General features: G+C 38.4%; 7 protein-coding genes and 4 pseudogenes across 21 annotated transcripts; 8 read left to right on the forward strand and 3 right to left on the reverse strand.

The window, feature by feature from the left end:
• The first annotated feature begins 4,926 nt into the window (after positions 1-4,926).
• Positions 4,927-11,512, forward strand: LOC148870395 (uncharacterized). Of its 8 annotated transcripts, none has more exons than XR_016107723.1 (6): positions 5,001-5,390; positions 5,730-5,987; positions 8,670-8,725; positions 9,025-9,094; positions 10,529-10,890; positions 10,996-11,512. XR_016107723.1 is itself a non-coding variant. In XM_088972220.1 (5 exons), exons 2-4 carry the CDS (start codon positions 5,760-5,762, stop codon positions 9,044-9,046), a joined length of 306 nt encoding a protein of 101 aa, XP_088828346.1. In that variant the 5' UTR covers positions 5,001-5,390; positions 5,634-5,759; the 3' UTR covers positions 9,047-9,094; positions 10,529-11,512. The 8 variants fall into 8 exon arrangements, 3 of the variants coding, with proteins under 3 accessions (XP_088828346.1, XP_088828345.1, XP_088828347.1); XR_016107724.1 differs by having other exon boundaries at positions 10,529-10,886; XR_016107725.1 differs by lacking the exon at positions 8,670-8,725 and having other exon boundaries at positions 4,927-5,390.
• A 331-nt stretch (positions 11,513-11,843) lies between these two features.
• Positions 11,844-12,604, forward strand: LOC148870396 (glycosyltransferase BC10-like; annotated as a pseudogene).
• A 6,643-nt stretch (positions 12,605-19,247) lies between these two features.
• LOC148870397 (clathrin heavy chain 2-like) lies at positions 19,248-48,928 on the forward strand. The gene is made up of 30 exons (XM_088969417.1): positions 19,248-19,717; positions 20,260-20,464; positions 32,819-32,907; positions 33,040-33,118; positions 33,277-33,404; positions 36,058-36,156; positions 36,268-36,376; positions 37,114-37,193; positions 37,276-37,503; positions 37,615-37,680; positions 39,043-39,159; positions 41,336-41,533; positions 41,728-41,844; positions 42,033-42,092; positions 42,317-42,403; positions 42,646-42,729; positions 42,841-42,975; positions 43,068-43,130; positions 43,216-43,320; positions 43,396-43,508; positions 43,602-43,854; positions 43,966-44,102; positions 44,184-44,462; positions 44,556-45,558; positions 45,970-46,455; positions 46,573-46,743; positions 46,823-47,008; positions 47,602-47,724; positions 47,810-47,920; positions 48,323-48,928. Exons 1-30 carry the CDS (start codon positions 19,673-19,675, stop codon positions 48,482-48,484), a joined length of 5,118 nt encoding a protein of 1,705 aa, XP_088825543.1. The 5' UTR covers positions 19,248-19,672; the 3' UTR covers positions 48,485-48,928.
• A 3,035-nt stretch (positions 48,929-51,963) lies between these two features.
• LOC148870398 (ERBB-3 BINDING PROTEIN 1-like) lies at positions 51,964-65,783 on the forward strand. 8 transcript variants are annotated; one of them, XM_088968414.1, is made up of 12 exons: positions 52,069-52,387; positions 52,486-52,585; positions 57,640-57,757; positions 57,928-58,012; positions 58,139-58,288; positions 58,426-58,579; positions 62,219-62,434; positions 62,530-62,666; positions 62,773-62,864; positions 63,000-63,182; positions 64,850-64,947; positions 65,493-65,783. In XM_088968414.1, the coding sequence occupies exons 3-11, from the start codon at positions 57,664-57,666 to the stop codon at positions 64,930-64,932; spliced, it is 1,194 nt and encodes a 397-aa protein (XP_088824540.1). In that variant the 5' UTR covers positions 52,069-52,387; positions 52,486-52,585; positions 57,640-57,663; the 3' UTR covers positions 64,933-64,947; positions 65,493-65,783. The 8 variants fall into 8 exon arrangements, with proteins under 8 accessions (XP_088824535.1, XP_088824540.1, XP_088824536.1 ...); XM_088968409.1 differs by lacking the exon at positions 65,493-65,783 and having other exon boundaries at positions 51,964-52,387; positions 64,850-65,142; XM_088968410.1 differs by lacking the exon at positions 65,493-65,783 and having other exon boundaries at positions 52,486-52,601; positions 64,850-65,142.
• Positions 65,784-70,974: 5,191 nt separating this feature from the next.
• Positions 70,975-71,750, reverse strand: LOC148870399 (uncharacterized). The gene is made up of 2 exons (XM_088969969.1): positions 71,448-71,750; positions 70,975-71,301 (listed from the first exon to the last, which is right to left on the reverse strand). Exons 1-2 carry the CDS (start codon positions 71,748-71,750, stop codon positions 70,975-70,977), a joined length of 630 nt encoding a protein of 209 aa, XP_088826095.1.
• Positions 71,751-88,189: 16,439 nt separating this feature from the next.
• LOC148870400 (protein translation factor SUI1 homolog pseudogene) lies at positions 88,190-88,527 on the reverse strand (annotated as a pseudogene).
• Positions 88,528-89,046: 519 nt separating this feature from the next.
• On the forward strand, positions 89,047-96,382 carry LOC148870401 (ran-binding protein 1 homolog b-like). The gene is made up of 4 exons (XM_088971528.1): positions 89,047-89,477; positions 89,602-89,753; positions 89,866-89,991; positions 95,760-96,382. The coding sequence occupies exons 1-4, from the start codon at positions 89,158-89,160 to the stop codon at positions 95,990-95,992; spliced, it is 831 nt and encodes a 276-aa protein (XP_088827654.1). The 5' UTR covers positions 89,047-89,157; the 3' UTR covers positions 95,993-96,382.
• A 6,034-nt stretch (positions 96,383-102,416) lies between these two features.
• On the forward strand, positions 102,417-105,351 carry LOC148870402 (uncharacterized). The gene is made up of 2 exons (XM_088972006.1): positions 102,417-102,619; positions 104,316-105,351. The coding sequence occupies exons 1-2, from the start codon at positions 102,578-102,580 to the stop codon at positions 105,033-105,035; spliced, it is 762 nt and encodes a 253-aa protein (XP_088828132.1). The 5' UTR covers positions 102,417-102,577; the 3' UTR covers positions 105,036-105,351.
• A 7,824-nt stretch (positions 105,352-113,175) lies between these two features.
• Positions 113,176-115,515, forward strand: LOC148870403 (transcription factor bHLH51-like). The gene is made up of 2 exons (XM_088972005.1): positions 113,176-114,272; positions 114,796-115,515. The coding sequence occupies exons 1-2, from the start codon at positions 113,976-113,978 to the stop codon at positions 115,330-115,332; spliced, it is 834 nt and encodes a 277-aa protein (XP_088828131.1). The 5' UTR covers positions 113,176-113,975; the 3' UTR covers positions 115,333-115,515.
• A 2,666-nt stretch (positions 115,516-118,181) lies between these two features.
• Positions 118,182-118,595, reverse strand: LOC148870404 (putative carboxylesterase 18 pseudogene; annotated as a pseudogene).
• An 18,289-nt stretch (positions 118,596-136,884) lies between these two features.
• Positions 136,885-137,996, forward strand: LOC148870405 (transcription factor MYB119-like; annotated as a pseudogene).
• The last annotated feature ends 6,183 nt before the right edge of the window (positions 137,997-144,179 follow it).

Genomic DNA, 144,179 nt, shown 5'->3' on the forward strand with positions numbered 1-144,179 from the left:
AGGCAGCCCGGCCCCCTAGTCAGCTTGGCAACTAATAGGCAACTCGGCCCTCTGGTCAACTCGGCACCTAACTTGCCTAGCTCAGCACTCTGGTCAGCTCGTCACCTAACCTGCCTAGTTCGGCCCAATTAATTCATCACCTAACCTGTCCAACTCGGGCCCAGTTAACTCAGCACCTAATCTCTCCCAGCTTTGACCAAATGACAAGGTACTTAGCACAAAAATAATTGTTAAAAATAAAATTTGATTCATCAATAGGTCAATGGCAGAATTATGGCAAAACTCTAGGAGAGGTTTCTCTTAAAATGAAACCTCAGGAGATGTTTTTATGATTGTCCGAAAACTAAGAAAGGATATTTCTATATTTTACCCTGTTAAATACAACGCTGAAACACATAAAGCTTAAGTTTCCCCAAAGTAAAAGATAGAGAAACTTTTATAAACCTTGTATAAGTTTCTCAGGTTTTTTCCTTCTTTTCCCTACGTTTGTTTGAGGTGTAAATTCATTTTTACACCGATGAAAAAGATAGTGCCAGTTCAATGATCGATGGAAAATAGAAGTAGGTGGATTTGAATTTTTATGCCGATAACGTTTAGTTGTCACGGTATAAATAGCTCTCCTTTACGAGATTAAATAAGAAGAATAAGGGTATTCGATTTTACTTGAGAGAGATTTACAAAATTAAAATAAAAAACCATTTGATTAAAGGAGAGATTTACAAAATTAAAAAGCTATTTGATTCTGAAGGAAAAAAAAAAAAAAAAAAAGCTATTTGACTAAAGGTGAACAAACGCACCAGACAAAAATAAGGGAATTTCGCATAAAAACTGGGTCTCAACGGAGCAACAGCCGCTGCTGAAAACGACTAGTTCAGGGAAGTGTTCGCCTGTAAGAGACGAGGGTTGGGTCTCACTGCTCAAGGAGATTCTTGAACCAAGCAACTGGGTCTCATCGCTCAAGGAAGTGTTTGCTTGCTGCTTCAGTAACGGAGTTGGGTCTCACCGCTCGATGCTCAGTATGGATGGAGTTGGATCTCACCGCTCTCTACTACTGTAACGGAGTTGGGTCTCATTGCTCGATGCTAGGCATGGACAGAGTTGGGTCTCACCGCTCGTTGCTCAGCATGGATGAGGTTGGGTCTCACCGCTCCCTACTACTATAACGAAGTTGGATTTCATTGCTCGATGCTAGGCATAGACGGAGTTGGGTCTCACCGCTCATTGCTAATGTAACACAGTAACAGAGTGGGGTTTCATTGCTCAATGCTCGGCATTGATGGAGTTGGGTCTCACCGCTCACTGCTAATGTTGAATCCTAGGGAGAGAACAGGGGAGACCGTTGGACAGAGGAGATGCGAGGTGACCGTTGGACAGAGGAAGGTAAAAGTTTACATCAATGTAAACTTTCCACTGATTTTTGATGAATATAACGACAAAAATGGACTTTACACCGCAAAATCAAACCGAAATATAAAGTTTACCTCAGTTTTTATTTTCACTTTCAGGAGGAATATAAGAAATGGCTTGAATTGAATGTTGAAGTTTGTCCTTACAAATCAACCGTGGAATGGCTTTAATCGTCATTTGCGTTCCCATACTAAAAGCCAAATGGTTTAGGTGTGGGAAGGGAAAACTTGCAATTGAATTGGATTTTGCTCCGTGAATACAACAACTTTTAGTGGGCTGGGCTTGGGGCATGAGACCGTTTTGTGAGGCAGTTAGCCCAAAGCCCAAGCCTCATCCCGTATTGCGTAGCCCCCACCTCTCGATTTATCAAAAAAAAATATAGTCAGCTAATCATCTAAAATTTTTTGGGCGGGCCCCGGACTTCAACTACCCTCATATTCTAATCAGGAGCAGCAATGATGATTTTATGTTCAGTTAAATATAAATATGTACAGTAAAAATACATAAAAAATATAAAATATAAGTTTTTACACTGTATATATTTGTATTTATACTCCATTAAAAGGGAGCTAATAACGTTTAGATGGAACTAGTCAAGGCAATCCATATCATTCTGTAATTGGAGGGCCACAAGAGATAAGCAAGGGAATCAAATAGCACTTTATTCAAGACCGTGGGGAATTGAGACTCGTTGAAAGTTGAGTTATTTTTAGTATGGTTTTCAAAACCGGCCGGATTGGACGGCTGGATCAAAAAAAACCGGGAACCGATCAGGTGATCGGTACTGTTTTTCATTAAACCATTGATTTTGGTCAGTGAACTGCTGAAATCAGGCAGTTAACTATTCAAACCGTTTGAATGGTTTTGACTGTTTTTTATTTTTTTGAATTTTTTTACTTTTTTTTATTTTTTGTTAGAATGGGCTGAGCGTTCGGTTTGAATTGTCAGACCATTCAACCCGATAAACGGACCCCTGATTGGTTCAATTTTAAAAACCATGATATTTAGTATTACAAAGTGCCTAGATAGCAAGAGAGATGAATGTGGAGAACATAGTGATAGAAGGGGATTCCAAGGTGGTAATGCACTTAGATAAAGAATCCTGATTCAACCATGTAGTGCTATAAAGATAAAATGAAGTTCAAATGGCTAACACAAGTAGAGGTGTAAAATGGGTCGGGCCGCCCTCCCCTAGGATAACTTGGGGAGTTGGCTTGGCATGGCCCACAGCCCAGACCCGTACAGGCTCGTGCTGTGTCATGGGCCAGGTCAGGCTGGGCATCGGACCAAAGTTACTTATTTAAAAAAATTGATAAAAATTTTAAAATTTTAATTTTATATGAATTTTGATATATAAAATTACTTATATATACAATAATTAAATAAATTAATATAATAAAATTAAAAAAAATATTTATTTTATTAAAATAAAATAATTAAATAAATTTTAATTTTATATCCAACAAGACTCAAGTACTTGTGAGCAGGCTCCGTCCAGGTGGAGGTAGTGGAGTTGATGTATTGTGCAACGAAAAGGGCAGCAATGAGCAGGCAGTGATCCATTCCCGTGTAGCAGCAATGGTGATGACCGAATTGGAGTCGTAGGAAGAGTTCTAGTGACAGGCGATTCCCAACAACGACAAATATCAGGATGGAACCAAGGCAGTGATGGTAATAACTGGGCTTCTGCTTGTTCTTCACCCCAAGGTCGGTTGTAGCATCATTAGGATTCCAATCTCCCATCATCGCAGATAATAAAATCCCTAAACTGGCTGCAAAAGAATACTTGTTAGTGGTTCCACCTCTAATGAGACCCACCTGACCTGACCCTTGTTAGAATACTCTACAAAGGAAAAAGTTTCGAGTTTTCTGGGTTGAATTTGCAGTTTAACATTGGATCAAACAAAGCAGAAAAATGATACTGCTAACAAAGAATTTCAACATACATAAAAGAATATCTGAACCCTTCCCAAAAAAAATCAAAGAATAAGATCAATCTAGACTCCAAATAACAAATGGAACTGTAAATAATTTCAACTTAGAACAAAAGAATCCTGTATGAAGCTATGTTTGTTGCTTGAGCTAACTCTAACTGCAATGGAAGAAAGAAAGAATGAGTTAAAAATTTCAGCTAGAGAAAGAGAAAGAATTGGAATTCTACCCCCCTTCTGCATGGCATTCATGGAAGAAGATTAAGATGACTCCCATGATCAACTCGGTACCTAAGATAAAGAGGAGCTTCCTGCAACATCAAGAGATGCCCACGCAGAAACAATGTACAGAGGCTGCTCTAGCCACCTGAGAGTAAGCCCAGCTCCTTCCCCTTGCTTCTCAACGCTGTACTTGTCACCAGCATACATCTTCAACAGCATTCGGCTCTGAAGCAGCTCTCTGTCTCCAGTCCCCACATATCAAAACCCCCCATGTTCCATCAACCCCCTCCACTTCGCGAAGCTCTCGTGTGTCTCTAACCTATTCATTGCCTTCACAAGAAACTATGTTTCTAATTTCCTTGTCATACATCTCCTCTGCTTTGATTCTAACCAAGCTATCTAATGGCAGAGCAGAATCAATTGCATCAAATATGGAAGAGTAGTATCACAGAGAATTACAAACCCTCGCTTCCAAATTGGCTTCATTGTGCAGAGCTCGCATTCTGTGCACCCGCGAATGAGAGGCGAACACGTGTTAACCATGAATTAACGGAAGTTTTCCCCGTTAGCTGGTTGAACCGGCTATTGTTGGAACACCTTTTGGAAGAAGAAGAAGGAGAGGAGGAAAGAAGGGGCGGATCCGGAGCCCCTGTTTTTGTTCCAAAAATAGAAAAAAGTAGAAGGGGCTCCGCCCCTGTTTTTTGCTCCAGAAGAAGAAGAAGAAGAAGAAGAAGAAGAAGAAGAAGAAGAGGAGGAGGAGGAGGAGGAGGAGGAAAGAAGGGGCGGAGCCCCTGTTTTTGTTCCAAAAAAAATTAAAAAGAAGGGGCAGAGCCCTGTTTGTTGTTCCAGAAGAAGAAGAAGAAGAAGAGCATGCCTTATACGTTGCCGCCGCCGGAGCTCTGTCATTGTCGATTCTCCGCCGAAGCTCTGTGCCGCCAATGGACAAGGGTTACTTTGTTGTACGGACAAGGGTTTTAAGAGATTCGCGGCAAGACCACGGCAAACAGATGAAACTCCGACGAAGATTACTGGTGAGAAAGTCAGATTCCTCACCAGAGGAAGACATTTTCTTTTCCGGTAACGATTAAAATCATTTTTGGATTAGTTAGGTTTTAAGAGAATGGCAATAAAAAGAAAATTTTAAACGTTTAGTGGGGTATTTTGATGATTTAACGTTTTCCATTATCTGCTTTAACAGTCAAAGGGGCATTTGTCGCAACATAAATGTTTAGGGGGTCTATCGAAAAAAAGAAAGTATTAGGGGTCTTTCTCACTAACCCTATAATATAGGAGAGTGTGAGCAATCCAAGTGAGAAAAAAATAGTTCATTACATGAAAGACACGTATCTGAAAAAAATAATTCATTGGATGACACGACACGTGTCCATAATTCTGCATCCCCTTCTCGACTTTCCTCTCTTTCCTTCTTCGATACCCTCTATCTTCCCGTTGCCTCCCTCTCTTTCTCTCTTCTTTGTTCTTCTCAAATTTGTTAGTTCTTCTCTATCATGGGTTCTTTTTGATTGTTTTCTTTTCTTTTTGTTGGTTGGCAGGTGTTGCAGTGGCTTCCTTTTCTGACGGAGATGGCTTCGTATCTAATGCATGGTGAGGGTTTGTAGTTCGTCTGTTGGTTGTTCCCTTATTGGCACTGTGGTTACTGTGGTTCATGGTGCCGATGGTGACACATAGAGAGAGAGAGAGAGAGGGGGGGGAAGGGGAGAAAATAAAGGTCATGGAAGCATCACTGGATAGGGTTTCTACTCCTCTTCGCTCCTCTCCAATCAAATTGGCAAGACAACACCAACGAAAGATTCTTCAAGCTTCTTTGAGGTAAGTCGTAGCCCTAAAGTTTCTACATTTCTTTTGTCTCTCTTCCAAATGTGTATGAGAAACATTTATCCGCTTAGGGATTTTTATTTTTTCAAATTTTCTACTTATTGGTGCCATGGAGGCCTTCCAAGGTTCCTATCTGAGTTGTGATCCCTAATTACACCTCAAATGCATTGAAGTTAATGTAAACCACGACTCTAGTGTTTCAATTGCTACTCAATACCTTCTGTTGTTTGTGTCCAGGGATTCCATTTTCCTGTGATCTGAAGTCACGGCTCTTTCTTTGAGCTTTTTCAAATTTATTCCTTCATTTGGACTAACTGTTTTGCAACATTGTAGAGTTGAACTAGTAGTGAAGCTACTACTATAATGGATTCTTGTTGTGAAACCTTGAATCCCAATGCCCATCCCATGCAAGTTAGGAAAGAGCTTATTACATATGGAAATAATGCTCTTCGGGGAGAGGCTCGGGGAATTTTGAGGAATGGGGTAATGCGTACCAAGTTGGCGAAGAGTTTGAGAGCTGATAATGGAGGTAGAAAAATCAAAACTGATGTTGCTTTCTCTGTTCTTAAGGATGTCAATAACGACATTGTGGTAAGTAATGCAGTACATAGCTCATTTCCTTCTCCAATAAACTAATTAAATACGTGTTTATTTTCTTCATATTTATCACTATTACCCAAAAAAATAGGTCACTTTCAAATTCTAGAATAGCTAAATTCTTCATTTTATGTCCAAGTTGAAAATAAAATTGGTATTGATTTTCATGGATCATTTTTAGGGTTGCAATTTTTTGTGATATATATGTTCAAATTGCCAAAAAAATGTGATAAGTTAAAGGTTCCTTTCTACTCAAATTATTTTCTCTGAATATGCTCTCATCCTTTCATTTATGTTTCGACTTTAGAGCGAGACCACCCAAGCACCACTATTTGGGAATGCAGAAGGCAGACCCAAAGAATGTTGCTTATAGGCTGACCATGTGAGCCCCACCTCGGAAAGACAGAAGCAACTGCACTTTAACCCTCCTAAACGGGCACATAAGAACAATCCTGGGTCAAGGTCAGTCTGGATACAAAATGTAAGGCCATGCCTAAAAACTTGCAGGCCAGATGGGATGAGTTTCTCCACCATGTTTGGGATGACAACCATTAGTTTTTAAAATTTGTTGTCATTTTAAACACAATAGATGGATGCAGATTAAATTTAAATTCATGATATCAGATTTCATATCTGATGTGTGGTTCATTGTGACACTAGCAAGTGCACTAGCCGTTCAAGTAATAAAGTAGTGAGTGAAGTATCGTTCCCACGAGGATTTAGGAAACAATTACCAATACTAAATTGAACATTTCTTATCTGATCAACAAATAAATCAAAACTCTAATGAAAGCTAAGAAATCCTAAATTAAAATCTATCTAAATCATTGGCCCAATTGCCTTCAATTCAGGTTAGAAGAGTAAGCAGTAAATGTCAATCTCAGAATTCAGCAATCTATCAATTTGGATCATTCGAATGAATCATGATTGAGCCTTGGTTTGATGAAACCCCAAGGTCATGAACAGCCTCTCTCAAGCGCATGTTCATCCTATGCATGAGTGACGGTTCTTCTATCTCTAGCAAGAATCTAATCCCCATGCATGCATTTCTTCAAACACTTCTAAGGCATCAATTCAAATCTGAATTGATCACCAACTGAATTGTGCAAGTTATCTCTAACCTTGCACTCAATTCAGTTCTTGAATAGTAGATCTGAATTCCTAGAGTCTCTCTCAAGCACTCTAGGAATTCCAAGCTGTAGATTAATTCGCCCAATCTGAAATTTGCAGATCTGAATTCTCTTTCAAGCAATTCAGATCTTGCAATCTCAGATCTGAGAATTCAGATCTGAGTTTTGAAGGTTAGTTGGCCGAATTGATCTGCAATCACACCCTTATTCAAGAAACTTCAAGTACAATGCATGATCATTTGAATGAATCAAAAAGAATTAGATTGCTGAACTGAAATTTTACAAGCTGAAATACATCAAGGAAGAATGGAAACAAGGAGAAAGAAGAAAGAACATATAACTAAGAAACTGAATTCAAATCAAAAGAGAATGAAACTACAAATGATTTATTACAAAAAATCTTTGAATCACAATCCCTCAATTCGAACTCACCTTCTTCTTCTAGCTTGCTTGTCTTGAACTTCCTTCAGCCCTTCTTCTTCTTCTTACTTGCGCCTAGCCTTCTTCTCTTCTCTTCTCTCAAGGTGGCTGAACCTCTAAGAGTGGGAGAGCCTTTCTCTCAAGCAATTGAACAACTTTCTCCCCTCCTAGAGGCCTCCTTATATAGTTTTTCAAGGGGGCTCTTGCCCCTTCTTGAAGCCTCTAGAATGGGGTGTATTACACCCCTCATGAACCTTCTAGAGTGCTCCCTCCTTCTCTTCAAGAAACATCTAGGAGTTGCCGCCCCTAGCTCCCTTTGGGCTGCTATTTGGGCTACATCTTAGCTTGCTTTTGAGCTCATGTGGGCTACACTCTAGGCTGTTATTTGGGCTAAAAATGGGCCTTCCTTGCTGGGCCGAATTCTACTCATAGCTAGGCTTTATTTTCTTGGGTTTTCTCAAGGAATTCACTTGCTCTTTTTGGGCCGAAGTGCTCTCTCTTGCTTCCATGACCGGGCTGGACTGAAATTGGTCTTTTTGAACATTCTTTTCTTGCCTTTTTCCTTCCTTTTCTTGGATTGATTATCCCTGAACTTATTCTTAGCATTAAGCTAAATTAAGGCAAAAATTAATAAAACCGGCATAAAAATCCATGCTAAAATCCTCAAAAATTATAGATAAATTGTAAGTTCATCAATATCAGATTCGGATCTAAAGGTTTGGTAATTGGACCTTAGATGGGGATGTAGCTGGGTCAAATCTGTTTACATCCTTCCGTTGGATATGAGCACTTTCTTCCTACTACTTCTTTTCTTCTTGCTTTCAGTGACCCAATAACGTGATAGGTTTGGCTCCAACTTCGAGTGCTTAGTCTGATTTGTCTCTTTCATCATATGGGTTGGTAGAGGTTTAGGTGTTGGTTTGTGGTTTGCTTGAGGCCTAATGGGCCCTCTCTACCTCAGCAACAGGTATTACATATTATTAATTTAAGGGGGATTAAGGGTAATTGGGATTTCATGAAAGTAAAAACTCTACATACACTCTTAAAAGCATATGCATCCAATTGCACATTGGGAACATCTCTTTGTGAATTTTATATACTTGCAAATTTGGTTTACCATTTTCAGAAGTATGTTGATACAAATGCTGATATTACAGTTCCATGTATACTAATGGATGATAGGTATGTTAAGTGAACTTTCTATCCTTATTATAGGTGGGTGCTTTGAGGCATTTTTCTCTTATGGTCCATGTACAACAAGGATGTGTACAATGGGAATGAACAAAAAGTGTTTGGTTTGTCATTTGTATACAATATACTATTATCATTTTGAGTATCACCTCATGGTATTATGTTTATTTCTTTCATTTGAATGCATATGCATTCATAAGGGTGTATTTACACGTAGATGCATGATAAATTGACAAAGTCCAACAAGTTATGATGTATTTTATTTTCTTTTTTCATGTTAACATATGCAGAAACATTTGTATGGAAACATGATGTTACTTTGAAGAGTAATTGCAAAGTTTGTTGGTGAAACGCTGAAGAGTAAGTGATGTGTGATGTCCTTTAAGTAACTCCTGTCCTTGTAAGACATGTATCTTTTTTTGGTAATAGTAAGACATGTATCCATTCTATACCGCTTAGACTTTTTGATATTTTTTTATCACTTTGGTATTTTTTATGTTGGAATAACGTTGGATTATTCATGGTTAGCTTATTAAAAATTGTATCCATGTTATGGGAATCAAAGAACTATTGTCCGGTCCAATTTACTTTATTACAAGCCAAAGCTATGTACAAATCATCACAAGTCTCTCATGGGGAAGAGTTGAACATAGTGTTTGTAATAGAAAAATTCATTTAGTTTTTTTAATCACTTCTATTTTTTCTTCATTTTTTACTCTCAATTATTCGATATTTACTTGCCTATGCCGAGCACAAGCACCCCTCGCTAGTTTTACATTATTTTGTATGTATTTGTATTATACATATTTGTATTTGCACTATTACCAAATGTACCTTTGTCCATGCAAATGCAAAGTTGGTTTAGTTTTGCCTTAATAAATTTCTTACCAGACTATTTTTAGTTGTAATGGGTGCAAATGTAAATCCGAGATTGAAATATATGTTTTTAACATTTATCAACTTTGAATGCAAAATATACATTTTTTATTATGCAAACATTCCTTGAAATCTATGAACATTGCTACTTTAAATATATAAATACATTCTTACCAAACACCATTAAAACTTAAATAGATTGCATATATGCATTGAGTTGGCATTTGCACTTTTTTCAAACAGAGCCTTAGGCTGTGTGCAATGTAATTCTATTTGCACTAGTACAAATGCACAGGAGTGTAAATGAAAAGAATGCAAATTCTGGTCTAATTCTAGTCTACCTGAAAAGAATGCCGTTCATATGCTCTAGGTCTTATTTTAGTTCATTTATACTTCAATCAAACAAAACAAGGTAAATTTTGAAACAAAACAAGAAAAAAATTGCACCCAAATCATTTGCACTCTACCATAGTTTTGCATTAGTACAATTAGATTTGCACTACAACCAAATGCAGCAGGGAAATCTATGCTTCTAGAAAGACATGATAGGGAAGAGCCTTGACTAATCAAAACCCTCCATGAACTTGATAAATAATCATGTTTGGATACAAGTTTTCTAGCATCATAATCGAATTCTTCTTTCTTATTTTTTGGGTAAATTACTCTGTACTATGGGGTTTGTGACAAAGACCCCCTGTATTATGACCGTGAGACAAAGACCCCATTCCATTAGTTTTCTCTTGAAATCCAAGTTGCAATATTTTTTAATCTCTATACTACCCTTATGATAACTATTCAGACTATTAGGCTGTATTTGTTTGAACTGTAAATTCAAATTTTATAGCAACCGATTTAGTAATTGGTGGAAATTAACCAGTTGATTTTGAAAATTTACACCTACTTTGTTTGGTTGTAAAGGTGTAAATTGGGTGAGATGGTGTAGAATACACTCTATTGAGGAGGAGGGAAGCGGGGGAAGAAGAATAAAAAAAAAATGAAGAGGAGAAAGACGAGTCGGTACTACTCGAGGAGGCTGGCGATGGCGAGCCTCCAAAGCAACTCCAGGTGACTAAGAAACCCGTGTTCGACAGTCTCTCTCTAAGTTGCTCACTCCATCAACTCTGGTGCTCAAGACTATTGTTGACAGTTCAAGGCTAAACAACCTAGTTTCGTATTCACATTTTTTGTGAATATGAAAACTGTTTGTTGTACCGGAAATGACAAAGACGGGGAGCAATCGCCATGCCAGAAGCAGAGATGATTCTGAGTCATCCTTGTAGGTTGGTTGTTCTTGGGTAGAATGAACATCAAGTCAGTGCTTCAATCTCCCTTTTGTACTTGTTCTTGCTTCTTTGCTCCCTAATGACACGAACATGCTCCTTCAGTTCCGCTCTCAGACTGATGCACATGGGATCCTCCGTACCAACTGGGCCATCGACAACGCCTGCTCCGCTTTGTTGCGAGGTGTTCGATGCATTCACATTATTGCTCGAGGAGGCTGGCGATGGCAAGGGTACGTTATTGGGCCTGTCCGGTGTTACATGGGCGCAAACAAATACTGGTCGGGGAATACCTTCGCTTGGGCTAGATTTGCACATGCGTACAGAGGAAGCACAAAGAGAAGCTACCGATTATGAAAGGTATTCCCCTGTTCTGGGTCCTCTCCGATTCTCCCTTCGGAGGTGGGTTCAGATCTGCCGCTGCAACTAGTTGTAGCGGTGGTGACGGAAAGAGAAAAAAAAGGGGGGGAAGAAGAAGAGAGAAGGAGAAGAGAGAGATAGAGAGCGAGAGAAGGAGAAGAAGAGAGAGAAGGAGAAGAGAGATGTAATAAATACATCGAAATCGATTATCGATGTAATTCAATGGTAACATTAATTTTACATCGATTACATATTTACCAAATGCTTGCAAAATCGAACCGGGGTGTAAAATTTACCCAGGTTTGATTTTATACCTCTACCAAACGCAGTCTTTAAGAGAAAAACATTGTTAAAGTGACACCCACCAAAAGGCACGATTGGAAAAGCAATTCATTATACACCAAACCCCACTTTACCCAATACCCACCCCCTCTCTTGTCTCTCACTCTCACCAAACCCCACTTTACCCAAGCATAAGAAAAGATGCTATCTTTAAGGCCCTTTTCTCTTTTTTGCGCTGTTCTTCCATGCCTACCTATTGAATTCATCTTCATAGTTACCAACCCCACCAACAGCAGCAGCAGCACCGATGACGCTGGTGCCACCACCACTACGGCAATTATATTCGCAAAATCCAGGTAAGGAATATCGTTCCATCCACAAGCAACATTAAGCGAAGCAAGAACAGCGGAATCAAAAGCAAAATTGTCAGTAGACCGCTACCGCCGCCAGCAGTTATTTCAGAAGACGACGAATCTCTATTCCGCATCGCCGGCCAAGTAAACCGAAACCCATCACCCATTGGAGCAACAAAGAAATTAGCATTTATGTACCTGACTACTACGGATCTCCCATTCGCTTCACTATGGGAGCGCTTCTTCCTTCCAAATCAAATCCAACAGTAGGACAATAGAACGAAGCTCTTCAACATCTACATCCACGCCGACCCATCTTCTCACTACGACCAACCATTCTCCAACATCTCCTCCGGGTGCACCATCCCCTCCAAACCCACCCAACCATTTACTCCATCTCTTGTCTCCGCGGTTCGTCGCTTCCTCGCTCACGCCCTTCTGCACGCCCCCTCCAATGCCATGTTCTCTCTCCTCTCCCCCTCCTGCATCCCCCTCAGTTCCTTTGGCTTCACATACATAACCCTCATTGGATCCGATAAGAGCTTCATCGAGATCCTCAAAGACGAACCAGGCTTCTGAGGTTTCGCCGAAGCTGATCCTCTCGCTCAGACAAGCTAGGCCTAGATACGGTGGTGATGGCAACTCGACTGGCAATGCTCTGACTAGTCCGTCGAAACGGCATGACCCTTTTCTTTTTGCTCGGAAATTCTCGCCGGATTCTTTACAGCCGGCGACGTCATCTTCCGAGACTAAAAAAGTGACTAACTAGTAAGTTTGGTTGCAGGATTTTATACATAGAAAAGAAATACAAAAACATGCAAGTGTAATTGTGTAAACCCCTTTCTTTGTCTTTATTCTCTGAGTTCTTTTTAGTTTTTATTAACACTTTTAACTCAGAGTCAACTGCTCCTGTTGTTCGACATCGGGGAAGATGAACAGTATTTTTCTTTGGAATATTAATGATAAGGGTTGTATGGAAATTAAAACGGCGCATTTACAATCTTTATCCCAAAATAAAGTACAAGGAGTCATTGTCACAGACCCCATAGTGCAGGGGTCTTTATAATATACCCTTTTTTTATTATTAATTTTTTGTCAACAAAAAAGGTATCCATGTTTTTTTTTCTTAGCGTTATTTGCAAGTTTGGATTCCTAGACGAAATAGGGTTTTACGATGTCATTATATATGCATGAAAAAACTTGGAAAATTCAAATCTCATATGACCAGGACTAGTCTCATACTTGATCCAATATGTTACTTTCAGTTCGTGTAGTCTTAGAGTCTCCTACTTAATCCAAATAATCAACTTCCTCTTTATTTTTATATAAATAACCAATCTATCTCAACTGTTCTTTTTGTTTTTGTTTTTTTTCCTTGTTTTCGGTGGATTGTTATAGATCATAGATCCTAATGTATACTTGTTTTGGGGATGCTTCTAGCTTTAGATGACGTTAATCATATTTGTTATATAGGATCCTTATGGATATCATTTTTCCATGGCTGAAACAAACAATGGATTTAAAAGAAGAAAAGTTGGAGCATTGGCATTATAGGTGTAATTTCAAGATATTTGAACACTTTTTTATCAGTTATCTTATACTCTAGAGAAGCATTTTCCCCTTTTTTTTTCTCCATTTTGAACTCTACTGGTTGAAAATTGAAATAGTAAGAGAAAGAGATGGACTTTTTCATTTTTCTTATGTAAGCGTAATTTTGTCTATAAAAAATTAAAAATTAGATTTTCTTCCTGCTAACGGGTTTTAACATTAGAGTCGAGAGATTTCTATACATCAAATCATTACATGTGCGAGTGGGGGTGATATTCCAAACGTCCTCCCATTCTATTTTTAATATATTAAAATTTCAAAACAAATAAAAAATAGGAATTCCGACTTTTGACTTCCAATTCCCGTTACAGAGCTGGATATCACTAGGGCTGTTCATAAGAAGGCCCAACCCGACCAACCCGAACCGACCCAATTCAAGTTGGTCGGGTTTTCATCAGCACCGGTCAGTTTCAGGTTGGGCAAAATCATAAATCGATATATCGGGTCGGTTTCGATTTTCTTATGTAAAAACCGAAACCGACCCAAACCAAACCAAACTAATTAGTTTTCTAGTTCGGTAGTTCCTAGTTTTCTATTTAACTAGTCTTTTACTAGAACTATAACAGTCCTATCTTCTAATTCTTAACTAAATTGTATCTATCCTAATTTCTATAGTCTTTTACATCAAATAGGCAACCCATTAGGCAATTACAATTAGAATTAGGTGTTCTTCTAGTTCTAGGCCTCTCTATTATTTTTGTACAGGAACAAAACCGAAACCGACCCAACCCAACTCAAACAGATCAAGTCAGTTTTGCCTATCAGTGGGTTGGTTTCAATTTCCACCTCATGTAACCCGACCAGGTCGGATCAGTTGGAAAAACCCCTATAAACCGACCCAACCTGACCCGTAAACAGCGCTCTAGGCAGAAAAACCTGAAATATAAGCTCTGACTTGTAAGAATTGAATGCCTAAAACTGACCTAAGACACTCTTTCTAAATTGTACTTCCTTCCACCCATATGATTATGTCGGCTCAAACTCTCCCGTCTGAACCCAACTTCATGTATTGATCATTGATGACGTCGTAGGCACATGTATATAAATATATGTAATATTTGGGTCAGTAGACATTAAGTACATACCCAAACTTCCATTAAAAAATATCATATAGCTTGGTTCTTTGTTCCCTGTGGTGACATCTTGCACTCGAAATATACTTGTGGAGGATCCGACTCGGCAAGAGCAAACAAACCTTCTTAGTAACAACAAGTGATAGAACACTATTCCAATTGTTAATCGTTTTAAAAGTCTGAGAGTCGTCTCAGCTTCCAGCATTCAATTTTGGAAGTTGGAAGTCGGAATTCTTATTGGTGGTTTTTTCTAATTAGTTTCAATTCTGTAAATTCTTATTTTTTATTTGAACTAAATAGGATAAAGAAACTCTAATCCATATTTTTATTTGTTTTAAAATTTTAATATATTAAAGGTAGAATCAGATGATGTTTAAAACGTCTGTTACTCCCATTGGCACATGTGAAATTTGAGCATGAGAGAATGCTAGTGTGGCACTCTATGATTTGATGTACAGGAATCTCTTCATGAAGGATTGTGCAGGAGATTCAAACTCTTAACATTATTTTAAAAATGTAACAAATTTTGTCAATTGAAGATTTCCTCATTTATTTCTTACATAGTTGTAGAGCGGAGACCTATTTTTTAGGGGGGAGGACCCACCAATATACTTGGCTCCACCCTTATGTATTCACCATACTCTAAGCAATTATTTTTACTTTTTAAAACTCATAATTTAAAAGATATATACGAGGTCAAAAATATTGGATGTTTTAGGCAGTGTTTAGCATCGATGCCATTTTTTGAGAAAATGACACCACATAAGCGCCACATCAGAAAAAATGGTGCTTCAGAAACTGACCTCTTGTTTGGTACTATTTTTCCAAAAAAAATGAAGAAAAAAAAAGTTGCTCCAAACCACATCTTGGAAATCAAGAAAGTATGGTCTAAAGAAATGTCAAATTCAATGTTTTCTCAAAAAACAGCCTGTTGCTACCAATAGTGTAATGATATGGCATCAATATGACACCATCTTGAATGTTGGATAATATAGACCAATGATCAAAATGGTTCTACAACACTGGTACCAAACAAAACCAATTTTATTTTCCCATAAAACTACCTATGTGGTAGCACCACTTCCAAACAAAAAATAAGCATCATTTTCTCGTAAAACAATGCTTACAACTCAGACATGCATAAAACAGTGATGTATTCCCAGCACCAATGCCAAACACCTACTTAGTTTTAAGATAGGGTAAGTTAAAAGTTGCCACCCTATACTTAGGGGTGGTGGCATTTAGTCACGTGAGCTTTGTTTTGTGATGCCCTCAAACTTTTGGATTTCAGCACTTTGCCCCTATTCATTTTACCATGTTGGGTGAAAGTAAAACTACTAAATTGCCTATATGAGAAATTGATGAACTGAGAGAGAAGGTTGCCAAAACAACAATTTTTTAAGGCAATTCTTTTGGAATGGGTTATTGTGCTTCTAAACCCTCATCGAAGAAGAAATGTGGTTTACCATCAACGATATGGAAACATGTAGCTCAACTCAAAAGAGAGATTATGCTTTGGAATGTCTACTTTCATAATTTTGTTAGTTTTTTTTTTTTATTTTTTATTTTTGACCCATTGAATCTCAAGAGGGTAGTTTTATATTTTTACCTTCATCATCAAGAGTAAAGATTACATGCTGAAATCCAAAAAGCTTAGGGGGTCTTTGTCATAACACAAAGTTCAAGGGGCCTAAGTGCTACTATCCTTGAAGAAATGGTGGAAGTCTGTAATTTATCTTATAGGTGCATTCTTTTTTTTTTTTTATGGGGGAAGTTAGTCAATGGAATTTCGGTTCCCATTGACCAAGATACCAATGTTCTTTTTTCAGATTTATGTGGGGTTTATGGAAATGTACCATTTACCATAGGTCTTCTACTTGGGTCAAGTTGGCCCAAACCAAACCCGAAAAAAGTTAGGTTTGATTGGTTTAGGCTGATGCTCAAGTTAGGGTTAGGGTTGACCCTTTGGGCAACCCGACCTAACTTGAACTCGACTCTATAATACATCTTATATATATAATATCTCATACATTGATTTATTTAGATGCATGATAGTTGTATAGCCCCCACCACATAGTATTATGAATTTCTTTTAAGATAATCACTTCACTTAATCATAATTAGAAAGCCTAAAACCTTGATAACATATTTTATGTTTTTTTGAGTATTTTATTCTTCATCTCCTATCTTGCCACCCATAAAAAGATCTATCATAATCATAACTCACAATAAACTATAGTCATTTCAAGCACTTATTTTTCTGAATGTAGTACTAAATGAACCAATAAAAACTTCAACAAACAAATACTAATGAAACATAGGATTAGTATATGTAGTAAAAATTGAGAAGTTCTATGAGATTTTGATGGATAGAAAGAAGGTTGGGTTGGGCCCAACTTGAGCCCAGTCCAACCCAAAGTTTTGGGTTAGGGTTGAAGGAATTTAATTAGGGTTAGGGTTGGGTTGGGGGCTTATAACTTAGAGTTGGCCTCAACCCAACCTAACCCGGTCTGACTTGCAACCCTAATTAACCAAGGTAAGTGATACCCACCTCCTAGGTGGGTAAGTAACTTTCCCACCTGGGGGGAGGTTGCCAACACTTAAATGGGACAAAAATTGCCCTTTTTAATAATGGTTTTTATAGATAAAACAACAAGTTTTGTTATTTAATTGAGAAACAAAAGAACATGGGTAAATGCACTTACCTAGGGAAGTATTTCCTTATAAACACTTACTTGAATAGGTAATTTCCTGAAAATTGAACGCAACCTTAGGTCCGTATGTTTTTTGGATTTTGAGAGGGGGAAAGTTGGTAAATGGGATTTTGTTTCCAATTGACCACAAAACCCATGCTCTTTTCTTTAAGTTCCATTCGCTTTTTAGTAAGTTACTTACCTAGGTAAGTTTTTCTTGGGAAACACTTATCAAGGTAAAGTGCAGTTACCCATGTTCTTTTATTTCTCAGGTAAATAAGACAATGACCATTTTAGCCATAGAAATCCATTATTAAAAGGGGCATTTTTGTCACATTCAAGTGTTGGCAACTTTCCCTCTATGTGGAAAAGTTATTTACCCACCTAAGAGATGGGTATCACTTTTCTGGGCAAGTGATACCCAAGAAAAAATACTTTCTCTGATCCCCGCATAAAACTGAAAAAAGAACATGGAATTCTTGGTCAATGGGAACCAAAATCCCATTGACCAACTTTCCTCCCTCTCCAAATCCAAAAAAAGAGCGCCCTTAGATTTTTGTGGGATCCACAAAAAAATTATTTTCCTTAGGTATCATTTACTTGGGTAAATGATATTCATCTCCTAGGTGAGTAAGTAGCTTTTCCACATGGGGGGAAATTACCACACTTGGATGGGACAAAATTGTCTATTTTAATAATGACTTTACGGCTAAAATGGTCATTGTCTTATTTACTTAGAAAATAAGAGAAACATGGATAAATGCACCTACTCAGATAAATAACTTACCGAAAAGCGAACGTGGCCTTAAGATATTATTGTAATGTCTAAATATAATATTTTTTATTACATCAATGCAGGTTTTGTAATGTCTAAATATAATTTTTGTTATTACATCAATGCATGTTTTTAGTAAATTGTATGTAAATTACATAAACATATATGTTTAGAATCTAAAGAGTAGATTTCATTTTACCCTAAAATTGGAATTAAATTTTAAAAGATGAAATCTCTTGGCATATTTAAAGTTGTTTGTCATATAATGGATTTAGATATGTAAAGTTTTATTAATTATAATTTACACCATCTCTTAAAGTCTTAAATATAGTGTTTTCAAACCATCACCGACCCAAGCGATTAGACCGTTTAGCATGGAAACCGTCCAAGCAACTAGTTCCATTTCACCCAAATTTGGCCATTGGCCAAAAAACCATTGATTTGGTCAACAAACTACTGACCTAGGCAGTCAAACCATTGTCTTGTTCAATGGTGTTGGCCATTTTTTTATTTTAATTATTTTATTTACTTTTAAGTTGAAACGGGTCGCCCATTCAAATTGGACAATTGAACCATTGACCTAGAAACCAATGGCCATAAAAGTTCTGGTTTCATATCAGTTTTTAAAATATTGCTTAAATGTTTCCTTTTTTTTTTTTTTAAGTGAGTGAAATCCAAGCTCACTTTGATTTAAATTTTATTGTTTAGTGAGGAAGGTAGAAGGGGTACAAATACAAATATGTATATTATAAATACAATGATTTAATAAAATTTTGCTTCGCTTTTAAGAATATAAATTTCACATCCCAATACTGATGCAAATGATAATGCCTCAGTGCGTCAACGCAAAATTTAAAACACCTTCTAGTCTTTGCATAACATGGGAGAAGCAAATGAAGTCGGTTTTAGTCCGTATAAGGCCTATTAGAACATTGTTTGAACAACCTTGCATCAACAACATCTTCATACTTCTATGCTTTATTTCATGGAGAGATATTCCCAATGCAAGGCTATAATGGTTGTTCAAGAGGGTTTTGCACTGACTGAATCCAATTTTAAAACAAAAATGAGTTTCCATCAATGCAACACCCGTTCAAACAATCTTTACAGCTTTTCATTGGGAATATCTTCCATAATTATTTACTTTTATTTAATAAGAGATATTCCCAATGCAAGCTACAAAAAGATATTGGAACGGTGTGAACACGAATTTGCACTGACGGAAATCGAACTCTTCGAAGCAAATAGGTCGCCGGCTGCACGAAACCACAAAAAAAAAAAAAAAAAAAAAAAAAAGGGCAAAAAGTCATATAATATATTGTCTACCGAACGATATAATATGAGGGAATTCCATGTACACCGCATTTAAATATAACTTAATGTCATTTTGACACTAACAAAGGGAGAGGAAAAATAAGCTACTTGCACAGTCTCTCGCTTATATTTCCTTCGGAAGTTCAGATCCATCTCTCTCTTTCTCTCTCTCTCTCTCCGGCTTGGAGAGCTAAAAAGGGTTTGTTGTTGCTTTGGATCTCCAAGGGATCAATCTCCAAACAGGTGTAGTTTTGAACCCTCGGTAGGGGGTTTCATCCTTTCGGCAATTCAGATTCCGTGTTTTGAAGCGTCGATCTGAGCACCATGGCTGCCGCAAGTGCTCCGATCACTATGAAAGAGGCATTGACGGTGAGTACTGTTTCGTTTGTTTGTCTCAAGAGTTTATCTTCTCGATTTTGTGGCTAATCTTAAATTTAAGCTGAATTTGTTAGAAAGGTGGGGTTTGGATTGATATACTGTTGTTTTTGATCATTAATGAGGTACCGAGTTTTATTTTCGATTTCGCTCTTTTTGTTTCTGTTTTCTTCTGCTGGCATTGACGAATCCAGGTTGCATTTATTTCTGTCAATCGAAATAAGCTTGCAATCAATTCATAAGAAGCCTATAGGTTATAGTTTCACTTGAAATTTTGTTCTACGAGTGTCTGGTGGATTTTTTACTTAGAGCTTAGGTAGATCTGGTATCTGTTCAGATCTGTAAGGCAGAAAATGGTGTCATCCATGAGTGCTGGATCTGCTTGTTGATATTTGAAAATTTTCACCTTTCCCATTATTTTGGGTTTTGGGATCTCCATGCATGATCTTCAGTTTGTTTTTCTTTTCAAATTTTGTGATCCGTAGAAGGTGAGGTGTGTTCTTCTAATTCTGTTGTTTGATCTGCTGTTCCTGCAGTTACCAAGTATAGGGATCAATCCTCAATTTATTACCTTCACACATGTTACAATGGAGTCGGACAAATACATATGTGTTCGTGAAACATCCCCTCAGAATAGTGTGGTTATCATTGACATGAGCATGCCTATGCAACCTTTAAGAAGGCCCATTACTGCTGATTCTGCTTTGATGAACCCAAATGCGAGAATACTTGCTCTCAAAGGTAAGATATTATTAGTGGAGTTAATTTTTTGATGCACGTTTTAAGTTTCTGATCTCATATTTGTGTTTCGAGTCAAAGACTCACTAGTGCATAAAGTTATTTCTAAGCTTTATTTCTTTTTACATATTCCTAATTATTTTAAGCAATACCATATATGCTTTTTTTTTTTTGTTAAATGCATGCTTGTTGCTTCAAGCAAACAAACATTTGCAATGACTTATGTGACGTGGTTGGGCAATGGTGTATAAAATCAAAGAAGAACTAGAGGAGTTCTTAGGTTTTCTTACTGTGGTAGTTTGCTGGTATTGAGTTGCTCCAAGCAAGGGGCTACGGCAAACAGTTAAGGTTGCACTCTTTCTTTGAAAAAGAAAGACTATCATTCGTTATCTCAATTCATCCTTTTTTTATGTTCTTCGAAATGAAGATTGTAAACTATATGTTCTATATCATTCTTTTTTTAATACTTAGTCTATATTAACTTGTATATGAGGGTGCATCAATAATTTATATTTGAAAATTTTGTGACCGACTAGTTGGCCTAAGGCACTGATTAAATCATTGCAACACATAGGGAGGGCAAATGGTTTGTCATAGTCTCACCACATTAACAACACTGCAAACCTGCCACTGAGAAGTGATATTTTTCACTTTTGCAGTGGAGAAAGCAACAAATGAATAAATTCTTTATTTAGGCTGCTAGTCCATTCCCCAATTTTCCGTCTTTTGGTTCATTTTGTTTGTTTCTTTTCCTTTCCACCTCTCTCTCTTGTAAAATTCATTACTTCTGTCGTGGCATGATAAGTTGGTGGTTCTATTTTCTATTTTTTGTTTGATAGGATGGAAAATAACCACTGTTATCTTTGTACTGTTGGATGGTTTGGTGCAAAGCTTGTGGGTTATTAGGCTTGACAATTCATTAAAACTTTTGGCTTTTTTTGATGGGCAACTCCATAACTATGGATATTTTGTTGTTCATTGATTAAAGAACAAATATGTATAAAGTGCCTTGCACTCTGTAAGTTGGGCCAGCTTCTGCTTCTTAATTCTCAGCCTACTACCAGAATTGCAAATTTCCCCCCATGGGAAGTCCGTTCCCAAGATATTTCTTCCCCGTGTGGTCCTTGTATTGCCAGTGTATGAACCATACCGTTGGCTGATCTGTGTGCCTATTGGAATTTTGCCCCCAGCTCCTCACCAAGTCTTCATACTTCTCTTATCTCTTTTCTGTAAGCCAACGCTTTGTTGCTTGAACCCCTACGAAAAATTGTGGCTTACCAGCCCAATTATCTCCTTTTGATGGATAGATTGGAAAAATGATCCATTTGGATTCTCTTACTGTTAAGGTGAAATTTTGGGAAGATTACAAGTTACTAGGCGTGATGGTAAATCAGAACTCATGACTTGTGAGTTAATTTGGCATGATTATAATGCCAAAATCATTGGTACCTTTAGGCGAGGGTGAGAGTAATTTGTTGTGTGACCAATCACTAGGCCTATTTAGCAAGGATAAGGCTCTTATGCCATGGTTTTATTCTAGCCTTCTAGGTTGACACATAGGCTTTTTTTATCCATCAACAAAATTAAATTGATTCATAGGAAAAAGCAATAAAACATTCTTGGTTGTCCATTTTCTTTTTATCAGAAACAGAGGTGATGCCTCTGGTGTCTAATTCATCAAAGAAACACTTGTTGAGTCGTGGTGGATGGTGGATGATACTTCTCTGTTTTTGAGGCTAAATGAGGTTGAGGCCTCTAGTAGTTTAGGAACTTGTATGGGGGGGGGCGGGTCCAATTTTGTTGTTAAAGGTAATAATCAGATACTTGACAAAGGTTTTATTCATAAAAGAGGAGTTATTGAACAATGCAAATGATACTTGGATACTTGTACAATCATGCCAAATACTTCAACTTTTAGTCAAATTTCATATTGGATGCTCTGTCCAACCATGTCCTTGCCAAGTCAGGGTAACATTGAACATTGCTAGTTTCATGGAACCCTTTGGAGGACGTTAATGATGAAGGTCAAAAGAAGGCGGATAGTTATGAAGTTAAGGACCAATCTATTGAACACCCAAATAGATGAAACTGTTGATTAACAGTTTGGTTGGAACATAGGTTTTAGGAGAAACTTTAGGGAGTCAGAAATTCAGCTGGTGGCCAATCTATTGAACACTTAGAAGGGATTTTCCTCAATCCTAGGTAAGAAGATAATTGTGTTTGGGAACTTCATCCCTCTAAAGTGTGTGGTGTAGGTTTATTGGTAAAATTCTAGTTTGAATAACTGATCAAAATTTCCCTGAAATTCGAACTCGAATCAAGCCTTGTGATTTAGAAGGCACGCCTTGGAACATAGGCCCGGGTCCAACCCTTTACAAAGGCATGTGCCTGATGTACCTTAGCTAAGTTTTGCATTTTTTTGTAAGTTTCATTTTCTCACAAGTGCTCTGAGAACCCCAATTTTGCTAATGCTGTACATTCATCCTTCTTAATAGAAGAGACTTTTAAAGATAAGGAATTATGATTAAAATTACAAAATCAAACTTTTGTTCATGAATTAAGGATTTAAGACTCTAGCATGGATTTGTTTAACCTTGCCTCAAGGGGCTTGGGCTTGGTATAAAGCAGGTCGTAGAATTGGGGTAATGTGATTGGGGAGGAAATAAAGAAATTAAAAGTTTCATGTGCTTTAATTTTGTGTGCATGAATATGTTTTATATGTTATATTTAATTTAATTTTTACTTTTTCACTTTGAATGTGTGTTATATGTTATGTTTATATTTTTAAAATTTGAGCTAATAGGATTTTTAAAACATTTAACTTAAAACATTTGTATTTTTTACATATTACTGTTTATATATATATATTTTGTTTTTTTGTTTTCATTTTGAAAATTTCTGATTTTTTTGCATGTCTTTGATTTTTTGCTTTTATAAATTTTGTGTTTGCTTCAAAAAGGAGCGTGTCTTGGGCACAAAAGCCCCATGGACTTTGTTTTTGTGCTTCCTGCTTTTAATACACTAATTGATCTCAAGCCCAAACTATTTGATTAAAGCTTGATTTGATTACACCCCTAGTGTAATGTAAACCTATTCTTCCTAAAATAATGGTGTTCTGTTGGGAACTGTTTCATGAAAGCATCAATACTTCAGGCCTCCTACAAAAGAGGTGGCCTACTTCTATTTTGAGCTTACCCCCCCTAGGGGTGTCCACGGTTTGGTTAATTGAACCATGGCACTTTTTTGTAAACCGAACCGGTGGTACCGGTTTTTCCAATTCTCCAAACCGAAACCGAACTGGTACCATCGGTTAACCGGTCTACCGGTTTCGGTTTTTGACCGGTTCGGTTCTTCGGTTTTTTATATTTATAATATATATTATACAAATATATGTACAATATTATATAATAAATAAAAAATGACATATAATATATTATAAATATTTGAAAAATACATAATATATATATTATATTTATAAATAGGTCATTATAAATATAATATAAGTATATATTTATATATATAATGAATATATATTTATATATAATACATAGAAAATGTGACATATATTAAAAATATATATAAAATTTACATAAAAATATATATACCGGTTGGTTCGGTTAACCATTGGTTTTTTTGTAGGTTAACCGAAAACCAAACCGGTCCTTCGGTTTTTCAAAAATCCCGAACCGATCGGTTCGGTTTACCGCATTTTGCGCTTCGGTTTTCTTGGTTCAGTTCGATTTTTTGGTTTTTTATGGACGCCCCTAATCCCCCCAACTGGTGCACTTTATGCAGGTCAAATGATGAATCTTGTTACCATTTACTAATCTCCTTTTCATTTGCTCTTTACATTTGGGAATGGATTTTTTGGTTGCATTTGGAACTATCCATCATGTGCATCCAGCTTATTTGCTCTCATAACTTTTAGCTGGGCAAGGAAAAGGAATTGAGTTATGTGGACTTGTGGAGGTGTACAGGGGGTTGCGTTGATTTAGACAATTTGGGAGGAAAGAAATGTGTGGATCTTTGAGGAGAAGAAAAGGAGTAAAGAAGCAGTAATTGAAAGCATTGTTGTCAAGGTAGCACATTAGGTAGGAAAGATGGGCATTTTTGAGCCATTCTTGATGGATGGTATTATTAGAAATTGGTCTCAAGTTGCAAGCTCTTCATCAAGGAAAGGAAGAGGGATGAGAATTTAGGAAATGTCAGAGAAATGCTTTCTGAAGCTGAATTTTGATGGAAGTAGCTTCGGAAATCCAGAAACATTTGGGGATAGGAGGAATATTTAGAAATGAAGAAGGTAATTTTCAGGACCAACTGGAGTGGGGGATTCCTTAAGAGCAGAATTTTTGGCAGTAATTTATGGGGTGCAGAAAACTTATCCAAAGAAAAAAAAATTTATGGGGTGCAGAAAGCAATGGAAACGGGGGGTGGAAAAGTCAATTTTTGAGGGTGACTCTAAGATGGTGATTGGTTGGTTGTTGAAGCAGAAGATTTTATGGACACATAAAAGCTCTCAAATGACTGTCATAGAATATTCAGTTACAAATTCAGTGGGTGCAAAAGTCCGCCAGTAGTCTAGCTGATGCTCTAGCTAAACAAGGGGTCACTAGGAATCAAGTGTTTTGGGCTTATCTGTAATATGGTGTGAGAGGGTGTAATTGGGGAGACTCAATTGGGTGCTAGGCTCTCATGGGTTTGCTTGTTTCTTAATGGTTGTAAATTGATTATACTTGTATGTTCCTGTCTATATGGTAATAACATCTTTTTGAGTGGAGATGGATTTGCGAGATAAGTTGTAATCAAGAGATAGGCATGGGGAATTCTTTTGACCTTTAACAGTCCAAAGTTTTATTAATTAGTGGAAAAAATGATGTAGTCCTAGTTTGCCAAACACCCCAAGCATCAGCTAGGCCTTGCTACCCCAATGTGCCCCACTGTACAGTTTTAACAAGTTCACATCATGGGGAATTACACTCCAAAACAATCGATTCCTCAGTGCTCCCTCTTTCATTAGTTGGCTGATCTTTGGACCCGTCTGAAATCTATATGCAGCCAGTTCCTCAATCTCCCTCATTACATGAGAGCTTGTGCTTCTTCTAGTTAACCACTCCACAATCATCTTGAATCCCCTCTCCACCACTAGTTTTGTAAGGTTTAAGGAATTTAATAATCTCTGACCTTGCCTAACTGCTAGGTATTCTTGTCTAATAGAATCTCCATGGCCAACAGCTCCGGAGAATGATGCAATCAATTTTCCTTAATTGCTTTTAAAATTCAAGTTCTTGATGTTCTTGGATTCGTGAAACTGCAGCCTTTGAAGTTAAACTTGATGCTTTTTTCGTGTTTTTGGGGGTGTGGTGGTCCAAGAAACTGCTATGAGCCTATGCCATTCCTTGGAGAAAGCTTGAAGATGGGAGCATTTCACCTGGTGTGGTTGATGTGAAATGGTGGATAAGACTGTAGAAATGACCAATTTACTGTTAAATCATTCTACAACATTCTTGTTTGTAATTAAATGGATCACTCCAATATTTATGGCATTTTTTTGATCAATAACTGGGATTCATTAGATTAAAAGAATTTAGTTATAACGTTCCAAAGAGAGATAAACAGGCTTAACTCTCTCCAGGAAGATAACAAAAAAGAAAAAGTTACAGAACAGCCGAAAACATTTGATCCCTTCCCACCCCCTGCTTTGCCAAAGCATCAGCAAATGCATTTGCTGTTCTCTTGACCCACTGAAACTTGATTTCCAGTCCTCTAGTTAGCCAATTAATCTCCCTCCTCTCATTAGCATATTTCCAAAGTGCACTACCTTCTTGTAACCAACTTAAGACCAGCTTTGAGTCCCCTTCAATGACCAACTTTTGTATATTCAGTTCTTTAGATTTCCTTATACCCTCCAGTACTGCATAGGTCTCAGCTTTGAGAGAGTTTCCAAACCCAATGGGACCTGAATACAAAGTGAGCACCTTCCCATCCTCATCTCTGAAAACCCCTCCTACACTTGATGAACCTAGATTTCCCTCACTACTTCCATCAACGTTTAGCTTTGTAAGTCCACTTCCTGGTGGTGACCACACAGGACAAACTAAAGAACGGGCAGGAGCAGAATATTTATGACATTCAAGGAAACACAATACCTTCAAGGGTGGACACATTCACTTGGTGGCTATGAATAGCAAATTGACAGCAGATCAAAAGGAAGAGGCTTTCAGTTGGTGGATTGGTGCCATATATGTAATGGTCATGATGAAGATGTAAGGCATCTTTTCAATGACTGCAAGACAATAAAGTTTATTTGCAGTTTCTTCTTTTCTTTATTTAGTAGGAAATTGTAGCAGTCAAGGCATCCTGATGAGATTTTTTCATTGTCACCAACTATTCATGTAAACAAGAAGGCAAAGATTTTATGGAGCTGCGTTCCATTTGCAGTGTTTGAGGAATTTGGAAGGAAAGAAAGAGATGTATTTTTGAGGGGTGTCAAAAGGGATGTGAAAGGTTTATGTCTAGAGATTGTAAAATTAATTGTGAACAGGATTTTAGTTCACACTGAGTTTGGTTGTGGGCAAGGTGCTTCTTTTGGCTCTTGTTTTTGATCTACTTTTGAGTAGATTTCATGCACTGAGGCTTGAATACTTCTCTCTCTCTGCTCATCTGTTGATTGTCTAGAACTAAAATCATCTGCTGTTGATGGCCCGGGAATAGGATCTCGTCACGGGTCGGTCCACGGGGAAAACCTCCTGTTTTCCCTTGTTCCTTCCTGCTCTTGATGAACCTATCTTGGCGCCTCTGGTGATTTGTTCAAGAGATAACCAACTCCTAACTCACTTCTTCAACTGAATATTCGATATCTCATTCAATAATGGGGTCTCCTTAAATAGGAGATTACAAGAGTCCTAATCAAATGGAGTCTCCTTACTGAATAGGGAGACTTCCAGTTCTATCTTGCTAAGGATAAGATAAGCTAATCCTAATCTGATAAGCTACTAACAAGATAAGATAAGAGATAAGAACAATAAGATAAGAACAAGCAAGATGAGCTAATCTAATCTAGATAAAACTGCTGTTGCCGAACTGGGTAGGATGAGCATCACTGAATCACTGCTGCTGCTGGCGGTGGGTCAGGTGCCTGTTGCTGTCGGCAGCGATGGTACGTCTTCACGAGGAAGGCGTCCATAACATTACTCCCCTCTTGGACTACGAGCTTGTCCTCAAGCTCGAACTCTGGATATGTGGCTTGGAACTCTGCCAATGGGATCCATGTGGCTTCTGTTGATGGTAAATTACACCATTCCACCAAGACTTCAAGGATTCCACGATTGAAACTAGAGCGGGTGACAGCTTACCATCTTTCAAGGGTGGCAGGGAGGGAACTTGGTCCGGGGGAACACCCGTAAATGGCTTCAGCAAGGAGATGTGGAAGACATCATGAATCCGGCTGGTCTCAGGCAATTCCAGCTGGTAGGCCACACTGCCAATCCGTCGTAGGTTCATAGAACTTAGGGGCCGGCTTTGGGGCAGCCTTGTGGCGCAAGGAGCGTTGTCGGTAGGGCTGGAGTTTCAACCAAACAAATTGTCCTGGATTGAATGATAGTTCCCGGTGGTGCTTGTCATAGTGGAGCTTCATGCGGAGCTGGGCCTGTTGTAAGGATTGATTTTCCAAACGAGTAGACCGGGCTCGTAGGACAGCAAGCGGGGAGGATCCCTGCCATAAACGACGCGAAAGGGAGTCATGCCGAGGGAAGAATGGTAGGTTGTGTTGTAGCAGTACTCGGCCCAAGGGAGCCAATCCACCCACCGTCGTGGCTGATCGCCTACGAAACAACGGAGATACATCTCGATTGTGCGGTTAATCACTTCCGTCTGACCGTTGGTTTGTGGCCGGTAAGCTGATGAGTAGGCTAGGGTGGTGCCGTGTAGCCGGAATAACTTTTTCTAGAAGGCGCTAGTGAAAACTGAGTCTCTATCGCTGACGAAGGATTCTGGTAACCCATGTAAGCGAAAGACATGTGTGAAGAAGGCGAGGGCAACTGAAGTGGCATTGTACGGGTGTGATAGAGGAATGAAGTAGGCGTATTTAGAGAAGCGATCAACTACCACAAAGAAAATTGATTTGCCACCTACCTTGGGTAGTCCCTCAATGAAGTCCATGGAGATGTCGGCCCAGATCTATGTCGGGATGGAAAGGGGCTGAAGGAGGCCTGCCGAGTGTAGGTTTTCCCATTTGTGCTGTTGGCATGTGGAGCAATTCTGGACAAAATCTCGAATAGAAGTCTTCATACCTCGCCAATGGAAATCAGACCAAACGCGGTGTAGTGTTTTTTGAATGCCCTCGTGGGTGGAGTTATGGATGCTGGTGATGATGGTTGGAATCAACGGGCAGTTTGGTGGAAGATGGACTCGTCCCTTATACAGTACCAACCCGTCTTGAAGTGACCAATTGGGGTCGGCGGTGCCGGACTGGATCTTCTGTAGCAAGAACGATTATTCCAGGGATTGTGGTGCTGCCTTCTTAATGTCGTCAAACAGAGAGATCCGAGGTTGGGAATTGCTACACAGAACCATCGCATCTTCATCTCGCCTAGACAATGCATCAACTGCGCGATTTGAGGATCCCGCCTTATATTCCACCCAGAAGTCAAACCCAAGCAGTTTGCTAACCCAATGTTGCTGAGGGGAAGTGGTGAGATGCTGCTCTAACAGGTATTTGAGGCTGTAATGATCAGTTTTGACAATGAACGACTTGCCCCACAAATATGGCCTCTAGTGCTAGACGGCTCGGGCTAGGCCGATTAGTTCGCGCTCATAGGCTAGAGGCTTCAGGTGCCGGTCGGCCAGTCTGCGGCTAAAGAAAGCAATCGGGTGCCCTTGCTGCGGTAGTATGGCCTTGATACCCACTTCGGAAGCATTGCACTCGACTGTAAATTCGAGGGCGAAATTAGGTAATTGCATGACAGGGGTGGAAGACAGGGCATTTCTCAATGTCAGAAAAGCTTCAACTGCTACGTCATCCCACCGGAAGGAATTTCTCTTCAACAGGTTGGTTAACGGGGCTGCCAACACTCCATAGTTCTGTACAAATTTGTGGTAGTAACCCGTTAAACCGAGGAACCCGCGTAAGGTCTTGGCTGATTGAGGTTTGGGTCATTCTTTTATAGCCTGAATCTTGGAACTATCAACTGTCACACCCTGCCCATGGATGACGTGGCCGAGATAAAGAACCTGTCGCTCCCCGAAGGAGCACTTGGATTGTTTCAGGAATAATTTGTGTTTGCGTAGGAGCTCGAAAACGGTCCTCAGATGGTGGACATGCTCTACTCATGATTTGCTGTAAACGAGGATATCATCAAAGAAAACTAAAACAAGTTTGCGCAGATGGGGCTGGAATACCTCGTTCATTAGTGACCGAAATGTAGATGGGGCGTTGGAGAGTCCAAATGGCATGACTAAAAATTCGAAGTGGCCATGGTGGGTGCGAAAAGCAGTCTTCTTCACGTCACTGGGAGCCATGTGAACTTGGAAGTATCTGGACCTGAGGTCCAACTTAGAGAAATACTGGGCACCATGCAACTCGTCCAGCAGTTCGTCCACCACGGGAATGGGGAACTTATCTTTGATCATCCGATCATTGAGTTCTCTATAGTCAACACATAACCTCCACGTTCCATCCTGCTTCGCCACCAACAAAACCGACGAAGAGAAGGGGGAGTGGCTTTTTGCGTATGATTCCTTGGTTCAGCATCTCTGTACATTGTTTCTCTATCTCGTCCTTCTGTAAGCAAGGGTAGCGATAAGGTCGGACAACGATTGGTGCTGAACCCGCCGCCAAAGGAATACGATGGTCGCAAGCTCGGGGAGGGGGGAGGCCCTTGGGTTCCTGGAACAGATCTGAAAACTCGGTGAGAAGTTTTTCCATGGCTGCCGGTTCTGTCTGAAGTGCATGGACCTGTGGTGTCCTTTCTTTCACCCTACAACCGTGCCTTGAAACTTGCTTTCCATTTAGGTGGAAGGTCATGGTGAGTGCGCTGAAGTCCCACAAAATCGGGCCTAGGGTAATTAACCACTTGACCTCGAGAACAATATCGAACCCATCCAATGAAAGTACAAATAAATCAGCAAGAAACAATTCAGAATTGACCTGTACCGGCACATCCTTACAAATTCCTGGACTGTGAACTCTTTCACCATTTGCGACGGCTACCTGTAGTCGTGGTCGAAGCTCCATTGGCAGTTTTAACTGAAGGGCGGCATGTTCACTTATGAAGTTGTGTGTACTCTCTGAATCGACGAGAATGCGCACCGGTTGACCTGCTATTTGTGCCTGTAATTGCATGGTTTGAGAAGTTTTAATGCCGGTGATTGCATGGAGAGAGATCTATGGCTCGAATATGACTGATTCTTCTTCCTCCTCCTCTTGTTCATCGATGAGGAGGCAAAAAGCCTCTTGCATCTATGTCCTGCCGAGTAGAGGTCATCACAGTTGAAACATTGGCCTCTTGCTCGGCATTCTGCCATTTCTGCCCTGGTCAGACGCTTAATGGGTGGAGCGGCCATGTTACTACCTGTACTTGTCACAGGTCTAGAGGCGGTGGTGGTGGGAGATTTCAGTTCTCGGCTGGTAGTAGAAGAGGGGGTCGTTGCTGCTGATCTTGGGGGTACCCATGAGTTTGGTGGCTGACCCACATTAAAAATTCCGCGGCCGAGCTGCAGTTTGTGCTCGAACGCGCGGGCTAAGTTCATGGCTGTGACCAAATTTGGGGGATTCTCATCTCGACATCCACCCGCAGGGGTTCTGATAGCCCTGCCGTGAACATATCCACTTGCTGGTCGGGTCGCACAGAGGATGCCCTCGCGAGGAGGGTTTGGAACTGTCGCTGATATTCAGCCACTGTGTCGATCTGTTTAAGGTTAATCAGCTCATCCAGTGGGTTGCTGGTCAGTGGGGGTCCGAACCTAAGAAGGCAATAGGACTTAAACTGGGGTCAATTGAGCCCGGGTTCTTCTTTCTCAAACCGATAAAACCAAAGTTGTGCTTCTTCTGTTAAGTGAAAGGCGGATAGACTTACCTTATCCCGGTCATTTGTCCGTTGGTTTCGAAAAAATTGCTCGCAGCGATACAACCAGCCTAAGGGGTCTCCGTTGCCGTTGTACGACGGGAATTCCAGCCTGCTGTACTTGGGGACGACTGCGGTTCTTTGGCTAACGGACTGCTGTTCCCCGGAAGACTCTGGCAGATCTGGTCGGTGGCCATTGGCGGCTGTTCCTCCTTCAGAGTTCCCTTCTCTGCTGGAAAGGAATAGCTCCATCAGGCGTCGCAGCTCCCTCACTTCGTCTATGATCTCACGGACTTTGGAGCTGGTCTCCACGAGTTGGTGCTCGAGGTCGTGGACCCTGGACAGTAGCTGCTCCAGATCACCCATGACGCCTTGCTCTGATACCAAGTTGTTGAGGGCCCGGTAATAGGATCTCGTCACGGGTCGGTCCACGGGGAAAACCTTCTGTTTTCCCTTGTTCCTTCCTGCTCTTGATGAACCTATCTTGGCGTCTCTGGTGATTTGTTCAAGAGATCACCAACTCTCCTAACTCACTTCTTCAACTGAATATTCGATATCTCATTCAATAATGGGGTCTCCTTAAATAGGAGATTACAAGAGTCCTAATCAAAGGGAGTCTCCTTACTGAATAGGGAGACTTCCAGTTCTATCTTGCTAAGGATAAGATAAGCTAATCCTAATCTGATAAGCTACTAACAAGATAAGAGATAATAACAATAAGATAAGAACAAGCAAGATGAACTAATCTAATCTAGATAAGGCTGCTGTTGCCGAATTGGGTAGGATGAGCATCACTGAATCACTGCTGCTGCTGGTGGTGGGTTAGGTGCCTGTTGCTGCCGGCGGCGATGGTACGTCTTCACAAGGAAGGTGTCCATAACATCTGCTTCCGATATCTCCTTCGTTTTGAGGTTGTATCAGTCAATGTATACTGGCTTCGCTATTAGCCATCTGTAGTGCACAATCTTCCTTCTAAATTTATTATGTCTTAATTGGTTGCTTTGTATGTTTATCCAACTCGGTATACTTGTATCTTTCCTTCTGTGTAAAAGGGGTAACAGTTGATCATCAAACCATTAGTTTGATGTCATGGAAATGCTTTGTTATGCTGTTGTCCCATTCCCTTTGACAGTACACATTCTTCCAATATTCATATCACATTCTTATTGTGGACAACTGGTAAGTTCCTGATTATGATGCCCTGAACAAAATCTAGTTCCATAATGTGTTACACATTTGGTTATTCTTATTGTTTTGTCTCCTAGCTGGCTGATGAATTGTTTTGTTCTATTTGAAGCTCAACTTCCGGGAACTACACAGGATCACCTGCAGATATTCAACATTGAAATGAAAGCAAAAATAAAATCACATCAGATGCCTGAGCAGGTGGACATGGAACCATTTCTCTCACTAGGACATGTCAAATGCTTCTTAGACTTTATTTTGTTTTGACTTTGACTTTTGAGGTGAACGATTTTATTCAAGTCTTCAGTGTTTTCACCTTGTTTTTTGGTTTAGGTTGCCTTTTGGAAATGGATTACCCCAAAACTGTTGGGCCTGGTTACACAAACCTCAGTATATCATTGGTCAATTGAAGGCAAGATACCCTTTCCCATGACAACTTTACTTGCCTCTAGTTTCAATATTTCAAAATGTTCTTGTTCAATGGGTTATTTTTATGTTTCAGATATTGTTCCTGATGATTTTATGGTTGGATAGTTTCTTTTAGCATGTCTAACTAAATTTCTTATGCAGGTGACTCGGAGCCTGTAAAGATGTTTGACAGGACAGCTAATTTGGCAAATAACCAAATAATTAATTATCGGTGTGATCCTTCAGAGAAGTGGTTGGTTTTGATTGGCATTGCTCCAGGATCACCTGAGGTATGTAGTTGCGTTATATTTCATTACTTCAAACTGAGTTTATTTCTAAATCAAGGTTCAAAGTATCGATATGATACACATCGTGAGGGTTCCGATACACCTGTTTAAAGGTGTTTTCAGGAAACCCTTTATTTTATTTATTAAATAATATAAAGACATCTATAAAATGAAACTTTGAAAAACAAAAACTAAAAAAGATAAAACGTGAATGGTTTAAAGTACTGATACACCCCTGCCAATACATTTGGGCTTATGAGTTTATTGATACTTTAAACCATGCTCTAAATGGGCATCTCATACTTGCAACTTTAATATCATCATGTCTCTTTGATTTGTGACCTAAATCTTATAAATTTCTGCCTTTTTCATGTACATAACGCTGAGTTTTGATTGTTGGGGTCCTAGCTTTCTATGTTGAACAATTTGGAAACTGGAATAAAGAATGGTGGTGTTATTTGCCATATTTACCATTTTCTTGAGGGTCCAGTAACAACTTCTCTTTTTGGAGATGCCTCTTTTTTTGGTTGTTTGATTGTTTGTATATGTTGTTGTGAATCAGATTTGTTATGACCAGGAACAAAGCATTTTCAATATGTTGCATGTACAGTTACATGCTTTGCTAGGATGTAACTATATCATAAAGCTTACAAATGAGCCCCAAAAAACTGATTCCTATGTATGTACCCATTGTTTGGCTAAAGAATCTGCCAAGACATTTTCCGATCTTCTTTCCCATTGACATGTGACTGACATATTTGATTTTAATCATCTGAACCTTCTCAAAGCCCCTCTATAGGACCATGCTGCCATTTCCGGCTCTTCTAACCACCTAACAACCAGTTTAGAGTTGCCTTCAGTGATTAAGTATTCCATTGCCTATAATTCTTTTTTTTTTTTCTCTTACTTGTAGTATTTACCAATAGGAGCATCCAAGCATATTCAAGAGTTTTAATGCACCAATAAAAGAAAATGTAGAATAACGAGGAATCCTTTGAATTTCACGCAATTTGATTTGCAGTTGATGGTTATGCAATAAGTTGTTTATTTATTTATAGTTTTCTATTTAAAAATATTCAACTCAATTTAAAGTTCTATCCAACCACATGAATCCTTTTCACTAGTTCCATACAGCATAGCTGGCCTTACATCTGTTTTATAGAATTTTCCTTTTAATCTAAGTGGTATTCTTCTATCACACAAAAGTCCAGATGCATCCCTCCATTTTGCCCAAACTGCTCTAATTCTCTAGGTGACATCCTCCTCAATCTCTCCCATGTTATAATTATTGAACCAAGGTACTGGAAATGGTCACGTTGAGTTATCTCTCCAATTGTAAGTGTATCCTGATTTACACTCCTATTATTGCTAAACTTACATGCCATATACTCGATTTTAGTCCTACTCATTTTAAGGTCTCTTGTTTCTAGGACATTTTTCCATAAGCTTAATTTTTGCATTTAATCCTTCATTAGTTTCATCAATTAAAACAATGGCATCCTCAAACAACATGCACCATGGAACTTCTTCCTGAATATGTTTAGTCAATTCATCTATGATTGGTGCAAATGGATAAGGGCTAAGTACTAAACCTTGGTGAAGAACCTTCGTGACAGAAAATCTGAAGTCTCTCGAATTGGTCTTCTAACATTGGTTGTTGTCCCTCGTACATATCCTTAATTAGGTCTATATATACGTATTTTGAATCTCTATCTTTTCCAAGACCGACCACATGATCTCTCTAGTAACTCTATCATAAGCCTTTTCTAGATCAACGAACACCATTGAAGATCTTTCTTCTCTCTTCTATCAATTGTCTCAAAAGAAATATAGCTTCCATGGTTGATCTCCCTCGTGTAAAGCCAAGTTGGTTCTCTGATGGATTTGTTTCAAGTTGTAATCTGTATTCAATTATATTATATATACACACACACATATTCATGCATCCATGTATGTATGTGGGCATATGTATCAATAATTTTAAGTTAAAAAAATAATTCAATGCAAGTATGGTACTATTTAAGTCTTAACACACCATAACCTTCTCCCCATATGTAGTTAACATTAATTGAACAATTCCAAGTTGAGTAGTGAGAACATTTTTTTTAAGGTAAAAAGAAGTGAATAAATTGGGATAACCTAATCCCAAAGTCGTCAGGTTGGGTTAAAGTTGGAGAGTTCAACAACCTGTGTTTGGTTGGGTTGACCTCAACTCAACCTGATCCAATCTGACTTGCATCCCTAGATAAAATGCCATTACCTGATGTTGGTCCCAGGCTATCTGGCGTCTTGGATACAGACCTAATCTTTGGCATTTGTTTTTAGCACAAAGTTGCCACTTACAGAAACTCATGTTTTCATGCTTGTTGGCCAAGATTTTACCGTTACACCATGCGGTGGCTCCTGCCTTGCGCCCCTGGATGCTATTATTGATTCTTTCCTTGCTGATTAGAATTAAATTTTTTTTACTCTTTCCCCTGTTTTTTGATCACTTTTCATTCAATATCATTGGCTTCATATGGTGTTAGAGGCTATATTGATCAGTTATGATCTTATTTTTTTATCTGGTGATGGCTAAACAATAAACTTTTATGGTTTTTCTTCTGACCATTATAACTGCTAGAGTTTTTATTCTGCTTTCAAAATTTGGTTGTAGAGGCCCCAACTGGTCAAAGGAAATATGCAGCTTTTCTCTGTGGATCAGCAGCGCAGTCAAGCTCTTGAAGCACATGCTGCATCATTTGCCTCATTTAAGGTTTGGTTATTTGTTTCTCTTCTTTTCTGCAAGTTGTGATTTTTGAGCAAGCTTCATATCACTCTTTTATTTAAATCAGGGCATTGTACTTGTTTCTGTTTCTGTATACAGGTTCCAGGAAATGAAAACCCTTCTATTCTTATTTGTTTTGCCTCAAAGACCACCAATGCTGGCCAGATTACATCAAAGTTGCATGTGATTGAACTTGGTGCTCAGCCAGGTCTTTTTTTCTTTACTTGCCTTTTTTTTTAAATGGTAAGGGTAAAATTTATTACTTAGATTGGAAGAGTGGAAAAGCTGGTGATAAGAAATTACTAGCTTATCCAGATACTGAACCAACAATTACCCCTTTGCATTTATCCTTATAGTTCTTGTACTTATTTATTATAAAGGGGAGAAAGAGTTATATATATATATATATATATATATATATATATATATATAGTGGAAAGAAGCAATATTGTTCAGAATTATCATTTGATTTATGTTTTTTGTTAACCTTCTTCCGACATATCCTGAAATTACAAATTGAGTTGATTGTTTTTACTGTATAGCAATGTGTCTACAAAAAAAGAATATATATATATATATATACTGATCCTCTTGCATTTTTTCTCTGTATAGAGTTCGGATCTGCTTTCCACAACACATTTCTAGCCACGTTCACCCCAACTGCACATTTGGAACATTGGTTGTACTTTACACTGCCAATATTCTTGAACTGCAGCTGGATGAGCGTTGACAGCAATGTGTTGTGGTCACTGGTCAGCAGATCTGAACTCTGTATATGCTCAATGATTTTCTTTCATGTTGTCGATTTGGGAAATGATGTGTTTTCAGCTTCTGGACTGTGACATCATATTTCTTTTATATTGAAAATCACTTCTCTTTGGTTATCTTGCTATCTTGAACATCCAACTAGTGATGCATTACTGATGTGTGAAATCTTGGGAGCAGGCAAACCAGCTTTTACTAAGAAGCAAGCAGATCTTTTCTTCCCTCCAGATTTTGCTGATGACTTCCCTGTGGCAATGCAGGCATATTCTTTAACCAACTATATACTTGCACTAAGTTCCAATGAAATGTAGACCAATGCCAAGTTTCTGTCTTATTTTGCAGATATCCCACAAGTACAGTTTGATATATGTAATTACAAAGCTTGGTCTTTTATTTGTATATGACTTGGAGACTGCTTCTGCAGTTTATAGAAATCGTATTAGTCCAGATCCTATATTTTTGACAACTGAAGCTTCTTCAGTTGGTGGATTCTATGCTGTGAATAGACGAGGCCAGGTGTTATTGGCTACTGTCAATGAAGCAATGATTGTTCCTTTTGTCAGTGGTCAGGCATGTATAATCTTCTCTTTTGTGCTATAGAAGATTGAATTATTGTTTTTTCTGGTTGATTGCAGCTAGTTATTTGTTCTGTTGACAAATGCTCTTCATTGACTGTTACAGTTGAACAATCTAGAGCTTGCTGTTAATCTTGCCAAAAGAGGAAACCTTCCCGGGGCAGAGAATTTGGTAAAGTGATCCTCTATTTCTATTTCTTTCCACTTAATTGAAATTCCTGATTACTATTGATTCCTGGAGAATGCAGGGAATCTTTAATTTTATGCCTGACTTTCTTAGGATGCCAAATTTGATTTCTTTGTAGGGATTTTGATATTCAATCATAACTTTGGTTGATCTGCCTATGGGGTTAGGTTGTTAGTCAGAATTGGCAATCCATCTCTTCAGCACAACATTGAAAAATGAAAAAGGAAAAAAAGAGAACAAATGATCCCAGAGAATGCCTTCTGGTTCTTTCTCCAATGATTTGCCATTCTGAGAAATATGTACAAGACATATTCCTGAAAAGTGCCCAAATGTTATTTTTTTTATTTTATTTTTTCACATCACCTCATCCTTGATAAAAGGGAAAAGTGAAAAGAGAAACCCTTCCAATGGTTTTGCGTTATGTTCCAGTGACTGGGAATCTGTAGACCATCTTTTTATCCTTCGCTAATTCAGCAGGAGAATCTGGCCTTTTTTCTTACCAAGGCTGGAGTTGAGCTGGGTATTTCCTGAGTCTCTTGGAGAGACGGCAAAAAGCTGGAGAATAGGGGGACAAATGCTAGTGGAAGGGCAGTTTGGGAAGTATTTTCAGCAGCTGCAGTATGGTCGATATAGATTGAAAGAAACTCTCGTATCTTCAATAAGAAAGTGTCTTAGGAGGATTAAGCTATTAGAAAAGTTGTGGGGTTGTTTTTTTCTTGGCTTTTGTGTTTAAGCTGTTCAGATGCGTCACTTTCAATTCTCTGTTGCTGTTTTTGATGAGCCAAGAGCATCTCTCTTCCTGCTGCTTTTTCCTTTTTTGCAGAAGAGCATTTGTATATGTTTATACAGTGTTTCACTGTATATTTTAAGGGTTTGTTTCGACCCTTATGAAATGAATTTACTATTAGGTTTCTCAAAAGAACAAAAAGGAACAAAGAAAGAAAACCAGGCCTTTCAGATGGTGAGGACTACAAGCATGAGTGATGTGGCCATTACCCAATGTTGGTCCCAGTTATCTGGGGTCTTGAGAGGTAGACTAGATAGAGTCCTAACCTTTGGTATTTTTTGCACAAAGTGGTCACACTCAGACTTCAACCCAGTGTTCTGATGCTCTCATACCAGCAATAGTAATGTTTTATTTAATGCTTCAAAATTTATTGTTTAAATCTTTTTTTATCAGTTATTTTTGGTATAAATCTCCTAATTATTGGTGTATGATGTCCGAGTGTTGTATGTATGAACTGCTTATTAGGTCTTATTGTAAAGATGCTGTTAGTCTTATGTGTCATGTACTTCAATTCCATATTAAAAACATGCCTATTTATAACTTCTCTTTCTATTACTCAGGTTGTGCAGCGATTCCAAGAACTGTTTGCTCAGACTAAATATAAGGAAGCTGCAGAGCTTGCTGCAGAGTCTCCACAGGGAATTCTTCGTACTCCTGATACTGTTGCAAAGTTTCAGGTACTGTAATTTTTATATGACTTATCACAGATTTTATTTGTGTAGCTTCTATAAGTTTATTATAATATTGTTGCTATATTTGTTCATTTGCTATGGCTATGTATTTTATTTATAAAGAGAAAGAAAAATTTATGCAGTGGCTTTGAAGAAAAATAATGAAGCAGCAAAATGTTGGCAACATAATGAAGAAAAATAAATGATCAGATTGAAAAATTTCTCCAACCTTGTGACACCACTGTTTGTGAGACTGTTTGCCAAGTCGTTAGCACATTTTTGCATTCATATGTTCTGTCTAGCCACCTAAAAATGAGTGTTTGATAATATGAAAGTATTGAACACGCAGGTCATTTGAGGAACCATATGATCATCTGATAGAGTATCCTGCTCTGCACAAAAGCTCATCATAACCAAAGTGATATAAATGTTGGAGGCCATGGGAAAGGTTCAAGGCCCTTGTCTCTTGCACAATTGTTGATTGTTCTCTGCCTAGGATAATAAGTACTAAATCATGGTGGCCCCACTGTTTCTAGAAACATCTCCAGTTCCTGTTGTCCCCAGGGTCCAAATAGATCAAACATTAGATTTCAATTTGAAGGTGTCATCCTGGGGAAGGGACCTAAAATAAACAGTTCCTGCATGGTATGCCAGACCCTTGAATGAACAGAACTATTTTTTCACATTCAAGATTCAACTATTATCATATTATGCACTTGAATAGTTCATTAGTGGAAATTAGTTACAACTAAATTGATAATCTCTTGGAGTGACCTTTGCATTTAAAGATACTCCCAAATACATATCTTTGCAAACCTTCTTTCTGCCAGACAAGGTGCCATGCAGACACCACAAAACGTTAAACTTGATACCAAAAAATCCTGGAGTTGGTACCAAATCATAAAAGCAAAGTGTAAATGGATAAAAAAGTGACACTCCAATTCCCTATTGTTCTTCATGGGTTTCCTGTGTACTTGCCACACTGCTAATGATGCCCTTTTTCTTTAGACCAAGTCCTGCCTTGAATGTCTGTTTCTTTTATATGATTTATTGCCATTTGTTTTCTATACTTTTAAACACGAAATTTCTATTTTTCTTGATCCTTTGTTTTGTTTTGTTTTTTATGGAGACAAATACAAAAAATCATTAAAAGTAAGACAAGCACAACCGAAGAGGTAATGAGAAGTCGTCCAACAAAAAGAAAAGACAAAAAAAAGGTACAATACATCAATCCCTTCAATCCAGCTCCAAAGATTTCCAAAAGCTGGTCCCAAACAACTCTCTTGTAACACCTGAAAAATCTGGAAGAATCAAAATCAAATTCGAAATTCTCCTCCCAATGACTGAACACAGTTCTTCATTGGTTCTTCACAAAAAATCTCCTATTCCTTTGTTTCCAAACATCTAGTGAATCTCAAATGGCACACAAGACCACACAATTTTAACTTTCTTATTTCCATTCTAAACCGGAAAGTCTGAGAGAATCTCCTTGGGAATTCTTGGAACCCACATAACCACAACAAACAACCTGAAGAAGAAACTCTGGATGTACTTTGAAAAGCCAGGCCCAGATTCCCTACAAACTTTTCCTACCCACTCTCTACCCGCTGTGAATTGGAGCCGCACATCTCTTAATTCATAATAGAGATGTGTTGCTCCAATTCACGATGGGTAGAGAGTAGGTAGGAAAAGTGAATAGGAAATCCCGAGTGGAAAAGTCACAACCAACTAATAGATGAACTTCTTCCTCTGCATGTTCACACAAATAGCATCTTTTCTCTAACTGGATTCCTCTGCTTTTCAAGTTATCATGCATAAGGTTGCTGTACAATGCAACCAGCCAAGCAAATACCTCTACTTTTTAATGATTCAAGATCGGCCTTATTGTAACTACTAATCATATGGGGTTTCTTGGACTGAATGTGTCTTTAAGTAAGGATAAATCGCTGTTAGCCTGGGTTCTTTTTTGTTTTGTTTTCCTTACTGCTGATAATACCTTCTGTGTCAGACTATACTCAACCTTCAAGGCATGTTTCTTTTAATTAAGGGTTCGTCATTTGCTCTCTTGGATATAATGCTTTTGTTAAAGAAACAAGAAATTACTATTATTCCTTGTTTTATTGTCTTAGAAATTTTGGAAAAGGTTTAATCCAGTTCAACTTATTTTACTTATATTTTGCAGAGTGTTCCTGTGCAAGCTGGGCAAACGCCACCTCTATTGCAGTATTTTGGAACTCTCTTGACTAGAGGGAAACTTAATCCATTTGAGTCGCTGGAGTTATCCCGCCTTGTTGTGAATCAGAATAAAAAGAATCTTCTGGAGAATTGGTTAGCTGAAGACAAGCTTGAGTGTAGTGAGGAGCTTGGAGATCTTGTGAAGGTTTGGTTGTGAATTTGAAATTGTACTTTGTTATACTACTATGAGAAATTTAGTAGAGACTCTCCTGCAACATTTATATTTTATAAAAACTGCATCCTATTTCTCTGCATTCAGTTTGCATCCTTTACTTTTAATTTGGTTTGATGATTCCTTTCATCTCATTTTTGGTATCTTGATGCATGTTTCCTTTGTAGACTGTGGATAATGATCTTGCTCTGAAAATATACATCAAAGCTAGGGCCACCCCAAAGGTTGTTGCAGCTTTTGCTGAACGAAGAGAATTTGACAAAATTCTCATATACTCGAAGCAGGTAATTGTTGTATGTTTTGCATGTTGGTAGTTATCCCACATCCTGTAAACATGACTTTTATTGTTTTGAAAGTTTGGGAAAATACAGCTAATGAAGAATTCATCTTTTTCTTTATTATTTTTTTTTGACTTTTTTCTTTATATCATTGAGTGCTAATACTGAAAGGACATGATTTCTGCATAATACAGGTTGGATACACACCTGACTATCTATTCCTTCTGCAAACAATTCTGAGATCCGATCCACAGGTACTTTATTATGTTGCCTAAAAATATTTTGAGCAATTTCATATCTTTTTCTATTTTCAATTTGATGAACCGTTAAGGTGAAACTTGAACCCTTGAAAATTGGCTATTTCAAACCTCTGGTGGATGGCAGCCCTCTTCCTGCATTTTACATGCTTTGCTAAAATAAATTTCACTGAAGCATATTTCTTTTGAACAATAGCTCAGAATTTATTTCTGGATGGCAGGGTGCTGTTAACTTTGCACTTATGATGTCACAAATGGAGGGTGGTTGCCCAGTTGACTACAATACGATCACCGATCTCTTCCTTCAGGTTCATTTTGTGCTCTGCATTTCATCTTTTTTTTTTCTTTGGAAGGGAGGAGGGTTAGTTTGACAGTAGGGTGAAATTATGTTTGGTTGGCTATCTGATATTGTATTTAAGTGGAAAATTTTGTGCTTGCTTCGCAGTTCATGCTTCATTTGGCTAACAACTGCTTTTATTCTTTCTCCTCTTATTGCACATTTTCTTTCATGTAATTGTCTTACAATTGTTTTTGGTATTCTTTACTCCAGAGGAACATGATCCGTGAGGCAACAGCATTTTTGCTAGATGTTTTGAAGCCAAATTTGCCAGAGCATGGATACCTTCAGACAAAGGTTATTGCTTTTTAATCAAGCTTATACTCTTGCTTTTTAATCAAGCTTATACTATGTGTTTCTCATTTTCACTCATGTAGTCAGCCTCCATGACATTTGTCCTCTGTTCAGGTCTTGGAGATCAATCTAGTGACATTTCCAAATGTAGCGGATGCTATTTTAGCTAATGGAATGTTTAGTCACTATGATCGTCCTCGAATTGCTCAACTTTGTGAGAAAGCTGGTTTGTACATGCGTGCTCTTCAGGTAAAGTGTGTGCTTGAAAATTGTAAATGCGAACTTCAGTGTTAAAGAGAGCTACCACTTTTCCTTGGATTAAACATGGTTTCTTCATGCAGCATTATACTGAGTTGCCAGATATCAAACGTGTGATTGTGAATACACATGCCATTGAACCACAGGTTTATGTGCTTCAATGTTATAACATTTTCTCTTATTTGGTTTGTGGAAGTGAAAATTTGTTACTAAATATGCATATTTTTCCAGTCACTTGTAGAGTTCTTTGGGACCCTTTCCAGAGAGTGGGCACTGGAGTGCATGAAGGACCTTTTACTTACTAATCTTAGAGGAAATCTGCAGATAATTGTGCAGGTAACTTTCTGTTCTTTATCTAGTATTTTATTATTCCAATTCTTTAATCTAGTCTCACCAGTATGTTTCTTGCAGACTGCAAAAGAATATTGTGAGCAATTGGGTGTTGATTCTTGTATAAATCTCTTTGAACAATTTAAGTCATATGAAGGATTGTACTTTTTTCTGGGATCATATTTGAGCTCCAGGTATGTCCTCTGGGGAATAAAAGTAGTGTTCTTTTCTTTGTTTTTACAGTCAAATTCTTTTGCTTATTTAGGTTATTTTTGTTACTGGGACAGTGAGGATCCTGATATTCATTTTAAGTACATCGAAGCAGCTGCTAAAACTGGACAGATAAAAGAGGTTGAACGTGTGACAAGAGAATCAAATTTCTATGACCCTGAGAAGACAAAGAACTTTCTAATGGAAGCAAAGCTTCCTGATGCACGACCATTGATAAATGTTTGTGATCGTTTTGGTTTTGTTCCGGATCTTACACACTATCTCTATTCAAACAATATGCTTCGATATATTGAAGGCTATGTTCAAAAGGTAAAAGTTTGCAGAATTGAACCTGGATTGTCATGCTTGTCAGCCCAAGATTTTACCATTGCACCAAGAAGTGACCCCTTCACTAATGTTTTGTATCTTTTTGCTTAACAGGTCAACCCTGGAAATGCACCTCTAGTTGTAGGGCAGCTGCTTGATGATGAGTGCCCAGAAGATTTCATTAAAGGCCTTATTCTTTCTGTTCGTTCCCTCCTTCCAGTGGAGCCCCTTGTTGAAGAGTGTGAGAAAAGGTTTGTTCTCTCGCTTTCTCTCCCCTTTCCAACATCCCTCCCTCCCTCCCTCCCTCTCATGATTTTGCCTTCTGGTTGTAGGAATCGCCTCCGTTTACTCACTCAGTTCCTGGAGCATCTTGTGAGTGAGGGAAGTCAGGATGTACATGTTCATAATGCTCTTGGTAAAATCATCATTGACAGCAATAACAATCCAGAGCATTTTCTCACCACCAATCCATACTATGATTCACGTGTTGTGGGTAAATATTGTGAGAAGCGGGACCCTACACTGGCAGTTATTGCTTACCGAAGAGGACAGTGTGATGATGCACTTATCAATGTCACAAATAAGAATTCATTGTTCAAGCTGCAGGCCAGGTTTATATACTATTTATCCAGTAGTTAATGTTATTGTACCCTTGTGCTTTTCTTTTTGTTTTGAATTATACTTACCCTTTCCTTCCCTTTCAGATACGTTGTTGAGAGAATGGATTCTGATCTTTGGGAAAACGTTCTTAGACCTGATAATGTGTATAGGAGACAGCTTATTGATCAAGTTGTATCTACTGCCTTGCCTGAAAGCAAGAGCCCTGAGCAAGTTTCTGCAGCTGTTAAAGCATTCATGACAGCTGATCTCCCACACGAGTTGATTGAGCTTCTTGAAAAGATTGTGCTCCAGAACTCAGCCTTCAGCGGAAACTTCAATTTGCAGAATCTCTTGATCCTGACAGCTATCAAAGCAGATGCATCGAGGGTAATGGATTACATTAATAGGTTAGACAACTTTGATGGACCTGCAGTTGGAGAGGTGGCAGTGGAAGCACAATTATATGAAGAAGCATTTGCTATCTTCAAGAAGTTCAACTTGAATGTCCAGGCTGTGAATGTTCTTTTGGACAACATTCAAAGCATTGAACGAGCCGTGGAATTTGCATTCCGTGTTGAAGAGGATGCTGTTTGGAGCCAAGTGGCCAAGGCCCAACTCAGGGAGGGACTAGTGAGTGATGCAATTGAATCATTTATCCGTGCAGATGATGCCACTCAATTCTCGGATGTCATCCAGGCTGCTGAGGATGCCAATGTGTACCATGACTTGGTGAGGTATCTTCTGATGGTGAGGCAGAAGTTGAAGGAGCCCAAGGTGGATAGTGAACTGATTTATGCTTATGCCAAGATTGACAGGCTAGGTGAGATTGAGGAATTTATTCTAATGCCAAATGTAGCCAATCTCCAAAATGTTGGTGATCGCTTGTATGATGAAGCCCTGTATGAGGCTGCAAAGATTATCTTTGCATTTATTTCTAACTGGGCCAAACTTGCAATTACACTTGTGAAGTTGAGGCAGTTCCAAGGTGCAGTAGATGCAGCTCGAAAGGCGAATAGTTCAAAGACATGGAAGGAAGTTTGCTTTGCTTGTGTTGATGCTGAAGAGTTCCGTTTGGCACAAATTTGTGGGCTCAACATCATAATACAGGTGCATATATAAACGTCCTCCTTTATCAATGGTTATTTTGATTTGGAAGGTCATTTGTTATATAGCTTCTCTGTTAACCATGGCAAATTTGTTCAATATCAATTACCTTTTTTTGGTTCCACGTACTGGTCCCTCATATTGGAAACAGCCTCTCTGTTTCCAATTGATCCATTGTGACTTGGATGACCAAGGTCAAATCTTGGAAACGGCCTCTCTGTATGTACAGGGGTAAGGCTGCGTACATTGGTCCCTCCCCAGACCCCGCATTGGTGGTACCCTTGTGCACCGGCCTACCCTTTTGATTGTTGGTCCCTCAGATCATTCTTTGTTTGTATAGCACAAGCGTACCTTTTTCTAATTGATTAGATCTGAATGCATATTTACATCATAGTATTTTGTTGGCTGTTCTAGGTGGATGACTTGGAGGAGGTTAGTGACTATTACCAGAACAGAGGATGCTTCAATGAGCTAATCTCTCTCATGGAAAGTGGTCTGGGCTTGGAGCGCGCACATATGGGCATCTTTACCGAGTTGGGAGTCCTATATGCTAGATACCGCCCGGAGAAGCTTATGGAACACATTAAACTGTTCTCAACACGTCTTAACATTCCAAAACTAATACGAGCCTGTGATGAACAACAGCACTGGAAGGAACTCACCTATTTGTATATACAATATGATGAGTTTGACAATGCTGCAACCACCATTATGAACCATTCTCCGGAAGCATGGGACCATATGCAATTCAAAGATGTTGCAGTCAAAGTTGCAAATGTGGAGCTCTACTACAAGGCGGTTCACTTCTACCTACAGGAACATCCTGATCTTATTAACGATCTTCTCAATGTACTTGCCCTTCGTGTGGACCATACACGTGTAGTAGACATAATGCGGAAGGTCTGGTTCTGCTCTTTATGATAATTTGATTTTCTATATTTCACTCCCTTATTAGGATTCAAAATGTATACTGGATTAACATTGTCTTGGTTATGCAATTGTTTCTTTGAGTTTCAGGCGGGTCACTTGCACCTTGTGAAGCCATACATGGTAGCAGTTCAGAGCAACGATGTTGCTGCTGTGAATGAAGCTTTGAATGAGATCTATGTTGAGGAGGAGGACTATGATAGACTGCGAGAATCAATTGATATGCATGATAACTTTGATCAAATAGGCCTAGCCCAGAAGGTAAGCATAATTTTACTATGCCCCTATTGACTGATCATAAAGTGTATATTTTCGCTTAAATCTTAATGTGTCTGAACAGGTTGAGAAACATGAGCTTCTTGAGATGAGACGCATTGCAGCTTATATTTACAAGAAAGCAGGTAGATGGAGACAGTCCATTGCATTGTCTAAGAAAGACAACCTTTACAAAGATGCCATGGAAACATGTTCACAGTCTGGTGACCGTGAACTTTCAGAGGAGTTGCTTGTTTATTTCATTGAGCAGGTACATTTTTTTAACCTTTCTTGCTTTTCCTATCTTTATTCTCCCTTCTCATCTTGGTTTGTTTTTTCAAGATGGGAAGTTTACTTTTGCTAGATGTGTTGTCTAGGAGCGATATCTATATACAATTTGTGATCTTAAATGAGCATGCCAAAGATTTGCCACATGACCCTCTCTATGCATGTGGCAAATTGACACCTATTGTCTAGGCAGATCCAGAACCGCTGTCACCAGTGTTGGGAGGTTATGGGTTTGGGGGATGGGCTACTCCCCTTTAGGTAGTCCTGGTGATTTGCCACATGATCTATTCATGTGGCAAGTTGACACCTATTGTGTGGGCAGATCCAGAACCGCTGCCACTAGGGTTGGGGGGGTATGGGTTTGAGGGATGGCCTACCCCCTATTGGTTAGTGCTGATAATTGCCATTGCCTAGTTGACACCTAGTCAATATTTTAATCACACTGAGAGAACTATTTTCCTAACCGTCTTGGAAGAGATTTAAAAAGTTCTAACCAACAAATTACCATTTCACCTATTCACCTGGGTTCTTTTGTTCTGCAAAATTTTGAGCTTTTTTTGTCTGATGTATATTCAGGGAAAGAAGGAGTGCTTTGCTTCTTGCCTCTTTGTTTGTTATGATTTAATTCGGCCTGATGTTGCATTAGAACTTGCCTGGATGAACAATATGGTCGACTTTGCTTTCCCTTATCTCTTGCAGGTGATTTCTTTGTTTCAACCATTATTATTTTTTACATTTAATTTTGAAGGTTATTCATCACTATTCCTTACATCTGTATTTTCAGTTTATCCGTGAGTATACAAGCAAGGTTGATGAACTTATAAAGGACAGACTCAATGCTCTTAGTGAAGTGAAGGCTAAGGAGAAAGAGGAAAAGGAAATGGTTGCACAACAGGTATGTCAATTAGAAATCTGCTTTATGACTTTAGCGCTTCTCTTGCAGTATTTGTGTTCCCATATGTAGGCAGGATGCTTTTCGTAGGGGAACAGTTTACTTCTCCACACTTGCAAAACTGCAGGTTGTGTGAGCCATTCTTGAATATACCCGATTTGGTTGTCAGTCTCATTTAATTTGCCTCGGTGTCTTTTTGGATGGATGGAGATGCATCGTATCTGATCGAGTTAATTATGAGCCAAATTTTGGTCTAGGGTATGCCTGTGAAATGAACCAAGATCCCACCCTTATGCAAATGGGGGAGGCTCATCTACTGTGATTCCTCACTTTTTATTGGAGAATTCTATCCTATTGGATGTGTGATGAAGTGAAATTATGGTTTATTCATTTTTTTCATTGCAGAATATGTATGCCCAGTTGCTGCCTCTTGCTTTGCCTGCACCGCCAATGCCAGGGATGGGAGGAGCTTCAATGAGTGGAGGTTTTGCACAACCACCACCTATGGCTGGCATGGGTATGCCTCCAATGCCACCTTTTGGCATGCCCCCTATGGGGACATACTAATTTTGGGTGACGAGTTCCAAATGAGTGTAGTAGTTAAATATCAAAGGAGGAAGGGGAAGCTATCTGTCTATATGGTCTGCAGTTGCACTTGGCGGATGGAATTCTTTCTTCTCAAGGGGGAATGTGAAGGTCTCAGGTCCTGAATAAGTTCTTTGGTCGGGTTTTTTTCATAGGGTGTGCTTGTATCTTCAAATATTCTTTTGGTAGCAGAGGCATTTTTTTGCTGCCGTTGAGGCTGAGCTGAGCATCTTCTGCCTGCTGGACTGTGTTACTGTTGTTTAGCACCGTGAAAATGTTGAACTCTGGTGCAGTCGATGTAATCTAGTGATGGTTGTGGCTTTGTTGCCACTTGTATAGGTGGTTTAGTCTTCGTTGATTAAGAACCTTTGTTTAATTTTAGTGGTGTATTTGATTGCTTCCCCTTGTTTTGGGGTTTCACTCTTATCCCATTTGGCTTACATGATGCCTCTCGCTATGCCTTTCCCTTGTTGGGTGTAATTTGAGGATCTGCATTAGATGTCATCTAAGGGTCAAAATATAGCAACATATCGGGCTGTATCAGCTTATATGTATCGTTCCGACAAGAACCCGGTACACAATGTGTATAAATCATTTGTTCCATTTCTTTTTATATGTATCAGTTTGGCCGATACAGATCCAAAACAGCCCGATACATTTGATCGTTTTGGTTCATCATTAATTTCGTTAATCAATATTTAATACTGAATCGCTCATTAGTGTCTTGTTCCTTTATTTAAGTCTAATTTCTATTTCATTAATTAGCCAATTATTTTCAAGCAAATTTAAATTTAAAATTGAATTTTAGTGCTTAATTCAAATTCTTTCATTAATTTCTTTAATTAATAATATCCTCTCATTAATTTTGTTTTGTTAGTGTAAAACTTCAAATTTTAGCTATATCAAGATTTGGACCTTAGTCACTTGATTTTAAGAACCACAAGTTCACTAATGAGCTACACATATTTGTTTGCTATGATCATATGCATTTTTCATTTTAAGTAAAGTTTCACTTTCCTTAATGTGTGACAAATGTTTATTAATAAATGCTAGAATTAATTATTAAAATTTATATACTAATAAATATTAAGATTAATTATATTGGTTTTTTGAAAAGTGATATTCAAATTTTAGTTTTTTTTTTGTTTTTACATTTTAGTTATTTCATCATTTTTCAATGGTTACTAATTGTGTCCCGATATGTCACACTTTATATAAATTGTTAAAATATATTTTTTTTTTTATATTTAAATTGTTTATTTGCAATCATATAAAATTTATAAATATTGTTTGTAATATATTTTTTAGGATTTATTTGAATTTACTTTTATATATATACATATCTTGATTTTTCTTCCATATCTATACGTATCCAAAGTTTATCCCAATACATTTCTTAAAATTGTTTTTTCGGTATACCTTACGTTTCTGATGCTTTGAATCTTGATGTCGTCATTTTTGGTTTTACGAATCTCTCTCTCTCTCTCTCTGGCCATAAGCTATGTCAGGATTCTTGTACCTAAGTTTCATTTCCTTCAAATAGCTGAAACTATGACTGGTTAAGCCTGGTTCAATGGATAAGTTTTAAGAGTTACCATCAACCGGATCAGTAGGGCTGAGATTATAAAACCCAAGGATCCAAGTATTGGATGCTTGACAGAAAAAAGCTTCGAAATATTGTAAAATATTTTTAAGAGATATCACAATGCATTTTGAATACATAATTGATTTAAGGTATATATGGTTGTACCATGCCTGGCAGCATAGATTTTCTCTTACATAAAAAAGTAAGAAACATGTACTTTAATCGTTAATGACTTAATGTGAAGTGTGAACCATCGGATGGGACTGGTGGAATCGACCTCAAACCCGTATTGAATCGACCCTATCCAATATCTTAAATAGATAAGGTTTGGTTTTAAATTTTTGGAATCAATCCCATCTAATTTGGTTCCAAGGGTATAGTGCTTTACTCTATTTGAACTGATCTAGAAAACTGGCCTTAGAACTGAACTTACTTTAAAATAAATTTCAAAATATTTTGAGGATATAAAGATTTGAATCCAAATACTCATGGTTATAAATCCTATCTCGACCTTTTTCCCTAATCCTAATGTGTCATTTGACCTGTATTAACCCATTACTCATATGGTTGGATACAAGGTTTAAACTATCGACACAGGCCAATACACAAGTAAGGATATCGGCCTATATTGGTATTTTTTTATGGTTTATTTATTTATTTTTTGTAAATCGATTCAAAGGGGTCGGTTTAAATCTTTTCTACCCTCTGAACCATGGTTTGACCCAATACAACCCTTGTAAGAGTGTATCGGGAAGCTATCAGCACGATACGTATCGACCAATACAGACTGATTCATGTTGATACTTTGAACTTTGGTTTTGCAAGCCCTAGTTTCTGATATGTAATTATGATGTTTGAGTTGGTATTAGGTAAAACTTTTGATACAATCTACTAAAGAGCATTAAAAATAAAAAAATTAAAAATAAATTATCAATCAAGGATAATTGTTCCATTTTGTTTCTCTGATTTTATAGTAGTAATTAAAATCATGTTAAATAAATTATGTTATTTTTTAAAAATTTACTGTCAAATTTTATGTTAATAATCATGTCAAATTTACTATTAATTAAATATAATTACTGTTAATCTATACTACAATTAACATTAATTAAAAAATCAGAAATTTAAATATTGAATGCAGTAAACTTAGAAATTATAATAGCAACTAATATAAGTAACAATAATTATATTTATTTTGACCCAACCCGCCGACCCGATATTAACAATAATTTATAATTGTATTTACTGCTAAAACAACCCAACCTACCAACCCAAGACCCAATCTGCTGATTCTGAGAGCTTCACCTTCCCTGATACGCTAATACAATATTGGGTCATCTTCTTGAGAAAACTCCAAGATCCCATCTTCTTAAATTCATGTTTTTTTTTTCAGATTTATTTTATGTTCTGAATCGAGTCATGAAAGAGTTTTATCCAGGTTAAATGGGGCTCGAAATGATTTTATTCTTTGCCTGTATTTAACAAAACGGGTACGTAATTACTGCCAGTTATTCAGCTTAATGGCGACCTTACATAGGACTACGCCCATCAGTAGCCAGTAGATGATGGGATGTGGGACAAATAATAAAATGGGAAAATCTATGATATGGAAAAGATATGATATGTAAAAAGTTTTGACCAATGAAGGACCATTCATAAATTTTGATAAAATGACACTTGATTCGCTACCACTTTTATGATTTCAATTTATTGGTCAATTATTTTTCTGATATCATATTTTTTTCATATCATAATCGCAACCTATTTATATAAATTGTATTTGGTGAAAATTTAGAAAATTAATATTGGTATTCTAACACAAACAAATACGAATACAATCTTAAGCTAACCAGTAACCACAATCGATGTGATTCCAGATCTCTTGCCCACAAGAATTTTATCCACGCCTATCAACGTGACTCCGGATCTCCGTCTCACTACAGAAAAATTGATAAATAGAGGCAGTTCTAGAAGGGGCTATATGGCGACTGCTGTTAGAATAAGACACTCTAGCGGCAATCATTAAAAAGCGCTGCTAAAAACAGTAGTGCCAGCATCAAATGCCGAGGAGATGCGAAAGATGAATTAGAGCCTCCTTCTCCTTTCCTCACATAGCACATTTCTCCTCTTCCCACCCTCTGTGTCTCCTTCTCGCTCTCTTTTATCTCGAACTTCTCTCACCGCCAGACAACACTTCTCTCTCTCTCTCTCTCTATCTCTTCCCACCACCGAGACACCTAACTAACAATGTTTGCGTCAACAGGAACTGCACACCTAACCAACGATGTCTGCATCTACAGGTGAGCTGAGCTTTCTCTCTCTTTCTCTCTCTGTCTCACTCTTCTGTGTGTGTTATGGATTTGCCCTAACCGTTCTGTTTTTGCCCTCCAATGGACAGCACCAACCGGTAACATCAGACGTTAACGATGTGGATTCCGACTAAGGCTACCCTAATCACCTCTCAACCATCCATACAACATATAAAGGCAGAGGGTTGGGTACAAGGCAACGTTTGTAAAGTTTTCATTTGCTTGTTCTGTGATGATGATTTTCAATTCCTTTCCCATTAGGAAGTTAGGCAATCTAGCCATTAGCCATTGCAAACAGTTTCTTATTTCAAACAAGCAAAGAGATATGCATGAAAATCAGGGCATCGCTTTGATAAAGATGAAAGGTGTATGCGTGGATATGTTGTGAAAATCTACGTAAATATCGAAGGTGTGCTTAGTTTGATAGATGGATAAGTTAGAAATAGAAAGTTGAGGGAAATTTCAGAATGAATTTCACATAATTTGTTGACAATTTTCCCTCAGAACTTGTGGTACTTTTGTGTCAAACCAAACATGGTCTAAAAGTACTTTGATAACACAAATTTTAGAGCTCAACTTGCCATGAATAAGATTTTGGAATAATATGTCTAAGATTAAATCTTAATATGAAATTGTGTTCAGATGCTCATTGGTAGAGGCATAGAACAAAAATATTGACATGTTTCAGTCAATATCGGCTGAATCATTTTGATACTTTACTTTGCAACATCAGTATCGTGTGAAGCGGTTTTGTTTTAAACAAGGGTTCGAAGTATGGTATGTGTTATATATACAAGCTATTATGTTCTTTGAATCTCCATTAAATCAAACCCATGAAAAGAGGATTAGGACCTGATTCCAAATAAGCAACGTCTGTTGACATTTATTCATCATTTTTTTCATTATTTTTTTATGCATCCCTCATGTGTCAAATCTGAAATATCCACTGAATGGAGGAACTCTCTTGATTGTCCACATGTTAAATCCCCAAATCCACTGGTAGATCAACCAGAATTTGCAGCCAAAGATGTAGAGTAATAAGTAAATTGTAAAGGAAATGTATTACGTAATTGCTTTGTTCCTCTTATACTGGTTTGAGGTGGTATTAGGTTTGAAAGTCAGCTTAGTCAAGAGTGAGATGCTTCCATTGGCCAAGTGTTTAATACAGAGGAGTTAGCTGAGGAACTGGGCATTAGAAGTGTGAAACTCTTCAATATTGCCTTGCTGGGTCACTGGTTTTGGTGTATTAGTTCTGAACTTGATAGTTTGTGGTGGAAGCTCATTGTGGAAAAGTACGACTTGAGCAGAAACGAGTGGGCTGTGGGGGTTTCTCAAACCTCCTCAGTGTCCATGGAAAGGCATTTGCAACTACCTCCCTCAATTATTGAGAGGCATCAGATCTAAGGTTGGAAAGGGTGACAATTTTATCTTTTGGAATGAAGCCTGGTTTGCTGATTTCCCAAATAAGGATTTGTTTCCCTCTCTATTTTTGATGACTAGCAACAAGAGGCCTGAGTAGTGGAGTCTTACAGCCTAGACAGGGGCATAATAGTGTGGAATCCTACATTCTGTTGGTATTTAATTTCAATGATTGGGAACTGGATTAGATGACCCAGTTTTTTGCCTTGTTGGAAGGCTAGCTATGTATAATCCTCAGGAGGAAGATTCCAGAATCTGGGGTTGGCATAGTCAGGCTCATTTTCAGTTCATTTGTTTTGTAATGGCCAACTAGGTGGAAGTAGCTCACAGGGCAGTTTGGAAAAATATGGCCCCTTGAAGTCAATTTTTTTGTTCGGGTAGCTACTTGGACAAATGTCCAACACTCCAACTAAGGTGAACTTGTCTAGGACAAGTGTTGTCCTGGATAGTGCCTTATGGCTGTCCTTTCTGTGAGCAATCTCCTGGATAGTCCCATGAAAAGGCTATAAAGAAAACTTCACAAGGGTTCCACCAAGTCCGTAGGGAGAGTTATCAATATATAAGTTGCATAAAAGTTGTTGTTTACTAGCATTTCTCATGTTTTTTGATAGATGACAACAACTTTCCCTCAAGTGGGAAAGATGTGTATACCAAGGAAAATAAACTTTTCCTTGTCACCAGATGAATCTGAAAAAAGAACATGAATTGGGATTCACAGCCAACTTTCCCCCTCTCAAAATCCAAAAAATGAACACCTCCTTAGAAGCAATTAATACAAATACCATTTTTACCATAAAGCTATAGTTTAACACAACAACTACTTTTATCCTAAAAGCAGTGGCTTGATCCTAAGATATTGGGGGGGGGGGGGGTATTCACCTAGTAAGATAGAAAATTCCAATTATTTTTTCACCAAAAGAAACAAAAGACAAGTTAGATAGTTACTCTCCAAAGCACCAAGAGGAATCCATCTTGTCAATTCTCTCTTATTAAATCACAAAATTCAAATCTTGTTAGCTCGCATTTATTCCTACATCTAACTTTATCTCTCCTATTAAATCGCTTATTAACCCATATTGAATAAAAAATCCTCCCATATCCAATTTTATCCAACTCACATTAAACCTTAGGTGGCGTTTGATAACACTTTTTAGACCTATGAAATCTGTAAATGTTGCTTTTCAGATGCCACCTATGTTTGGGTTGAGTATGAAAATTCAGATATGGAATGCATTTTTATATCTGAATTTGTAAGAGGCAGGACAATGACTTAATGTGCTCAGATGTTTTTTAGACTGCATTAAAAGACAAATGCCCATCATCGATTTCCTTCACCCTCTCCTTGTCTCTCTTCTTGTCTTCCAGCCACCACCATTGCAGGCTCTCAGCAATGGCGTTTCCCTCTCCTTCTCTCTCTCTCTCTCCCGTCTTTTTGCCACTGCCGCTGCAAAGAGTTGTAGTGACATTCGATTTCCCTCACCCTCACCCTCTCTCTCTCTCTCTCTCTCTCTCTCTCCGCTTGTCTTCCCGCCATTACCGATGCAACTCTCATCAATGGCATTTCCTTCTCCCTCCCTCTCTCTCTCTCTCTCTCTCTCTCTCTCTCTTTCTCTCTCTCTCTCTCTCTCTCTCTCTCTCCTCGTCTTCTTGCCACCACTGCTTCAAAGAGTTATAGCGGCATTCGATTTCCCTTCCTCTCCCTTGTCTTCCCATCACCATCAATGCAACTCTCAGTAGCGGTGCTCAGGTTCCCTCTCCCTCTCTCTCTCTCTCTTCCCTGTCTTTCCACCATCGCCGTTGCAATTCTCAACAACAACGTTTGAATTTTATTCTTAATAATTTATTATTATTTTAATTATTGATAATTTATTTTTTAGTTTATAAATTTATATGTATTTCCAATTTTATTCTTATTTTAATAAATTATTTTTATATTGTATTTGTATTAATTATTAATTATTTGAAATTTTTAATTATTAAATAGTTTAATAGGTTTAATTTAATAATTTGATAATTATTAAATATAGTTTTCATTGCTTCATGGACTTTATTACTATTTTCGTTATTATTTTAACTTTTAATAATTTATTTTTAATTTATAAATAAATATATATATATATATATATTCAATTTTATTCTTATTTTAATAAATTTTTAATTTTTTATAATTTATCATAATTTGTTTATATTTTTCAATACTATTTTGAATTTAATAAATTATATTTTATGAAATAATACAAATTGAACTCAAAATTACCAAATAGTATGTTCTAGGGGTTAAATAGTAAAATTAAGAAATTTCAGATGTTGAAGGTTTGATCCAACACAAACAACCTTCTCTGTTTAAAGACTCTAAAAATTCAGATTTAAGACGCCATTAATATCTTTTTAACTTTTCAGATTTCAGATTTATCAAACATCACATTAGTTTAGGAGTGTTTATTGGATAAATAAGTGATTATAGGATAAGTGCTTATCTTATAAGTGTTAAGTAAAAAAAGAACTTTCAAATGGGGTAGTATAGGTATTTTGAAAATTACATGGCTGGCCAAGATGAATTAGAAACACAATAAGCTCTTTTTCAAAAAGCACTTAAGCAAGAAAAATTTGGAGCTCATTCAAAACGGTTTTATTTCTTAAAAAAGAATCTCAAAATGCATATAAGTACTAATTGGTGTGGTCCTGAGTAGACTTGTTCATGGGCCAGGAAGCCTGACTGCCTGGCCTAGCCCGCTCTTAAATTGGGCTTGTACATGAATTTAGGCCTGTGGGCTTATGGTCAGGCCCAAACCACATATCCGCCTTTTTTTTTTTTTTTCCAGAGTTGAGCTCAAGCTTCTTTGTTGATATTCTCTTTTTCTCAAGCCATAATGAGATCTTTTGGTGATTTTAAGTTTTTAGGTCATTTAATATAAACAAATCAGTTCTATTGTTGAATTAAAAAAAAAAACTTTTTTCTCAATTTTCCTAGTTAAGCTTTGGGTTTTATTTTATATAAGGGTCCGACTTAAACTCAAGATATAGGCTTGGTGGTCATAAGAATGTATTTTGTTGATATAGAAAGGAAGCCCAAACCCATCCTAATCAGCATGTGAACACGTAAAATAAGCACAGTTTCCAATATATACTAAAAATAACCTATCCTGCCCAACCACACGCATAAATATATACACATGTTGATACATAGACATGCACATATACACATGCATGCTAAGGTTCAAATAAATTAGTAATACTCAAAATAAGTTAATGCAACTTTTTTAGTTACATTCGGCTTTACAGGCCCACTTGAGCCCAATATTTAGGTTTGGGCTTGGGTTAACTCTAAATTCGACCCAGCCCGCCTGACTTGCGTCCTATATATAACAGTACCTTAGTATTATTTTATTTAAGATAGGGAAGTGAATAATATAGGTCAGAAGCATTGGGGAGCTTCAAGCAATTTGATAAAAATCGGTCAAATAGGAAATGAAATGCCACATGACCGGTAACGCTCCAATATATATATCAGTGTCAATGCGGCGATGCCCTAGTAACCCAATGTACAAACCTCCTTGCGATTCTATCCAGACGACTAGGCTCTGAGAGAGTGAGAGACGCCTTCTCTGATTCTCTCTAAACCTCTCAAAGCTAAAACCCGTTTCTGAACGAATCGACTAAAACCCTAGTAGTTTTGCTTCAAGCAGTCTACATCCTTTAGTTTTGGTGATTTCCTTCATCCTCTTTTCCTTTTCTCATCAAGTATACGTATACTTTTCACCGTTTGAATCTCCGCATAGCTGATTTAAAGTTTGTTTGTTGATTTTGTTCCTTTTTAATCGCAGTGAGAGATTCGAAGTGTTGTAACGATGTCGGACGAGGAAACGAAGGAGGAGAAGGAGTTGGATCTCACTTCCCCCGAAGTCGTCACCAAATACAAGAGCGCAGCTGAGATAGTCAACAGTTAATATCATTCTCTGTACTTGAAATCTGTTTTGCCACAATTTTCCTTCTCCTGTTTTATGCTTAGTTTTGATACCCTAGAGATTAAGAACTCAACAGTTGCTAGAATGTTGTTCGTTTCCTGGTGATGGTATTTCTTAGTTGCGTCTTGAAATTGGAAAAAATTGCAGAGGCATTGCAGCTGGTATTGTCGGAATGCAAACCAAAGGCTAAGATTGTAGATTTATGTGAGAAGGGCGATGCCTTTATCAGAGAGTAAGACTTTGTATTTACGTGGATTTGATTTCTTTTCATTTATTGTCTGGTATTGATCGATTTTACGCGGGTAGGTTAGATTGGTGGGTTTGATCGATATATGTGCTTGGGGTTGTTTATATACAGGCAAACTGGAAACATGTACAAGAATGTTAAGAGGAAGATCGAGAGGGGCGTCGCCTTCCCAACGTGCATTTCGGTGAATAACACCGTATGCCACTTCTCTCCACTTGCCAGTGATGAAACAGTATTGGAAGAAGGTGATATGTTGAAGATGTAAGTTTGTTGTTTTTTTTTTTTTTTTTAGTCTTATCATCTCTCTCCCTCATGCTATTTCCACCGTACATAGTCTTTTGAGTGCGAAACAGAACTTCTCAAAGATCGAAGAGTGATGAGATTTTTATTGGTTGCAGAGACATGGGTTGTCATATTGATGGGTTCATTGCTGTTGTTGCGCACACTCGTGTCTTGCAGGAAGGGCCAGTGACGGGTAGGGCAGCTGATGTCATTGCAGCTGCAAACACTGCTGCCGAAGTTGCTTTGAGGCTCGTAAGGCCTGGAAGAAAGGTAATAGTATTCCTTGTTTGAATTGCGATTTTTTTTTTCTGTTTATTGTTTCCTTATTTTCATCGAGTATTGTGTTTTCATGCTGGTCTTTCTTGATGCTCAATTATGCCTGTTTGTTTTGGGTACTGAACATGTATCATACTTCTATTCCTTCTTGCCTATTGCGAAAAGAAACCAAAATAAGAAAAAGGAGAGTTGTTCCCTTATGTTCTTCATCTATCTCCCTTTAAGCTTTAGACTACTAGTTAACCGCAAGTTTTCAATTTGATGTGATTAGCTTGAAGTGTACAAATATTCACTTGTGTAACTTTATTAAATGTTAGTGCCATGGCTACCATCCATATTGTCTGTGCCTCTTTTGTGTATTATGCTTATCTTCGTTCTTATTGTATAAGGACTGATTCTCTATTATATAATGCATTCTACTTACTAGTTGACGCCTTCGGTAAGGTCTCAGTCTGGTTGTCGCTAATACTTGGGATTGATTCCCACCTTCGCTAAGGGGTTATGGGCATGGGGATGGGGGATGTATAGTCTTGTGAATGCCCAAAAAAGAACAAAAATAAAATTATATGGGATGCCATGTATAAAAGTTGAGAAAATGTGTAAAATAAGGTCAGTACTGTAAATTTGGATGTGGACCTCTTTTTTTAACCTTGACAGCCCTAATTTTTATGTCTCATGCCTTAATTTATGGTGCAAGTTATTTATCAAAAAAATTTGTGGTGCAAGTTGATTTGGCTTGGCCTGGGAAATTTTTAAAATTTCAATGGGTCTGGCCCAAAAGCCAGGCCAATACTGTGAAAATTCTTCAAATCGGCTAACTGACTTGTACCCTAGAGTTAATGCTCCTTGGTTTTTTGCTTTTTTTTTTTTGAGAAAAAATTGAAGGTGTCGAGTTGATATGGGATAGTGAAAAATTGAACATTAATCTGACAACATAATGCCTTCCCAACCTATCTAAAGATGTTGGAATGACTACAGGCTTGTTTGAACATGTGTATGCTATGCTGTAGTTTGGGCAATGAATGGGATACAATCTTCTTGGAAACATGGATTTTCTTTTAAAGTTCACCATCTTCACTGTTGGTTGGCTTTTTGGTTACAAAGTTTTCAGTGGAAATGATACTCTAAATGATGAGAAATCATTGTTAGCTATGGAGTGAGCTCCAAATGAAGCTTTGGTCATAGTTACACTGATAGATATCATGTTCCATCAAGATCCCCTTGCATGGTCAATAAACCGTCCTTTTTAATTTAATTGCTACCAATGTTTATACTAGATTTTTTCCTAGAAATTTTCATCAAACTAATGGCTTCTTTAAATCGAGAATGCAATTTTTAAGTTTTGTGCATTAGTAGCATTAGGCTGCCTATATGAATATATTGTCTCCAGAAAATGGAAAATCTTTTTGACTTGATAGTGGATCTATTATTTTCTGTCACCTAAAAGAAATCAAGGGGGCAGTGCAATGATTTTGCTTTTATGAAACTTTGTGAATTAGAGTTATAAGCATATGACTTCGAAAACCGCTAAGTTTAAGCTAAATGGTGTCAATCAATTTAAAAATGCTCTACAAACTACATTACAAATATGAATTGAAGATATTAAATTACCAAGGTCCATCTAAAGATTGTGACATTCTAGAACATACCTTCCCATGATGCATCTAACTGTCACTTTCTCCTTTAATACAGTGCTTTACTATATATTTTACTGTTTTTTTTGTTTCAATTACTGTCTTCTGGGTTCTGCCATAAGATTTTACAAAATTGCCACCAGATCATTTTATGGGTTGAGGTGGTTAATAGTAGAAAGAAGTTAAGAACACCATAATAAAGGCAACTTTGCCGAGGTGATCAATTTTTTATTGGTTCCCTCTTTTCCCTATTGCCTATATTGATCGGCCATGTTTGGGTGCTTCTGTTCAATCTATTTCTCTTGGATTGATATTCATAATCCCTTAGTCCAACATCTCTTTATGATTTCAATAATTGAGATTTTTTGGGCTTTATGTTATTTCTTGTATAATAATTCATACAAAAATACTATTTTCCTTCACATTCAGGCGGAATAAGGTAAATGATTATACTTGATAGTTGTCTAATTTTTGTTATTCTTTTAATATGTGGAAATAGATGGTGATTGCTGCATTTGTTTAATGTGGGAGCCTCACCATGCTATATAGTTCAAACACCTGTAAAAAACTATTTTTGGTCATATAATTAATTTCTGGCTTGTAATGGATTATTATACACTGCTCCTTTTTTGTTTTACTTATTTTATATGATAAATTTGAGTTTGATTTTATGGTCTGTTTTCATTGTGGAAAGATTTTTAAAGGAGCATAATTTTTATTTATGGGCTAGTCCTAAATGATGTTAACTTATCATAGCCATGGAGCAAGCTCCTATGAAGTTTTATTTTGTCATAGTTACACTGATAGGACCACATGACTCTTAATTTCTCAATACCTGATGAAGTAAATTTCATTCCTTTTTTTTTTTCCTTTTTTGTGTCTGATATGGTCAAATGTTGATGCAATTTACTGTTTATACACAAAGGTTACTTTCTGTAGGTTCTAGATGATACTACATGCCTGGACCTGTTACTTGTTTCTGATATGCCTATGGAGAATATTCCTTTGTAAATATGGCATATATGGTGCTCTAAATGATGAAACACTTGTCAGAAGCTATGGGTTAATATCCAAATGAAGCTTTTGTCATAGTTACTCTGATGGGACGACATTATTGCTGCACAATTATCTGTTCTTTCTGCTATGCAAAATATGGCATAAAAAAAGTTGAAAAATTCCCCTGTTCAATCTATAGATATCAGCGGTAGCACTCTTCCTATTGGCTGGATGAGGAGGCAACATTCCTGTATGAAATTTTGTGAAGGTGACCAAACACTTTGTCAATTACTATGTTTAAATTACCAAGACAAAAGGATAGACGGACTCTCAAACGATGTACGGAGACTTTCTCGCCACTCTATTGCGTAAAGTTTACTTGGCAATTGGGGATTGGGAGTTGTCACTTATCTGATCAAGATATTGCTCTTTAATGCTTTTTGTCTAAGTAAAGATATTTGCTCTTTGATGTTTTATTACTCTCTACCAGGTGTGCAACTTGGGTTTGCCCGAGTTAACAGTTTACACTGTTTCAGGCTCGGGCTTCGGGTTGGGCCCATTGAAATTTTGACAAAATCCCAACCCTAACCCGCTAAAGTTGCACCCCTACTACCAGCTGATGCTTCTAGGTGGGCTTATTCTGTGTATGTGCTTACATACATACATTGTTACCTCTGCACTGCTTTCATAATCTTCTATATAAGTTGGTAATGTCAGCTTTTTCTGCAATTGTGGTAAAAGATTTATTTTGAAGTTAAGAACCTTTGGAACCATTGCATGTGACAGGATAGGATTCACTAATAGTGAAAGCGTGATTAACTTGTCTGAAAGAATGGAGATTAGAAAGCGTGATTAACTTGTCAATGATGTCAAACACATCTGTAGCATATACCTCATATATTGCTTTCCCTGTTTCCAATATCATTACATGTGATGTGATCTCTTTCGTTCATGTCATCAAACATGAATTTACCTAGTTACTAAGTCATTCTGGGTCTGGCAGAACAAAGATGTTACAGAAGCTGTTCAGAAGGTTGCTGCTGCATATGACTGCAAGATTGTTGAAGGCGTTCTGAGCCACCAGTTAAAACAGTTTGTTATTGATGGCAACAAGGTCATACTAAGTGTAACCAGTCCTGAGACCAGAGTTGATGATGCAGAATTTGAGGAGAATGAAGTCTATGCCATTGACATAGTAACTAGCACTGGTGATGGAAAGGTATGTGCAAGGTGCGATTGACCCAGAAATTATTGTTGCTGAATTTTAGTACCATTTTATTTCTTATTTTGTTTTCTGTGAAATATAATACACAGCCCAAGCTGTTGGATGAGAAACAAACAACAATTTACAAAAGAGCCGTTGATAAGAATTACCACTTGAAGATGAAATCATCTAGGTTCATCTTCAGTGAAATTAATCAGAAATTCCCTATCATGCCCTTTTCAGCAAGGTTTGCTAATTTCTTTTTTAATTCTAAAACAATCATCATATGCTTTCAACTATTTTGCCTTTGTACTATAAATAACACAATATTGTATGAGATTCTTTCATCTCAGGGCTTTGGAAGAGAAGAGGGCTAGGCTGGGATTAGTGGAATGTGTAAACCATGATCTGTTGCAGCCATATCCTGTTCTTCATGAGAAACCTGGTGTGTGACGTCTGCTTGGATTGAGGTTTTAGAATAATCAGAATGGATTACAAGCAGTAACAGTTAGCATTCATTTACTAAGATTCTGTAGTCTTGGCAAATTATGTGACCAGCCGTGCATGTTTGCCTTTGCAGGTGATTTTGTTGCCCATATTAAATTCACAGTCTTGTTAATGCCAAATGGATCAGACCGGATAACATCCCATGCTCTTCAGGAGCTGCAGCCCACAAAAAAAATAGATGATGATCCAGAAATTAAAGCCTGGTTGGCTCTGGGCACGAAGACAAAGAAGAAGGGTGGTGGGAAGAAGAAGAAAGGTATATTAAAATTAACTCCTGAAATACAACATTTGGTTCCAGCAATTGTTTAATTCTTAATTGAGATTTTTAATACATGAAAAAGTTGAATGCACAAGACACCACAGCCACACATCGGTAATTGTCTCTTGTACTTTATGTTTTCATTCATGTGGAGATATTCCTGGTGTACAGCCGTAGTATCTTGTGCACGAGCCAGAGGATCCAAACTCCTAACCAATGGGCATGCCTTGGTGTAGCCTAAAAGCTGCAGAAAATAGGAGAGAAATTCGTATACATAATTTTGGTCCATTGCTAAATCTTGATCTGATGTGCATGGCAACATAATTTTAGTCCATTGCTAGTAAGTCAATATTCAGGGCACTTCTCCCACTTAGAGTGGTTTGGGTTAGTTGTGATTGGATTTATGTGTGTTTGTTTGTTCTCAATGCTTACTTTCGTGGCTTTCCTCCTCTTCACATTCCTTGTTAGTGAGATTCGGAGCACGCCCATTCCTCTTCGGGTTGGTAGTTTTTGTTCGAAAACTTTCCTGGAAAGAATCAACCTTCAAAGAAAGAGACCCAATCTTTGTTTATCCCCTAATAGGTTTTCCCTTTGCAAAGCTGATGGGGTTGGCTACCACCTTTTGGTTTCTTGCTGTTTTGCTAAGATTATCTGGGAGTGGGTTTTTTCCCTTTTTGGGTGTATTTGGGTTCCCCCCCCCTGTGGATGTGCTAAGCCTGTTTTCACCCTCTTTCTTCAGTTTGCCTAAGAAAAGAGGGAGAATGATGTGGAGATTCATTAGGGCAGCAGTCTGTTAGTCTTTGTGGGAAGAAAGGAACTCATGCATCTTTTCTGACAAGGAAAGAACTTATGAGAGTGTAACAAAATTGATTCTGTTGAGGGTGGTCCATTGGCGGAAATCTGTGGACCTATTCGCAGATGTCTCACTGGCTGACTTGATGAGAAACTGGAAGGAGATAGCTAACACTGCCCAATTTAAGAGGTCTTCTAGCCCCTCTTGGACATCCCCACTTTATGGATTCATAAAACTGAATATTGATGGCTGTGGTGTGGAGAATCAAGGGCCTTCTGGAATTGGGGGTGTGTTCAGGAATGAGGAGGGGATTATTTTATCTTTTTTCTCAGGCCCTATTGGAGAAGGAGACTCACTTAGAGCTGAGATCTTTGTGGCCTTAGAAGATATCCAAAAAGCTTGGGATCTGGAACTTCAGATGGTTGATCCTTGAAGGTAATTCAGAGGTGGTGATTAGATGGGTAAAGGAAGACACCAGCTACTGCTGGAGGTTTAGCACTAAAGGGAAGAAATTCAAATGGCTTACTAGGGGTATTTAGGTGGAAGTATAGTTGGGGGCGAACTCATTTGTTGATGGTTTAGCCAAACAAGGGGCGTATAGGGATTCTTTATTTTGGGCTATTTTCTATGTTTTTCTTGTAATCTATTAGTGGGGAGCCAAGACATTGGCCTTCGGGCATTTGGCCTTCAGTTACTGATCAAAAAATTGTGTAATTTGCTTGAACCAGTCAGGCATTTGGCCTTCGGGCCCTATGGGGTAGTTAATGGGTTAAAGCTGTCTGATGTCAACACCTTTCAACCAATTTCACATTTAAATAATCGCAAGAGGGATTCGGTTGTATTGGTTGTAATGTGAATCTCTGTTTTGCAGGGAAGAAGGCTGACAAAGTTGATGAATCAATAGAAGCGGAGCCTATGGATGCAACATCAAATGAGGCTGCATCTCAAGAATGAGTTTTTCCAATTTTGGTACTTTTTTCACCCTTGTATTTGTTTGTTTACGAGTTAATCAAGGAGACTCTTCTAATGTTGAGCCTACCAGGTTTTACCAGTGTACGTGTTTAGTGAATATGCGCATGTGCATGCTTTTCCTGTTTCTATACCTGTTTTATATTTTTAGTTGTTTACAACGGAGGGAAACAAAGAAATGCAACTTTCTTCATATATGGTCTGTTTTAATACACTTAAACAAACTTTAAATCACTGTCGATCAATCTCTACTTTCTTTTTGGAAGAATCAGAAGCAGGGGGTGGTTGCACGACCCCAAATTTCAGAAAATCAAATAAAAGTAGGAGGTCAGGGCAAAACACTAACAAAGACGAAGCTTCACAATTTGACTGAGACTGAAACCATAAATGCACTTAACTGGTAGTAGTGTAGTACTTCTCAAATTATGTTGCAGAGCCTATTCCGCTACATGATTGTCAAGGACCAACATATTCAACATTGTGGTCCGATTAAATCGTCCACGCCCCTTACAATAGATGATTCGACAATAATAAGTGCTTTGCAGGGAAGAAGGCTGACAAAGTTGATGAATCAATAGAAGCGGAGCCTATGGATGCAACATCAAATGAGGCTGCATCTCAAGAATGAGTTTTTCCAAATTTGGTACTTTTTTCACCCTTGCATTTGTTTGTGTACGAGTTAATCAAGGAGACTCCTCTAATGTTGAGCCTACCAGGTTTTACCAGTCTACGTGTTTAGTGAATATGCGCATGTGCATGCTTTTCCTGTTTCTATACCTGTTTTATATTTTTAGTTGTTTACAATGGAGGGAAACAAAGAAATGCAACTTTCTTCATATAGGGTCTGTTTTAATACACTTTAATAAACTTTAAATCCGCTGCATGATTGTCAAGGACCAACATATTCAACATTGTGGTCCGATTAAATCGTCCACGTCCCTTACAATAGATGATTCGACAATAATAAGTGCTTTAGCTCATTTCATTGATTCGACATGTAAGATACGGTGTGTTAATCTATGTCGGCCTAAGGTTCAAAGCATCGGTTCAATGTACTACGTCTCGGGTGTATTGCATCATTTAGGTTCCGAGATACTTGTTTATTTGTGTTTTTGATCTCATTTTAATAAAACTATTTTTGGGAAAAACTAAAACTTGCAATGATATTTGGAAATTCCGGGCCATGCCTAGAGCGAAGTCAACTCTTTTTTTCCTGTTTTATTGCAATGATATTTGCAAATAGATGCTTAATTGAAGTTTATTTGCTATTTATCATGATACGACAAGCGAAATGCTCACAGCTGCAATGCTGCATTCTCACTGTTTGCTGTTTCCTCGTCTATATACCTAAGTGGTCCCATTATGGTACAAGGTATTATTTTGTGTCGGGTGCCCATGTTCGAATGTGAGTTAATTTCGGTGCATTGAATGGTCTAAATTGATTGATTTGGATGACCTTGTTATTTTGTTTGATTTAAAAAATGGCAAGTCAGATCAACAGCTCGATCTTTTACAGGGAGTCTTGGAAGAGAAACTATCAATTCAATGATATCTTATTATCTTTTAAATTTCTGCCATATGGCATTATATATCGGATCTGGAACCACAAATTGCAGTTCCCTTATTCCCTATATCCTTGGGGATCAGTGCTTGTGGAAAATAAGTGTCGGCCCACCCAAAAATTCCTTTCTTGGGTCTATGTTTTTATTCTTGCATGTCAGCCCATATTTTTATTTTCTATATAAATGTTATAATATGACATCATTGGGCTACATTATGTATTTATATATAATTATTATAATATGACACCAAAAGAAAAAACAAATTCCTATTAAGTATAATCAAAGTATAAAATAATGATATGCATGATGAAAAAATTGCATTTGTTCAAATGATTTCTAACTTCTGAAACATTCAATATCCCCAAACTTGTCGTATGATATTCATGACCTTCGATATGATACACAATACAATACACACAATGCAATGTCTACAATACAATTGCTTGCTGATAGGGTCATGGTATAAACTGGGATTGAGCGCATTCTATATCAGTTTAAGACTGAATCAAAACGAATCCTAATTCCAAAGCCCCGTGGTTAAAAGTTTGTTTCTCTCTAGAATAATGGGAAATAAAAAAGGAAGCAATGGACTAGGTGTAGTTCGGATAGGCCCGAATTAGCATTTTACAATCTACACTGTTTCGGGCCTTTCGGCAGAGGTTCAATTCTAGCCCGCAATTATATTTAGGGTAAAAGACATCCCCTGTTGTGTGACGTCATTAGACACAAACCACCCGAGTTTTATGTTAAATAATAAATACTAAGATCTCCCCTCTATTTTGAAAGTGGATTAATACCTCCCCTATTGTGTGACGTCATCAGACAAACCACCCCTTCGATGAGAATCCGCTAAAATCCAATTGTATGTGACCTCTTGTGTGGCTAAATATTTTCAAAAACCCAATACTATCCTTTTAATCGCCACTAATATGTCTATAAACTTCATTGGACAAAATATCTCCTCGTACAAACGTTTGCCCCATTATCTTGTTAATACTGGTTATGTATAAAAGCGACAACTGTTCTTCTTCAGGGATATTGGCTAATGGGTGCTTGTCATTATCCTATCTGGTTTTTAGTTTTGCAGTCTCATAATAAAATTATACTTGCAACCTAATATTTTCAGCGTTTAATTAGGATTTTAATTAGTTAGTGTGGAAAGATATTCACGTTCCATTTTTTCTTTTTCTCCTATTGTGGTTTCATCTTTCATGTGGTCATCACGACAATGAGTTTTTGGAAAATCTTCCATGCTTGTAGTGATCGGTGACACGCGTAAGTGCGCAGTTGAGAAATGTAGCAATGACACTGTTCATCACGACAAAATCGACGCCTGAGCATTTCGGTTACATAGAGAGGGCATATTGGATTTATGGAAAGGCAAGCAAACAACCAAAATCCTTGTAGTTTTCCTCACTTTGTGGGAATTATTCCAAACATAAAAAGGACGATTCTTGTTAGTGAAGTGAGTTTTGTTTTGGATCCTCTACCAGGGGCTATGGAATTCATTCTCTGTTGATAGCCATGGTACTGAAGTTTCTAGCTCATTCCCCAATTGCTTTGAAACAATTAAAGTTAGAGCACCGAAACATAAGAAGCATCAAGCAAGGAAACAAGTATTGAATTGGAAAGATTATAAGAAAACGGAGTCCACTCAAAATGTTATTTATGAAATTCTCAGAGATGTTATGAATCTCTCTTCACAAAGGTATCGGCCTTTCAATTCCAACGTAGATGATGGGAGACTCCGGCCTAGGGATGGCAATTTTGTGGAAAAATTCGGGTATCCGACCCATCCCAACCCTAATATGACCCATTTATCAAAACCCTATAGGGTTTGAGATTTTAGACTAAAACGCTATAGGGTTTGGGTTTTGACTTTAGGGTATTCGACACCCAACATTTTGAATATGACACGCTTAGTAGCTTGGAGGTGTTCTTCACGTGGTGCATTCATGAACTGGGCAAGCATGTGAACTGGATAAGACAAGTCTGGGCAAGTAATGGTCAGGTAAATAAGTCGTCCAACAAGTCTCCCGTATTGGGTTGGATCATCAAGTAATGGACTGCAGTTATCTACAAAATGCCGTTGCTGCTCCATGGGATGAGTGACATGCTTAGAATCAATCATTTCAGTGTCTAAGTATGTCCATTGCATATTTGCATTGTGAGACAAAGATACCCGAGAAGAAGACTTCGAGACTTCAGGTCTTAGAAAATAGTGGAGGGGACCAAGATCCTTCAATTGAAAACATTTATTGAGGTGAGACTTAAGGTCAACAATGCATGTCGGATCACTACTGGTGATGACCATATCATCCACATAAACAAATACGACAAGATAAGAAGAGTTCTAATGGGAAGTGAATAAAGAGTAATCGGCTGCTAATTGCTTAAAGCCCATATCCTTTAATGCATTGACAAATTTCTCAAACCAATAACGAGAAACTTGCTTGAGCCCACAGAGGGACGTGTGTAACCAATATACCTTATTCTTGGCTTATTTGGGAAAGCCAAGGGGAAAACTCATATAGACTTCTTCAGATAAGTCACCATGCAAAAATGCATTGCTTATATCTAGTTGATGTAATTCCTATCCCCTAATGGCTGCAAGAGTTAGAAGACAACGAAGAATAGCTAATTTTGCCAGGAGCGCATATATATCATGGAAATCAAGGTCTTCAACTTGTGTGTAACCTTAAGCAATCAAGCGAACTTGGTAGCATTCTATTGTTCCATCAGTCTTATATTTCAACTTGTATACCCATTTGGACCCCACGGACTTCTTAATGGGAGGTAAATCAACTATAAACCATGTCTTATTGCTGCTAATATGGGCTCATGACAAACTTGGAAGTGGGCAGGTGGCTGGTCCGCTCGTTGAGGTTGAGGAATGGGCAAAATTGGTTTTGTGGTATGAATGATGGGATTTTCATCCATAATAGGTTCACCAGTAGTGGGATCGTCTAGTCCTTCAATAATAGCATTAACGGGTTCTGTATTCCCTTGTTCGATCAATTGCTTAGGAGCTGGGATAAATGGATCAATGCACATGTCATTTGGCTGAACCAAATGGGATGGAAATTTGGTTTGAGGATTGCTGACTATGCACTGTGGTATTAGCGAAAGGGAAGATGTCCTAATAGAAGGTCACATCCTTGGAGGTAAAAATATGGCCGGTGTTGATGTTGTAAACCCTATATTCCTTTTGACAATGAGTATATCCAATAAACACACAACAGGTGGTCTGAGGCCCAAATTTATCCTTCAAGTAAAGGACGTTCTTGGGCATAGCCACTTCTAAAAGGTGCCAATGATATCGTTGTCTATAAAGAATTGTTGCATGTTATCAAAAAGAACTTTTTATTATGGGATGTGATAGACATGACAACCTTATTAAATTGGGTTCCCACCGTATTACAAAAAGCCACAAGTAGATTATATGTCTCATGAGATAAAGCTAAGTACATCTACTATAATCATCCACACTAGTGAGAAACAACTGTGTTCCAGAGTGAGACTATGTATGATAGACTCCCCGTATATCACAATCACAATGAATGAGAGCAAAGGGCGTCTGTGCTTGCGATGAACTTATTGGAAAAGCAACATGTGTATGCTTAGCGTGTTTACAAACATTACAATCATTCTTATTTGAATAGTCTACCACTAGAAGGGAGGGATATCTGACGTGGTGACGCGTGTCTGAGTCTATTGTGCCAAGTAGAAAAACTGCCTTCAGCACTGATGGAGAGAGCTGCTGAAACTGGAGTGGTTTGCAGAAAATACAGTCCATCACGCAGTGTTCCCTTGCCAATTAGCATGTTGGAGACTTGGTCCTGTAATGTGCAATAGGCAGGGTTGATCATAGGCCGGGCTGGGTTTTGCACTTATGATAAGGACTATAGCTTAGGCCTGAATCTAATCCAACCCGGGGTTTTGGACTTGTAACATAAATCTTAGCTCAGATCTATAGGAACCCAGGTCAGGTCGAGCCTAATTCCGGATCAATATCTTTCATATATAAAACATTATATATCTATAATATTTTATAGTATACATATAAATTTTTATTTATATATTATATAATATAAAATATTATATATAATATAAACTATACATGTTATAATATTTATATATAAAATATATAATATAATATAAAATAAGATATGTACATATGTATGCATTATACATAATTATATGTGAAAGATGGCATAAAGGACGTCTCGAATCATTAAGTCGGGAGCTAGGACAACTGTTCCTTTGTGTGTAGCAGTAATAACAGAATCATTGGGCAAATGTACAGGAATAAGAACTTTCAAAATTTCATGGTGGAGCAGGCAGGATAGGTTGGAGGTCATATGATCCAACGCTCCGGTGTCAAGAATCCAAGAACATTGTTCACCAAGTGGAGAGAAGCGCTTACTGGAAACATAGGTTGCACTGAAGTGTTGGCTAGCAGAATTTAGGAGCCGTAAACTGGTGTGAGACTACGGGCTGAAAATTGTGTTGTTCCAAATGTATTAGTCGTGGTGCAAGCTGCAATTTTAGAATGAGAACGGTCCTGAGCACTCGTATGGTGCTTTTGGTTGGTTCTTCCTTTCTCCCACCCATCTGGATAGCCATGAAGTTCATGGCAGCGGTCCTTCATGTGGCCGGTCTTTATACAGTGATCACACTTATATTTTGAGCGCAGGTTGCCACGGTTTCCGGTTTTGGTAGAAATATTGTAGGTCGTAGCTTCAGGTGGTATGGTACCCTGTTGGAAAACTAATGCCTGATGCTTCTCTTCCTGAATAATGAGGGCATAGGCACGACTGATGCTGGGAAGCGGTTCCAAAGCCAAGATACTAGAACGAATGTTGTTAATTGAACCATTCAGCCCCATCAAGAAATGATAGAGGCGATCTCTTTCTTGCTCTGTAGAAAAATCCTTACCCGCACGGCCGCACCACATGTGCAATCAGAAACAACTGCAAAATCCGCCAATGCATCCCACAGTCCCTTAATCTTGGTGTAGTAAGATGCAACCGAGAGCTCACCTTGGCGGAGCAATGACAAATCTCGCTTCAACTGGTAGATTCTTGGACCATTTCCTACTCGTGTCGTGTCTGCATAGGCGACGCTTTCATGCAGATCACAAGCCAACGAGTTGAACAACCATGAGATGACCATGGAGTTACACTTCTCCCATGCCATCCCTTCCATTGTTGCCATGTTTGGTTTCGGAATTGAAGCCATATTTGTTTTTCGCTCGTAGAGCATTCCTCATAGCTCGCTAGCACATGGAGTAATTTTTTCCAGTGAGGGGACAAGAAACCAATACTGATCCCAAATTGTCTGAGGGATGCAGGTAGTAAGGAGAAGCTTGACCAATATCTCCGGCCATGACGGAACTCCGAACAATCTTGGAACAGGGGATCTCTGCGCAGTAATCTTGGAACAGAGGATTGGAAATGGTTCGCAAGAAAGGAAGAAAGAAATGGCGGAAGACAGAGGAGAAACACATAAAAGAGTTCCTTTGTGATGAAGAAAGTAATCTGGTAGTCACGGCTTTGTTACCATGACAAAACCGTGGAGATGTGCGGTGAAGAAAACGAGTGTGATGGCGAAAGATGACAGAGCAAGATAAGTGCGATGAAGAAAAGTTTCTTCTTCTTGTATTTTGATATAAAACATTATACATATTTATACTTGAAGGAAAGGGAACACGTAGGAAAAGCAAGTGGAAGGCAAGTAGCTCTATGGTTGCCACATCAGCTATTTCGGTTACAACAACTTCACCGGTGAAGCTTATAAGATTTTAGAAAAATTGAGGTTCTGTTTGGTTTGTAAATGGAATCGGAATCAAAATCCCTTGGAACTGAAATTAAAATGTTCTATTCCCATTATCTATTTGGTTCAAACAAGAATTAGAGTCGGAATTAAAATAATCTAGAATGGAATTTCATTCCCAAGAGAAAATGAAGAAATATCCATTCCCTCAAATTAAAGAATGTCATTCCAACAAGAATAGAAATTGGATTCAGATTCCTTCCAAACAAACAGTTGGAATCAGAATGGCCTGATTCCCGCAAACCTAACAGGCCCTAAGTTATAGAGGGAAAGGATAATTTGGGGTTTTTGAAATTTGAAAGAACATTCCATCATTCCATGAAATTAACTGAGGGATCAAAGTGTTGGGATTCAGAAGTGTCACAACCCCTAAGGGCGGTTGCCCTTTTTTTAATGACGATGGATGATGTTACATAATGAGCAACTAGGTCTGTATATTTAATTGTTGTAGAAATTGTGCAGTGCTTATTGTTATTTATAACATGGGGTAGTCGATCCCCCAAACTCATAACAAGTTAGCACCCTACACCCCCTCCCCCTCCCCTCCAAAAAGAAAACACCCTCGTGGCAGCAGGATAGAACGTTAGAGTTCGCTGCACTTGTCTACTTGCATTCAGTCTATGACATAACAGGTGTTCCGTTACACTGGTTTCATATGCATGGGTACGCAGATGCCCATCACAAGTTGAATGCAAGTTCATAAGAAGTATGTGCAAACAAATGCATGAGATCCCAACTTCTATCAATAGTTTGATATATATAGCCCCTATTTGTTAAAGACACTGGATGCAAGAAGTCAAATGCATCAGATCCCAACTTCTATCAATAGCTTGATGGAACTCTTACGTGATGAACTCTCCCCCGCGGGCGGCCCGCGCAAAGTGGATAAAAGCCTCGAGTTGTAAAGGAAAGCAAATGGGTGAAGGTGGATAAAAGCCTCAAGATGTTGAAGAACATATTAAAAACTGTTTTTGAACAGGTTGATGATATAATTTACTTGTCCAAGGCATCACTTCATGAGTGGCAACGGGAGCGTGAGTTTCAAGAAGAAATTGAAGTAATGGCAATTCAAAATTATTCAGTTAGGAGCTTGCAGGAGGAATCTGAAGCAAAGTTGTGGCTACAAAATGCTCAAGTTTGTGATAGACAAAACATAATCCAATTGACAAAGATCAGCGAGATTTCAAGTTTACGTCAAGAACTAGATGCATTGCTAAAATGTTTTCTGGGCCTGAAGTGGGGCAACTATCCTCTCATGAGTTCCTTCACAAGGGATTGACTAACCACATCAGATTGCCTGCTTCCCTTCAAGAGGAAAGTGTTGAACATGAGGAGCCCGAAAGAACAATGCCTTGCACTATGGATTCCGAGAATTAAGTTAAAGCTCATGTCAAAGGATGATCTGATTAATGAAATGATCAAGATGAAGAGAGATCATGAATCTAGATTGCAGGAAGAAATAGAGAAGTATTACAAACTCAGGCGGGAATTTCTCAATGAAAGGGATTCTTCTTCACACTTGAAAAAAGATAAGGAGCTTGATGCTTGACTTTTATTATTTTTTAGCCATTTATTATTTCATCCCTTAAACTTTTAAACTTTTTAGATGTACTCAGAACCATGTTAAATTCTTAAATTTTATTTATGGTAAAACTATGGATTTAGAAGAAATCAACATTTTTTTGAGATTGCATATATCATGCTATTTGAGCTTGTATGAAAAAGTAATAACATTTAATTGGATAAATGTATATTTATTATTTTGTATTTTACATAAATAAATACTAGTATTGTCAAATTGTCAATAACTTCATAAAACAATATTAATAATATTATTAATAATATTTTTATTAATTAATAAGTTTTGAATATATCTTTTTATTAATATTATTAATCAATTTTAATTATTAGTAATCAGTAACAATATTATTAATTATTATCAAATTTTAATATTATTATTAATATTGTTAATACTATTTATTAATCACCAATTATTAATATTATTTTTGTTAATATTAATCATTATTATTACTAATTTTAGTTAATATTAATATCATTATTTGTTATTAAATATTATTAATATTATTGTTAGTATTATTAATTATTATTATTTTTATTATTTTTATTAAATCTTATTTTTTTTTTGTAATTTATTAATGTTTTTCTATTATACATATTACTAAAAGATAAAATATTGTGTTTTAATGATTAACGACAAAGATAATCTCACATGTTGTACTTGAGATACATGGAATCAAAACACAAGTGGATAGAAATGTGGCACACCTTGTAGAACGCCCATTAAGGTGGGGTATGGATCAATATACGCATTTTTTGTCCATGGTGCAGAACAACTATCCTATTGGAGTGTGGTGTGGATGAAAACATGCCACCCAATTTCTCATTTACGTTACAGAACACTCCCTAAATTAGCACTATAGAATCAACCGAGGGATGGCATGTTGGTATATTAGTTGGTTCATTATAATACTTGACGTGGAGTCAATTCCTACAATCACCAATTTGGGAAAAAGGGAATTATCAGTGATACATGGCACCAAATACCAAAAAAAGCAATATAAAAAATGGCCCCTATTTTCTCCACAGATATCTCATGTTACTTGAAATGATTTCATATAAAATGTATAACAATTATTTGAAGTCCCAACTCCAGATTACGAGAATATTTGAAGGTTTTATGGATGCTTGGCTTCAAGTAGTCAATCAAGCTAGAGGTTAGTGTTCTATCCAAGTGGTCAATCAAGCCCGTGGGCGGTTCGTGCAAAGTACGGGCCATGCTGTGTTGGTTCATAGGCCGTTATGGGTTGTGCTGCCCTCCTCGGTAAAAAATTTGGGGGTCGGCCTGGCACGACCTGTAGATCACCGTGCCAGGTCAATCCAAGTTCTTGCCAAGCCACGGGCGACACGGCCCGATTTACACCTCTACTGTTCCGACTTAAGTTTCAAAAAGCCTATGGAGTAGGTTTTCTCTATTGCTCAAACTTGACCTATAGTCAACCATTGGAGTACTTTTGGAGGACGTAAAAATTTAATGTGGGTAAAAGCATGGTTATCAAAACCAGACCGAACCGAATGGTCAAACTGGAAAAATCAGGAACCAGTCACTTGATCGATTCCATTTTACCCAAGAATCATCTTTTTGGCCAAAAACTGTTAATTTGGTCAACAAACTACTGATCCAGGTAGTCTAACTGCTCAAACCGTTCAAATCATCCAGTGGTTTTTGGTCATTTATTTATTTATTTTTATTTCTTTTGTCAAAATGATCATTGTCCGATTCAACCCGAGAACTAGACCCTGAACGGTTTCATTGTCCAATTAGGTTTTAAAAACCTTGGGTAAAAGAATTAAACCTCCATCCATGTTTCTCCTAAATACTAAAATTAAACTTCTCACTTTTTAAAATGGACCAAGACTTCTCTTACCATGTAATGTTATTAGACAAAAGCCTTCCCTCGGTTAACAACAATGAGTGAAGATCAGTTTGCATATAACATTAAATGTGGATGAAATTTAGTTAAAATCCAATTTTGCCCCTTTTAAGTATTGGATACTTGGGTCAAATTCGACTTATTTATGTGGTAGTGAACTATTTGATCAACCATGCCCAAAAACTTAACTGCATGATGACCAATTATAAATTTATAACCGTTCTGTTAGTTTAGCCTAAGTAAGATTCTTGTAAATATTTCACATCATTTTGAAGAGGATTTATTCTCTTAGTCTGTACTGTAGTCAGTGGAGTAGTTTGGTTTCCTTGTTAGTACTGCTGTAATCGGATTGGATTCAGCAAAATTTGAATCGATTTGATTATTGAAAACTTTCATACTGAATTTATTCTCTTAGTCTGTATCCCAAGACCTTGGTTTCGAATTTAAATCCAAATGGATTTGGATCGAATTTAATCCAATTCTGCTTTAACTTAAAAAAAAAATTATATATAATAAATTTATGTGAATATATAACATACTGAATTTATTATGTATATAAATTTATATATAATATAATATATAAAAATATTTTTTTATAATTTTAAATATAAATATATAATTTATATATTAAAATTAATAAATATTATAATATAATTGAATTTAGATTTTAATCGGATCAGATTAAAACAAATTTGAATCCAAATCAAATACATAAAACACACCGTTTGAATCCAAAAAATAATCGAATCAGATATCAGGTGATGAATTTTCAAGCATCATTGACGGTCTAGTTGGACTTTGATAGCATTTATGTCAAGAGGTGAGAATCATCTAGCTCCGTTGGTGGAGAGTTCTTCTCCCTTTGGCGTAAAGATTCTTTATCGAGAATTATAGATTGCTCCTTCCATCCTTAAATAATTTATTGGTTATAATAAAGTGGCTCATTTCTAGGAGACGGGATTTCATATTCACTCTTTATTCGTCGTGAATTGCAATCATACATCTGTATTATGAATTAAGAAATTATAATAAAAAATAGGTAGAACATCTGGGTTCCATTCTCTAGCCTTGTCTTTTCTTTCCGTTTACGGAACCCTTATCCTCTTGATATTTGCGTTGTTTCTATCCTTGATCAGAATTGCTCCACCTCTGTCTTGTTGGAGGGCTGAGATTTTCGTTGAATTAGATTACTAGTTTTATAAGCTTCGGAGGAAAAAATAAATTGGGTCAAGCCCAGTTAATAATAGGGTGGGCTTTAAATATAATCCACTCAGTTGCTGAATAAAGAAAAGATCTAGTCCAGTCACTTACTTTTATCTTTTCTCTGAGAGATCGGATTCAATGCTCGCACGACCATGTTCATTTTGTTTTGAGTTTTTTACAGCCATGCATTAAGAATATCTTCATACTTGTATACCTTATTCCATAGAGAAAGATTCTCAATGTATGGGAATGCACGAACGAACTGTGTGAACAGTGCTGTGAGGATCAAATCCCATTTTCCCATGTTCACTCAGCTCTTTACCATTTGTCACTAACACACCAACCATCTCACCACTACTACCAATCCCGTCCCAAGTCTTCATCCCCCCTCATGAGTTTGGAAGTACTATCGGTTTTCTTTGAAGGCAATCATGACTATCCCATTACCACCAAATTCTTCCTCCTCCCCTTCCCTCTTCGTAAGCAATTAATATTGGAGTTTGGCATTATGAAAATTTTTTCAAAGATTTGTAATTCTATAAGGTTGAATTGCTTGTAAAGGAAAATGACATTCTTTCTAGGGGCTGGTTTGGGAGGGCTTTTATGTAACGGTTTCTTGCGTTGTTAGATGAACCGAAAAACCCAAAAGGCCATGAAACCATGTTTGGTAAAAAACGAGAAATCAAAAATAGGCTTATGTGAATGATAAACTTTCCAGTGGAGCTATGTCAGGTAGCTTCTCTGAAGCAGCTCAATCAACATAGAAGCCCTCCCAAAAGGACTCCTAGTTTTCCATGATTTATCTAAGGTCCCATTCGTTTTTCGATAAGTTATCACCTGGAAAAGTGTTTCTCAGGAAAGATTTTTCTAGATAAGTGCATTTGTCCATTTTCTTTTATTTCCCACTAGTGAGGGAGCATTACTTCGCCGGGGCAAATGGGAAGGAAACGGCAAAATTTTACATTATATAAAAATTTTAATATACTAGTAATTAAGCATGTGCAATGCATATGAGAAATTTGTTTCACATTAATTATTTGAATTTTAGATATATTATAATTAAGATAAAAATTGAAACTTAACAAAAGTAATAATATGATTAAAAATAAACTCAAATGCTTGTAATAAATGCGCACATGCATTTACATGTGGAAATTTTAAATTATAATAAAAATTATTATTATTATTATTATTAAATTTTGTGTTTCATTAATTTTTCCATAAATAAAAATAAATTTTATTTTAACAATTATTTTTATTTATTATGATGGATGTATAACATTACAAATGTTCTCAAATGAGACGGAATTTTGTGTTTTATCTTTTTTAAATATTTATTATTCAATTATGACATCATAAGTTTCTTTAAAAAGTTGGATAATTGACCCACCCTCTAGAAAAGAAAATAACTTTACTTTTGAATTTGTTTTAAATTATATATCATTTACATTATATACATAATTTTTACTTATTATACTTAATTTTTGTTTGGCATAATTAATTTATAATTTTTTATATATTCTTTTGATTACTTGTACTTTTTCATTTTTTAAAGATTTATTATTTAACTATCATATCATTGATTAATCCATTTAACCCAAACCACTAACCCTAACCCAAAAAGGAAAATAATTTGATTTCTAGGTTGACACTAAATTTTGTATTATATTTCCATCATTGATAATGAATGTATAATGTTAGTGATATACCCAATATTTATTTTTATGAATATGTAACATTAGATATGTGCCCAATTTTTTTCTATTTTTTGTTATTGATGATGCACGATCTGGTCTCTCCTTGTTGGAAGGCAGCTCAAACGTACATCTAACGCGTAGCCAATCAAAATACAAGAAAGTAGTATTAGAGGTCTCAGGGTACTTTACCCAGTGTGGGCACTCCGATGCTTAAGTTAGTGAATTTGAGATTTTAGAGAGAGTTGAGAACAAGATTGCTAGTATTTGAGAGATAAATTGTGCATACCTCACAAGGATGATGGTGGTCCCTTTTTATAGGTGAGCTTCCATAATTCTCACGAAACACCTCCAAGATCGTCGGCTTGCTAGACTGGGAGCTAGTTTCGTACCCGAAGAAGAGCCCTATGTGAGTGGATAAGGCTTATCCAGCCAAGTCTATCCAATTTGGGGGGATATAGATAAGCAACGCTGACGAGCGGCGTGATCACAAAGAGATCGGAGACAACTGGCTCCCTTCTAGAAGAGCACTACGTGGCACCATGGCAAGTCGAGACACAACAAGCTACTTGGACCTCGGTTTTAGCCAAGGTATCTGAGGTGCCCGAGTTGACCTAACCTGTTGAGGTGTTCAGAAATGCTAAGATGTCATCTAATCAACATGTCACTCTGCGTGTCTGCATGCTAATGGGTCGGGCCGAATTATCCCTCATCAATTGCCCTCCACTTTTGAGCCTGAGGTAGTCAACTCAGGGTGGGGATTTATGATGAGTTTAGGTGGATTTGGCCCAACCTTTGGCTTGACAGAGGTCCAACCTATGAGTTAGACATGAATGACCCAACTAGCTCGACCTTAAGGGTGAGGCTGCGTCTTGGGTACACATGGACTATAAACTACACGGATGTCAAAAATGCGCTCAACCAAATTTGGCCTCGATACGTGAATAAACACACCCCTAGGAGCCGTTGGATCTTATCGATTTGGACCATTTGTGGTTAGTTATACCAGTTATAAATAGGGCCCTTGGGGACCCATTTTTCTCTGTCCCACTTTGAGCTCTCGTGCAATTGGAGGTCGCGGAGCATGCATTGTCAATGTAGTCAGGTTGGTCATTGAGGCCGCTTGTTTCTCCTTCTCTTTGGTGAGTCATCTTCCCCTGCTCACTTTTTTGTTCCTTTCCTTCCGTTATGTCAGGTAGTAGTGAGTCTAGTGAGGAGAAGGTTGGGTCTGGTCAGGCTGAGGATGGCATCTCAGTTCAAGACTGATGAGGTTCCCACAAAAGGGCCTTGGTTCAAGACCAACGAGATTCCAACAAAAGGGCCTCGGTTCAAGATTGAGGATGGCATCTGTACCCTAGTTGTTGTGTATAGATTTCCTGATAACCTCAACTATTCTCTTCTAGTCGAGGGATTTCCTTGGGAGAACGAGGAAAATGGGGTCACTGTCTTCGAAGAAGTCCTGAAAGGCGGTCTCCGATTCCCGCTTCGCCCCTTTATCACCAAGGCCTCGAATTTTTATAGTATTACCCTTAGCCAGTTGCACCCGAACTTTGTCCATACCTTGGACAGTACAATTTTCCTTTTCACTAGCTTGGGCTCCCTCTGGACATCAAAGCTTTCACTACCCTCATTCAAATTAAACAAAACCCAACTAGTTGCTTGGGGAAATTTAGTTATTAATTATCCTACCGGCCTGGGTATAAGCTTCTTCACGGGTTCCCATCTATGGTCCCGGCCTGGAAGAGCAAGTACTTCTTTGTCACCCTAGGTACCGGGTGGTGTTTCTCGACACACTAGAGGAAAAGGATCAAGGACATCAGGGAAGAGATGGATGAGCGTATGGAAGCCAAGATGCAGGACCTGGTGGAATGCAATCTGCAACTAGAGGACTTCTTATCCGAGGAGAAGCTTATTCAAGCTAGGCTAAGTCCTCTAGGTAGGTCGTCACTTCGGGTGTGGGTACTCAACTTTTACTCCTTTGCTTCATACTGATTTAGTTGACTTTCGACATTCTTTTGCAAGCAACATGTCAGATCTTTCATTTATAGGGTTGCTCTCGGATATGAAGAAGAAGAAGAGAAAGAGGAAGGCATCCCATGAAGATGCACCTCGGGCGCCAGTTTCTGAGCCCAATGTCCCCACCACGGCTGAGGAGGTTCCGATCATTAACTTGGTTGAGGAGGACCAGGAGAAGGAGTAGTTGCACCAACCTGAGGTGGTCCGGTCACCCGAGGTGCGCCCTCGGCATCCTAGGGGCAGTTCTGTGGGAGAAGTCCCCGAGGAGAGGTGATCTATCATGGATATCCGAACCTGCCTTTACAAGAGCAAGGAGGCTATCTTCCCTGAGGAGGTCTCCAACATGACTGAAATGCGTCCTACCGAGTTGGGCACCAAAGTGATGCGTTATGCCATGGTGGTAAGTCTTCAAACCCATTATTATATTGCTTCAGAAATGTTTTCTTATACTTAGCGAATTTCTCTTCTTCTATAGATCAACTTCGTGGTGCAGTCTAAGCGGCACCTTGCAAGAGTTGTTGAGGCCGAGGCAGTGCCGATAGAGTACTAGTCCAGACTAGAGTGGACTATTGAACTCAAGAAAGATCTCGAGGAGAAAGAAGCCTCTTTTGCCGATCGTGAGACCATTATTGTGGATGCGATCAAGGAGGCCAAGACCCACGCCATCAAGGAGTACAAGGCCTTATTGGGTTTTCGTTAGGAGAGGTAGGACCTCAACACTTTGGCTTTCCATAAGGGTTTTAAGCTCTGCTAGATGTTTGTAAGGTTGGTATACCCCAAGCTTAACCTCGGACCCATCACTTTCTTTGCCTGTACCAAGGAGATGACCGATAAGGTCAATGAGGACCCGAACTCTGAGAAGGAGGAAGACAACAGGATCAATAAAGGTACATTGGAGGAGGCCGACTTGGATGCCGCCGGCAAGGATGTCATAGACAAGGAAGCTACCGAGACTATTGCTGGAGATGGGGACGAGGAGCCTCGAGATGTTTGAAAGATTTTTGCCTCTTTTCTTGGAACTCCCATGTAGATATATGTACTGCATTGAGCCTCTAATCTCGGTCTAGAAAATTCTTCTCTTTTTTTTTTTGACAATACTGATGTAAATTTACTGATCTAGTAATGAATTCAATTCACTTCTTGCATACCTCACATTCATCTGTTCTCAATACAATATTACTTCAAAAATAACTCTAAGTATAGGTTTACCCAAGGTGCCTAGCTCCGAAGTGACTAGAGATAGTAGGGGATAAACCTGAGATAACTATATGCCAAGGCAATTAGCCATAGTATGGGATATGACCCGAACTACCTATGTCCCAACTAGTTATAATAAAAGATATACTTGAATTGCCCATATGCTGAAGTGATTAGGCTTTATTAAACTGTCGAGGTCACTATTAGGTTGGGACTAGGGACCTTTAGGAACAAAGCAACTTGGCATCTCCTTTGAATTCTCTTTGAAATATGATTTTCCAACGTGCTTGACTAGGTCGTCGAAGAAGATAGTCGTTCATCCTTAGTGAAAATTTTGATTATCTAGTTGAAGTCACGGATGCTTAACTCTTGAGCTCGTAGGCAATACTTTTTGAGGTTGTCAATGTTCCAAGCACAGGCTACCTGCCTCCCCTTCAACGTCTCAAGCTCATGCATTCCTTCTTCGAACACTCATCATTTTGATTGTAGTTTGATAGGCCAAAGGACACTGGGCACCTCATCTACGCACAAACCCTTAGCTCAGGAGATATGAGCTTTGAGTTCATGAAGGATTGCCTTGTTTGTCACCTAGGCCTGTCCGTTTGCCTATGGATGCACTACGGAAGTGAAATTTTGTTGGATCCCCATCTTGACACACCAGTTCTAGAACTTCGTCTTTGAATTGTTTTTTGTTGTTGGATATCAGCACCTTCAGGAGTTCGAATATGCACATTATGTTCTTCAAGAAAAAAATTATGTACATTATAGGTCGTGATTGTCACCAGTGGCTCGGCCTCCACCCACTTCGTAAAGTAATCAACCACCACGACCAAGAACCTTCTCTACCCAATCGCCAATGGAAACAGACCGAGGAAGTCTATTCTCCACTGGGCGAAAGGCCACAGGCTGGTCAAGTACTTGAGGTCAGTGGCGGGCTAGTGAAGTATGTTGGCATGCCTCTGGCAGTTATCACACTTTTGGACGAGCACAAGTGCATCCGCCATCACTGTAGGCCAGCAGTAGACTTGCCTTAGCACCTTTTAGGCGAATGCCTTGCCCCCAAGTGTCCTCCACAAAGACCTTCATGGATATCATGTAGCACTTACTTTAACTTTGAAGGATCTCCTATACAACTGCTCACCAATAAGGGCATAACAAGTTTATTGACGCTCTACCCTCCGAGCTGCATTGTGATATGCTAGTAGGGTCCCATGGAGTAGATAATCAACAAGCGGATCCATCCAGCTCGGTTCTGCTATCAACACTGGAGCGACATCTTTTGCCGCCCTCGCAATGCTAGGTTGTGGCAAGTCTTCAAAATACACCATCCTTTTTGTTTCATTGCTTACACTGGCCAACTTTAGAAGCACATCGACCTCTGTTTTCTTCATCCTTAGTTCTTGCTGATAAACAAAGAGTGGAAGCCGGGCAGGAGCTCTCTCACCTTGGTCAGATAGGCCAACATGGCGGGCTCCCGAGCTTCATACTATCCATTCACTTAGTTCATGACTAGCTGAGAATCACAACACATCATGGTGTGCTTTGCGCCAACCTCTCTCACCAAAGTCATCCCGACTATTAGAGCATCATACTCTGCTTTATTATTCGATGCATCAAACACAAACCAAAGAGTGTACTCCAGCTTCACCTCGCTAGGTCTGTAGAGTATAAGCCTAGCTCCGCTTCCTCACTGGTTAGACGAGCCATCGATGTGGAGGGTCTAGGGCTCCTCATCCCGGGTCGGAATGGGCATCGCGCTAGTTAACACATCTAATGTGTTAATTGGCTCAGTCACCTTGGGGGTTGTCGTGTTGAACGTACATTCGATGATGAAATCAGCCAAGACTTGCACTTTAATTGCTAGGCGAGGCTCGAACCAGATGGCGTATTCATTTAGCTCGATTACCCATTTCGTTAGCCGTCCGAAGACCTGAGGCTTCTGAAGAACATGCCTCATAGGTCAATCAGTTAAGACAATAATGGTGTGGGCTTGGAAGTAAGGACGTAGCTTTCGGACTGCCAAGATTAAGGAAAAGGCTAGCTTCTCAATGTCGGGGTACCTGGTCTCAACTGCATGCAAAACCTTACTTATATAACAGATGGGTCTTTGGACCTAGTCTACTTTCCTTATTAATATCGACCACACTACCTCATCACTTACAGGGAGGTAGAGTTTTATCTCATGTCCTAGCTCAGGTCAGGTTAACATAGGTGGCGAACTTAGGTACCTTTTGAGCTCGTCAAACGCGAGTTGGCACTACTTTGTTCACTCAAAATCCTCATTCTTTTTGATAGCCTTAAAAAAGGGTAAGCAACGCCCAGTCGATTTAGACATAAACCGATTTAAGATAGCCTGGATTTTGTCCGGGTTGGCTTTGATGCCATGTCGGTGCACTATGTAGCCAAGGAATTTTCCTGACGTGACCTTGAAGGCACATTTAATTAGGTTGAGCTTCATGTTATACTTTCTTAAAATTTGAAATACAACATTTAAATCATCTATAAGAGAGTTCAAAAACTGAGTCTTCACGATCATGTCATCTACATAACATTCTACTTTATTTACAATAAGTGATGCAAAAACTTTATTTATAAGGCGTTGAAAGTTGCTCCAGCGTTTTTTAGTCTAAAAGGCATAACTTTATAGTAGTACATTCCTAACTTAGTTACAAATACTATCTTTTCCTAGTCGCTTAAGTCCATTTGGATTTGATTGTAGTTAGAGTAAGCGCCCACAAAGCTCAACAACTCGTGCCCCGAGGTCGCATCTACTAGGCAGTCTATTCTAGGGCACGGGAAGCTATCATTTGGATAGGCTCTATTGAGGTCGGTGTAGTCAACACACATGCGCCACTTGCCATTAGCTTTCTTCACGAGCATAGGGTTAGCTACTCAACTCGGGTATTGGACCTCTCTAACAAAGTTTACTGCAAGGAGCTTCCCGATCTCCTCATCTACTATCCTCCACTTCTCTAGGGTGAGGTTCATTTTTCTTTGCCTGACTGACTTGACTAAAAGATCCACATTCAATTTATGAGTTATTACTGATGGGTCTATGTCAGGCATTTCTGCTACCGACCATGTAAAAACATCTAAATTACCAAGTAAAAAACTTGCTAGTGTAGACTAAAGTGGTTCTTTTAGGCGAGTCCCGATCTAGATATTCTTTGCGGGCTTGGTATCAAAGACCGGGACCAAGATTGTATCCTTCATGGGTTGATCTCACTCATCTATGTGCTCAGAAGGCAGCTCTGGCTCTACGTCATCTGCAAGCTTTGCTTTGCCCTTCAATGCCATGATATAGCACTTCCGAGATTCCAACTGGTTAACCCGTACGACCCCTACAACATACCTCATCCGAAATTTTGTCGAGAGGTAATAGGTCAACACCACCGCGCGAAGTGCATGCAAGATGGGCCATCCTAAGATTGCATTGTAAGGGGACGGGGTGGCAACCACCGAGAAGGTGTGTTCGAACTGAACTACATTGAGCTCCGACCCTGCCGCGACTAGCACTTTGATTTAGCCTAAAGGCTTCATCGCATCTTTGCTGAAGATGACGAGGGGTACATTCATTGGTTGCTGGTCCTTCCACTCCAACTGCATCTTCTCAAAAACTTCCAAATAAAGAATATCTAACGAACTTCTAAAGTTAACCAGAATCCGCTTTACCTCAAAGTTGTAGATGACCTCCTTGGTGAGGGCATCATTGTGCGGATACTAGATCCCGTGAGCATTGTCCTCGGTGAAGTAGATGACCTCCTCCACCCAAGGGCACTTCGGTGGGTTCTTGTCCTCTTGCTCAAGTTCCCAGACTGAGTTCTTCTCTGTCGTCGTGTTGCACCTTGCTACAATAGAGCCTCTTTTGGTCATGTTGATCACTTCGCGTATCGGCCTCTCCGATGGTGGTGGGATCCCAAGGTGATTAGTCACGATTGTATCGCCTGTTCGATTCTGGTGCTTCCCTCGGCTGGTCGGCAGGCTAGACATCTCGTTCATCGTGTTTAATAAATTGTCTCAAGTAGCCATGACGGATCAACTCCTTGATCTCATATTTTAGGTTTTAGCAACTTTTTGTGTCGTGGTCGATGTCACGATGGAAGTGATAGTACTTGTTCGGGTTACGGTTGGCAGGGTCGCCTTTCATCCTGGGCGGCCATCTCACATACTGGGCCATTTGTATTTGCATCAATATCTCTCCCCTTTTAACATTTAGGGCGGTGTAGTTTTGGGTCTGGGCTGGTGGGGTTCTAGATCACTAGCTTGATCTGGAACTTTGGTGTGGTGATTTTCTCTTCCTTGGTGACCTACTTTGCTTGTCGTGGGGTGGCCGACTTTTCTTCAGTGACTTGCTTCTTTGCTACTACTTACTATTTTCTGCTTCTTCCTCTGATCGCTTTCTCTTCTCGGACAGTTGCAACTCTAACCAGGATCCTAGTGCCTCCTCGGCCTTTATGAACTTATCAGCCTCGACAAGTAACTTCTCCATAGAGGATGGAGGGTTCAACTCGATCTCCTAGTGTAAGTCGGGGTGGTGGACACTGTTCAACACTATAGTAAGTTGTACTGTTAGGTCGAGGTTTGGAATCTGGAGATGCTCAAGTTTGAATCTTTTGATGTAATCCTTGAGAGCCTCGTTTGGCTAGCCGTTGGACTATGTTCAGCAAACAGGTTGCAGATTTGGACACCTCTTGCTGGTGGCGAAGTGCATAGTGAATAGATTTACAAATTGACTGACTCGAACTCTTGATCGAGCCCACAAGCAATCCTAAGTACCACATGCGAGCTATACCTTGGAATGCCGATGTGTTAGATCGTTGGCTGGATTTGCGGGTTAAGAGGTCATCAATGGAAAATAATTGAGATTGGATTTTACCATTTTAGTTGCTTTTCTGGTGAAGTTTTTCGAGGTGATCTTCAAAGTGTACGAACGACATGACTTGTTTACGTCGATAAGAAATAGTGTCGAAGTAAACTTTTATGCTTATATCGATGGAAATTCTGACATATCCACAAATTTACATCGATTTTGACAACATATTTACACAATAAATAAACAGTGAAAAAACTGGAACAAAACAGAATAAATATTTACATTGAACCGGCATTTGCATCATAAACAAACACAGCCTAATGGATTATTTAGTTTTTTTTTTTCAATGAAGAGGCGTTTTATATCCTATTTTATTTGCTATAAATAAACAAAATAAATTCAAACATGCCAGAGTAATAATGAGCCATAATTTACCCAACTTATATGTATTCTCATATACATATGCGTAGGATAATATTTGTTTGGGCAAAGTACTCGCAAAAAGTGGTACAGGGTGTCGCGCAGCCCTAACGGCTGATGAAACCGTAATTTATCCAGTTTTTTTTTAGGATAAAATATAAAAATCTCCCTTAAAGTTTCTGATAATTATAAAAATCTCTCTTATAATTTCATTTTAGCAAAAATCTCTCCTAGATTTTTAAATAATTTGATAAAAACCTCCATTCCATTAATGTCTAAGACAGAAAACACTAAACGGAAGAATCAAATTTTTAATACCTAATTTACTCTTTTGCAAATTAGTTGCATCTATTTTTAGTTTTTTAATGAAATAATACCCTTGCTGACATATTATACTCTTTCCTCTCCGGTCGACCTCTTTACCCCTAAACTTTACCTTCTCAAGAACAGGACCACAACATTCATTTCACCAATCCAAACCCATTATTTAGCTCTCTTTTCTTCTCCTCACTCCTCACTATCCCTACACAACACATCGAATTGTCATCGGAACCTCTCTGTGGGGGTGGTTCGGTGTTGTATTCCAACGCATGAAATTAATACAGCTCTCTCTTTTAAACCATGAGAACATGAAATTAATCCAGCCATATTCCAACTGAATAGAACATGGAATATGATGAATATTTGAGGGACCATACACTGCTATACTAGAAAAGCGGAGGTTGCAGGTTAACCAGCAGTTGTCCTGCAAACTGCAATGAAGATTGAAGAATGATCATAACTCATAACATAACATGACCTCTCTCTTTCTCTCTCTTCATTTGATGTTTGAATCTGACCAACGATGGTGTTATATTCGCGGTGGAGATTCAGGCTGTGTGGAGGTAGTTTGATGCTGTGTTGGGACAATGATGAGGGAGGAGAAGAAAAGATAGAGATAAATAATGGGTTTGGATTGGTGAATTTAATGTTGTGTCCCTCCTCTTCGGACAGTGGAGTTCTTTGCTGACATGCATAAAGTATGGTAATGCAGGGACTAGTGTGCTGCTGCTAAAAACCATGAATCTTGATATGTTCCTTCTTTACAATTCCGGCCTAAATGAGGAATGTCAACACATTTTTCTATTGATCACCTTGAAGTTGAATGACTTGACCTAGCTTTGGGTCCTGGACAATAGTACCATTGCAGCAAAATTCCTTCTTCAGATCCTTAAGTATTTTGAAGTAATTAAATTCCTCCCTCAAACCTGCACTGTTAGGATTTTCCAACCATTTCTCTGCTATATACGCACATGCACATACTCCTTTGCCCCAGCACCTGAGTCCTCAGCATTTGCCTCTGTAAAGGGATGGAAGGCTGTAGGAATTTGGATGTCGTGTTCAGACATGAACCTTGGACGTTGAAAGTGGAGGACTACAAATGGAGTTTCAAAGGTATGGCCAGTTGAAGAAGAAAGAGATCGATGGGAGAGGAAAAGGGTATAACATGCTGATAGGGGTAAAATGGGTATTTAGAAAAGAATGATTAATCGATTTAATGTTTTGACTTGATCATTGACGGAGATTTTCATCAAATTCTTTAAAAATCTAAGGGAGGTTTTTTCTAAAATAAAACTATAAGGAAGGTTTTTATAATTGTCAAAAACTTTGAGAGATTTTTTGTATTTTACCCTTTTTTTATTTGTCCATTTTTCTACATGAGGCTCGCTCGTTCCCCAAGGCCCCAAACCGGTGACAGCGGGATTTGATCACAAGTGTCTTCTACAATGACCGTCATTGTTTTCTTATCACCGTCATTGTTTTCTTATCGCATCAGCGCTCCATACATCTCAACCGTATATTGAGAACATCTTACGATGACTGTTTTTATTGCACGCTGAAATATGCATGTAGGGCGCTCATGTGATCTGCAAAAAAATAATAAAATCACCCTTTTAACTGTTATTAGCGAGACTGGATCTGCTCTGAGGCGCCTCACACGCACATCTTCCGTTCCTATTAGTTATTATTGATGGGAGATGTTTCCAATGCACGGTGGATGTGCATTTGAGGCGCTCATTTGTGAGAATGAGGAGCAGATCCCGTCACTGAGTATTGAGTCATTTTGCCCCGTTATAAAACCTCGTAACCCTGCGTCTCCGCTCTCTCATTATCTCTCTCTCTTCACTCTCGTGTTTGTGGTTGCAATGGCGAGTACCGATCCCGAGCACAGAGAAGACGAAGAAGCCGCGGCAGCAGGCGAAGATGAAGACACCGGTGCACAGGTTGCCCCAATTGTCAAGCTCGAAGAAGTCGCCGTCACCACTGGCGAAGAAGAGGAGGATCCCATTCTTGATCTGTAAGCCATTACTTGTTTGATTTTAGGGCTTATGATTGTTACGTTTTCCTGTATGCTTCTTATTGTATTCTCATTTTTGCTACCTGATTTTGTGATTCTCTTCTCAATGTTGTCGTATTTGCAGGAAAGCAAAGCTTTACCGGTTCGACAAGGAAGGAAACCAATGGAAGGAAAGAGGTGTTGGGACTGTAAAGCTTTTGAAACACAAAGAATCGGGGAGGGTCAGGTTGGTTATGCGGCAATCAAAGACTCTCAAGATCTGCGCTAACCATCTAGGTTCTATTTCCACCCCAAACTTTCGTGTTTGCTTCTGTTTTTCGGATCGATGACATCGGTCTTTTTGGTTGGTTTTGGTTTATATTTTGTATTCTTTCTATTTCCTGTACAGTTCTGCCCACAATGTCAGTACAGGAGCACGCTGGAAATGAAAAGTCGTGCGTCTGGCATGCTACTGATTTTGCCGATGGGGAATTGAAGGATGAACTCTTCTGTATTCGATTTGCATCAGTAGAGAGTAAGTATTCTCTCGAGTAGCTAACTTCTGGTGTCTCCTAGGTTTTTTCTTTTTCTTTCTTTCTTCTTGATCTTCTGCTGGGTTTTCATTTATTACATTGATCACTACTGGCTATTGCTTTGATCTTGAGATTATATCGAATTTAATTGGACATAACTGTTCTAATTTAAAGTTCTACTGTTAAATCAGGATGAGAAGTTAATGTTGGATTTCTATTTATGATATATTTTCAGTGATTTTACATGCTAAATTGCATGTTGATTAAGATGAAGTTTTTATTCTATGCCGATGCACCTCCATGTTACATTTGTGACTCTTGTGAGAGGATGGAGAACTTAGGCTAGGGTTTTAATGTCTTGGGAGCTTGGGGAGAAGATATAGGCTTTAGTTGTTATTGATATGGGCTCGTGTTAAAAAAATAGCCCTTTCTGGTGACTGTACAACTTCAGCTGGTGGTTTGTCCTAAGATTACAATAGATTCATAGAGGGATCTGGTGGTAATTGGTTGTATTGCTTATAAATTGTTATTATCATTTTGAGGATTGAAGTTATATTGCTTGTGTTGGTTTCTTCAGTCTTGATGTTGTGTTTTGTTGGATATACTGTTTGGGTTATATTTCCTAGCCCTAACGTGATGTTAGGATGTTTTTGGTATTGTCAGAGTGACAAGAGTATGCATGTGCAGTAATTATGGCATAATAAACATGATGCCTCAATTGGCTTGGTTGAAGCTCTGCCATCAGTCAAATTATGTACCATTAGTTCTACTTGATATAAGCACATTAGTGCTAGCTGCTAAGTTTGTAACTTTAGGGCCATAAGTTAGGTACAATATCTTCTGCATCATACACAGATAAAAGCCTAAAACACAATAATATGTTTTAATTGGACAAACTGTATCACTTATCAATGTTTTTTTTTATGTCAGTTTGTATAGTCTACTTGCACAAGGACCAAGAAGGATTTCCACAAGAAAAGGCAATTTCTTCATCAATGGGTGGAACTCCTTATTTTTAGGATTACCTAAACAGTGTCAACCTAAATGTTCCAAATTCTCTTATCCCTTATAAAAAAAGGTTCCAAATTCCCTTAAAAGCACAAAAAGGAGGCATGGTTAACTCTTCCAGCTAAAAATGGTATATTATGTTCCCTTTCATGCTTTATTTGAGCCTTTTCATGTGTTGATCATATATCGATGTTCATAGGTTCAAGAAATAAGTGAGAGGTCAACTTGTTTAAACCAACATCTCAGCGGGTTGCCTAGGTGGTGCCGTGGTGGAGGCCCCTTAAAATGTCTAGCCACCTAGGTTGTACTTGGAGTCTTGGGCAGTTGGACCATGCTGGTCAAATTAAGTGGACAAAATATCTGTTTTGTGGTGTATTGATAGCCAGAACAAATGGGCTAAAAAGAAGGCCTGGTCTTAAGAGCTAAGACACACAACCCATACTTGCACACACATTTAAGATATCTCATGCTCTTGACTCATTCCAGCAGTTTTGACAAGTTTAAGTGGGGCCTATAGAGATTCTCTCAATCAAAGATTTGATTTGAATCAAGGATTTATTAGGGATTAAGAAAATATTTTAGATTTATTTAGATTTCAGTTTCTTTCCCCATGCACACAATCCATACTTGTTTAGTGATGTTTGTTAGGAAGCTAATTATCTTGTAAGCCTCAGAAGGATTTGATTCTTGTCTATTTCTATATATGCTTTTTTGTAATAATGAAATTTATTGATATATATCAATAATTGCATACAACACAAGCATCCCTTAGAGAGAGGTGCTTTCTTAATGTATCAGCCATTGCATTAACTGACCTCCCAACCCATTGTATGCTCACAAACCATATGAATGAATTAATGAACTTGAATTGCTCTTGCAATTTGATGGTTTGGTGCTGACTCCAAGCTTATGAATGTGCTGAGTTCCAAGTGAACCTAATGATGCCAACTCCATTAGGGGTAATCAGAAGACCCCATTGCTAATCAGAAGACCTATGATATGAAGTGTAAAACCCTTCATTTGCTAATCCTTTTCATAGTTTTGGTCATCAAACTCAAGAGAATGTGCCACATCATAGTTGTCAAGGCATCTAGGTGATTCTTGGTCATAGTGGAGCACATAGTTGCCTAGGAAAAAGGATTTTACAAAGAAAAACCTAAATTCTCAGTTAGTTCATTAATTTGGCGTACCAAAAAACATGCACATCAATTGAAAAATAGTAATGCTATTTATCGATAACATCAATTTCCTCTAACAAATTGTTGCATTTAAAAGAACATATCATATTAAATCAATTAATTTTAATATTTAAGCACAACATTATAATGTAATAAAAATTTAATAGAGCAATAAACAATTACATCCTAAAAAATTAATTGCAACTGAAAAAAGGCTATATTTTTATACTAATAAAAAATTTTGAAGATAGGGCTTTTAACGTAGGGAGAAAACAAATGAGGTATTCTTTACCCTTGGATGTTTTGGGTTTTAATGGAAATATCTTAAAAATATATTATAGGATGTATTAACACACATAATAATAATAAATTGAAAAAACTAAATTCTAAGTTAGTACCTTTGGAATACCAATGAGCATGCATATAAATTGAAAAATAGCAATGCTCCTTACTAATAACCTTAATTTCCTCTAACAAATCATTGTATCTAAAAGAAAATAGCATTTTAAATCTATTAATTTTAATATTTATACCCAGCATTTTAATATAATAAATATTTGATATAGCAACATGAAATTTCTTGTTATAGAATCATTAGAAACTAAATAAAACTCATAACAAAAAAAGGGTAAATTGCTGAAACCTCCCATGAAGTTTCTGGTTGTTGCTGAATACCTTTGTTATCTAGTCTATCTTTTGTTTCCCATCCCCCTCCCCCTTTCAACAAAGTAATTTTATTATGCATTTGGTTTGAGTACTAACTTTGCAGTTAATTCATTTTCAAGTACTTGAACTTGTCATCAATTATTATTGTTTACGTGAAAACATATAATCAATATTTGCATAATCGAAATGAAGCTAAACTAGCAAGGGAAGGACTACCATTTTCAGTTCACTAATGGGTCCATATGGTCTTTATTGAGTGAATCAAGCCCAGATTAATTATTACAAGGGCCAAAGTGGCCAAACTTAAGTTATAAGCCAATTAAGTTAGGCTTGCTCAGGCAAGGCCTGATCAGGGTGCATTCATCCCTAAGTTCAGGCAAGGCACACTTTCCAAAATGTGCCTCGTTTGTGAGCCTAGGTATGCATGCTTTGAAACATTAGCCCCTCCTATAGCTAACAAATCTGGTAGAGTATTAGTTGATCTCTATGGTCTAAATAGAATTGTGGGTTTTAATTTCTCATAATGATTGCAGTCATTTGAATATGAGATAACCCAGTTGTTTGTGATAATGTTGTGTATTTTATGTGAATTGTTATTTCTGAAATTTTGATTTGCAACTTTGCAAGTGATGTAATGGCTGATGATACTTGTATAATTATGGTTGATGAACCTTCTATCCCTTTTGAGAGTGTCCACTTTGTGCAAAATATACCGAAGTTTGGCCTGTATCCTGTCGACTCCTCCCAAGACCACACATATCTGTGACCAACATTGGTAATGGCTTTCTTTCAGTGATAAAAAAACATTGTTAATGGCTTTTTTAATAATATTATTTCTTTAAATATGATGGCTATTAATAATAAACCAAAACTGATGCAGTTGTTAATTTGTTTTCTTTTTCTGTTCTGATGTGTATTGTATTTTTCAGTTTCTCCATGTTCTGGTGTGTGCTGTACTTTTTGACCTGTTTCGTACAAACTATTTACTATTATTGTCTAAAAAGATAATTAGAAATTAAGCAACTCAGGAGGTTTATGTCTCTTGCGTTCTGGTTTATGCCTCATTCCTTAGGATGCCTTGCATCATGCTTCTTCAAATTGTGGTAGTTATTTGAAATTCAATAATAGCAAGGGATGTAAAGCCAATGTATTGTGTATGTACCATAATGTGTATGTCTTTATTAGAATGTACTTACTGTTCATTTTGTCCATGATTGTTAAGATGTGTAAGTGATTCTATGCTATGAATACCTGGATACATGTACCGGGGTGCTATAGTGCGTTGGATACTTCAATTTTTAGGCTAAATTTCATGTACAATATTGTATCTAGCTGTATCCTTGTCCTTGCCATATCCAAGTAACAGATTCTTGGCAACAGTGGAGCACCTAGTTGGCTAGGTGTTACTTAGGTGATAAAATTAAAAAATAAAAAATAAAAAGGCTATAACTACTAATATCTAGAAGACTAGTATTTATTTCAATATTTTCAAATAAAATACCATTATAATATACTTCTATTAGAGCAGTTTCATGTCAAATTAGCAGCTAAAGAAGACTATAACTACTAATAAAAATTTGAGATGGAATAATGAAAAGAGAAAAAAACCTCTTCTAAATACAGAATCCTGTCCTACCTGGTTAAAAGGCTGGTTACTTAGAATTATCAACGATGGTAATCGGTGAAGTGACCACCTTAATATGCTCTGGAAACATTAAAGGCTACTACCATTGAAGTTGGAATAATGAAAAGAGAAAAAAACCTCTTCTAAATACAGAATCTTGTCCTACCTGGTTAAAAGGCTGGTTACTTAGAATTATCAACGATGGTAATAGTTGAAGTGATGGCCTTAATATGCTCTGAAACATTAAAGGCTACTGCCATTGAAGTTGGAAGTTTTCTTCACTTTTTACGCTAGAGGGCCTTTCTGGTGACATGTTTTAGGGTCAACATATGATCCCCATTTATGTTGTGGTTAAGTCTCATGTACTTTTAGTTCCCTGCTTATTATTTCTGTGCCTTAATATGGCAATTGATTTAATCTCACCATGTTTTTAACAGCAATAGGTTGCTTCTGTTTGTTGCTAGGCACATAGCATGTGCAAGCCAACCTGAAGGAGAGAGGGAGAGAAAGTAAAATAGAGGGATTCCATTGGAGTTTGTAAACACAAGTCGGAAGTTCAATCAACAGGGCGTTGAACTCCTCCTTTTATATAGATAGTAGCTGATAGGCACATGTCATGTATTTGAATGGAACAATGTATACCGGGAAATTGTAAAATCGATATCAAAGAAGGATGTTACATGCAATGTAGTTCACCACTTTAGTTGATGGGAGTCTTACATGTGAAGCCATGTGTAGATCTGAAAACTGTGCATGGCATATTAATGCTTTCAAGTTTCCTCCATCTAAACCAGATATTTTGATCTGGTGAAACCTTTAAGGTATTTCAGAAGTTAAGCATATTGCCTGCATTTTTTGAGCAAAATAGCCACGTGATTGGTGCCGTCAGTATTCATTTACTAAGTATTAAGGCAAGAGCAGAGAGAAGGAAATTAGATGGGAGATTGAATCAAGTGTTTGGTGGTGGCAATTCTCTCCATGGGTATGTGGAGTTGAGAGGCATGCTTGGGTAGAAGTGGTGTTAGGGGCCAGTGGTTGGTGCAATAGTAGAATCTCAGGCTCACAATTGTTAGAATGCTGGGTTCGAGTCTGAGAGCAGCTACTTAGGGCAAAGTACCAAAAGGTTAGGCCCATGTTTGGTCCTCTTGGGTAATGACCTTATTTAGAAAGGAAGTAGTGTACTAGTACTGACATGAAGCCAGATTCTAAAGCAAGCTTAAGCAATTATATAGTACTATTTTTTTTCCTAGTTTTTTTTACCAGACTTCTTACTGACATGAGTTTTTGGTTGCAGACTGCAAAACCTTCATGGAAACGGTTCAAGAGGTTGCTGAAATCCAAGGGAAGAAAGAGGAAAATAAAGAAGCCACTGCAACTGCTGGACTCCTTGAGAAGTTGAGTGTTGGGGAGGAAATAACCAAGGATAAAACTGGAGAAGAGGTGGTTGATGCAGTCAAGAAGGAAGCTGATAGTGAGCAGGCGAAACCAGCAGAGGAAAAGAAAGAGGAATCAACTTCCTCAGCCTAGGTCCGCTGGGAGTACGCAAATTCTGGGTTGTCCTCAATGAGGCTAGTGGTCTGTCCTCTTTCCCGCAGATCTTTGGTTTAATATATACACAATTATTTTTCAATTCGTTGGGATCTGTGGGTGGAAATGGTGTCAGTGTGGGTCGTTTGGTGTAAGTCTTGTCAACAAATTCATTGGAATTGGGTCCATTGCATGTTGAGGGGTCTGGGTTCTTATTGTGTGCAAGTTGTCATGTGAGGGTACGGTTAGAAGTTTTTGAAAAAAAAGTGTTCATTTTGGAGGTTTTCTTTGAGGGCTTATCTGTAAGTTGCTTATGCAGTTTTGCTCCAGAGGCTATGTTGCACTAAGATTAATATATTTTTAAACAGCGAACTTTTTATTCGAAGTTCATTATCTTAGCCAGATCAAATTGATGCTACTTTTTTTTTTTTGAAAAAGGTAAAAGTAAATTTTATTGATGGGGACAATAATTATGCAAAGCGGGATGAGACATGAAGTCAGCACCCCCACATAAAGAGATCAAAGATCCCATACACTGACTGACTTAAGCTGACTTAAGCATCAGCAATACATTCTGATTACAAAACTCAGGAAGAACTGATAACCAGGATGCTAATTTAGCCACTATACCCTGGATCAACACCTCCGGCTTCTTTTATCGTTTCTGAAAATTCTGTTATTCCTCTGACCATATAGTGCTGATAACTGTCGCAGGGATAGATCTCCAGATGAGCTTGCCTTTCTTTGATAACCCCGGAAGGTTCCAGCCTTCTAACAGTTCCTTTACATTGTTCGGCGTAACCCAGCATACCCCCACAGCAGAGAAGTGGGACCAAAATTTCCAAGCCAAATTGCAATGAATCCAGAGATGGTCCATAGTCTCCTCGACCCGACCACGATTTCCACAGCCCAAGTCCTCTAGGTTGAATGCCCTCTTAGTCAGGTTGCTTCTTGTTAAGCATTTTCCTAGCGCAGAGGTCCAGACCAGGAGATGAGACCCATATTTGTCCAGAGGGGAAGTCTGCATTCCTACAGGCTACAACCAGTTAAACCATCAGCAAAGGATCTAAACGAGAAGTTTCCATAAGAGAGACCGTTTACGTTATTTAGCAGGTTCACCACCTCAGTCATTTCCCAGTCTTGAAAATCCCTCCGGAACTTCGGCTTCCACACCACTTTACCTCGGACTAACTCAAAGGAATCAGCACAGTTGCCTCTTTGTTTTCAGCCAGTGAGAACAGAAGGGGAAAAATCTCTTCCAAAGGAATCTCGTTCAACCATTTGTCCTTCCAAAACCGAACTATACTCCCATCACCTAACTTAACTTGAAACCCACTCCTTTTAAGAAAGACGGGAAACTTTTCATGATAGATTTCCATAAAGAGCACCCGTAGGACGGAAGCGTAGCAGCAGCAGCAGCCATCCATCCCCCTGATTTGAGCCCATATTTGGAAATTGGAAGCAATAAGCTTCCTCTACCAGCATTGATCTTCCACTCCAATCCGCCAAATCTATTTTTCTAACAAGGCTGTGTTAAATGTCTTGATTCTTCTTAAACCTCCTGAAATCTGTTACTAATTTGGAATGAGTACAAATGTAAATATATAGAGTACAAATTTATGTATTTTATATTATTTTGTATGTATTTGTACTGTATATATTTGTACTTGTACTTCCAAACTGATCCTGTTCAGTTTGGAAGGAATACAAATACAAATATGTATAATGCAAATACATACAAAATAATTCAAAATACAAAAAGGTTTTGCACTCTACAAATTTGTATTTGTACTCCTTTCAAACTGAGCTTAAGGCTCCATTTGGAAGGAGTACAAATACAAATATGTAGAGTGCAAAATCTTATATTTTGTATAGATTTATACTGTACACATGTGCATTTGTACTCTTTTCAAACTGAACCTTATACATACAATATACAAGGTTTTGCACTGTACATATTTGCATTTATACTCTTTCCAAACTGAGAAGTTACCCTATGGACTTTCTTCTCATCATTCCAGCCTTTCTAAAGAAAGTCCCCTTGTAAGTCGGCTAATTCTTAGGAGTACTTTTGATTAAAGTCACTCTTTTCCCTTTTGACATATATTTTGCCTTCCAAGATGTATGTTTTTTCTCTAGTCTTTCCAGTACCGGCTCCCAAATTGTTGCTTTATTCACCTTACATCCAAGGATTTCTGCCCATAGCTCAATCTCTTCAACCCTCCCCACCGGAATGAGAGAAGTTTTCCCCAAATTCAACTTCAGCCCAGTTACCACTTCAAACCAAAGGAAGATTCCCACCAATGTTTCTAGTTGAGAAAATGAAGCGTCAATAAAACACAGTATCATCCGCAAAGTGAATAGCATTGACCCTCTCCCCTCCTTGAATAATTTCAAAACCTTCCCATAGGCCCGCCTGCCCTGCATTATTGATGAATTGGGTCAGGACTTCCATAACACACAAAAAGAAGAGAGGGGACAAGGGATCACCTTGCCAGATGCCTCTTGAGCCTTTAAAGAAACCCGAGGATTTCCCATTTATTATAACTGAAAATTTTGGTGAAGAAACACATACCTTTCATCCATTCCTCCACTTTTGGCTAAAGTTCATTTTTTGGAGGATGAAATCTAGGCAGAGTCAATTGGCATGGTCGTATGCTTTCTCCAGATCCACCTTGCACAAAATACTTAGCTTTCCTTCCCTTCTTCTAGAATCAATAACTTCATTAGTATTAAAATACTCAAGAATCTGTCTTCCCCCAACAAAAGCAATTGATTTTCTGAAATTACACTTCCTAAAATCTTCTTCAATCTCTCGGCCAGCACCTTTTAAAGAAGCTTGTAGAAACTGTTCAGCAAGCTTATAGGCCTGAGATCTTTAAGATTCACTGCCTCTTCCACTTTAGGAATTAAAGTGATAAAAGGTGTCATTGCTTCTCACCAGCGATGCTGAGTCGTGAGATTCCTGAAAAGCCTTTAGGACATCTTTTCTGATAACAGTCCAGCATTTCTTGTAAAACAAGTTTGTCGGTCCATCAAGCTCCGGAGATTTATCTATGTCCATTTTTTTGATAGCTTTCAGAATTTAAGGTTTCTCCAACTCCTCTTGTTGGGCTTCATTTAAGGTTCTGAACTGAATCCCTTCAGGTAGTGGCCGAAGCTTCCAAGGTTCCAAAAACAAGGATTTGTAAAAATTGAGATTGGCTTCTATCAGGGCAAATCTGTGCCTATATCATTCTAATACCATTCCTCATGAAATAAAGCATTCAAGTACAAAGATATTCTCAATGCAAGGCAGTAAAAGCTACTCGAATGGGCTTTACCCTGACTGAAGCCGAACTCATGGCAATGTTTTAGATTTCACCTGGTTGCTCCCCACTCTGGCCTCCAAACTCCAGTCTGGTTATGTTGTTCACTCTATGGCGTACATTCTCTTTCTGTGAAAAAATTTCGAGTTTCTATCCCCGGCCTTAAGCCATTTCACTTTAGCACGCGAGCTTATCTCATCTTTATAGGTTAGCTTGTCAAAAGTAACCTTTGCTTCATCCATCTCTTTTCCTTCTCTCCTCTTCCGAAAGTATTTTCTGTTCTTCTATTTTATCCATTTCCTTTATCAGCTCTAAACACTTCATCTTCTCTGAGTCCGGATCTACTGCCCACGTTTATCGCAGTCACACATAGAGAACATCTCATCCTCTGCATAGTATTATGCAGGGGAAATGTCCCAAATTCACAGGGGGTGGTGTAGTGTGGATAGGCGTGGGCAGAAGATCCGGAGTCATCTTCTCTTGCTCATTTGAAAGAGATTTTTTCTGACATTTATTGACGACCTTAATTGCCCCCAATTTTTTCGCCAGCACAAATGAACCCGTTTCTTCTATTTTATCTTTCTATTTTGAGCTCAAATGTTTAGGAGAGCCGTTAATCGAACGGATGAACATGTGATGATGTGAATATGCAGGTAATACCAGCAGTTTATAATTATCTGCCATGTATCCACTTGCAGTGACAGAGTAGCTTACATTTCACCGTTTGGAACTTTGGATATGTTGTATCAGAGATCATTTTGGCTACAGCAATGGTATTAGGCTAACTCTTGGATTTCATATTACAGGCTTGTGAGAATCTCTTTAGGCATTTGTTTTTGATTGGCACATTGTAGCTACAAAAACGTTGCCGTGGCCAAAATTCAACTCGTTTATTGGTTTGTATCAACAGACTTAGTAGTGACTTCTAAGTTTGTTTTTCATTTTCATCGAGAAGAAACGTACATACATGGCGTACACGACTACACGAGATGCTTGTTTCAGGCTTCTAGCTAAGTAGCCTATGATATGGTGATTACAGAATTTTGTGGTTGTCTGCAAGGGAGTTGAGAATCCAGATTCCCTGATTTCTGCAGGTGACTGGTGAGACACTAATAATTCAAAAGTTACCTATCTCAAATATGAATATCAAGTTATTTGGAAAAACAATCACAAATAGTGTAGGAAATAGAATTTACAATTGTTATGTATTACATCCCTGATCTTTGGTCGGTGAAAGGGTGTCTTTGTTTTTTTTTTTCTTTATGCAATAGAAAAGATCAAACGTAAGTTAGTCTTTGGAATTGCTATGATCCGGGGATGAGCTTCCTTGATTATCTTGATTCTTGAAAGCCTTCAAGTTAGCGAACACAGCATTGGCTTACTGCATGTCATGCAATCTACAGTGTTGTTCATCAGTGTCGATTTTCTTGTAACAGAAAGGACTGAACGGAGACGATCTTAATTGTGCGCCTCAAGTTATTTGATTGCACCGGTTCGTCTGTTGCTATCCAAATATAGGGATCAAAATATGTTGGAATGGGAATTGGAATGGTCTAATTTCATGGTTTGTTTAGTTCAAACGAAAATTAAAATGAGAATCCAAATCAGTTACAATGGGATTTCATTCCCAAGAAATAGGGAATACTATTCCACTGGAAATGTGAATAGGATTTCAGTTCTGCCCAATCAAAAAGTTGGAATTAAAATAGTCCATTTTGATTTTGATTCAGACCCCTATTCCCATGAATCAATTAGGAGTATCATCAATGAAATGTCCTGTGGTATTTGCTTTTGGCTTTTGCCCTATGCAAGGTTCAAAATATCATTACGTATTGGTCTATATCAGCCCATATGTATCATATTGGGGCCTTCCCGATATTCCCCTATAAGAGGTGTATTGGGTTAGGCCATGGTTCAAAGGGTAGCCGGAACTTAAACTGATCACTCTAAACCAATTAAAAAAATAAATAAAACACAATAAAGAACAATGATACAAGACGATACACCCTATCAGCTTATTGGCCTATATCGATATTTGAAACCTTGGCCCGATGACAATATCCCAACATCTATATATCATCAAATCTTATCAGTCAATTTTCCTGAAAGTATACAAGCTTCTATCTCTCTCTCTCTTAATCTCGTTTTTTTTTTTTTTTTTAGTCCTTGTATAAAAGAAAAGTTATAGCCTTCAAAAATTTGTATAGAAGTTCAAAAGAATTGAAAAAAGTGACTAGTTTTGTAAAATCGGGACTGATTCATCAGTTTCCCAATTGGATCAATTAGTGGTTGACTTCTATTTTTAGGATATGACTTAACACTTAACAGGCTGGTGGACTAATTCATAGTTTTTATTTTGGGTAAATTACAAAGACCCCTTGTACTATAGGGTCAGTGACAAAGTCCCCCTGTATTTTTTTTTGTGACAAAGACCCCTTGAACTTTAGCTTTTAGGCAATGACCCCCTTGACCGTTAAATCAGATGATGGAAAGCGTTAAATTACCAAAATATCTCATTAAGCTTTTTCTATTTTCATTTGCTTGCCCTTTTTCTCTTAAAACCTATTTGACTTGTTTTCCTTCTTTTTGAGTTTCACTTCACATACCATGATTATGGCCTTGATATTGTCTTTGGTTAAATCTTCTAATTCATCATTTTTCCCATCTTCGTCACTAAAGGAGTCCCTTTATTCTGTTAATGTTTTCTATTGAATGTTTCAAAACCGTTGTTTTTATGCCATTTCACCTAACTTTAGAGTCTGGCTTCAGTCCAAGAAGCTTCAGTCAGGGCAGCTTCAATGGAGAAGACAATGAACACTATAAAAATGGTAGTTTGGACATTTAAAAAATTTTAAAGAGTTAGATGAAATTTTTTTGAAGTTAATTGACAGAACATTAACAAAAGGGGGTCTTTTTCTAAGGGCTAAATTTCTGGGTGATCTTTGTCACAAAAAAAAAAGTACAGGGGGGACTTTGTCACTGACCCCATAGTACAAAGGGGAATTTATAATTTACCCTTTTACTTTTACCGGTCCGTCCGGTCTGGTCCGGTTCTATGAATACTGTCGACCCCTTTAACGGGTCAAGGGGCGAAGTGCTGGAATCTAAGCTTGAGGGGTCTTTTATTCAAGGGGCTAAGTATTACTATCCTCTAGTATATGCAGACTTCAGAACCACAAACACGGAGCAGAATAAAACCCAATCTTTAACTTCTTTCTCAATACTTTCCTTCTCCCGCTCGATATGGTTGAGTGATTGGGCATCGGATGATTAGAAGATGACCCTTTCTTTGAATCCAGTGGCGGGCTTCAACTCAAAGGTAAACGTATCTTCCCTTCTTCTTCTTCTTCTTCTTCAGTAATATGTGCATATCTTGGCAGTTGGACATTAGACAACATCACCACTTAAGCCTTCCATTTTGGTTTCGTATGTCTTAAAATAGCTTCTATTCAAATTTGGCACGTCGCTGGTTGGTTATGCTTGTTCTGATAATTGCTATATCTTTTTTTTTCTTTTTCTTTTTCTTTTATTTATCTGGAAAGCTCGGCGTTTCTTTTTTATCTTTTATAACTTTCATGTATGTTTTATAACTACGGGAAAGACACTAGATATGGCTATCATCCTTGGTTTTGTTGGTTCTGTTATTTTCTTAATACGATTCTGAAGATGAGTGAAAATTTTGAAACTTCTACTCGCATTTTCTGGTACTGGAAGAACCGAGAACCAGGTTTAGATCATTTTAGCCAACCACCTAGGCGACCAATTAGGTGGGCGCTTTATATACATATACAATTCAGTCGGGGTATATAACTAATTATCCCGCCTTTATGCATGGATGGAGTATGGTAATCTATTCTTTGTCAAGAGGAGTGCATATGGAGTTAAAAATTAGTCCTTAATTCCTCTGTGTATGTTTATGCATATGATATAATTTGTCGTTCAGTAGTTTATGACTAACATTTCTTTATACAATGCTTTTATTTGGTTATATACTTGTCATCCAGTATGATAAACAATACATGTTTGTTATTTAAGTGATGCCTATTTGTTTCATAGACATTGACTCACCTTATCAGAGCAAAATGCCAAGACATCACCTAACCGTCATAACTACTCTGGCATATCCTTACATTATCACTTATTTATTTCCTTCATGTTTTGATCAGATGACTAGAATCAACATTAAAATGCCGTTGCATTGGTGGTAACTAAACTTTGAAATTTGAATCTCTTTGTATATTGCACCATATGAAACGCCTCATAATTCATGTATAAAACTCAAAGATGCCAATGCAAACCTGAATTGAGTTATAAATATTGATAGTGGTTTCTAGTTAGTGCTTCTTTTATGTTTTTATCTGCTACTTATAAAGGTTCCAGAGGGTAGTTCTATCTTGTTGTTTATCTTACTGGTCTCCTTTGTATATTTAAATGTACATATTATTATCGTGCTTATGGCTTACTTATATGTTGTCAGATGAACATTTCTTTAATGCATCTGGCAAACTTTTGTGTACATCAAAATGCGATCTTAGTCCAGCAATGTCAAAAAATGGTCATCACAACATGTGCCCATTAAAATGGGGTTGATGAGGTTTTTACATCTTCCAACCTTTAAGATTTGAAAGTAATTTGGAGTGTCATGTTAGTTTTCATGATCTGAACTTGGTAAAGAATCCTTTATTTCAACTAGGTTAAACGATATTACTTTTGCTAATTTTGAAATATAACATATTAAAATTGTGCATCTTAAATGTTCTATATAGGAACTATAACTCCACTCACAACCTCTTGGTTCCTTCTGATTATTTGAATTCTTAACAAAGTTGTGCATGTGACAATCAGAAAAAAAATATAATAATAACAACAACAAAAATTGTTCATGATCCTTCTCTATGAGACAAATGAATGAATTTTAAGGTTTCCTTTCTTTCCTGTAGAACAAAAAAAAAAGTGCATGAATGAATGCTCCCTTTTCCTTCCATCTACATATTATTTACTAACTCCATCAACAGGTGCTTTCAAAACTCCAAAATATTTCAATACCTTATAAGGGAGCTCCTAGGTTGAAGACCAACTTCATTGCAGTATCCTCACAGCTATGGCTTCATTCAAGGAGGAATATAAAGGAAAATAGAGGCAGCTTGGTTCACTTAGCTGCAGATAGTAATCATGTGGCCACAGACCCCACTAGTAACGATTCCAAAAATGTGGAAAGTATAATCTCTGATAACCAGTTCTCAGCAGCGAAATCTGTAACCTTGAATTCTCAACTTGAAACTAGTGCCAACAATGAACCAGTGCCTCAAATCTCAGAAGCTTCTGATGGGTTACAAGGTCCTAACGTGAAGCAGAAGGAGTCATCTTCTCCAGATGTCCAACCTACACTGAAGAGATCACCATTGACAGCAAGAGAGAAACTGAGAGCTGCCCGTGTTCTCAGTCAATATACAGAATCAAAGCCTTCTAAATCAGATATGGGAATGGGAAGCAAAGTTTTGGATGCTTTAAGAGAAAGTGATCGAGGGAAGAAAAGATCTGGTCTTCCTGAAGCTCCTTCAAACTTGTTTGATGACAGCAAAAGGGGGTTACCAAAGCAAGGCTGGACTTTTCAGTTTCCAGGGGGTACTGATCTGTTTATCATTATATTCTCATTTGTCTTCATCAGTACAGTAATGTTTGCAACAACTTATGTTGTATGGAAAGCTGGTGCCATCCATTTTAATGAGTATTAGAGATGCTTCAGGTACCACCACTCCCCCTCTAGATAAGCTGCTACTTGAAGCATTAATGGAGCAAGCTGAGAGCTTACATGATTTTATACTTCAGAAAGTTGCATAAATTTGGTAGTTTTGAAGCTTAAATGTAAAATATATACTGAAATGCAATTTCCTTTGTTTTGTCCCTCTTAAAATTTTGACTATCTATGCTTGTCAAATGTACCTGTGCTCTGCTTCTGAACTTGTACTGCTAGGAGATACCTATGTGATACACAAGTTATAATATTTATTTGGTTATTAATTTCATTAATTGATATATACTTAAAGGAAAGCAGCACATAAATGGCTCCATCTTTTGTTCAATCATATGAACTGATACTATATCTGCAAATTCCAGATTTCTTTGCTGATCAAAAAAAAAAAAAAAAGAATCCAGATTGCCGGATTGTTTTCACATTTTTACTATGTCCCTGTTTGTTTATGACAAGCTGCATCTCTAAAGACACCATGAAGACATTCAAAGAAACTTTTATAAATCTCTAAACCAGGCAAGAATTTACTGAAGTAACAGAAATGCTTTAATATATCCTCTGCTCCATATCTGGTGTTTCAGTCCGAAAAACATTGAAATCAGATATCTAATGGTGTAAGAGAGCAGAAAGGAGAAGAGAGAGGAGAAAGAGTCAAGAGTGGCTGGCAGCATTCACTCCTTTTATTTTTATTAGGGTGACATAACATAAAGTAAAATGTCTAAAATACCCCCTTTGCCTAAAAGTATACAGATTACAACATTAGAAAACTCCCCCTCAAGATAGATGTCAATCATCCCCAACTTGTTACATAGTTTAGTATGACGCAGAGAGCTCACACCCTTTGTGAATACATGAGCCAATTAACCTTTGGAGTTTACATATGGGGTACACACTTCTTCCATTTCAATCTTTTTTCTTATGAAGTGTTTTCTAACCTCTATGTGCTTAGTTCAGTCATGCAAAATAGAATTTGGATGATATTATTAATGGCTGCCTTGTTGTCATAGTAGAGAGAATGAGAGACATAGGACTGACCATTCACACCAAATCCCCACTCTCCCAGAAGGTTCTTAATCTACAACACCTCAGCTACAAAATGGGCCATGGTGCGGTACCCAGTCTCAGAACTAGATTTGGCCACCACAGACTTCTTACTCTTTCATGTCACCAAGTTACCTCCAACAGAGTATAGTAACTTGTAGTAGACCTACAGTCATCTGTTGACCTAGCCCAATTAGCATTAATGTACACTTCAACTCTTACATGGCCATGTTTAAGAAAAGGATACCTCTGCCAGGATGTTTCCTAAAGTACCTAAGAATCCTTTCCACAATTAAAAGGTGGTTCCTTTTCTGAGAGTGCATGTGTTGACTACAAGGTTTTAAAAGGCTAAAGGTGAAGCGAGGTGGTTGGGTGCTAGAGTGGTGAGGTGTAAATCTCAAACTAAAAGATTAAAAATTATGGACATAGTTCATAAATAATAAAAAAACATAAAAAGAAGCAAATAATTTTTTTTGATCAGTTAAAAAAGAAAGAAACAAATAATTGAAACTTTATGTAATTACGTGTGACTTATTTAATGTATCATGGTCCAATAACTGTTAATTGTGCGTTCAAATCTTTTCAAGATTATTTTTATGAAATATAATCATGAAAATTTAACTAGAATTTGTTCCTATTAGTATAAGCAGGTTCTCCAATTCCCAAATGAATAAAAAATTACCAACATTTCAGTAAAAATTCCAATTTCAACTTTCAAGGCTTCAAGTCTAATCAAAGATCAAAACCTGATTTGAAATCAAAATTTAAAATCTTGTTTTCTAAAACCATGGTTTCAGTGAACATGGTTAGAAAAGTCCAACTCCATTCATTCTCTTCTTCATGTGACAGTAAAAAAAAAAGCGTTAAGAATTACCATAGCCACAATTTTTATTTTTTTAATAGAGATTAGAGAACACTAAGTAACCAATTAACCAAATAACCCTAACAGATTAAGATTTAAGAAATAAAATAAGAATTTACCTTGGTCAATGGTCACTCAACTTTTTTTTTGATAAGTAATGAATGGTCAGTCGACTGTTACAGACTTCAGTGCTACTCTGTTTTGTGTTCTGATCTGAAAAGAAAATTAGAAATTTAGAAAAATATAAAAAAAATTAGAATGAAAGTTGAAGATGGAACGGTGGGAAACTCAAAACTCTGTTTTCGGTTTGTATTCAAATAGAAACTCAAAAAAGTTATGGATAAAACCTTGGAGGGTTGGAGTTATCCTATGCGCCAAACAAGCAGGAAAGTTAGAAAAAAAAACCTTGGTTTCCGTTTCAATGGAGGCTGTTGAGGAGCACTAGAGCACTGGAGTGGTTCGTTCTCACTTCAAAGTTCTGAACAAGGAAGAAGAGAAGAGGGAAAACCCCTATCTGTTCGACTACCCTAAGTCCCTAACATTTATTTTTTTAACTTTTTACCATTTTTACCCCAGTTAAAAAAATACCATTTACCACCTCAATTGTTTTACACCTTGAGGCAAGAGGCGTATGACTCACAACTGAGACTACCACCCTGCAGAATCTTTAGAGACTACCGAGACTAGGCGATTTTTGGCTGCCTCACCTTGCCTCGGTCGCCTTTTAAAACCATTGTTGACTAAGAACAGCCACAAAATAGGTGATGTCAGGCGTAATCATAGGCAAATATAGAATCCTCCCAACTAATCTTTGTTATTGTTTGATGTCTAGAAGAACTCCTCCCTCACTATCCCTAAGTTTGTGGTTTGGCAGTTCTACTCAGTATCCAATAGTGGTATTAGCTGACTTGACTACCTGCTTACCAAAATCTTGTAGGAGATCTAGGATATACTTCTTTGGAGAAATAAAAATGCCCTTGTTGGAATAGACAACCTCAAGCCCTAGGAAGTATCTTAGAGGACAAATATCCTTCACTTCAAATTGAGAGGATATGAATTTCTTCAACTCCCTTACCTCTGACTTCTAGTTGTCCATGATGACAATGTCATCCACGTACACGATTTGCATTATGATCTTATCCTGCTCCCTCTTCACAAACAGTGTATGATCTGTCTGGCACTGCCTAAAACCCACTTGCTGAACCTACTGAACCATGCCTTCAACAAGAAAACTTGGCATTTTGACCGTATACACCTCCTCCAAGTTCCCATTTAGAAAAACATTTTTTATATCAAGTTGGTGAAGATCCCAATCAAAGTTGGCGGCCAAAGAAATGATCCATATGGAATTCATTTTAGCAACAAGATTAAACCTTTCAGCATAGTTTATTCCATAAACTTGTGTGAACCCCTTAGCAACCAACCTTTCCTTGTACCATTCTACTTAGCCATCAGCCCTATGTTTTGCAGTGAACACCCATTTGCACCCAATTGGCTCCTTCCCCTCAGGAAGATCCACCAGAAATGGTATCTTTTTATTCAACTAACAAACTGTGCATGAAAGGATGTATTAAAAGATGGAGCTTGACTACAAAAAGAAAACAAGCCCTTCAAATCTCAGAACCATTTTTAGCTAAAGAATAAGCTCTTAGTTAAGCTCTCTAGGTATCCATCTAAAACTGCAGCCAAGAAAGGAACCGAGCTTACTTATATGTTGTCTAGGTCAATTTTACATTTCTTACCACTTCTAGAATCAATTAGATCATTAGCTATTAAGGCACCATCTAGAATGTGTTTGTTGTGAATAAAATCACCTTATGAAATAGAGATAAGTGAGCCCATCACCACTCTTAACCTTGAAGCTCATAGAAGCATGATAGGAAGGAAATAGGAGTATGAACTCATCCAAATTGTAGAGAAGTTTGTCAGAATACACTAATGGATACTTGCAAGCTTCTGGCCCCTGGGTGATTTGAATAATCACCTCTCCAACCAGTCTGTTCCTTTCTCTCCAATTAAATAATAAAAAAAGTTTTGAAGCGTGGGGAATTCTTTTTTAGCTTTGAAGTTTGAAGAAGCAGGATGGGAAGGAAATTAGGAACGAGGACCCATCCAAATTGTAGTTAAGGATGTCAGAATACACTGGTAGCAACTGGCAAACCTTTGGGCCCCTGGATGATTTGAATAATCACCACCCCAATCTGCCTTTTTTTCTTTCTCCAATTAAAAAAGAAAAAGAATTAAAGGTTTTAAAGCATTGGGAATACTTGTCTGGATGTAATGTTAGGGTGACATATAACTTTAAGTAAAATGACTAAAATACCCCCTACACCTAAAAGTATAAAGATTAAAAAATTTCAACATGGTCAAGATATTTTATGTAATTTTAGGATGACAACTTTACGTAATATCACCACCAAATTGCAAGGGGTTTCTAACAGAAGAGACAGAACTAAACAGAAAAAGATATTTTACTAAAACACTGATAATGATAAAACATTAGTTTTGTCTTTGTAATATGTATTTTGAAGTTGATAAAAATATCTCATTTGTAAACAGCAAATACAGCTTTACTTATATTTTTGTTTTTGTTTTATTTTTTATAAACTTGTTTTTAACTTTCATTCCCATGGCACCTAACATTACAGTAAAAAAAATGTCCCTCTAAGAAGTATAGATGAAGGCATTTTTGTCCATATAATATATGCAAAGTGTAAAAAGGACAAAATGATCTTTGGGAAGTTTTAATTGTTTATTGTCAAGTGAACACTTCCTGCCACTAAGACTAAACCACATGTTAGTGGAAGAGTGGAATAAGCAACTCAACCCTCAAATAGGGGTAAGTTGATAAGTGAATTCAAGGAGATGCCAATATTTGACTGAAATTGCGGGGGAGGTACAAGTAATTTACCCTATTTTTAATTATTTTTTTCTCATTTAGAGAGGCTGTTTCCTAACCAGTCTCCACAGTGTCTACTTTTGTAGCTTGGATCAGAAGTCCAGCTGTTATATCACCTACATTGTTTATGATAAGCCATTTCTGTGCAATGGATCACCTCCCTGTATGAAGATAGTTCATACTTGTAGTACAATGTCAATTTTACATTACAGAGGTTAACTGGGTTGTATTATGCCTCAGTTTTTCTGGCATAATCGGATTAAGGGACATCAACATTATTGGCCATTCTTATGGTACAAATTGAGCAGTGTTAATAGGATATGCATTTTTTTTTCACACTAGTTCGTTTACTCTAGTTGAAGCTTTGCTTGTTTCTCTAGTTTTGTAGTGTTCGCAGTCATTACTCTTTTGTTTGTGACAACTTGCTGCAGATAGAATTATGTATGACACATTGAAGAAACATAAATCTGACAAGAACAGGGTCAATGAAGAGGCTAGTGGCTTTAGGCCCTATACTTAGCATGGTCCAGAGTCATGGGAATTGACTTGTTTACACCTATTTGGCAACAAGGATACCAGCTATTTTTGGACACTTTCTGACAAACCTGCCCACTTTCCATAATGTACTAGTTTTGAGTGTGGCAATCTGTTTGATTTCCCTATATCAATGAAGGGGAACAGTTTCTCATAGAAAGAGTGGGCCCAAATGAGTACAGCATATTTAGATGCACTGTTAGGTATGGATACAAGGAGCTACTTTGGAGGAAAATTAACATCTGGGATTGCGTAGTCTGTAGAAAAAGAAGAATGTATGATAACTTAAATAACTGAACCATGTTCCAAGTTCAGTATATCAAATATACTGAACTTTCTGGAAGTTGGTTTGATTTACCATAACTAGCTTGTATAGAAAGACCATTTCCATGGCGTACCCTGTCAGAGTTGCATCCTGACTTTTCAAAAGAAGCGAACACAAAGCCCCAAGCAACACTGCCATCCAGAATCATTACAGCTGAAAGATTACTTCTCTGATTCCAAACTGCCGTTTGCATCACTAACCGTAAACAGACTTGGGCTTCTCAGAATAAATGGTTTTCATCAGCTTAGGAGGTTTAAATCTGTTAGGATCTTCTATGTGGAAAGCAAGTTCTTTTAGTATATGGAAATAGAAATACTGAAAAGCACCTAAAGGAATAGTTCCTTTTGATGTAGCTAATGTGTTACAGTCTATTGTTTTTACATGTCCGTAAAGGGTTCAGATGCAAACAAATTCAATAGCATTTATTCAAGTAATATCCACGGAATGGATCCCTTTGTTTGGTTCACAAATGAAGGTTTGAGCCTTTGAGGTGGAATTTCTGTAGAAATGGTTGCAATGCTAATTTTTGCAACAGTCGGAGGATAAGTGATCACAAATACAGAGTGCTGTTTTATGATTGAATTATTTTAACTCGTACCCAAGGTTTAAAATATCAATACGCCCAATACGTCGGTAGGGGCTTATCGGGCGAATCAGTACTGCATTTTGTGCCTTTTTTTATTTTTATTTTTTGCAACTGGTTCAGGGGGGCCGGTTTAGGGTTCCTCCACCCCCTGAACTGGTCAGACCCCCAATACACCCACTGTAGGGGCATACCGGAGGTGTACTGGAACGATACGTATCGGCCAATACAAATTGATGTGTCGATACTTTGAACCTTGCTCGTACCCTGGTGCTTGAGATCATTATAGTAGTTCTGCTATCATGTCCTGTAGATAACTTAAAATCTGATCTAAAAATTCAAATGAAGTGGTTGGGTAGTTTGTAAGATTATATACTGCTGACTCTGGTGTCGTAGACTCAATGTTAGAAAAAAAAAATTTAATGAATGTATTCGGACTTCTGAGCTTTTTGAAATTTGAACAACTGCACGAAGGAATGGTCGTCCTGTTTACCTGAAAATTGGAGATGAAGCCTTCCTATTGATCTATAAGTGAGCACTTCGTATATATTTTTTATTCCATTTAGAGATAGGATAATCACATGTGTGGCTTGGGGTGTCTACAACATGGACTGTCGAATTTGTACTGAGGGATTATAATATGCAGAAAAAATGACCTTGGGGCAATTAACCCATTGAAGAAGGTTCTGTAGATACGTCTGCATCCTATGTTTGAGGTTTCTAGTTTTTATTGCTTTGTAAAAGGAGAATATTATCTCCAGAATTAATTTGACATTATTTCTAGTTTTTATTTCGATCTTCTTCGATATTATCTCCAGAATTAATTTGATATTTTTAATAAAACCCTTGTGTTTTGCATGCTTGGCTCTTTTTTTTTTATATACGATTTTGATCTAGGATGAATTCCTTACTGCACACTATTCCATGCTTGTCGCGTCTCTACTGCCTCGTTACCTAACAAGTCAAATGGGCCTTCCATTCTAATTGGGCTTTAGGAGCCTGTAAGGTTTACCATGCGCTTGAACAGTGAAAAAGAATGGCCTGTAATTGATTTAGGATGCTCGACTGAGGAGCGTTTCTGGTTCAAATTGATTTTTCATCGCTCACTACACTACAGATATATATAATCACATGAAATTAAATATTAGTTATTCTAGGTTTTGATTTGTTGCAACAACCCCGGCCACAATCTGCTTTCCTCACAAACGCCAATTAAACAGCGTTTATGATTGAAAGGACAGCTCTTGCTTAAATTTAAGCTTGTCATGTAGCCATAATGGCCAACTGAGTGAGTGATAGTAAGATGAAAGGACTAAAATGCGTTGTTACATTGGATGCCACTGATGTCTGATGGTAGTGGTTTCACATCTTTTAAGGCTGATTTGGGTGGGGCCCAAAAAATGGTAGATCGAAAAATCGCCATGAAGCAAGGGGAAGTAAAAGAGGAACTGAGGAACACACTTGTATCAGAACATACACGATCACAAAATACAAAGAGATAAACATCCAAACTAAGTGGTTGATCAAAGGTCGCATCGATTGTTCAAGTCCTCTCTGCATGCTGAATTATAATGATGAGGACTTGGGACCTACGTTGGTGGCTAATTGCTGATGTATCGAGACCCCTCTTTGTTTGTTGTGTTGGAGTCTCTGTCTAGCCACAGAGAGTAAATGAATGTGGACAACAAACCCAAACCACCAAACCAAATTTGTAGAAGAATTGGTTGATTAGACCCGTTTAGATAAAATATTAAGAAGAATTGGTTGATTAGACCCGTTTAGATAAAATATAAATGAATTATTGATCTTTTATGGGAAGCGAATTATTGAATGTTCAGTACATAAAGTTAAAAAGGACGAGGTCTTCATCATCCCATCTTGCGATCCATGGGATTTAGAATTTTTATTCTTGTATAGGCTGTGGTTTCGAGGTCTGGGAAGTAGCTTAGCAGCTGCGTTTGTTGCAGAGGGTTGTAGCTACTGTAATCTCTAACTATTTGGGTGCAGCGATGCCTTAGGCCCTTAGCTATGGCACCGTTAAAAATGGAACCCTGCTGTTCAGAAACAGACTCTGTCAGTGGTATTTGTGTTTTGCCTTACACGTTATCTTTAGGTTGGTTTTCTTAAACCTGCGGTCCTCAAGTGGTAGATGCTGAAGGAGCTTGGAAGGCCTACTCGCCAAGAAATTTTTATAGGTGATCAGACATACACGATTGGATGATCCCATTTTCCAACCATCCATATCAATTGATTCTCTGCTTCGATCAGATATTGCAAGGAAGGAAAAGCAGCATCCTTCCTCGTCACCTCTAGGAGGGGGGGGCGGGGGGGGGACTCCCTGCTCCAGTGGGGTGGGTTTGGTAAATTATCCAAGTGATTTAGGTTCATCTTTGACAGAGAAAGGGTGGCAGCAGAAAGCAGTTGAGGTGACGGGTGGATAAGGCCAAGTTCAGATTTTCATTTGACCAATAAAACTTCACTAGCCATCAGTCAACAATCACACTCATACCATCAATAAATGAAAAATTAAACCACCATAATTTTGCATCTGTACTGGGATTGGGGGACTCCCTGCTCCAGTGCTCCCTAGTACTGCTATGTGACTTGTAGCATCGGATGCTTTAGCAAAAGCAGGGACATTTTAAGTTTGATTTTAGGGTTTCAAGTGTGGCTGCGTTCATGGAGAGGTGCTATCTTCCTGCCTTGCCTGAAGAGGCATGTTTGCTTCAATACCATGCACTTAATGTTGGATCCTTTCTCCTTCGATGGCCGCCTCCGTCGCCTCTCATGCCTCCTCACGACTCTGCTTCTTTCCCGGTTCATGGGCTTCCTCCGTCGTCTTTGTTCGTGGAGGAGATTGCACAAGATAGAGCTACCGCTGCTTCTAAGAGCCACAGCCAAGCAGAGAAACGCCGTCGAGAGAGGATCAACTCACACCTTACCACTCTCAGGAAACTTATTCCACGGTCTGATAAGGTAAACAGCAATTCTTTTTCTCTCCAAGATTCAAATTTTGGTGACTCGGTCGTTCATAGCTGAACAAGTGAACTCAGGACCCACTTTGTGTCAATTTGTTAAGAAGTATAGGTGATCGTCCTGGGGATCCTATTCCATGAATGAAATAAGGTTCTGAGTTAACTTACTCGGATTGGGTCTGGAAAATAAAAGCTTACTATTAAAGTCACCCAATAAAGTCAGGATATATAGAAAGTTGTTCATTTAGCATTTAGCTTTTGAACGAGTTAATGGGGTTAACTCGGTTCGATCAAGTAGCATCTTTAACTCGCTTATAAATTATACCCGACTGGATATGACTATTGGATAAAAATTTCTGATGATTGATGGTTGAGATGCTCCAACCTCCGACAAAGCCGCACGCGCACATGCCCGTATTAGATGGTCGACAGGCGTATCAGCCTTAGTGCTTACCTTCTGTAAAAGCATGCAACCTCTGCAAACTGATATACATATGATACATCGATGCTTCTTTTTAGTGCAGATGGATAAAGCTGCTCTATTAGCCAGTGTAATTGATCATGTGAAGGATCTAAAGAGAAAAGCAGTTGAGATCAGCCAAGTTTTCACAATTCCCAAAGACGTTGATGAAGTCATTGTCGATTGCGATCGAAGTGTAGAATCCACTACCACTGCCAACACCACCACCGCTACCAACGGCGACGACAACAACAACAGCAAAAATGGTTTTTTCATCAAGGCTTCTCTTTGTTGCGATGACCGCCCAGAACTTTTCACGGATCTCATTCAAGCCCTCAAAGGGTTGAGCTTAACAACAATAAGAGCAGAAATGGCTACTATGGGTGGAAGGATTATAAATGTTATGGTCCTTTGCACCAAAGATTGTCAAGAGGGTGTGTGCTTAAGCTCCCTCAAACAGTCTCTTAAGGTGGTTTTGAATAGAATTGCTTCTACATCGATGGTGTCGATGAATGGCCGTTCAAGCAAGAGGCAAAGGATCTTGTTGCCATCATATTACTCAGAGAGTTACAGCGATCACCATGAACCTTCTTATGTGTAATAATTGTCAGATCTCTGGATTTATCGTTTGTATTTGATGTTTTGATTTTTTTTTTTCTTTACATCTTTTGGATATTTTGTTTTTCTTTCTCGCTTGCATATATGAACATCTGTCGCTCACCTGGTGTGTTGCCAACCGAGTACTTAGCTTTAATATAATTTCATATTAATGTTTCTATGAAAATTGAAACACACAAACGCTGGTCATACATAAACTAGTTATCGGCTGCGGTAACACTGACCATGGGTAAGGTAGTAGAAGATTAATTAAGAGCTTATGAGATTTGCCTTTGGCGAGATATTGAGTTCAAAGCACAAAAGTTAAGGCATTAAAGGCCACTGTTTTGGGGGTGTCACTGTGATGAATTGTCGAAGACGGGGTTAGAGAATAGGAATTGATGAAAGGTTTCTTAGTTGGCTCCAGGGAGGTAGCTTTCGTATCTCCTGTTCTGTTGTCATCTTGATTAGTAGAGTTTTCTCTGTTCCAGATTACTTACTGTAGACGTAGTAATTGATGTTGTAATTTCATACATCTGGTTTTCTAGTTAGGTAGTTCTTTATTATTATTTTTAGTTTATTTTAGCACATGGTTCTTGAGTTGTTGCTAGCTAGCTTAACTGGATAATCAATTTGTTTGTGGGTTATTTGACAATCAGGCTCAGTTTAGAAGGAGTACAAATACAAATTCGTACAGTACAAATATGTACAAAGTAATATAAAATACAAGGCTTTACTCTCTCTCTCTCTCTATATATATATATAGTTGTATTTGTACTCCTTCCAAACTGAGCCTCAGCAACCATGGTCAAAGCTTACTACCACTTCAGTTCTTCTTGTGTAGAAGATGTTTGTTGAAGTGCTTTTGTTAATAGGAGTTAAGAAAAAGGAAACATTGAAAGCATAGTTTTCACTTCTGAGGAGGAGAAGATATATGGGATAAAATTGCACCAAAAGAGCATATGATGTTTAGTACTCGATTATTCAGTATGGCTCTATGGGGGGTTAGACTATGACTATCTGTTAAATTAATCCTAGCTTGTTTGTTGGGTCTTAAAAGCAGTTCATAAATCGGCACACTACATTCGATGCACTTACAGAACAGATTCTTATAGCTAAAGAAATATTAATTAATTGTTCTTTTTTGTGAATGGATTAGGTGGATGTAGAGAAGCTGGCTCCTTTGGTTAACAGAGAGGAGGGATAGACAAAATGAGGTGGTAGCCCGGCCACAGGCATTATAGAGATGAATATATTGAAAATTATAAGCTTTAAGACCTTGTTTTTCCAAGTAGTCAGCTAGCTGGTGTCTTTCTCTGTTAAGCGTGGGGAGTACCAAACCTGCATTTCAGTTCCATCAGCAGGTGTTTGTGATTTTTCTTTGGCAAAGGGATAAATATGTAGAATTACATTTTGAAATTCAAATAATAAAGTACAACAAACAATAGGTTATCCGATCAATTAAATGATAGCGAAGACTACGCACATGGGATAACTGCCAAAGTTTATCTTCTTATCGTTATCTTTTAGCCTCTCTGTTGTCTATTTCTTTGATTTACCTCTGCAGAGAAGTAGAAATATAATATAGGGTTAACAAGGTGAATGCTTTAAGTGATCCCATTATCAGACCATCCCCTTATTTGTAACTTTCTTTGATTGCCGCCCTCGTCATGAGACGAGGTCTGATCTATGCATGGATGGCTCAAAATTGGTTGAATGAGGGTTAATAAGAAAAAAGTCTTTGATCATGTAAGGGAGAGGTTGTTAGGGAGTTCGGATCTGTTGATCACAACACATTGTTAGTCATCCTCATCCGGCCACATGTTGAGTATATTGATGACTACAACACGACCAATATTTTAGATGTGCGGAGCAGATTCAGGCTCATTGTTAGGATGTAACATGTGCCATTAGCTTTTAGGTTAAAAGTAGTGATTAGTCAGTGTATATATATTTTTACTGGTGTTCAGTCCAGGATTAGAATTTTTAGGCCCAAAGAGTAGAGAAATTGATGTCAAATCAAAGACGGGTATTAATGCATAGAATGAGAGTATCAGTAGAATTCAGAAATATGCATTAGACCTGTCTTTCACATTTTTTTTGTTTGTTGTCTTGAAACTAGTCCCCACAATGATTTTGATTTCAATAATCGGAAATATCATCAATACATTCTCGGGGACTAATTCTCATTTTGGTCTTAAAAGGGTTAGGAAAGGAGAGACATAGTGAGGTCCACAAGGAGTGGGTCTACTTACTTTCAATCAAGTAAATGCACAAGAGGCCGGGCCTGGTTTGAAAATTTTCAGGCTGGGCCATGCTGAAACTGATTAGATTAGATTTCTCACAATCAACGCCAACGTACTGAAGAAACTTTAGACGAATGATAAAATTAGAACTTGGGAGTTGGGAGAGAATAGTAAGAGAGTAGAGGCTTTAGGTTAATTATCTGAGAAGAAAGGAGGGATCCAGGACTGTAAATATCAGAAATAGGAGGGGATTTAAGGGTAAAATTGACTGGAGTGTAAAGAAGGGACAGTAGCCTCCACGTTGTCATCACCAACCGTGAAGTGTGGACAGGACAGCGACGCCTCTCCAACCTACCACCGACCGGAGCAGCCGATTATTTGGCCGTTAGTGGCTCCCCGGCTTTCATGTGCTTCAGTCCGGGCACCGTTCGCGCATTCGGAGGCACCTTTAGTCCACGCGTCCTCCGAATCGTGTGAAGGGCTGAAGCATGCCAGTATGCTTCACCCCGTTAGTGAGACTCGCTGTTAGTTTAAGTTAAGCAAAACGAGCGTTTTGCTCCTCTCCTCTCCTCTCCTGGCAGACGAGATATCTCTGCCGTCGAGGAACTTAAAGCACGTCGAACCCGTCATCGTACTGTGACGGAAAGCGGTTTTTCGGAGTAAGGCGGTAGTTGATGTAGACAACCACGGCGGGGATCTCCCGTGCGAACCGGTGGCAGACGGAATCGTATAGGAATGAATCAGGGCGGAGTCTTGCAAATCCTCCACCGTGAAAGAAGAGTATGGTCGGCAGTTTAACGTCGGCCGCGGGTTCCGTCGGAGTGCAGAGGCAGAACCAAAGGTCTCGGGCGGGATCGACTGTTATATCAACGCTCGTCAGACCATATTTTTTGTTGGGAGAAATCTTGATATCAAAGAAGTTGAGGAGAGTGCGGTTGATGGTAATGTTAGGACGACAAGTGACGTCCACAAGAACGGAATGGCGGAGTAATAGATCCTGGGTATCCACAAGAACCGCCATCTGTCTTCGTCTACTGCCGTCTGAGTGAAGAGTGAGGAATGAGTTGCCAGCTCCAACGCTGCGGAAGACTAGTTATACAGACTATTTACAGAGAAACCATGAAAATCGCTTTGGTTTAGATTCTTTAGTTTTGGTTTGGTATATGGAGCTATCAAGCAGAGGTTGTACCCCATCGGCTGGGGTTACCCCCCAGGATGTTAATCCTGTGGTGGTTGTGTGTATTTTTTCTGTTTTCCTTTGGTTCCTGGAGGATGGAGGACATCATTTAATCTGGATTTTTGTTTGTGTGATGTGCGATCAAAATCTGGGTCAAAGCTTACAACTTTCTACTAGTTTTCTTCTAGCGCTTCGGATGATTCATGTCTGTTGCTGGACTGAAGCCGAACTCCTCCAAGACCAAGAGCAAATTTATGAATTATGACGCATCTTTTCTTTGACGGAAATAATTGTAAGAGGATCAGTTGGCCTACCTGAACCTGAAACTGCCTAACAGTCTCCCTCCATCGCACCTGTTTTTTCATGCAAATCTTGCCATTCTGGAATAGTGACGTGCACCTTCTGCAAGTCGACATGTGTCACGATTCCGTGGTTGTGAGTCTAAGATGCTCAAAACAATATACATCACGCTGGTTGACCCATGTTCAAATAAAACCCGAAAAACCGACTGAAAACAAATAAAAATTTGGTTAACGGAATCGGTCGATTTGATATTTTAAAAAAATCGATGGTATTTGTTCGTTTTTTATTAACCAATTTAAATATTAGGCAATTAATCAGGGGTAATAGCATATAAGGGCAATTTTTTTGGGTTTAATATCAATAAAAGTAAAATTAAAAAAAAAATCAAAAATAGGTTAATTTTTTAAAAATAATATAAATAAATGGCAAAAATATTGTTCATCATATTCTTCTCGCATTTGTTCACCAGTGCCGCCGCCCATCTCCGCCTCCTTTTCCAGCAACGAAAACAGAGGTGGTGGCGACAGCATTGGCAGTCATTCCTCTGTCTAGCGCCGCCGCCGCCACCTTTGTCTCCACCCACCTCCAGCAACGTTGCCATAGGCAGAGGTGGAGGTGGGTGAAGGTGGTGGGTTGGGTAGAGAAATGACCACCAGTGTCGCCATCACCACCTCCACCCACCCCCGCCTCCGCCTCTGGCAACGTTGCCAAAGGTGGCGGCGGCGGTGTTGGGTGGAGGAATGGCCACTAGCATCGCCACAACCGCCACCTCTGGCAATGTTGCCGGAAGCGGAGGTGAAGATGGGTAGAGGTGGCGGTAGGCGGCAGCGGACAGCGGCGGTGCTAGTGAACAAATGGCAAGAAGAAGATGATGAACAGTGTTTTGCCCTTTATTGATATTAATTTTAAAAAGTTAACCTATTTTTGAAATTTTTTAAAAATAATACTTTTATTGATATTAAACCCCAAAAGTTGCCCATTTATGATGATGATGCGCGATCTGAAAGCTCCTAGCTGGAAGGATGCCTGGATGTTGTTCGCGTAGCGAACTAGACCAAGCTGCAAAACAGAAATCAGAGAGACCGGGGTGGATGACCCAGTGAGGTCGCTCTGATGCTTAAGTTAGTATCTTTGTTGTGGTTGCGACTTGAAAGTTTGAATGCTAGAGATTTTGTGTGTGAATAATTGCACGTACCTAAGCCCTAGAGGGGTTGATGCCCTTATATAGTTGAGGTGCTGTGGGTCTCACAAAACGATTTCGACATCCTTGACCTGAGTAGATGAGATCCATTTCCACTTTAGACGGGGAGTAACGTATCAATCAATGAAGTCTATCGTTACCGCCCGATCTGGGCAGGGAAGAGGATAAGACCTGTCGTTACGCAGCATGATCCCGGGATGTTCGGAGTCCATTGAAAAGCTTCTAGAGTCGATTACGTGTCACTTTGGTTCCTAGGCCTCGAACTGGCTTAGGTGCCAAAATGACTCTGTACCAAGGTGACTCTATGCCGAGGTGGCTTTGTACCAAGGTGCCCGAACACCTGGGCTCCCAAAACTACTAACTAGGCTCCCCTTACCAAGTTGTCATCCTGTTGGCAGATCGTGTCCACGTGACCTTTACTTATTAGGTCATGCCAAATTACCCCTCATCAATTGCCCCAACTTTTTGTGCCAGGGGTCCAGACTCGGTGCGAGGAGTTCATGATGAGCCCAGGTGGATTTGGCACGATGTTTAGGTGGTACGGAGGGCGGACCTTCAGTTGGACCAATTCTACTGTTTGGCTCGACCAGGAAATGACCCAGATTGCGTATTAGGTACATGCGGACGTCAAGCCGATTATAAACCTCGTGGACGTCAAAAAGCACACTCAAATAATTTCAACCTCGGGTAGCGTGTAGCCGGTTTTTCTAGGAGCCGTTGGATTGCGCAGATCTCAGCTGTTGATCTTCGGATATAATGGCCATAAATAGGGGCCGAAGGGCCCATTTTCTTTGCCACAAACCGCGAGTCTGAACTCCTTGAGGTCACGTTCAAGTCTCCCAGCTAGGTCTCCGAAGGGCCCGTGCCCGAGGTCATCTTGCTTTCTTCGGTCTTCTTTGGTGAGTTTGTCTTCCTTTGTTTTCAACTCCGTTGTCCATTCCTTTAGCATGTCTAGTCTTAGCTTAGATAGCCTTTTAGATGGGAGTTGTGAGTCCGCTAGGGCCGAGGTGGGCACCTCAGCATAGACCATGGAGCCTTGTCCTGCTGAGCTGGGCACTTCGGCACAGGATGTGGACTTTAGCCCATCCGAAGCGGACTCACCTCGGCAAGAGCATGATGCCTCTGGCAAGTCGGCATCCACCTCGCACCGAGGTCGCTTGCCAAACAACTTCGGTCCGTCTACAATGACAGCGGATAAGCTCTTGTCTTTAGTAGCTCGATACAGGCTCCCTAATAACTTAGTGTACAGTATTCCCTTAGGTAATTTTCCTTGGGATGACAGTCATGACAAGATCGTGGTCTTCGACAAACAACTCGTAGTTGGGCTGCGCCTTTCCCTTCACCCTTTTATAGTTGAGCTCATAAAATTTTTTGATGTTGCCATAGACCAGCTACATCCGAGCTCCATTTGCAACATCGTAGGTACCACCTCCCTTTTCCATGATTATAACCAACCTCTAGACCTCGACACTTTTTCTTCAATCCTCTCAATAAAAAAAACTCAGCCTATGTTCTACCCGAGCACAAGCAAAGCTATTACATGTCTCCTCGCCTCAGGTACAAGTTGTTGCACGAGCTCCTAAACAAAGTCCCAGCCTGGAAGAGACGTTATTTCGTAGTCCATAACACCGAGGGTTGGCCGTTCCCGAATCACTAGAGGGCCGCCATCCAGGACCCCGACGTCAGATTGGACCCAGACACGGGAGGAGGTCCGATCTTGGGCGAAGCTCGGATTGAAGTTTGAGAACTTCGTGACCAAGGAGAAGCTCGTACAAGATGGGCTAAGTTCTCCTGATAGGTCGCAATCACAACTACTATATTTATTTCCTTGTCTTGCTTCATATTGATTATGTACTTACTCTGTTCGCTGCCTTTTAAAGCTGCCATGGCTGACATCCCCGTCGATGAGCTCTTCGAGAGCATGTGGATTTAGGATCAGCTGCTGAAAATGCATGAATTGATCATCTACTGAACGGGATTGTGGAGGTTGTGGGTAATCCTGATATGGTTGGGCCGATTGATTCCTAGGGTACACCTGTTGGAACTGACTTTATATTGATGGCCTCTGAAACTACTGAGCCATGGAGTTGGACGGATGTTGATATTGCTAGGATTGTAGATTGTGTTGATGTGTCCTCCAAGAAAAGTTAGGGTGATTTCTCCACCTAGGGTTGTAAGTATTGGAATATGGATCATTGTTGGGCCTTGAGAAACTCTGGGCTGCCTGAACTTGTTCTTGGATAAAGGGTGGGAACTAGGCCGTTGTAGGACAATCATCAACCTAGTGGGCTGGGCTGGCACAAATGGAACACACTTCGGGATAGGATGTAGATGGGCCCGATTGCTGGTTGAAGATGAAAAACTAGTCAAAGCTTCTGGGCTAGAAGATCTACCCTATCCAAATTTCTACAAATGGCATTCAAGTCCATTTTTGCCTCGGGCTCTATATTATTCCTGACCTCATAGAGCCTTGCCCTCTTTGAGGGTCCCACCGACATTTTGTAGGAATACAAGGATGCATTGTTAATGGAATTCTCACTCAAGGTCTCGAAAAGAGCATATGCTTCATACTCACTCTTGCTCATAAATGCCCCCCCCCCCACCCACAGGATGCATCTACCATTTGCCTGTATTGATCTATCAGACCTTTGTTGAAGGCCTTGACAATTTGCCATTGGGACAGGCCATGGTGTGGGCATTTTTTCATTAACTCCTTCATCCTCCCCAAGCCTCATGAATTTGATCACCCGGTGTTTGGGTGAATCCTGTGATGACTCTTATCATGGTATTGGTTCGGCCTATAAGATAGAACTTTTCTAAGGAATTCTTGTTGCATTTCAACCCAAGTTCTAATGGGTCTCCCTATAGTCCCTAACCAGTGCTTGGCTTTACCTTTTAAGGAGAAGAGGAAAAGAATCAATTTAAGGGCATTATCATTGAAGTTCTGGATCCTTACAGTGGAACAAATTTCTATAAACTCGTCTATGTGCTTGTATGGGTCCTCACTCGGGTTCCCATAGAAAGATGGAAGCATCTGGATTGTGCTTGACTTAATCTCATACTGTAAGGCCTGATTATCTGGTAACTGAATGCAAGATGAAGGGTTGTATTAGGTTGGAGTGAAGTATTCCTTCAACTTTCTAGGTTGGGCATATTTGATTCCGACCATTTGGTTGCGGTGTTGATGATGGAGGTATCTCTCTATTTCAGGTATGGGTTCTACAGTTTCTCTCCTTAGAGATCTCCTTCCCAACATACAACTCAGAAGTCCCTTTTCTTCTTGTTTAAATTTGAATTCTAAATTTTGAGTTTAATTTCAAACTTGGATTTTGAAATTTAAACTCAAATTTTGAATCTTTCTCTCCCTTTTTTTATGTTTTTATTTTTTAATTAATTAATTTTTTTTTATTTTCTCTCTTTTTCTAAAAAAAATCAATATTTAAAATTTTGAAATTTAAATTCAAATTCAGATTTTGAAATTTAAATCCCTAAAATTTAAATTCAAATTTGAATTTTTAAATTAAAAAAAAAAATGCAAGCAAATCAACCACACGACCTAGGGGCTGACCTAGGGTTTCCTAAACTAGTGGTTCAACTAATGTGAGTACTTTTAGGTTCACTTGGAATTACACCACTTCCTTTGGTTAGCCAGGTACGAGGTAGGGATGTGGGAGGCTCTCCTTGCTCTCGCAAGGACCTAATTAAGTAACCACAAACCCCGCTTTGGCGTAGCCATTTAACCTCTCTCCTTAGACACCAACCGCCGGTTATGGAAAGTAATTACAAGCTTTCCTAAAATTCAGCACACCTTTAAACCAAATGTGAGGCTTCCCTAAAGGATCTTGCTATCCAAATTTTAAATTAGGGTTAGGGTAAATCACACGTGAAGGGTGGTGATTTTTGGGCCAAGGGTGATGAAATCCCCACCATATCTTATTTAAGTTGTATTGCCCTTAAATGGATGAACGAAAAAAAAAACAAAATAAACAAAGCAAATGCAACTAATTACAATGCATGAACAATTATTTCTAAAATGCAATTCGGAAATATAACATAAAAGAATAAAATCAACTAAGCACAAGAAGCAATTAAAATAAAAAGAAACCTACCACATCCACAACTAACAAAATAATTTCAGCAATTAAATAAAACTATATGATGCATGCTCTAGAATATGAAAACCTAAATGTTGGAATGCAAAAACTATTTTTTTTTCCAAATTTATTTATTTATTTTTTTTTTGAAATTCGAAATTTAAAATTTAAATTTCAAAATTTGAATATCAAATTCAAATTCAAAATTTAAACTCAAATTTTAAATTTTAAACAATTTCCTAGTTAACAATTAATTATTCAATTAAACAACTAAAACAAAGGACATTAAATAAAGCAACAAATAATTATTGCAAATAGAGAATAAAAAATTAATTGTGCTAAAAAGAATTAACAACTACCAAAAATAAATTCTAACAAGAGAGAAAAAATAGCTACTCAAAAGGTGAAACCGAAAATAAAATAAAAAAAAATGGTTATGTGGCAATAAAAAATAAAATAAAATAAACGATTTTTTTTTTAAATAAGAAAAACAAACCTACTAAAACAACAATTCGAACAAGAAATTAAAATAAAGAAAAAAATAGATCTAGAAACAAAACGAAAGAAAAATAATACTAAAAAACAATAAATCAGATCTAGAAACACAATTTAATTAATATTCTCTTCTCTTCTCTTCTCTCCTGCAATCCCGCAATGCTCCGATACCCCACCTTTCACTATTTCGTCCTGCAAAATCAAAGAGAAACAAGAATTAAAATAAGATTACAAATCAAGTTATCAAACGAAAAAAAATAATAATAATAATGAAACAAATCTAGACAAAGCAAATAAAAATTTTTCTCCGTTGCTTCCCCGACAACGACACCAAAAACTTGGTGTGTCCTGAAGCGTGTTGTTAACCACTTCGGAATACCAGTTTAAACATTTATAAAATTTTTTGACTCTCAAACAAATACTAACGTAGTAAATGGGTGAGAATGGGTTGTATCCATAGGGAAGCGAGAAGTGCAAAAATATAAAAATTAATTAATTAAATTGAGAAAATATGGAATTCGAACAGTACTGAAAGTTAGAAGTGCAGAAAAATAAATAAATACAGAAATAAATAAACAAAAGAAACGAAATAAAAATTTGTAATTCGATCAGAGGTAGTAGCCTGTGGATCTCTCCTTTGACCCTTGAACTTCTCGAGCTAGGCCTTCCGTCTTTCTTGGCCGAATTGCAGATCTGCAAAAAACAATATGAAAATCAAACGGAATGAAAATAAATTGCAGAAAATATATAACGAAAGTAGAATTGAAAGAACAGAAATTGAAACTAAACTAAAGTAAAAGTGGTTGGGATTCGATTCCAATGGTGGTAGTGGTGTTGGCGAACTGCAAGCAGGAACCCCTCCTCTTGCCTAGGCGTCATCCTCTTCCTCTACCCTTGAACTTCTCAAGATCAGCCTTCCGTCTTACCTAGGGGCAGAATCCAACCCTTTCTCAGGAGCTCTTGGGTCCTTTTTATAGAGAAGGGTGGATACAATTGGGATTAGAGAGAAAGAAGGAGGTGACAGGTGGGTTTTAGCAAAAATATGGGTGCCCTAGGGTTTCTAATGGAGGGTTAGGATGGTTATGGGGTTGATCCTAAGGTTGAGAAGAAAAGAAGAGGGCGCCCAATATTATGTAGGTTGAGATTTGGGCGCCCATAAATGAATGGAGGAGATTGAGGCGCCTAGTGTTGAAAGGTGGAGATTAAAAGAGGTGGGTGGCACCCTAGAGTGGATGGCTGAGATATAAGATGGAGTGGAGGGTTGAGATCTAGTGGTGAGGGGCTGAATGATGAGGATTAGTAGTTAGGTGGCACTCTAGGGTTTAAAAGTTGCAAAAAGAGTACCCTATAATGAGTGGTTGAGATTAAAAGAGGTGGAGGGTGGAGATTAAACACCTAGGGGTGGCTAGAGTTTGCTAAGAGTGAAAAGAATGGGTTAAAAGCGCCCTAGGGTTTGCTAAGGCATGGGGAGCATGCTAATACAATAGAAGGGCCACCAAACTGGGTTTAGCAGAACGGAGGTGCCCTCCTACTCTCAGTTTTTCACAAAACACCCCCTCTCTTAGCTGGACTTCACACCAGCTTCCCAAAAGCTGCATTTCAGCCATGAAAACTTCCCAGATTTGCATAGATTCCCTCAGAAGTCACAACATTGAAATTAACTGGGAAAAGACACAATTTGACTACTCTAAAGCCAAAAATACCCCTGAATAGATGCTCTTAAGGCATTAAAATGCAGAGTTATCAGACTTCTCTGTCCATGCCGGAGAGGCGATTGGGTCTAATATCATGCCGAGGTCTATTGTCAGCTCGACACTATAGCCCTTAGGCTTTTGGGAGTGACTTAAGGTCCTCTCTCCAATTCGTCGTCTTTAGGATCAGCTCGGTGATCTTGTGGACTTAGTCTTTTCTTCTTCTTTTTTTGCGTTGGGGTTTCACAGATAGTATCTCCTTAGGTTGTCAACGTTCCAAGCTCGAGGTACTTGTTTTTCTTCCATGGTCTCGAGTTCATAGGTTCCTTCTCCAAACACCCGTCTCACTCAATATGGACCTTTCCAATTTGGACCGAGCATACCCATGCTGGGCTCAGGTACCATTACCTTATGGAGGACCCAGTCGCTGACTCGAAATATTCGCTTCCTAATCCTGACATTATAATACCAAGCTACTTGCTACTGGTAAGCCGCAGTTCGAATGTGGGCCAGATCGTGTACCTCCTCAATGAGGTCCAAGTTAGTTCTAAGCTTGTCGTTGTTCACCTCTTTGTTGTAAGTTTCAAGCCGCAACGTTGGTACTTCAATCTCTACTGGGATCACGGCTTCCGTCCTGTATGTAAGATTGAAGGGTGTCTCGCCGATCGCGGTCTTGACGGTAGTTCAGTATGCCCAAAGGACAATAGGCAGCTCGTACACCCACAACCCTTTAGCTCGCGCAAGGCGAGATTTCAGTCCGCGGAGGATAGCCCTGTTCGTCACTTCGGCCTATCTGTTCGCTTGTGGATGTGCTACCGAAGTGAAATCAAGACTTTGGGTAATCCAAAAGGGCATACGATGCTTTTCCAAAAGAAATTTTGCACATTTCGGACTGTAATGCTTACCAACGGTTCGGCTTCCATCCACTTCATGAAGTAGTCCACTACCACGACCAAGAACTTCCTCTACCCGGTTACTGACGGAAATGGACTGAGGATGTTGATTCCCCACTATGCGAAGGGCCATGGGCTAGTAAGATCAAGGTTCAAAGTATCATTACCTATCGGCCCGTATCGGCCGATACGTATCATTTCAGGACCCTTCTGATATGCCCCTACAACGGGTGTATTGGGGGTCTGAACGGTTCAAGGGATGGAGAGGTCCTAGACTGGCTCCCTTGAACCAGTTTTGAAAAAAATAAAAAAAAAGTAAAAAAACAAGTAGCAAAACGCCTGATACGCCCCTACCGACGTATCGGGCGTATCGATATTTTGAACCTTTAGGGAGATATTTCAAATCAGTAGCATGTTGATGGAGGATGTTGGCATTTCTTTGACATCTGTCGCATTTCTTGACGAGCTCGAGTGCGTCTGCCTTCATAGTGGGCCAATAGTAGCCATGCCTTAATGCTTTTTGGGCGAGCGCACTCGAGCCTTAATGCTTTTTTGACGAACTCATCTTCTAAGGGTCACAGGCAACGTAGGTAGGGAGCTTGAAGGATCTCCTATACAACCGAGTTGAGAATCGCAGCACATGATGAGATGATTTGTTCCCATTTCTTTCGCTATGTTTAGCCCGACAATTAGTGCTTCATACCCCGCCTCATTGTTCAACGCCTCGAATCCGAACCGAAGTGCGTACTCCAGCTTCACCGTGCTTGGGCCGTATAGTATCAGTCCTGCACCGCTTCCTTGTTGGTTGGACGATCTGTCTATGTGGAGGATCCAGGGCTCCCCGTCCCAGGTCGGCATTGATCTGACCGGGACTGATGCCACGTTGGTTAACGCCTTTGACACGTTAGCGGGCTCATTCCGTTTAGGGGCTGCTATGTTGAACGTGCATTTTGCTACGAAGTCTGCCAAGGCTTGGGCTTTCATCACTGGCTGTGGCTCGAACCGGATGTCATACTCGTTAAGCTCGATGGACCACTTCGTCAATCTCCCTAATACCTTGGGCTTGAGTAGGATGTGCCTCAGAGGTCTATCAGTAAGGACGACAATGGTATGGGCTTGGAAGTATGGGCACAATTTTTGAGCTACTACTACTAGCGCGTACGCCAGCTTCTCAATGTTGGGATATCTGGTTTCCGCGTCCTGCAATACTTTACTTACAGAGTAGACTGGTTGTTGGACCTGGTCTACTCTAATTAGTACCGAGTTGACCACCTCGTCACTTGAGAAGAGTACAACTTCAGCTCATCTCCTTCCTCTGGTCAGGTTAAAACCGAGGCAGTACTTAGGTACCTTTCCAACTCGTTAAACACGAGCTGGCACTCTTCAGTCCATTCGAAAGTTTCATTCTTTTTAATTTCTTTAAAAAGGGTGGGCACTGGCCTGCCGATTTAGACATAAACCGGTTTAGGGTAGCTACCCGGCCAGTCAATTGTTATACCTTCTTGACTTTCTATGGTGGTCGCATTTCTAAGATAGGCTTGATTTTATTCGGATTAGCTTCGATGCCATGTTGGTTCACTATGTAGCCGAGGAACTTGCCCGACGTGACCCCGAAGACACCCTTATTTGGGATTAACTTCATATTGTATTTTCATAAAATTTGGAAAACAACATTTAAATCATTGATTAAAGATCTAAAAAATTGGGCCTTCACGACCATGTCATCAACATAGCATTCCACTTTATTGCCAATCAAAGGTTCAAAAATTTTGTTTACAAGTCACTGTAAAATTGCTCTAGCGTTTTTCAAACCAAAGGGCATGACTTTATAACAGTACAACCCGAGTTCAGTTACAAAAGCAGTTTTATCTTGGTCGGTTGTGTCCATCCTAATTTGATTGTAGCCAGAGTAAGCATTCATGAAACTCAGCAACTCATGCCCTGAGGTCGCGTCTACCAGGAAGTCTATTCTGGGTAGGGCGAAGCAATCCTTTGGGCAGGCTCTGTTCAGGTCAGTGTAATCGATGCACATGCGCCACTTGCCATTGGATTTCTTCAAAAGCACGGGGGTTGGCGACCCAGCTCGGGTAATGGACCTCCCTGACGAAGTCTGCGGCCAAAAGCTTCCTGACCTCCTCATCGACTACCCTCCACCGCTTCGGGGTGAGTTTGTGTTTTCTTTGTCTAACTGGCTTGACTCAAGGGTCCACATTAAGTTAATGAGTTATCACACTAGGGTTAATTCCGGGCATTTATGCCGCGGACTAGGCAAAAACATCTAAATTATTGAGTAAGAAACTTACGAGCTATGTTCGGAGCGATTCGCTTATCAGGGCACCAATCTGGAGAGTCTTGGTCAGCTCAGTCTTGGAAATCGGTACGTGAACTATCTCTTCCATCGGGGCAGCTCGCTCCTTGGTGTAGTCTGCTGGTTGCTCTAGTTCGACGTCTTCCGCCAGTTTTGCCTTTCCCTTAAGGGCAGCCACATAGCACTTACGGGATTTGAGTTGATCGCCTCATGTGACCCCTACTCCGAAATCTATCGAAAACTTCATCTCTAAATAATAAGTCGATACTATCACGCGTAAATCATGTGTGGTGGGCCGACCTATAATTCTGGTATAGGGGGGCAAAGTCGTGACCACCAAGAATGTATGCTCAAACTGTACAATGTTCGGTCACGTGCCCACCTTCACTGGTGCTGTGAACCGACCTATAGGCCTAACTTCTTCTCCGTTGAATCCTACCAGTGGGGTATTCGCCGGTTTCAAATCACTCTACTACAGTTGTAACTTGTCAAAAGCTCCTTTGATGAGGATATTGGTCGAACTGCTTGAGTCCACAAAGATCCACTTCACCTCAAAGTCGTTGATAATCAACTTTATGACAAGAGCGTCGTCATGAGGATATTGAATCCCACGAGCATCATCCAAGGTAAAATAAATGGGTTCTTTGATCCGAGGTTACTATGGTGGGTTTTTTGTCTTGTTCTCCAGTTCCAGACCAAAGTCTTCCCTGCTACTGCTGTGCACCCTGCTACAATGGATCCCCCGATGATCATATTGATCACCCCACGAGTTGGTCTTTCTTCTGGTAGCGGGCGAGGTGGCTGTTCGTTCTGCCTACTGGTTTCTAGGGTATCTTTCTTTCAATCTCCCTATCGGCTCCCCTGCCCTTTCTCCTCGCACAAAATGTAGTTCTTCAAACACCTACAACGGATGAATTCCTCATTCTCATCGCAGAGGTTTCTGTAGTTTTCTGTGTTGTGACCATGGTCCCGATGAAAGTGGCAATTAACATTCGGGTTCCTAGCCATCAAGATGTCTCCTCACTTCGCGTTAAGGGGAGTATAGTTAGTCCTCTCTACTAGTGGTGCTTTGGAATGCCAACCTGGCATGTAACTTCGGGAGGGGGAGTTTCTTCTTCGCCTTAGGGACTTACTCTTTTTCCTCTTCTACTTATTGCTACTTGTTCCTTCTTCTTCTCTCTTTCTCTTTTCACCTTGTTGGTGGTCTGTCTTCTGGTTAATTTCCTCTTTTGTACTGATGAATTGATCGGCCAGCCTGAGGAACTCAGTGATGTTCTTCAGCTTGTTTGCTACAATGTGACATTTGAATTCCTTGTGAGTAATTCCTTTTCGAGTTGTAGTGAGATGTACTACTAGATTGAGGTCTGGTATCTATAAGCAAGTCTCATTGAAGAGCTTAATGTAGCTCCGAATTGATTCTCCTTCCCTCTGCACCACATTCAGAAGGCTCTCTTGTGACTTCGAGCACTTCTTACTGATGATGAAGTAGGCCACAAACATGTCTGCTAACTATGCCCGGCTTCTGATGGAACCCGATGCAAGGTTTCTATACCCGGTCCGAACTACTCCTCTGAATGTGGTAGAGAAAGCCACACACATGCAAGCCTCGTCGGCCTCAGTGAGATGCATCTGGGACTGGAAAGCATCTACATGATCGTTGGGGTCAAAAGACCCATCATACTTGTCTAGTGGTGGTACCCTGAAATATTTCGGCATTGGGGCCACCAGGAGCTCAGGTGACAGGGGGATGCTCAACAGAGCAGGTGCCATTCTCGTGGCCACCAAGCTTACCTCTTCTCTTTCTCGGCTTTGATCTACTGGATGGTTGGGCTTCGCTGGTGGGTTGTTCCTTGTTGGGGAACGGCGTGTCTTGCGATGTCGTCGCTGCTACTTCTTTAGTGGTGCAACGTTTCTACTGCCAGCCTCAGTGTTGTCAGGTATCTTGATCTTGCTCAAAATGATGGGGTGAGGTGGTTCAGGGGTTCTTCTCGCTGCTTCTTCTTCGCCACATATCTGGTGCTGGTTGTCGCGGGTAACGAGGGGTCTCCTCTCGAGCCTGCACCTCAGGCCCCGAGCTAACAATCTACATTATCTTTCGAGTTCTCTCTTTGGGAGGCTGGGGTTGTACGTTGATCACCTACTATACCCCATGACAGGGTCTGTCCCAAGGGAGGGACCGGTACTAGTGAAGTTTTCTCACCAAAGAAGGAGACTGGCGGATGTTCTGATGAGCTCGATGCTAGTTTTGGTTCTGAGTCTGCCATTGATGTTGATTTGTTGGCTAGTTCAGTTGTAGTGATGGGAACTGTTGCTAGTACCGTTGATAGAAGTAATATTGCTGAAACTGTTTGAATTGGTGAATCTATTGCATTTGAATCTGCATCGTCCGAACATTCTGGACGAGGTCATCAAACTGGGAGTGCCCGACCCCAGGGGGAATCATAGAAGGCTTCGAGAACGTGGCGTTCACATGGGGGAAAGGGACACTCACCTATTGGGTAGTGTGCGGTACGGACAGTGATGGAACCCCCAAGACTGTTAGGGGGATGGTGAACTGGCCAATGGTCACCGAGGAACCCTGGGGAGTGACTGTTTGCTTCTCTTGCCCCTCAGTAACGTTCATGTCGCTCTTTCTAGTGTGGCTGGAAGATGCCATTGAGGTTGAGATTGAAGTGAGATTGAAATTAGGACAGGATGACCTTTTGATCATTTCCCATAAACGATGCCAACTGATGATGCGCGATCTAAAAGCTCCTAGCTAGAAGGATGCATGGATGTTGTTCGCGTAGTGAGCTGGACCAAGCTGCAAAACAGAGATCAGAGAGACCAGGGTGGATGTCCCGGTGTGGTCACTCCAATGCTTAAGTTAGTATCTTTGTTGTGGTTGTGAGCTGAAAGCTTGAATGCTAGAGAGCTTGTGTGTGAACAATCACGCGTACCTGAGCCCTAGAGGGGTTGATACCCTTATATAGTTGAGTTGTCGTGGGTTTCACGAAACAATTCTGACATCCTCGGCCTAAGTAGATGAGATTCATTTCCGCTTTAGATGGGAAGTAACGTATCAGTCAATGAAGTCTATCGTTATCGCCCGATCCGGGCGGGGAGAGTATAAGGCCTACCATTACGTGGCGTGATCCCAGGAGGTTCGTAGTCTACTGAGAAGCTTCTAGAGTCTATTACGTGTCACTGCGGTTCCTGGGCCTCGAACTGGCTTAGGTGCCGATGTGACTCTATACAAGGGTGACTCTATGCCGAGGTGGCTTTGTACCGAGGTGCCCGAACACCCAGGCTCTCAAAACTACTAACTAGGTTCTCCTTGTCGAGTTGTCATCCTATTGGTAGACCGCGTCCACGTAACCTTTACTTACTAGGTTGTGCCCAATTACCCCTCATCATATGCTATTATCCCATTAATCAAACCAACCGATATGCATATATTTTTATATATTTTATGTATGTATATATATTATATATTTAATTTTTAATATATTTTAAATTAATAAATATATATATTTATAATATATAATTTATTATTTATTATTTAAAATATAATATTTTATATACATTCTAGTTTTTTTATTATATATTTGTAAATATAAAAACAAAAAAATCAATGAACTGAATTAGCGGTTAACCAAGCTGGTGGCCCTATCAATTTTGATTTGGTTTCAATAACTGGTTTTCCAAAAACCGGCCATACTGATTCAATTTCAAAATTATGCCCAACTGAACTGTCAACACCCCTAGATTTGGGTTGTCAATTGTGGTTCTAGGTGAGGAACGAGATGTGGATTAGTTTTACCTAAATGGTAATGTGACATGTGATAAACAACCGCACAGATTAAGGGAACCAAAATGGTTAGAGGTGTAAATTAGGTTGTGCTTCCCTTCCCTAAGATACTTTGGGGGTCAGTCCAATACAACCCATGGCCTGAGCCCATGTGGGCTTGTGCTGTATTGTGGATCGGGCTGGTTTGTAGGTTGAACCATATAATAAATTTTACTGTATAAAAAATAAAATTTTTATATGAATTTTACTGTATAAAATTATTTATGTATAATAATAAAATGAAATAATATAATAAAAATCTCTCTCTCTCTCTCTCTCTCTCTCTATATATATATATATATATATATATATATATATATAATTTTTATATTATATCTTACCCATTTATAAAAAAGAAGAAATGGATGAATTGTTCGTCCAACACCCTGATTTTATATTTCCAGTCTTTCCCCCTTTCTAATTTCATATTTCCAACCATATCCCCCGAAGAGAATGGGACAAGTAAACACCCTAATTTTATATTTCCAATCCTACCTCTTCCCTAATTTCATATTTCCAATCGTATCCCCTTAAGAAAATGGGACAAGTAGATTTTCATATTTACAATCTTATCCTTTGATGAGAATGGGACAAGTATATTTTGGGCGAAAACCTTAGACTTCAACACCTTGATTTTATATTTCCAATCTTACCCCTACCTAATTTTCTATTTCCACTATTGCCCCTATACTCTAATTTTTATGACGCAACAATTCAAGTGAGGAATAAAGATAGGATATTTTTATTTATTTCTATTACCATATAAAAAATAAAATGGTAGATGGGTAACCCGATTATCTATTTCCATTATTACTCTTCTTTAGTTATTATTATTCCAATTACATATCTATTTCTATTGTTGCCCCCTTTAGTCATTGTCATTCCAATTGTATTTTATAATATTATATATAGTATTTTATATTTCCATTATTGTCCCTCTTACTCATTGTACCCTAATTTCTCTATAACCATTATATACTTCTATAATCTATAATAAAAATGATGATGGTAACAATATTTCGTCAAAAAGCCTGATTATACTTTCCCTTTTTATAGGGATGCAAATGGATTGGATCGAATTCAAATCAGGGTATATCTGAATCCGATTTGTTAAATTATAGGCCCATTCCAATCCGATCGGATCTCACAAATATTGATTTAGATTCGAATTCGATAAGGATGTTGGATATTCGAATTTGATCCAATCATATTTATTTTTTAAAATAATAAATTATTAAAAGAATAAAATATAATAATTTAAATAAAGAAAAAAATGAAAGTATTTTTCAACTATTTTCATCACATATACATGTTTTTTATAAAAAATAAATAATATAAAAATTTTATAAAAATATAAATAACATATTGGATTCTTTTGAATCGGATAGGGGTGATCCGAATCCAATTAAGTTTTTAATCGAATTCGATCCAAAAATCCGTAATGAAGATATCCAAATCTAATAAAATAGGATCAGACTTTGGATCAGATAGAATCATGATCCCTCTTTACCCTCTATGTTTTTTATTATTCTAATATTTATTTAACCTATCATTAAATGGGATGTACACTGAAACAAAGCTTTTTCCAATAAAAATGAATGCTAACCGTTAACATACTATCAACCAAAGTTGCCTCCTTTAATTTTTACCTTCATTTTGATGTTCCAATGTTTGATCTCTCATACATGTGAAATTACAAAGTGGGTTATACCCAACACAGCCCATTCACTATAGAAATTGGGCTAGCCCATACCCCTGAGTTGTGTTGGGCTTGGATTTTGAGGCTCATGCGTTAGCACGATATAGGACAAAAAAGTGGACCATGCCGGTATAGGCCCGTAGCCCATCATGGAACAGGTGTATATATATGTTATATATATATATATATTGTAATTTTTTTATTATACTATTTTATTCAAATTATATTGTATTTTTTTTTATTTCATGTATAAACAATTGTACACATCTAAATTCATAAGAATAAAATTTTAAGATTTTTTCAATTTCTTGTCTATTTTGTTAATTTATTTATCTGTTCATTATTTTTTCAAATTTTTAATAAAAATCATGCCTCTCACACCTCGACCTATGGTTGAGCTCAATTGGGCTTGTGCTACAGGCCTAATCTTTGAAGAGTTTCAGTGCAGGTAGGGCACGACCCACCTAGGACCACGTGTTAGCACGGCACGACCTGTTAAAGCATAAACATCCCGCAAAATTGTGTCATGCCGACACGATGAAACCCACTTTATATTGAAATGCAAATTAGAGACAATACAAAAAAGTGCACGAAAGATAGTAGATAACACACATACAAACAGATGAAAAAATAATAACAAAGAAACAATTATAAATTGTCAAACATCAATCGAATCACTTTTTAATGGCCTAAATCCAAGTTCTTTCCAAATTAGGGTTAAGTCGATATTTTCATTCTAAATTGTATTTTCTTTAAATTTAGTTATAATTTTAACTGTTATTTTTTCATTATTTTCACCTGTGCATCGCACGAACTTCTCCACTAGTATTATATAATAATTAGGTCGTGCCAAGCCGCTAGCTTCAGGCAGTACTGCCGGATTTACAACTCTTGCAAATTAAATTACAGTTCTTCGGTTTTGTAATTTAATTTGTTTAATATAATGCAAGTTTATATTGGGTTGAGTGACAAAAACCCGATTTGGATCGATCGTAGTTAACAACACAGAAAACTTAAAACGATTTCTATAAACTTGCATTATATTAAACAAATTAAATTACAAAACCGAAGAAGAGAGAGTAAAATAGAGATTGAGTCATGGACATGGTATCATTTTGAAGTTGAGAATTTCAGAGAGGTAAAAGGAAGAACAACAGTAACCACTAACAACTAACATCTAAGAGAAAGGGGATTCGTAATCGTTCGGACTTTATTTGTCAATCGGAAATTTTCCTTGCTCTTTCTTCACTAACCAATAACTTTGTGACAAGTGCTCATTATACATTGACAAGTAAAATGCAGTTACTCACAACTTACAACCATATTTTCTATATTTTCTTCTTCTACTTCTCACAGAAGATATCAACAGAATAACAGAAATCTCTTTTCAGCTAACTTCAAACCATTCCATCCTCATCGTCTGGTCGTTTGTATTCACTTGGTTGGCACTTGGCAGGTATTAATCATTTCAGCAACCCAGTAACGCTATTTTAATTTGGAATTTGGACAAGAATAAAAGTTGAAAAAAAGGTAAAAAAACGCGAAGACCTTATAAGAGTGGATGTCCATCATCTTCCATCTCTCTCACTCCCTCTCGTCAACAGTCATCACAATCCCTGCATGGACTTGGGGTTTCAGAAGTCAAATCCAGCAACAGACGCGGTTTATGAGAGAGTACTTATTCCTGCACATCCGTATACATACAAAAGACGTGGACTCGTGTAGTTTTCTCGAAGCCAAAAACAAAGAGTAGGTATTTCTGACTTCAGATTTGGATCTTCCCGAGAAAGAATATGATAGGTCTTAGAGAGAAATGGAGGCAATCACATCAAAGGGTCGTGGAGCCCCGACGAGGACGCCAAGCTCACAAAATTGGTAGAGGTGCACGGGCCGCGTAACTGGTCCATCATCAGCTCAGGCATACCGGGTCGATCGGGAAAGTGGTGTCGGTTACGGTGGTGTAACCAGCTGAGCCCGTTAGTCCAACACCATCCTTTCACCCCTGCCGAAGACGCTATCCACGGCAACAACAAGTGGGCAACCATCGCTCGCCTCCTTCCCGGTCGGACCGATAATGCTATCAAGAACCATTGGAACTCCACCCTTCGTCGCAGACTCGCTGCCAAGTCTTCCTCCACCTCGCCCGGTCCGGACTCTGAAGCGGATTCCGTCAGGAAGCGTCTATGTCTTCGTGTCTCCCCGGAGAACAACAGTTGGGACAAGGAAGAGCAGACAGCCGAGACGGCGAGGTCGTTGACGTTGTCTCCACCGGGAGAGAATGTGCATCCTTCTGCGGGGATTACATACGTTTCAACGGAAGGCAAAGAGGTTGATCAGTTACAGAAGGGTAGCGAAGTACGTAAACGAAGGATTGAGGAGGAGGAGGAGAGAAAGGGAGATATGAAGTGGAGATGAAAGGAATGTGTTTGATGACTGTAATGAGCCGTATGATTGCGGAGGAGGTTAGTAACTACGTAAACATCAATAGACTGTGGGCTCAGGGACAGGGAGGTCTTGGTCTTGGTGTTGGGTTCGAATCAGAAACCGAGCAGGATAAGGAATCGCTTAAGAGTTGAACAGTTGAAGAATGAACTACCTCTTTCTTTCTTTCCACATTTATTTTCGCCGTTGAAGGTTAGCGCGCAAGGATGATGGCCGAAGTCATGCACAATGAGTATTTTGGGTCTAATTTGAAACCAGTTTAGGATTTTTCTTTAGCAACACTGAAATGTCTGGTTAAAAGACAAATATATTCCCATTCCCCAGTTAAGAATTTTCCTAAAACACGAGAAATTCTGAAAATTGGGTGGGCTGTCGATTAAACTCCGAATACTAACTTAACATCTAACGTAGGTACAAAATTAATTAACCAGGATATGTATTGTACTATTGTATATATAAAAATCCGGTTGAATAATGATGAGAATGGCGGCTGAAGCCTCTCCCAAAGCCCAGCCCGGGCCTGGGAGGCTTATATTTCAGGTTTTGGAGTCGGGCCTGGGCTGGTCCATGATCACCCCTACTGGGCTACTGGGCATCTTGGCTTCAACAATTCAAATAATAGTCATTGTGAATGCTTTTAAATTACGAATTGAACCTAATTTAATTATTTAAGTTAAATATAATTAGCAAATAAATATTGAATCTCAAATGATACATAGGTGCAGTTGCCTTGTACTAGTACGGGTCATTCTCTTGTAAATATAAATAAATGAAGTATGGGGTAGTGGTTGATTTGGTATCTTTTCAACCTAATGATCCACAAATCTTCCTATTTGTAGTTTGTAATAATGTTTTCAACCTATGGTTGAATCCAATGGTTTTACCAATTGATTAGCAGCCAACTAGATTTTCGTCTTTATTTCACTCCAAGAACTTTTTTAAGAGAAAAGAATAAAAAGATCATCAATTGAAACAAAGTGTTGGTATAAACACAAGGATTAAGAGAAATGACAAAGTGGTCCTATAAATTAAGAAAATGATAGTTTTATAAAAATAGAAATGTTTAACAATCACATAAGAATCTTTTTTCGAAGTTAAATGCTAACAAAGGGGCAAAGTGTTAGAATTTGAAAGCTTAAGGTGATCTCGTTGCAAATGAAAGTTTGGGAAGCTAAGTTTCACTACCCAAAGACCCAAGTACAGGGTGATAATATGTAATTTACCTTATCTTTTTATTGATATAGAGAATATATAACACTATAAATTTGTCCAAATTTCTAATATATAATATATAATTTATCTTATTATTATTATTATTATTATTATTATTATTATTGATGAGGGTAGATTTGGCCCGCCACTCAAATCATGACACATGACATCTCGAAACAACTGGGTGACACTCTAGAACCATGTAGGTGATAATTTGCCTTAGCTAAAATGATGGAGTCCTAGTTGGTGACCTGGCAACCTGCCCCTACCGTTGACCTAGTGACCTAGCAACCTGCCTCTGGAGCTGACCTGGTGACCTGCCTCTGTTGCAGACCTGGCGACCTGCCTCTGTTGCAGACCTGGCGACTTGCCTCTGTTGTAGACCTGACGACCTGCCTCCACCACCAACCTAACGACTTGCCTCTAGCGCCAACCTGGTGACTTGCCCCCTCCACAGACCTAGTGGAAACCTAACTGGAAACCTCGTCCACAACTCGGGGCAGCTGGAAACACCTCGCCCAGGGTCGACCTGCGGTACCTCGTCAGTATCGGCCGAAGCGGCCTCGACGTGAGGATCGACCTCCCTCAAGGGCTTGCCAACCTGATTGAGGTCCATGTGGCGACCTGTGAAACGTGCTTGCCGACAAATTCCGCATGCATCCCATCACTCCTAGATCTCTCGGAAGTCAGAACTCACACCGAATGTTTTGGAGGAAACCAAGTAAGGCGCAAAGATTGGCCTATGTGCACGACTTCCCAGAGATCTCTGACGAGTCGCGTGATGCCCACGCCAAACAATGCCTATATAAAGGCCTTACCTCCAACATCAAAAGGGAGTGGAAGAAAGACTAAGGGAGAACAATAGATTAAGAGAGAGAGAGGTTTTGATTTAGTTATAGACCGAAGCTGAGAGAGTGGGAGATAATGAGGGAGCGGGAGATCGATAGATGACTATGAGAGTTAGAGAGAAGGGAGGTTGATCAAGAGACAGAGGGAGTGGGAGAGAAATTGAAAACCTATTTTCAATATAGGCTTTTTGGTGTGTCCAATGTGGATTTAAGAGTCCCATGTTAGTAATAGCCACATAAGCCTTCAATGACATGGGGTTTTTATAATTTGAAATGTAGAGCCAGTTGTTAAAGTTTTGTTGGTTTCTGGACCAACTTGCAACCTATTTTAAAATATACAACTGACTTTGACTATAATTTTCCCTTTAAATTATATATTTCATTTACAATGTATGAAATATTTTGTACTTATCTCACTTAATTTTTGTATGTCTAGGATATCATTTGCCCAAACCACTAACCCACAACCCAAAAAGAAAAATAGTTTGATTTCTATGTTGACATTAAATTTTGTATTATATTTCTATCATTGATAAAATTATTTTTATGTATAATACTTATTTCTTTTCAATATAATGAATGCATAATATTAGAGATGTACCTAATATTTTATTTTTTATAAATATATAACTTTGGATATGTACCCAAAATTTTCTCTATATTTTTTTTTTGTGATTCTTTGCATTTTCTATTTTTACAAATTTTATTATTTGAGTATGGCACCATTTCATTTCTAGATAGATTCTAAATTTGGTATTCCATTTTCATCATTAATAAAAATACTTCTTACATTTCATACTTATTTCTTTTTTTATTATTTAAGTTCTATGTTTTTCATTTTATCCATTTTTTAATTTTATTATTTAATCATGGCAACAACATTCTATTTCCAACATCAATAAAAATATTTCTTATTTATCATAATTATTATTGTTTAATATGTATGCTAAAAATGTTTCCAATTTTTTAATTTCTATTTTTTTCATTTTATTTATTTTTTATTTCATTATTTAATCGTGACAACATGGAATGACCCATTTGACCCAAAATGGTTTAATTTCTTACCACCACATAGATGAAACACTATTTTTTCTAGGTAGATTTTAAAAGTATAGGTTTTTATGTTATTGAAATTATTAATTTATTAAATATGGATTTAATTAATAGAACTTAATGATGAGAAGAAACAAAAATGGCTCAAATATATGATTCAATGAACATGATTGCAAGTTAATAACTTAAATGTTGGATTTAATTAGAGGGAATTGGATGCATTGAATATCTTAAAATTATCCATTTTCAACTCATTTATATCAATAACAAATTATCCTATTTGCCCTCATTTTTGTCAATAAATTTAAATATAAAGGGGTAAATTTTGTCCTCAAAAAATTCTAAAAAATATTCTTGAGGCCATTTGTGTTTTTTAAAGTAGTATAGATATAAAGGCTCATTTGGTTCACAGGAATAGATGTCTATTATTTGGTTGGGTAGAATTAGAATCTCATTCTCATTTATGCTGGAATGGTATTCTCCCATTTGAGTGAATGGTCTTTCCCTCCCCCTCCCCTAGAATGAGAATCTATTATAGCCAATTCTAATACCGATTCTAATTCCAATCTGAACCAAACAAGTAAGGGGAATAGACCATTCCAGTTCCAAATCTAAAGGGTTCTGCTTCTAATTCCGATTCCAAATATAAACCAAACGGACCCTAAATTTATTTCTCATTTCTTAACATAGGCCATAGCATCAAATTTGTAGCATTTTGCTGATTTTTCATTCATCAGTCATGCTCATTTTCATCCAAAAGAAACTCCGTTATCTATATTTATTGTCTGTTTACCCTCGACCCAGAATGCATCTAATTACTGAAAGAATCTCAATAAGTGAGATATTTGTAATTAGGGAAATTGTCCAAAATTCATCATGACTTTTCAGCATTTCTCTTAAATTCACCGTAACTTTTCAAAATGTCTAAAACTCACCATATTACTAACTTGACGATAAACAGACTAACAATTGTTAATATATTACTATTTTACCCTTCATAGAAAAATATAAAATATATAGTGTATCATTTTGTTTTTTCAAAACAAACAAAAAACAAATATCACATAATTTTTTTGATTTCAAACAAGCAAAATCATAAGTAATGGCCAATAATATTAAGCAATGAAAGCATTAAGCATTCTAAAAAAAAAATTGATTCTGTAAACATGGCAGCCACGATATTCCCTTCCCTGATCACAACTTTGATGGTAAACCCCGTAATATCTGTCGTGATCTTACTTGATATTCCCTTCCCTGATCACAACTTTGATGGCAAATCCCGTAATATCTGCCATGATCTTCCTCCCTTCTAGCATCAGAGACCAGCGAGGCTTACCCCAGAAAGCGAGGAGCGCCAACACAGTAATCCATGTCAGCACGGTTGCAGGGATGGCAACTTCCAGCGCTGCCACCATAGAAAGCAGACCGAACACAGCACTAAAGAGCATCTAGGCATAAAGAGTTGGCCACCCAGTAGCTCTAGCTCCATTAGAAGAGTGGAAGAGATGTTGGAATTGTACCAAGACATAATGGAATGAAGGAGGGTCCATGATGAAGACAGAAGAAGAGTGTATACCAACACCAACAGGCACGCCCATGTTCTTCTCTTGCTCATCAATCTGAGTTTGAGGAGCTACTTTGCCCTTGTCTGCTGCCCATGTTCTGTTGTCTCTTCAAGACTTCACTTCAACTAAGCCAGGCCACTCAGAAGTCATAACAGAACAGTGAATAATTTTTTATTCACGACCCGAAAATTTGAAGAAGAAAGCAATCTAATCTCCTTCAAAATCTAAATCTAAATCACCTCCAATATATTACAATTCCTAAAGAAACAACAAATATATATAAATAAAAGAAGAAATAAGAAAAATCCTTCCTTTCTATTCTGCTCTGCTGATTTGCGAAGCGAAGCAAAGAGAATCCAAAAGAAACGAAACCCTTTTTTGGGTTGAGTGAAGAGAAAGAGAGACAGTTGAGGGCTGGAAGTTCTGAGCGGCAGAGGAGTGAAAATCGGCAAAATGAGAGAGAAACCCTAAATGAGCTTCTTTTTTCTCTAATTCTCCGGTCAGGGGCAATTTGGTCATGCAGATTATACTTATGCTGATGTGTGCAACTTCTGTTAGTGAATATTAACGGTCTGAAAATAAAAATTCACTGACATGATGAATTTTAGACATTTTGAAAAATTATGGTGAATTTAAAAAAAATATTAAAAAGTCATGATGAATTTTGGACAATTTCCCTTATAATTATATTAAAAAGTCATGATGAGTTTTGGATTTCCTATTCACTCTCTATTCACCTGAATTGGAGCCACACATCTCTATATGAATTAAGAGATGTATTGCTCCAATTCACAGCAGGTAGAAAGTGGATAGGAAAAGTTTGTAGGAAATCTGGGCTCTAATTATGGATTAGCTTTATTTATGGACTGTTTTTAGCATTTAATTGGAGTTGTTTTTAAAATCATAATTGTTATATTTTAAACCTAAAAAAACAAATGCAACGTTATTTACAATAAAACGTTATTTACACAAATTTTGGCATTAAAAGCGCAATTTTTTTTTTTTTATAAGTAAAAGCACAAATCTTAAAAAGTATGCAAATGCAACGTTATTTACAATAAAACAAAATAATAGAGCGCGTTGTCCGTGTAGGGTAGTTAATTTGGGCCGATAAACAGTTATTCAAAGGAGACTGAAGCGGACATTTTCTTCGTGACACTCTCTCAGTGGATTGTAATACCGACCAGGTTATTGAATGAATTTAGGCCATCATCTCTCTGATGATACATGATAGGCCTGATTGATTGCCTTAGAGAGAGAGAGAGAAACCGAAGCGGACCGAACCACCTTGAAAAGCAAAGAGCCATTTTACTTCGTCCCTCCCAACCTCCCAAACAGGCACTACACCATTGATGAATTCAGCCACTTTCGCTGGTATCAAATGGCCCTTAACACCATATTGGTGCGTAGCAATGCGAAAGAGAACCATTTTTACCTCCGATATATATTAAATTCACACTAATAGAAGTAAATTGAAGTTTTCTTCTTAGTGTTCCGACCTGCTTGTAACAAACAATGTGAGGCATATAATGATAACAACTTTATGCCACCTATCCTCGAAACATGAAAATATGCACTTCACACGCTTTTTAAAAGTTTTTCCTTTTTCAGAACAGGTAGCACGAAATTATAATGTGCTTAGAGATGTTTATTATTAGCCAATAGTGAAGGAACATTAAACAAAATATACTCTCCATCTTATCCCAAGTAGGGTTAGGACCCTCAGATGGGTTGGGCCCGGGCCGGGTTTAAGACATGATAAGGGTTATAGTTCGGGCCTAGGTTTTGTTAGGCT

The sequence above is a fragment of the Nelumbo lutea genome, chromosome 2, assembly GCF_056320005.1.
Source record: "Nelumbo lutea isolate HS-2025 chromosome 2, American lotus-T2T, whole genome shotgun sequence".
NCBI lineage: Eukaryota > Viridiplantae > Streptophyta > Magnoliopsida > Proteales > Nelumbonaceae > Nelumbo > Nelumbo lutea.

Excerpts from the sequence above, each read along its gene's own strand:
- LOC148870395 (XM_088972220.1), top strand. The coding sequence starts at position 5,760 with ATGGATTCTTGTTGTGAAACCTTGAATCCCAATGCCCATCCCATGCAA. Across the intron at positions 5,988-8,669 it reads ATGTCAATAACGACATTGTG|AAGTATGTTGATACAAATGC; the intron begins GTAAGTAATGCA and ends TACCATTTTCAG. Across the intron at positions 8,726-9,024 it reads TGTATACTAATGGATGATAG|AAACATTTGTATGGAAACAT; the intron begins GTATGTTAAGTG and ends TAACATATGCAG.
- LOC148870397 (XM_088969417.1), top strand. The coding sequence starts at position 19,673 with ATGGCTGCCGCAAGTGCTCCGATCACTATGAAAGAGGCATTGACG. Across the intron at positions 20,465-32,818 it reads GAGAATACTTGCTCTCAAAG|CTCAACTTCCGGGAACTACA; the intron begins GTAAGATATTAT and ends TTCTATTTGAAG. Across the intron at positions 37,681-39,042 it reads TTCCCGGGGCAGAGAATTTG|GTTGTGCAGCGATTCCAAGA; the intron begins GTAAAGTGATCC and ends TCTATTACTCAG.
- LOC148870398 (XM_088968409.1), top strand. The coding sequence starts at position 57,664 with ATGTCGGACGAGGAAACGAAGGAGGAGAAGGAGTTGGATCTCACTTCC. Across the intron at positions 58,289-58,425 it reads GAAGGTGATATGTTGAAGAT|AGACATGGGTTGTCATATTG; the intron begins GTAAGTTTGTTG and ends TATTGGTTGCAG. Across the intron at positions 62,865-62,999 it reads TGTTCTTCATGAGAAACCTG|GTGATTTTGTTGCCCATATT; the intron begins GTGTGTGACGTC and ends TTGCCTTTGCAG.
- LOC148870399 (XM_088969969.1), bottom strand. The coding sequence starts at position 71,750 with ATGGCTTCAATTCCGAAACCAAACATGGCAACAATGGAAGGGATGGCA. Across the intron at positions 71,302-71,447 it reads CATGTGGTGCGGCCGTGCGG|GAAGAGAAGCATCAGGCATT; the intron begins GTAAGGATTTTT and ends CTCATTATTCAG.
- LOC148870401 (XM_088971528.1), top strand. The coding sequence starts at position 89,158 with ATGTTTCCAATGCACGGTGGATGTGCATTTGAGGCGCTCATTTGTGAG. Across the intron at positions 89,478-89,601 it reads GAGGATCCCATTCTTGATCT|GAAAGCAAAGCTTTACCGGT; the intron begins GTAAGCCATTAC and ends TCGTATTTGCAG. Across the intron at positions 89,754-89,865 it reads GATCTGCGCTAACCATCTAG|TTCTGCCCACAATGTCAGTA; the intron begins GTTCTATTTCCA and ends TTTCCTGTACAG.
- LOC148870402 (XM_088972006.1), top strand. The coding sequence starts at position 102,578 with ATGACCCTTTCTTTGAATCCAGTGGCGGGCTTCAACTCAAAG. Across the intron at positions 102,620-104,315 it reads TGGCGGGCTTCAACTCAAAG|GTGCTTTCAAAACTCCAAAA; the intron begins GTAAACGTATCT and ends CTCCATCAACAG.
- LOC148870403 (XM_088972005.1), top strand. The coding sequence starts at position 113,976 with ATGGAGAGGTGCTATCTTCCTGCCTTGCCTGAAGAGGCATGTTTGCTT. Across the intron at positions 114,273-114,795 it reads TTATTCCACGGTCTGATAAG|ATGGATAAAGCTGCTCTATT; the intron begins GTAAACAGCAAT and ends TTTTTAGTGCAG.